The sequence below is a fragment of the Hemiscyllium ocellatum genome, chromosome 9, assembly GCF_020745735.1.
Source record: "Hemiscyllium ocellatum isolate sHemOce1 chromosome 9, sHemOce1.pat.X.cur, whole genome shotgun sequence".
In the NCBI taxonomy this organism is placed as follows: domain Eukaryota; kingdom Metazoa; phylum Chordata; class Chondrichthyes; order Orectolobiformes; family Hemiscylliidae; genus Hemiscyllium; species Hemiscyllium ocellatum.
In genome coordinates, this window is record NC_083409.1 from 114,115,368 (window position 1) to 114,242,059 (window position 126,692).

At 43.2% G+C, this 126,692-nt stretch overlaps 2 protein-coding genes across 4 annotated transcripts; one reads left to right on the forward strand and one right to left on the reverse strand.

Annotated features, from left to right (window-relative positions):
- Positions 1-29,195: 29,195 nt before the first annotated feature.
- tyw3 (tRNA-yW synthesizing protein 3 homolog (S. cerevisiae)) lies at positions 29,196-53,717 on the reverse strand. The gene is made up of 6 exons (XM_060830671.1): positions 53,553-53,717; positions 49,172-49,252; positions 43,928-44,026; positions 42,574-42,645; positions 38,684-38,817; positions 29,196-32,285 (listed from the first exon to the last, which is right to left on the reverse strand). The coding sequence occupies exons 1-6, from the start codon at positions 53,715-53,717 to the stop codon at positions 32,090-32,092; spliced, it is 747 nt and encodes a 248-aa protein (XP_060686654.1). The 3' UTR covers positions 29,196-32,089.
- Positions 53,718-53,852: 135 nt separating this feature from the next.
- On the forward strand, positions 53,853-121,073 carry cryz (crystallin, zeta (quinone reductase)). 3 transcript variants are annotated; one of them, XM_060830667.1, is made up of 9 exons: positions 53,853-53,961; positions 76,527-76,652; positions 85,787-85,939; positions 95,256-95,419; positions 99,447-99,498; positions 101,675-101,824; positions 107,576-107,677; positions 118,327-118,422; positions 119,806-121,073. In XM_060830667.1, the coding sequence occupies exons 2-9, from the start codon at positions 76,533-76,535 to the stop codon at positions 119,965-119,967; spliced, it is 999 nt and encodes a 332-aa protein (XP_060686650.1). In that variant the 5' UTR covers positions 53,853-53,961; positions 76,527-76,532; the 3' UTR covers positions 119,968-121,073. The 3 variants fall into 3 exon arrangements, with proteins under 3 accessions (XP_060686650.1, XP_060686652.1, XP_060686651.1); XM_060830668.1 differs by lacking the exon at positions 53,853-53,961 and adding an exon at positions 74,179-74,251; XM_060830669.1 differs by lacking the exon at positions 76,527-76,652.
- The last annotated feature ends 5,619 nt before the right edge of the window (positions 121,074-126,692 follow it).

Below are 126,692 nucleotides of genomic sequence, written 5' to 3' on the forward strand. Positions count from 1 at the left end.
TGGTTAAACACAATCTGTTGTTGTTGTTGTGGCTGTGCCTCATGGATTCTCAGTTTTAAACTGCTGACCCATCAAAGTCTGCCCTCTCTCACATGCTGGCATTGCAACTAGCCCAATCTGGCAGCAATGTCTTTTGGAATCTGACCAGCTCGATCAGTAATGCTGCTGGGCCACTCTTGCTGATGTACATTGAAGTTCCCCACCCAGGCAACATTATGTGTCATTTCCCATGCTCAGTGCTTCCTCCAATCAGCCTGTGTTGAGGCTGGGAGGAGGGGTGGGGGGGGGGGGGGGGAGATGGTAAGAGGTGGTACGTATGTGGTACTCAACAGGAGGTTTTCTTGCCATGACACTTCATGAGACCTGGTGTTAATGTTGAGGACTCCCAGGGCAACTCCCTGCTGACTGTATCCCACTGTTCCACCACCTTCTCTGCTGGGTCTGTCCTGCTGGTGGGACAGAACATATCCAGGGTTTGTGATGGTGGGGTCTGGGACATTTCCTGTAAGGTAGGATTCCATTGCTATGATGATGTCAGGCAGCTGCTTTAGTCATCTTTGAGACAGTTCTCCCATTTTGGCACATGCCCCTGAAGTTAGTGAGGGCACAGTTGGTGGGATTGACCGGGCAGGATATACCTTTGTCATCACTGAGAGGTTTTTAATTCTAGGCACCTTGGACTATATTTTTCAGCTTTTCTGCAGTGATTGATATAAGCGAATGTCTCGCTTCGCCATTTCAAAGGGCAGTTGAAGAGTTAGCCTCAGTAGCTGGGAATCTGGAGACACGTGTAAACCAGACCAGGTAAGGATGGCAGATTTTCTTCTTTAAAAGACATGAGTGAAATGGATTGTGTCATTTTGATTGTGTCAGTTTGGTAGATTCAGTATTATTGAAGCTAGTTAATATTACAGGGGAAGTGCTTTAAGGCTATCCGATTAGCCCCACTCTTGCCTGCCTACTCCACATAGTAGGTCAAGCTGTTTTCTCTTCATGAATTCATACAATTTCCCTTCAAATGTTGTAATTCTGTCTACTGCTTTTGTCTTTAGACTGTAATCTGAGTAAAGACCAAGAGAGGAATACTTGCATTAATATAGAACTTTAATAAGTCTCATATAGCCTAGAAGTGTTACTGAAGTGTGGTCACTGTTAAGGTGGAGAAAATGAGGAACACATTTCCGTACAAAGTCTTCCCAAATAGGTAACAATGACAAGGGACCTCTTTCTCAGTGATACCAGTTTGAAGGATATGTTTTGAGGAATATTGAGTGATCTCCCCTGCATTGTTGAGGACCCAAGAAACATCCCATACTACCAGTAAACGAGAAAGTGAAAGAACTCAAAGTCACTTGGGAAGTGGTACTGAACAAACTAATGGATTTCATCCCAGGATCTCAGAACAAGGCAGCTAATAAGGTAAGGGATGGATTGGTGTGAATTTTCCAAAACGCCTTGGAGTCTGGAAAGTTTCCAATAGCCTGGAAAATGTTAGGCTGTTGGAGAAAATGCAGAGGCATGGAATTGAGGATGATTTAGCAGTCTGGATTAGAAACTGGCTTTCTGAAAGAAGGCAGCGAGTGGTGGTTGATGGAAAATATTCAGCCTGGAGTCCAGTTACTAGTGGTGTGCCACAAGGATCTGTTTTGGGACCACTGCTATTTGTCATTTTTATAAATGACTTGGACGCAGGCATAGGTGGACAGGTTAGTAAGTTTGCAGATGACACTAAAGTTGGTGGAGTTGTGGACAGTTTGGAAGAATGTTACAGGTTGCAGGGGAACTTGGATAAACTGCAGAACTGAGCGGAGAGGTGGCAAATGGAGTTCAACGCAGCTAAATGTGAGGTGATGCGCTTTGGGAAGAATAACAGGAAGGCAGAGTACTGGGTCAATGGAAAGATTTGTGGTAGTGTGGATGTGCAGAGAGATCTTGGAATCCATGTACATAGATCCCTGAAAGTTGCCACCCAGGTGGATAGTGCTGTTAAGAAGGCATACAGTGTGTTAGGTTTCATTCGTACAGGGATTGAGTTCCAAAGCCATAATATCATGCGCAACTATACAAAACGCAGGTGCAGCCACACTTGGAATATTGTGTACAGTTCTGGTGCCCATATTTCGGGAAGGATGTGGAAGCATTGGAAAAGGTGCGGAGGAGATTTACCAGGATGTTGCCTGGTCTGGAGGGAAGGTCTTATGAGGAATGTTCTTTGAGGATGTTTAGTTCTTTGAGAATGTTACTAGACAAATTGATGAGGGTTGAGTGGTGGATGTAGTGTATGTGGACCTCAGCAAGGCATTTGATAAGGTTCCTCATGGTAGGCTTGTTCAGAATGTCAGGAGGAATGGGAATACAGGGAAATTTAGCTGTCTGGACACAGAATTGGCTGGTCGACAGAAGACAGCAAGTATAGTGGAAGGAAAGTATTCTGCCTGGAAGTCAGTGTTGAGTGGTGTTCCACAGGGCTCTGTTCTTGGGCCTCTACTCTTTGTAATTTTTATTAATGACTTGGATGAGGAGATTGAAGGATGGGTTAGCAAGTTTGCAGACGACACAAAGGTTGGAGGTGTCGTTGACAGTATAGAGGGCTGTTGTAGGCTGCAGCGGGACATTGACAGGATGCAGAGATGGGCTGAGAGGTGGCAGATGGAGTTCAACCTGGATAAATACAAAGTGATGAATTTTGGAAGGTCGAACTTGAAAGTTGAGTACAGGATTAAAGACGGGATTCTTGGCAGTGTGGAGGAACAGCAGGATCTTGGGGTGCAGGTACATAGATCCCTTAAAATTGCCACCCAAGTGGACAGGGTTGTTAAGAAAGCATGTGGTGTTTTGGCTTTCATTAACAGGGGGATTCAGTTTAAGAGCTGTGAGATCTTGTTGCAGCTCAATAAAACTTTGGTTAGACCGCACTTGGAATCCTGATGAAGGGCTTATGCCCGAAACGTCGAATTTCCTTTTCCTTGGATGCTGCCTGACCTGCTGCGCTTTTCCAGCAACACAGTTTCAACTTGGAATATTGTGTCCAGTTCTGGTCGCCCTATTACAGGAAAGATGTGGATGCTTTGGAGAGGATTCAGAGAAGGTTTACCAGGATGCTGACTGGAATGGAGGGCTTGTCTTATGAAGAGAGGTTGACTGAGCTCAAACATTTTTCATTGGAAAAAAGAAAGAAGAGAGGGGACCTAATTGAGGTGTACAAGATAATGAGAGGCATAGATGGAGTCAATATCCAGAGACTATTTCCCAGGGTAGAAATGACTAACATGAGGGGTCATAGTTATAAGCTGGTTGGAGGAAAGTATAGAGGGGATGTCAGAGGCGGGTTCTTTACACAGAGAGTTGTGAGAGCATGGAATGCGTTGCCAGCAGCAGTTGTGGAAGCAAGGTCATTGGGGACATTTAAGAGACTCCTGGACATGCATTTGGTCACAGAAATTTGAGGGTTCATACATTAGGTTTGCCTTACATGAGGATCAATGGTCGGCACAGCATCGTGGGCTGAAGGGCCTGTTCTGTGCTGTACTGTTCTATGTTCTATGTTCTATGAAAGGCTGAGGGACTTGGGTCTGTTCTCACTGGCAAGAAGAAGGCTAAGAGGGGATTTGATAGAGACATACAAGATGATCAGAGGATTAGATAGGGTAGACAGTGAGAGTCTTTTTCCTAGGATGATGATGTCAGTGTGTACGAGGGGCATAACTACAAATTGAGGGGTGATAGATTTAAGACAGATGTCAGAGGCAGGTTCTTTATGCAGAGAGTGGTAAGGGCGTGGAATGCCCTACCTGCTAATGTAGTCACCTCAGCCACATTAGGGAGATTTAAACAATCCTTAGATAAGCACATGGATGATGATGGGATAGTGTAGGGGGACGAGCTGAGAATAGTTCACAGGTTGGCACAACATCGAGGGCCGAAGGGCCTGTTCTGCGCTGTATTGTTCTATGTTCTATGTTCTAAAACAGGCAATGAGAACTCTTTGATTAGAGGGAGGTGATAGCCTACTGAAGTTGCTGCTCAACAAGTAATCCAAAAAGTTGGGAAATGATCTGGCCAAATGGGTTCAAATCCCATGATGGCTGATTCAGTTTAAAAATAAATCTGAATTAAAGTTCTAATGCTGACCTTCAAATTATTGTCTGGTTCACTATTGCCCTTAAGAGAAGTAAATCTACTGGTTTTACCTTGTCTAGCCTACATGAGACTCCAGAACAACAGCAATGGGGCTGTCTCTTGGCTTTTCACCAAAATGCTTGGGCAACTCATTCAGTTGTGTCAATTGCCAACAAGTCAAAAATAAAGGAATAAAACTGAATGAATCACCTGACATCAACCCAGGAACTGGAAATGACAATGGCAGAAACAGCCCTGTCAACCCAGCAGTGTCCCCCTCACTAACAACTGGGGTTAGTGCCAACATTGGGAGAGCTGTCTCACAAACTAGTCAAGCATCAGCCTGACATAGGCATACTCACGGAATCGTACCTTACAGACAATGTCCCACACACCACCATCACCATCCCTGAATATGTCCCACTGGCAAGACAGACCCAGCAGAGGGAGCAGCAAAATGGGATACAGTTGGGACGGAATTCCTCTGGGAGTCCTCAACATTGACTCCAGCTCCAATGAAGTCTCCATGGCTTCAGGTTAAACATGGGCAAGGAAACTTCCTGCTAATTACCACATGCCACATAGTGACTTGGCTGATGAATCAGTGGTCCTCCATGTTGGACAACATTTAGAGGAAGCACTGAAGGTAGCAACGACACAAAATGTACTCAGGGTGAGGGATTTCAAAGTCCACAGCTAAGATTGGCTCAGCAGCAATACTACTGATTGAGCCGGTCGGATCCAAAAGGATATTGCTTCTAGACTGGGTCCGTGGCAGGTGGTGAATATAGCAACAAGAAGGAAACACATACCATACCTCATCCTTTCCAACCTGCTGACTGTCCGTGACAGTATCAGTAAGAGTGACCACTGCACAGTCCTTGTGGAGATGAAGCCTCATCTTCATATTGAGAATACCCTCCATTTTGTTGTGTGGTACTATGACCGTGCTAAACAGGACAGACTTCAACAGATCAAGCAACTCGAGACTGGGCATCCATGAGGCGTTGTGGGCCATCAACAGCAGCCGAACTGTACCTCAGCGCAATCTGTAACCTCATGGCCTGGCACATCCCTCACTCAACCATTACCATCAAGCCAGGGGGTCAACCTTGGTTGAATGGAGAGTTCAGGAGGGCATACCAGGAGCAGCATTGATGATGGAAGAGCCCAGCTCATTAATGCAACATGATCTGGACAATATCCAGGCTTGGGCTGTTAAGTAGGAAGTAACATTCAAGCCACATAAATGCCAGGCAATGACCATTGCCTTTAAGAAACAATCCAACTACCACCCCTTGAAATTCAATGGTTTCACTGTCACTGAATCCTCCACCATAACATCCTGAAGGTTGCCATTGACCGGGAACTTAACTGGACTAGCCATATAAATATAATGGCTGTGAGTGCAGGTCAAATGCTAGCAATCCTGCAACAAGTAACTCAATTCCTGGCTTGCTGGGGACCACTGGAGGACCCTGAGATGGATCATCCACTTCCAGCTGAAGGTTGCTGTGAAAGCTTCAGCCTTATCTTTTGCCCTGATGTGCTGGGCTCTTCCATCATTGAGAATGGAGATATTTGTGGAATCTCCTCTTCCAGTCAATTAATTGTCCACCACCATTCACGACTGGATGTGACAGGACTGCAGAGCTTAGATCTGATCCATTGGTTGTGGGATCATTTAGCTCTGTCTATCACTGGCTGTTTATGCTGTTTGGAAGTAATCCTGTGTGGTGGCTTCACAGGTTGGCACCTCTTCTTCAGGTCTGCCTGGTGCTGCTCCTGGCATGCCCTCCTGCACTCTCCATTGAACCAGGGTTGATCTCCTGGCTTGATGGTAATGGGTGAGTGGGGGATATGCCGGGCCATGAGGTTACAGATTGTGCTGGAGTACAGTTCTGCTGCTGTTGGTGGCCCACAGTGCCTCATGGATGCCTAGGCTTGAGCTCTAGATCTGTATGAAGTCTGTCCCCTTTAGCATGGGCATAGTGCCACACAACACGATGGAGTGTATTCTCAATGTGAAGATGGAAATTTGTCTACATAAGGTCTGTGGAGTGGTCACTCTTACTGATACTGTCATGGACAAATGCACCTACAGCTGGCAGGTTGGTGAGGATGAAATCAGGTTCTGTTTTTCCCTCTTCTTGGTTCCCTCACCACCTGCCGCAGACCCAGTCTAGCAGCTATGCCTTTTAGAATCCGACCAGCCTGAGCCAGACTTGGTGGTGGACATTGAAATCCCCCACCCAGAGTACATTTTGTTAATTTGCCACCCTCAGTGCTTCCTCTAAGGGTTGATCAGCATGGAGGAGCACTGATTCATCAGCTGAGGAAGGACAGTATGTGTTAATCAGCAAGAGATTTCCTTGCCCATGTTTACCCTGAAACCATGAGACTTCATGGGGAATCAATGATGAGGCCTCCCAGAACAGGTCCCTGCCAACTGTATCCCACTGTGCTGCTTGCTGTACTGGGTCTGTCCTGTCGGTGGGACAGGACATATCCAGGGATGGTGATGGTGGTGCCTGGGACATTGTAAAGTCTGAGTCTGTGGGTATGACTGTGTCAGGCTGGTGTTTGACTGGTCTGTGAGACAGCTCTTCCCAGTTTGGTACTAGCCAAAATATCTAAGTGCTTAAAAAATATCAATAGATTTTGGAAGAGTCATAATGGCTTTGTGAGAAGGAAATCCTGTTTAATTGTTTGGTTGGAACCCTTTGAAGAAATAGCTTACACTGGATAGGGGGAATTCCTGTACTTAGATTTACAGATAGAATTTATAAGGCTCCACGTAAAAGATTATTCACAAACATTAGGAACTGCTGAAGTTGGTGGTAAAGTACCAGCAATGATAAAGGACTAGCTAGCTGGTCCAATACTGGGAGAGTGTATCAATGGGTTTGTTATGGTTTAACTGCATGTACTAATTGGGGTGTACACAGGAGTCTGTGCTGACTCATCAGCTTTTCACAATTGACATCGATGAACTAGGTGAGGCTGTGGTAGCTGATCAGCTTATACCCTGAGAGAGAAAAACTCCACTTCCCCAAAACAGCCATTGGAGATGAGGAACAGTATAAAATAGCATTTTAAAAAAGAGCTTACAAAAATACAAAAACAGCACAGATCCTGCTAATGGGAAAGATACAAAGACCAGCAAAGGGCCCCATGTAGCTTATAGGAGCAACTAAAAGGGACTATGAAAGGAAACTTACCAAGGACATCAAAATCAAGAAGAAGAAATGTTACAGTTACATAAAGGGAAAGCAGATGGTCAGGAGCAACGCTGACCCACTAAAGAGTGAAAGTGGGGATATTGTCAATGACTGTGGGAAGTGGCTGATGTGGTAGATCATTACTCCGCCTCAGTATTTCCAACAGAAAATGGGGATGGCTTACAGGAAGTCCTGAAAAAAATTAATAGTGGATCAGAAACTGGGACTGAATAACATTAACATAAGTAAAACATCAGGAATGAGTAAATGATTGGAACTAAAGAGTGACAAATCCTCAGGACCTGATGGTTTCCACCTAAATGTGTTAAAGGAAGGAAGGTAACCAGATTAGGGTGTAGACCCCTAACTATAATCTTTCACAGTTCCCAGACACAGGAGTCTTGCTGCTGCATGGGAAAATCGCTTCTGTCACTCTGCTTTTTAAGAAGGATGAAAGGAGAAAGACAGGAAATTGAAGACTCATTAGCTTAACACCAGGGATGGGGTAATGGTTGGAGGCATTAATCAAGGATGGGGTAACTGACCACCTCGAAAATTTATACTTAATCAGGATGAGTCAGCATGGATTCACGGTGAGCAGGTCATTCCTGAAAAACCTTAATGAATTTTTTGAAGTGGGGTAACTGAGATAGAGGAGGGGGAATGTTTACGGATGCTGTTTATATGGACTTACATTAAATTCCATCTGCTACAGTTTGACACATTCACTTCATCTAATTCCCTCCGTAAGGGTATCGTGGGTCTACCTACAGCACATGGACTGCAGTGATTCAGGAAGGCAGCTCATCCCCAACTTCTCAAGGGGCAATTAGGGATGGGCAATAAATGCTGGGTCAACAAGCAACACTTGTATCCCAAAAATGATTTTTAAAAACCTTCCCAAAGACATCGGGTAAGGTCCCAAGTGAGAGAATGTTAACTAAGGTAGAAGCTGATGCAATTGAGGGCAAATTGCTGATGTGGCTAGAAAATTGTTTGAGTGACAGGCGGGATGTAACTGGTGGTGTCCCACAGGGATCTGTGTTAGAGCCTCAGTGATTCACATGATGTATTCGTGTCTTGGAGAATAGCAGAGAAAGTCATATATCCAGATTTACTGAGGACACAAAGATAGGCAGCAGTGTAGGCAGAGTAGACTATAGCATAAAATGACAAAGGGATATTGAAAGCTGAAGTCAATGGGCAAAACTGTGGCAGATGGAGTTCAACGAAAGTGTGTGGTTACCCATTTTGGACTGAAAAAGGAGAGGTCAGGGAACTTTCGAGAAGACATGAAGTTAAATACAGTGGATGTTCAAAGAGACTTGGGGGTTTAGGTGCATAGATCTTTAAAATGTCACAAACAGATGCAGAAAATAATCAAGGAAACTAATGGAATGGTGGCGTTTGTATCGAGAGGAATGGCTAGAGTATTGGAGTACAAGTTTGCAGAAGTTATGCTGTAGTTATACAAAACCTCTCGTTATTCTCAACTTGGGAGTACTGCGAGCAGATCTGGAGCTAGGGGAATACTCTGAATATTAGGGCCAGACTATTCAGGAGAGATGTTAGGAAGCACTTTGATGCATAAAGGGTGGGGGAGATTTGGAACTCTTCCACAAATGACAGTGGACACTAGTTCAGTTGTTAGTTTTAAATCTGAGATAGATAAATATTTTGATAAGCAGAGATATTAACAGATATGGGTCAAAGACATGTATATAGAGTTAAGCTACAGATTAGCCATAGTCTTGTTGACTGACAGAACAGGCTCAAAGGGCTGAATGGCCTCCTCCTGTTCCTAACTTCCTAAATTTGCAAATAAGACAAAGATAGGTAGGAATGCATGTTGTGAAGATGGCATTACAAGGATTCAGAGCAATATAAATAGATATAGTGAGTGAACAAAAACCTGCCAAAGGGAATATGAAGTTGGAAGATGTGAACTTGTTAACTTTGGCAGAAAGAATGAGAAAGCAGAGTTCCTTTAATGGAGAATGATTGCAGAATTCTGGGGTATACAGGGATCCAGCTGTTCTGCTGCATGAGTTACAAATATTTAACTTATCAGCATTGTCAAGAAGGCCAATGGGATGCTAGTGTTAATCCAAGAGGCATTGACCAATAAAAGTAGCAAGTTATTTTCAAGTTCTACATGGCATTTGGATGACCATATCTTGAATATTACGCACAGTTTTGGTGTCCTTATTTAAGGAGGGATGGTTGGATAGACTGGGCTTGTTTCCACTGGAGTTTAGAGGATGAGGGGGGATTTGTTTGAAGTGTTTAAGATTCTGAATGGTCTTGACAAGATGGATATGGAAAAAAGGTTTCATCTTGCGGTTAATCCAGAACTAGGGATAGAGTTTAAAATTCGAGATCACTTTGTTCAGTCAGAGAGGAGGGGATCTTTTTTGTTCTGACAGAAAATTACATGAATTTGGAACTCTGTGCCTCAGAAAGATTTTTAAGGTGGAAGTAGATTCGTGTTGCACTGATAAATCAACAACTGAGGGAAATGTCAAATTCAAGTTATAAATAGATCATTCACGATCTGTTGAATGATGGAGAAGGTTTAGAGACTACATAGTCATCTGCTGCTACCAACTTGTACATTCATTTAATCTCATTTTTAAAATGTACGTTTTACATTCATTTTACAGTGTAGCACTTCCCCAGTACTGACCCTCCGACAGTGTAGCACTTCCCCAGTATGGACTCTCTGACAGTGCGGCATTCCCTCAGCACTGACCCTCTGACAGTGCAGCACTCCCTCAGCATTGGCCCTCCAACAGTGTAGCACTCTCCAGTACTGACCGTATGACAGTGCGGCACTCCCTCAATATTGACTCTCTGACAGTGCGGTACTCCCTCATTACTGATCCTCTGACAGCGCGGCACTCCCTCAGCACTGACCCTGTGACAGCGTGGCACTCCCACAGCACTGATCCTCTGACAGTGCGACACTACCTCAGCACTGACCCTCTAACAGTGTCACACTCCCTCAGTACTGACCCTCTGACAGTGCGGCACTCCCTCAGCACTGACCCTCTGACAGTGCGGCACTCCCTCAGCACTGACCCTCTGACAGTGCGGAACTCCCCCAGCACTGATCCTCTGACAGTGCGACACTACCTCAGCACTGATCCTCTGACAGTGCGGCACTCCCTCAGCACTGACCCTCTGACAGTGCGGCACTCCCTCAGTACTGACCCTCTGACAGTGCGGCACTCCATCAGCACTGACCGTCTGACAGCGTGGCACTCCCCCAGCACTGATCCTCTGACAGTGCGGCACTCCCTCAGCACTGACCCTCTAACAGTGCGACACTCCCTCAGTACTGACCCTCTGACAGTGCGGCACTCCCTCAGCACTGACCCTCTCACAGTGCGGCACTCCCTCTGTACTGGACAAGAATTGCTTGACCAGATTCAATTCTCTCTATGTGACGAATGATCACTTGACACTGCTGTTTTCACCTGAGTGTGTAAAATAATAATAACAGAATTTTTGAGTCTCATTTTGTTTTTCTGTGAAAATTCAGTGAATATTTTAGTCAATGACTGGAAGCCAATAAGAGCAGGAGATATTAGATACTACTTTCTACACTCAGGAGGTCAGAGCTAAAAGTTCCCAGCTGGGTTTAACATTCTGAATCAATCGGGGAAACCTCTGATTGCTCAGGAGAACGCAGTGAATATGTTGAACAATCCCCCCCACCCCCTCTACATGAAAATCAGAAGGAGCTGAGAAAGACTCAAATCAACAGAATAATGGGCTGCACTTCACAATCAGACAAGTGCTCCTTACTTTGTAATTCTAGCGTTTAAAGCTGATTACAAAAGGACCTGCCTTATTCTGATCTTTTAAACAAGTATTCATTTTAAAAAAATTATAATAATTTTGCTAACAATTTTAAGACTAATTATACTTATTTCAGGAGGGATTTAGAGAGATATTTATTTATGGTGCTCTTTGCCTGATTATTGCAGTGTTTTAAATGTCGAAGTGTAATTATAACTCGTAAAAAGCAAAAACGCAGGGCTGATTCTGGTTTTCCAGAGAGCAAGGTTTTGAAGGTGAGTCTCAACATTGGATTCATCTGTTGGAGGAGTAAAGTCTTCAGCCAAAAGGACAAAAACATTCAATCACTGCGAAAAAGATCATATCTGTTACAGAAAGTCACGCTAATGAACAACAAACAGCCTGATACAGTTAGGGTCACCCTCCACTTTCCCTGTGATTTTGGATAGAACAAGCTTAAAGCTACTCCAGGAATGGCTGGCATATTGAGCTAGGAGAAAACAAAAGCAGCAGGTGCTAGAGATAGGGGGCCGCACAGTGGCTCGGTGGTTAGCACTGCTGCCTCACAGCACCAGGGTCCTAGGTTTGATTCCAGCCTCGGATGACTGTCTGTGTGGAGTTCGTACATTCTCCCTGTGTCTGCGTGGGTTTCCTCCCATAGACCAAAGATGTGCAGGTTTGGTGAATTGACCATGGGAAATTGCTCATAGTGCTCGATGCATTAGTCAGGGTCTGGGTGGGTTACTCCTCAGAGAGTCAGACGGGGACTTGTTGGGCTGGAGGGCTTGTTTCCACACAGTAGGGAATCTAATCTAGCAGCAGCTGGCCATACTCAGCAGGGGCTGTTCTTATGGGCTAAAGGCTTGTGGAGTTGAGGCTGAGATGAGGTCAGCCATTATTGTATCAAATGGTGGACCAAGCTCGAGGGGCTGAATGGCCTGCTCCTGCTCGTAGCTCTTATGTTCGTCTATACAAAGAGACTTGAGCTCGATTTCAAAGTTTACAGAAGCCAGTAAACTGGGAGGACAGCTGTGTGAAACTACAGAGGAATGTGACAACTTGGTGGAGCAGGCAAATAGGAGGCAGAGAAGGTTCAAGGAAGAGAATGTGAGGTGATATACTTTGGTCAGGAGAACACTGAAAATCAAAACAAAATAAATTCTAAAGGGGGTGCGGGAACATAGTGACCAGGGGATATGTGTGGACAGACCAATGACAGCAGGACAAGCTCAGAGAGCAGTTAATAAAGCACACAGTATCCTTTGCTTTATTAACAGGGGCATAGAGTCCAAGAGCAAGGAGGTGATGTTGAACTTTTATAAGAGACCTGTTAGACCTCAGCTGGAGTATTGCATCCACTTGTGGGAAGCTTATTACAGGAAAGATGTGAACACTTTGGAGAGAGAGTGCAGAAGCAATGTGCAGGGGTGGTTCCAGGAATGAGAAACTTCAATGATGAGGAGAGTTTGAAGAAGTTGGGATGATCTCCTTCAAGAGAGAAAGGCTGAGAGAGGAGATCTGATAGAGGGTTCAAACTCATGAGTAGCCTGTACAGAGAAGGTAGGGAGAAGCTGTTCCCACTCGCAAAAGAGGATGTTGATTTAAAGTGATGTGCAAATGAAGCAAAGGTGATGTGGGAAAACAATGTTCACCCAGTGAGTGGTTCGGGTCAGGAACACACTGGCTGGAATATATGGTGGTGGCAGGTTCAATGAGGCACTGAAGAAGAAATTGGATGGGAATTTGGATGGAAATGATGTGCAGGGAATATGGTGAAAAGACAGGATGGCAGAGGGAATTCCATTGCAGGCAGAATGGAGCAAATGGCTCACTTCTGTGTCATAAGAATTTTGTGATTCTGTGTTTCTGGGAAATATTAACTCTATTTGTGTCTTTACAGATGCTGCCAGTCCTGCTGAGTATTTTCAGTACTCTTTGTTCTTTATTTTGAAGTTCCAGTACCTGCAGTATCTCATTTTTATTGTGTAGGATAAACCTCATATTTTGGATGACAGATTAAGCTAGGGCTGTTGTCCATTGACAGTCTTTGGCATTACTATCACTGAATTAACCCACTATCACCATCCCGGGGTTATCATTGACCAGAAACTCAACTGGACTCACCAAATAAACACAGTGGCTGTAAGGGCAGGTCAGAGGCTAGGAATACTGCAGTGAGTAACTCCCCAAAACCTACCCACCATCTCCAGTGGCACAAGTCAGGAGGGTGATGGAATACTCCCCACTTGCCTGGAAGCTGCAGTTCTAACAACACTCAAGATGTTTGACACTATGCAGCCATCCAGGATAAAGCAGCCCCCACTTGACTGGCACCACATCCACAAGAATCCACTCCCTTCACCACCGACGCTCAGTAGCAGCAGTGTGTACTGTCTACAAGATGCACTGCAGAGATTCACCAAAGATTCTTAGATAGCACCTTCTAAACCCATGACCACTTCCATCCAGAAGGACGAGTGCAACAGATACATGGGAACACCATTCCCGGCAAGTTTCCCTCCAAGCCACTCACCATCTTGACTTGGAAATATATCACCGTTCCTTTAGTATCGCTGGCTGAACATCCTGAAATTCCCTTCCAAAGGGCATTGTAGGCCAATCCCCAGCACATGAGCTGGAGCAGTTCAAGAAGGCAGCTCAACCCTTCCTTCTCAAGGGGCAACTAGGGATGGGCAATAAATGTTGGGCCCAGCCAGTGATGCCCATGTCCCACAGTGAATAAATAAAACAAATAATTCTTGTCACCCACTGTATTTGAGTCACAGAAACTTTCAGGCAGAAGGGAAGCATTCTGTTTGCAAAATTATTGCAATATTTTGAGAATATGGGTGGAATGATACTGCCACCAATCCTCTGTCCTGCCCGGATCTGTCACTTCCGCCCCCATCATGGCCACTCCCACAACTACTTCCGCCCCTCACAATTCCTCATGCACCACACGTGACATCACTTCCGCCCCTCACATCATTGCTGATGTCACACACTCAGTGACTTCTGCCCCCCCCCCACTGCCATGGTCACCACTACTTCCGCCCCCACCAGTGCCACTCACCGCCATTCTGCTGACACGCCCCCCACAGACCCCACTGTCACTATCCCCACCCCCCAGAACCCCGAGGGGAACACTACCCCTGCTCATGACTCCACCCCCACTCCCCCCACCATCACACCCACTCCAGGTACTGGCTCCGATCCCACTCCCAGCTCCACACCCACACCAGATCCCAGCTCCCAGCCCTGCCGGGTTTTCACCATCCCTCCAGACCTCCCCCTCACTGAGGACGAACGATCAGTCCTCAGCAAAGGACTCACCTTCATCCCCCTCCGCCCACACATCAATGAATTTAATACACGCCGTGACGTCGAACAATTCTTCCGTTGCCTCCATCTCCGAGCTTACTTTCACAATCAGGATTCCCGCCCACCTTCCGAGGACCCCTTCGCCCGCCTCCAACACACTGCATCCACCTGGACACCCCGTGCTGGCCTATTACCCGCCCTCGACCTCTTCGTTTCCAACTGCCGCTGGGACATTAACCGCCTCAACCTGTCTACCCCCCTCCCCCACTCCAACCTCTCACCCTCACAATGCACAGCCCTCCAATCCCTCTGCTCCAATCCCAACCTCACCATGAAGCCGGCAGATAAAGGGGGCACAGTGGTAGTCTGGCGCACTGACCTCTACACCGCTGAAGCCAAACGCCAACTCGAGGACACCTCTTCCTACTGCCCCCTTGACCATGACCCCACCCATCACCAAACCACCATCTCCCAGACCATACAGAACCTCATCACCTCAGGAGATCTCCCACCCATAGCTTCCAACCTCATAGTCCGGGAACCCTGCACTGCCCGGTTCTACCTCCTTCCCAAGATCCACAAGCCTGACCACCCTGGGCTACCCATTGTCTCAGCATGCTCCTGCCCCACTGAACTCATCTCTACCTACCTCAACACTGTCCTATCCCCCCTAGTCCAGGAACTCCCCACATACGTTTGAGGCACCACCCATGCCTTCCACCTCCTCCAAGACTTCCGTTTCCCTGGCCCCCAATGCCACATCTTCACCATGGATATCCAATCTCTCTACACCTCAATCTGCCATGACCAGGGCCTCCAAGCCCTCTGTTTTTTCCTCTCCAGACATCCCCAACAGTACCCTTCCACCGACACTCTCATTCGTTTGGCCAAACTGGTCCTCACCCATAATAATTTCTCCTTCGAATCCTCCCACTTCCTCCAGACCAAAGGGGTAGCCATGGGCACACGTATGGGCCCCAGCTATGTCTGTCTCTTTGTTGGCTATGTAGAACAGTTGATCTTCCGTAATTACACCAGCACCACTCCCCACCTCTTCCTCCGCTACATTGATGACTGCATTGGCGCCACCTCGTGCTCCCGCGAGGAGGTTGAGCAATTCATCAACTTCACCAACACATTCCACTCTGACCTTAAATTTACCTGGACCATCTCTGACACCTCCCTCCCCTTCCTGGAGCTTTCCATTTACATTAATGACAACCAACTTGACACTGACGTTTTTTACAAACCCACCGACTCCCACAGCTACCTGGATTACACCTCTTCCCACCCTACCTCTTGCAAAAATACCATCCTGTATTCCCAATTCCTCTGCCGTATCTGCTCCCAGGAGGACCAGTTCCACCACAGAACACACCAGATGGCCTCCTTCTTTAGAGACCGCAATTTCCCTTCCCATGTGGTTAAAGATGCCCTCCAACACATCTCGTTCACATCCCACACCTCCGCCCTCAGACTCCACCCCTCCAACCGTAACAAGGACAGACCGCCCCTGGTGCTCACCTTCCACCCTACAAACCTTCGCATAAACCAAATCATCCGCTGACATTTCCGCTACCTCCAAACAGACCCCACCACCCAGGGATATATTTCCCTCCCCACCCCTTTCCGCCTTCCGCAAAGACCGTTCCCTCTGTGACTACCTGGTCAGGTCCACGGCCCCCTATGACCCACCCTCCCATCCTGGCACTTTCCCTGCCACCGCAGGAACTGTAAAACCTGTGCCCACACCTCCTCCCTCACCTCTATCCCAGGCCCTAAAGGAGCCTTCCACATTCATCAAAGTTTTACCTGCACATCCACTAATATCATTTATTGTATCCATTGCTCCCGATGCGGTCTCCTCTACATTGAAGAGACTGGGCACCTCCTAGCAGAGCGCTTAAGGGAACATCTCCGGGACACCTGCACCAATCAACCTCACCGCCCCATGGCCCAACATTTCAACTTCCCCTCCCACTCTGCCGAGGACATGGAGGTCCTGGGCCTCCTTCACCACCGCTCCCTCACCACCAGACGCCTGGAGGAAGAACGCCTCATCTTCTGCCTCAGAATGCTTCAACCCCAGGGCATCAATGTGGACTTCAACAGTTTCCTCATTTCCTCTTCCCCCACCTCACCCTAGTTTCAAACTTCCAGCTCGGCACTGTCCCCATGACTTGTCCGGACTTGTCCTACCTGCCTCGCTCCTTTTCCACCTATCCACTCCACCCTCTCCTCCCTGACCTATCGCTTTCATCCCCTCCCCCACTCACCTATTGTACTCTATGCTACTTTCTCCCCACCCCCACCCTCCTCTAGCTTATCTCTCCACGCTTCAGGCTCTCTGCCTTTATTCCTGATGAAGGGCTTTTGCCCGAAACGTCGATTTTACTGCTTCTCGGATGCTGCCTGAACTGCTGTGCTCTTCCAGCACCACTAATCCAGAATCTGGTTTCCAGCATCTGCAGTCATTGTTTTTACCTTGGAGAACTCAGTGTTGAGCACTCCAGGCTGTAGGCTGCCGAGATGGAATATGAGATGTTGTTCTTCCAATTTACCTCCAAATAACCTCCCTTTCCTATTCCTGACTGCCAATCAGGCTGAATGTTTGTCTGCATTTACCTATCACTACCTCACCACCCTGCCCCTCTCTCCACCCAAACAACAACCCCCAGCCCCGTGGCACCCACCCCCAGGATTGAAGAAGGGTTCCACCCGAAATGGCGACTTCTCCACCTCCTGATGCTGCCTGCCTTGCTGTGTTCGTCCAGCCTCCTGCCTGTCCCTCCTGATGCTGCCTGCCTTGCTGTGTTCCCCCAGCCTCCTGCCTGTCTTGACAAGGTGAGAATGGTGGACCTCCTATCTACAGAACGTTTATGAACATCTGACCTCTGAAACATTAACATACACATTGAGCTTTGAACTACAATAAAAAGGAACATAGAACCAAAAGGTGGCTATATGTCCAGGGTCTATGGGGACAAAGAGACACTGGAGTATTGCATACAGTTTTGTTCCACTTACTTGAGGAGGGATGTAATTGATTTGGAGACAATTCAGAGGAGGTTCACTATATTGAGTTTAGGCAGGAGGAGCTTGCTTTATGAAGAGATTTTGAGCAGTTTAGGCCTATAGTCTCTGAAGTTTGGAATGCAGGTGACACTGGCTGGGCCAGTACTTATTGCCCAACCCTAGTTGCCCTTGTGAAGGTGGTGATGAGCTGCCCTCTCAAACCACTGCAAGTCGGACTGTCAGCTGCATCTCTTACATTTCAACAATCCTAGAGTCATAGATATGTACAGCATGGAAACAGACCCTTCGGTCCAACCCGTCCATGCTGACCAGATATCCCAAACCAATCTAGTCCTACCTGCCAGCACGAGGCCCATATCCCTCCAAACCCTTCCTATTCATATACACAACCAAATGCCTTTCAAATGTTGTAATTGTACCAGCCTCCAACACTTCCTTTGGCAGCTCATTCCATACATGTACCACCCTCTGCATGAAAAAGTTGCCCCTTAGGTCTCTTTTATATCTTTCTCCTCTCACCCTAACCTATGCCCTCTAGTTCTGGATTCCCCGACTCCAGGGAAAAGACTTTGTCTATTTATTCTATCCATGCCCCTCATGATCTGATAGACCTCTGTAAGGTCACCCCTCAGCCTCCGACGCTCCAGGGAGAACAGCCCCAGCCTGTTCAGCCTCTCCCTGTAGCTCAAATCCTCCAAACCTGGCAGCATCCTTGTAAATCTTTTCTGAACCCTTTTAAGTTTCACAACATCTTTCCGATAGGAAGGAGGCCAGAACTGCATCACTTTGTGAAAATTAATTAATTGGCTGCAAAACGTCACTGAGATGTTTTGAGGTTTTGGAAGGTGTTTTTTTTATTATTTTGCAAGGTGCTGTGACTTACAGACAACAGGTGAATGAAGGGTTTCCCCTGGACAGAGTGAGGTGCTGGTTTCATCCATTCAGTGCCACAATGGTCCAGCTTGAACCTTCTGTACAGTTCCTGAGCTGTCGTCAGATTCAATCATTTTACAGGAGCTTAATGGAAAGAAATTGCCAGAAGAAAGCCCTGACAATTGGGGTGCAACCAATGATATCATTTCTCCTCGTCATTGAGCTGGACTTGGGCTTGGTCCCATTTGCATTTGTCTTGCTAATGGCTTCCAGCTGTGCGTTGGCTAATGAGAAATGATTACTCAGTTTGATCAGAAACCCTCAACTGGAGCATCATTGGTGTGCGCCTGGACTCTAATACAATTTATTTAATCCTGACTAAGCTGAACTGAACAACAATTCAGGCTTCAGAATCAGAGGCCAAATCTTTAACTCCTGAAATGATGGGATAGGCTGAAGGAACTGTACGTGAAAGACAAGAGGTCAATAGCAGAATAAAATGTCACAGCCCACAAAGAGATGGGGAGTCAGAGGGAAGGAATCTGCTGTGTTTGGAGATCAATTAGTGGTGTTTAATTTAGATAAATGTAAGATGCTGCATATTGTTAAGGCATGGTGAGCAGTATGGTGGAACAGAGGTTAGCACTGCTGCCTCACAGTGCCAGAGACCTGGGTTCAATTCCTGCCTCAGGTGACTCTGTGTGTGGAGTTCCTCCCACAATCCAAAAACATGCAGATTAGGTGAATTGGCCGTGCTAAATTGCCCGAGGTATTTTAGCACGGGCAATAACCGTGCTGAGGTATTAGGCGAAGGAGTAAAATTGTAGGATGGGTCTGGGCGGGATGCGCTTCGGTGGGATGGTGTAGACTTGTTGGGCCAAAGGGCCTGTTTCCACACTGTGAGTAATCTAATCAAAACTTGACCAGGATTTATACAGTTAATGGTAGGTCCCTGGGGAGTGTTGCTGAACAAAGAAGTGCAGGTTTATAGTTCCTTATTGTTCATTGGTCACTGCATTGAGTATAAGAGCTAGGACATCCTTTTGCAGCTGTACAGGACATTAGTTAGGTCACTTTTAGAACACCGTGTTCAATTCTGGTCTCGCTGCTATTGGAAAGATGTTGTGAAACTTGAAAATGTTCAGAAAAGATTTACAAGGATGTTGCCAGATTTGGAGGATTTGAGCTATAGGGAGAGGCTGAACAGGCTGGGGCTGTTTTCCCTGGAGTGTTGGAGGCTGAGGGGGTGACCTTATGGAGGGGCATAGATGGGGTAAATAGACAAGGTCTTTCATCTGTGGTAGGAGAATCCAAACTAGAGGTCATAGGTTTACAGTGAGAGGGGAGAGATTTAAAAGGGACCTGAGGGGAAAGTGTGTGTATGGAATGAGCTGCCTGAGGAAGTGTGGAAACTGGTACAATTACAGCATTTAAAAGGCATCTGGATGGGTACATGAATAGGAAGGATTTAGAGGGATATGGGTCAAATGCTGGAAAATGGGACTAGATTGGTTTAGGATATCTGGTCGGCATGAGCAAGTTGGTACTGAAGGGTCTGTTTCCATGCTGTATAACTCTATGACTCTACCTGTTGCCCATGTCCTTCTAGATGGAAGTGGTCGTGGGTGTGGAAGGTGCTGTCTGAGGATCTTTGGTGAATTTCTACAGTGCATCGTGTAGATAGTACACACAGCTGCTACTGAACGTCGGTGATGGAGGGAACAGGATGTGTATGAACATACGAATAAAGAACAAGAGGAAGCCATTCGGACCTTCACACCTGCTCCACCTTCAATAAGATCATGGCTGATCTGATTTTAACTGCAACTCTTCATTCCTACATATTCCCAATAATCTTCCATCCTGTTGCTCATCAAGAAACTATCTCTGCCTTAAAAATATTTAAAGATTCTGCATCCACTGGCTTTTGAAGTAATATGTCAACATCCTCCTGAGAGAAAAGAAAAGTTTCCTCATCTCCAATTGAAATGTGTGTTGCTTTATTTTTAAATAAGGATCCCTTGTTCTAGACTCTCCCACAAAAGGAAACATCTCTCCACATCTACACAGCCAAGTTCCCTCAGGATCTTATGTTTCATTTAAATCACCCCAGACTCTTCTAAACACACAGCATTCCAGATATTAGTCTGGTAAAATGAGACTGAACTGCTTCCAAGCATCAGTTTGTAAGTATGACAAGCATACCGTACACAGCACTCCAGGTACAGTCTCACCAACGCCCTGTGTAAATGAAACACAACCTCCCAACTCTTGCATTTAATTCCCCTCAGAATAAAACAATTATATATTTGCTTCCTAATTACTTGCTGTTTCTGCACACCAACCTTCTTTGTTTAATGCACAAGGGCACCCAAATCCCTCTGTATTTCAATGTTGTGGCCATTTCGGAGATATGGACAGAGCAGGGACAGGAATGGTTGTTGCAGTTTCGGGGTTTAGGTGTTTCAGTAAGAACAGGTAAGATGATAAAAGAGGGGGGAGGTATGGCATTGTTAATCAAGGAAGGTAGTATGGTGGCTGAAAGGACGTTTGAGGACTTGTCTACTGAGGTAGTATGGGCTGAGATTAGAAACAGGAAAGGAGAGGTTACTCTGCAGAGAGTTTTTTTATCGATCTCTGAATAGTTCCAGAGATGAAGAGGGAAGGATAGCAAAGATGATTCTGGATAGGAGCGAGAGTAACAGAGTAGTTGTTATAGGGGCCTTTAACTTTCCAAATAGTGTCTGGAAATACTATAGTTCGAGTACTTAAGATGGGTCAGTTGTTGTCCAGTGTGTGCAGGAGGGTTTCCTGACACAGTATGTAGACAGGCCAACAAGGGGTGAGGCCACATTGGATTTGGTACTGGGTAATGAACCCGGCCAGGTGTTAGATTTGGAGGTAGGTGAGCACTTTGGTGATAGTGACCACAAGTCAGTAATGTTTACTTTAGCGATAAAAGGGATAGGTATATACCGCAGAGCAAGAGTTATAGCTGGGGGAAAGGCAATCATGATGCGATTAGGCAAGATTTAGGATGCACAGGACAGGGAAGGAAACTGCAGGGGATAGGCACAATTGAAATGTGGAGCAGTACTGAGGGAGTGCCGCACTGTCAGAGGGTCAGTGCTGAGGGAGTTGTTGCACTGTCGGAGGGTCAGTGCTGAGGGAGTGCCGCACTGTCGGATGGTCATTACTGAGGGAGTGCTGCACTGTTGGAAGGTCAGTGCTGAGGGAGTGTTGCACTGTCGGAGGGTCAGTGCTGAGGGAGTGCTGCACTGTCGGAGGGTCAGTGCTGAGGGAGTGCCGCACTGTCGGATGGTCAGTACTGAGGGAGTGCCGCACTGTTGGAGGGTCAGTGCTGAGGGAGTTTTAAAAAATTTATTCACCCATTGGATGTGGGCTGTTTGGGTCAGCATTTGACACCCATCCCTAATTGCCCAGAGGACAATTATGAGTCGTCCAGATTGCTATGGTTCTGGAGTCACATGTAGGCCAGACCAGGTATGGATGGCAATTTCCTTCCCTCAAGGACATTAGTGAATCAGTTGTTTTTTTTTCCAAAAATTAACAATGGATTCTTGGTCATCATGAGACTATTTTCTAGATTTTTACTGAATTCAAATTCCACCATCTGCCATGGTAGGATTCGAACTCGAGAAAAAAAAATTCAGGATATCTGGATAAACAGTCTAGCAATAATACCACTAGGCCATCACCACCCTAATGCCACATGATCGAAGGGTTAGTGCTGAGGGAGTGCCACATGATCAAAGGGTCAGTGCTGAGGGAGTGCCACATGATCAAAGGGTCAGTGCTGAGGGAGTGCCACATGATCAAAGGGTCAGTACTGAGGGAGTGCCGCACTGTCAGAGGGTCAGTACTGAGGGAGTGCTGCACTGTCAGAGGGTCAAGACTGAGGGTGTGCCATACTGTCAGAGGGTCAGTACTGAGAGAGTGCCGCACTGTCAGAGGGTCAGGACTGAGGGAGTGCCACACTATCAGAGGGTCAGTACTGATGATTCTGTGCTTTCAGATGGATATATTAAATTGACACTCCAGGTCATCTATCAGGTGCTCAGAATTGCTTGATCCACTGCAGGAGAAAGAGCAGGAGTTTTTCCCTGTGACCTCATTATTATTCATCTCTCGACCACTGATACAATACCAATGATGTTTTGAATGAGGATGCTGTGTGATGGGTCTCGCTGTGCACAGATTAGCATCTGCCTTTCCGACATTACACCAGTGGCTACAGTTCATAAATACTTTCTGACTTATTGAGGAAATTCTGGTTGGTTAAATATTTGGCATCAAAAACACGTATTTTAATGAATGGCTTGATGAGGTCCAAAACACCAGGTCTTTTGCACAGTTGCTATCTAGCAACTGCAACTTCAAATTAAATAATCCCAGGCTAGTGACTCCACTATCTTCACAAGGCAGAATGCAGAAGTGTGATGGAATACTCCCTACATGCTGGATGGGTGCAGCCCCAACAACACGTGGGCGTCAGGGTTGGGTGGGGTGGTGGTGGCACGGTGGCACAGTGATTAGCACTGCTGCCTCACAGTGCCAGAGACCTGGGTTTAATTCCCGCCTCAGGCGACTGACTGTGTGGAGATTGCACATTCTCCCCGTGTCTGCGTGGGTTTCCTCCGGGTGCTCCGGTTTCCTCCCACAGTCCAAAGATGTGCAGGTTAGGTGAATTTGCCATGCTCAATTGCCCATACTGTCAGGTGAAGGGGTAATGTGGGCAATGGGTCTGGATGGGTTGCTCTTCGGAGGGTCGGTGTAGCCTTGTTGGGCCGAAGGGCCTATTTACACAGTGTAGGGAATCTAAGTAATCTAATCTAAGTAAACATTCAAGAAGCTTGACACCATCCAGGATAAACCATACTGCTCGATTGGCACATCCACAGTATGTCAATAGTTTGACGAGGGAAGGGGCCATATTGGACTTGGTGTTGGCGAATGACCCAGGCCTGGTGGTAGAAGTTGCGGTGGGGGATTTCTTTGGGAACAGTGACCACAATTCTGTAAGTTTTAGAATACTCATAGACAAAGATGAGAGTGGTCCTAAGGGAACAGTACTAAACTGGACCAAGGCCAATGATATCAAAATTAGGCAGGACCTGGGAAATGTGAATTGGACACAGCTATTTGAATGGGAAGTCCACATTTGATATGTGGGAGGCTTTCAAAGATAGATTAAAGGCAGTGCAGGGTAGGCATATCCCTTTGAAAGCAAAGGATAGGAAGGGCAAGATTCATGAACTGTGGATGACAGGGGAAATCGTACGACTAGCCAAGAGGAAAAGGGAAGCGTACATAAGGTCTAGGCAGCTAAGAACAGAACTGGCCCTGGAGGAATATTGGAAGAGTAGGACCAATCCAATGAGGAATCAAGCAGGCTAAAAGGGGTCATGAGATAACTTTAGCGAGCAGAATTAAGGAGAATCCCAAAGCATTTTATTCTTAATTAAGAAGCAAGTGGGTAACTAGAGAAAGAATTGGTCCACTAAAGGATAATGAAGGAAGGCTGTGTGTCGAACCTGAGAAAAAGGGCGAGATTCTGAATGGTTACTTTGCATCAATGTTCAGTGAGGAGAGGGACATGATGAATAATGAGATTAGAGATAGAAGTTTGATTACTCTGGATCACGTTGACATAAGTAGGGAAGATATGTTGGGTAGGCTAGAGGTTATTAAGGTGGACAAATCCCCAGGGTCGGATGGGATCTATCCCAGGTTGCTGAGGGAGGTGAGAGGGGAAATAGCTGGGGCCCTGACAGATATCTTCGTGGCATCTTCAAACATAGGTGAGATGCCAGAGAACTGGAGGGTTGCTCATGTTGTCCCCCTGTACAAGGGTAGTAGAGATATTCTGAGTAACTACAGACCAGTGAGCCTGATGCCAGTGGTGGGAAAGTTGCTGGAGAAGGTACTGAGGGATAAAATCTATTTATATTTGGAAAAGAATGGGCTTATCAGTGATAGGCAACATAATTTTGTGCAGGGAAGATCGTGCCTTACCAACTTAATAGAGTTGAGGAAGTGACCAAGTTGATAAGATGAAGGAAGGTGTCATATATGTGGACTTTAGTAAGGTGTTTGGTAAGGTTCCCCATGGTAAACGAATAGTGAAAATGAAGTCACATGGTGTGCAGAGTTGTAGCTAGGTGGATAAAGAACTGGTTGAACAACAGGAGACAGAGTGTAGTAGTTGAAGGGAGTTTCTCAAAATAGAGAATGGTGACCAGGTGTTCCACAGGGATCACTGCTGTTTGTGATATACATAAATGATCTGGAAGAGGGCACTGCTGGTATATCAGCAAATTTGCAGATGACACGAAGATTGGTGGAGAAGCAGAAAGCATAGGGGACGGTCAAAGAATACAGGCGGACATAGATAGACTGGAGAGTTGGGCGGAGAAATGGCAGATGGAGTTCAATCCAGGCAAATGTGAGGTGACGCATTTTGCAAAGTCCATTTATATCTAGAGCGAATTATAAACGGAAGAGCCTTGGGAAAAGTTGGAGATGAAGATCTGGGAGTGCAGGTCCATTGTTCCCTGAAAATTGCTGCACAGGTGGATAGATTGGTCAAGAAGGCATATGTTTTGCTTGTCTTCATTGGACGGGGTATTGAGTATAAGAGCTGGCAGATCATGTTAAAATTGTACACAAAGTTGGTTCAACCGCATTTAGAATACTGTGTACAGTTCTGGTCACCACATTACCAAAAGGATGTGGACACTTTGGAGAGGGTGCAGAGAAGATTTATGAGGATGTTGCCTGGTATGGAAGGTGCTAGCTATGAAGAGAGGTTGAGTGGTTAGGATTGTTTTCATTAGAAAAAAGGAGACTGAGGGTTTCCTTTTTGTAGACCTGATTGAGATTTACAAAATTATGATGGGTATAGACGGGGTAGATAGAGATAAGCTTTTTCCCACGCTGAAGGATTCAATAACGAGAGGTCACGTTTTCAAGGCGCGAGGCGAAAAAGTTTAAGGGGATACACGCGGCAAGTACTTTACACAGAGAATGGTAGGGGCTTGGAACGTGTTGCCGGCAGAGGTAGTAGAGGCAGGCACGGTAGGTTCATTTAAAATGTGTCTGGACAGATGCATGAGTCGGTGGGGAGTAGAGGGATACACTTGCTTTGGAACTGGGCCCTGGGTTTAGACAGTGGATTTGGATCTGCTCAGGTTTGGAGGGCATATTCCTGGGCTGTAAATTTTCTTTGCTCTTTTGTTCATCCACTCCCTCCATCACCTGTCACTCACTAGCAGTGTGTACCATGTACAAGATCCACTCAAAAACTCACTCCGCTCCTCCAACTTTGTAATTTGCACATTGCAAATTCACAACTACCATCCAATCTGCTGTGACTGCCCGAGTCCAAGTAATTTTCCAAAATTCTCATCAGTGCACTTGCCACTTTTAGAGATGGCGAGAGAAATAGCTAAAGAAGATTGGGAAAACTTTAAAGGTCAACAGAAAGCCACAAAGATCTATAAAGAAAAGTACGATAGAATGTAAGGAAAAAACTCACACAGAATATAAAGACAGATAGCAAATATTTCTATAAATATATAAAATGAAAAAGAGTGTCTAAAGTAAACATTGGACCTTTAGAGGATGAGAATGGGTATTTAGTTACAAGATATGACGAAATGGCCGAGGCATTGCATAGGTATTTTGTATCCGTCTTCAAGTGCACTGGTAGAGATTCAACTTTTCATAGCTCCCTCACTCGACAATTTCCTCCCTGACTGACAGGTACATATTTATCAAGTTCCTCGTTTAAACTCCACATTTCAATTGTGCCCATCCCCTGCAATTTCCTTCCCAATCCCACAAATCTGAAATCTTGCCTAATTGCATTATTAGCCTAGATTAGATTTACATTAGATTCTCTACAGTGTGGAAATAGGTCCTTTGGCCCAAACAGCCCACACCGACCCTCCAAAGAGTAACCCACCCAGACCCATTCCCTCTGACTAATGCACCTAACACTACGGGCAATTTAGCATGGCCAAATCATCTTTGGACTGTGGGAGGAAACCAGAGCACCCGCAAGAAACCCATGCAGACACGGGGAGAATGCGCAAACTCCACACACAGTCGCCCAAGGCTGGAATCGAACCTGGCACCCTGGTGCTGTGAGCCACCATGCTGCACATAATTGCCTTTCCCTCAGCTATAACTCTTGACCTGTGGTATATACCTAAACTTTCCCACCATTAAACATAACCGAATTGTGGCCACCATTACCCAAGTGCTCAACTACCTCCAAATCTAACACCTAGCTGGGTTCATTACCCAGTATCAAATCCAATGTGGCCTCGCCCCTTGTTGGTCTGTCTACATACTGTGTCAGTAAACCATCCTGCAGTGGATAAAAACTAAAATACTCAAACTAGAGTACTACTAGTCAATATTTGGAAAGTTAAAGTCCCCCATAACAACTACTCAGTCACTCTCGCTCCCATCAAGAATAATCTTTGCTATCCTTTCCCCAACATCTCTGGAACTATTCGGAGGTCTGTAGAAAACTCCTTTCCTGTTTCTCATCTCAGCCCATACTACCTCAGTAGACAAGTCCTCAAGCTAAGATAGATTTTTTTTTGAACAATAAAGGAATACAGGGATACGGTGAACACGCAGTTAAGTGGATCTGAGTCCACGAAGAGATCTGCCACCATTTTATTGAATGGCAGAGCAAGCTCAAAGGACCAGGCAGCCTACTCCTGCTCCTAGTTTGTATGTTCTTTATGTTCAAAAGAACAAGAATACACATTTTGACTTGGAAATATATTGTCAATCCTTCATTGTTACTAGCTCCTAATTTGGAGCTCCCTCTCTAACTGGACTTTGGGTGCCCCTCTACCAAAGGGATTACAACAGTTAAAAAAGACTGCTCATTTTTCCAGGGCAGTTAGGGATGGGAGATAAATACTGGACCAGGCAGCAGTGTCCAGAGCCCCATAAGGAATATAAAAGTATGTGCTTATTGTATTCATATCTTGATTTTTAAAAACTGATATTGCTAATGATGTTTTTTAAAGAAAATCTCTGTGTTTCTACCATGTCCACCTTTTCATTTAAACAAAATAGTTTAATGGTTTGGATTTTCATTCTTTGCAATTGTCCTCTGGCCATTTATTGCAAGTTTGTGTTCAAGGTCAAACAGCGAGCATTTTCACCACCCAGTGAAGATTTTGTTACATGTAAAAGCCATAATTTTCTCTCCCCAACCCCCAATATTAATATATATTGTATAGTCTTTTACATAATTTTCAAGGGGTGACATGTTTCAGCACATTGCTTGAAGGGAATCTTGGCTGACATGTGTTTTTTATGAAGTATCAGACATTGATGTGGAAAGAAAATAATTTATTAGTGTTACATTACCTCTCTGGTCTTGTTAAAGAATTCTACAATATTAACCACACTCCAATGACTTAAATGTTATAACTTAGCCATGACGGAAAACTATAATAACAACTGCATCTGAAATGGATTTGTAAAGTCAATTTCTAACCCTCCTCCACACCTTATGTCTTCTACTGCTCGTCATCCCCAAATCATGGGTTTCCCAGTTACCCTCGGTAGGACTTTTTGGTAAAATAAAACTAGAATCCACTGCTGAATATCGCAATCTATTGTTCTTCCCTTTCACTCTTTGAAGTAGATTTGGATTTGTATTGCTCCTTTCAAAATCAGAGTGCACCAAATCTCCTTGTAGACAGTCAATCAAACAACGCAACATTTTCACTTGGAAATACATTGCCATTCCTTCAGTGTCACTGGGTCAAAAACTTGGAATGCCCTCCCTAATGGCATTGTGGGTCAACCCACAGCACGTGGACTGCAGTAGTCGAAGAGGGCAGCTTACCACGACCTTCTCTAGGCTCATTCACCCGCAGCCTATAAGCAAGAAAGAAAAAAACACCCTGCCCACCTGTCCCTTATAGTTCTCAAGCCACATCACGCGACCCCCTCATCCTTATGGCTCCTTGTCAACAGTTCTCAACACGTGCGTTTATGAGCTCCCACTGACAAGTGTACTTTAGGTCATGGTTCTCAGTGACTTTGCTTGATAGACATCTTCATGTAGTTGTTATTCTGTGTCAATATTCATTTTCACACGTTTAAATCCTTAAAGCTTTTTATTTTCTTTTTCCTTCATATGATGCAGGTATTGCTAGCTAGGCCAGCATTTATTACCCATTCTGAATTACCCAGACAGCTGTTAAAAAGTCAACCACATTGAGGGTCTGGAGTCATGTGCAGATCAGACCAGATAAGGATAACAGATTTCCTTCCCTAAAGGGTATTAGTGAATCAAATGGGTTTTTATAACCAATAAATATTTATATTTAAGGTGTTTAATCGCCAATGTGTGGAGATTGCCTCCTGACATACTGTATGGTCTTAACAATGGCATGAAAATGAGGTTGGAAACTCACCTGACACTAAATTTGTGAACAGACGCAGACAGTTGATAGGGAGGAATTGGATCACAGGTAGTAGAAACTGGGTTTGGAGCAGGGACTGAAAACAACAGCTTCCATCTGCCATCTTCCATATTTAATTGGAGGTTGGAGATTTCTGCTAAACCATCACCCACTGCTTCAGAATCAAGTATGAGCCAGTCTTGTGAGACTGTTACAGAGTCACACCATCTACTGGCTTGATAGAGAAGTCTACAAAAATCTAACACTATTTCCTATTGGGAAATTCAGTAAATCTTACTCAGCTGCTGCAGTACTTTTTCAGGAAATGTAAGAAGCAGATCAGACTGCAGAAAAGAATTGTTTAAACCTTTATTAAAAAATGTACACAACACCATTCTGGGTTTGAAGTTATTTAGTGGCTAACTGGGCACCAGGATTAATAACTGAAAATGTGTTGCTGGTTAAAGCGCAGCAGGTTAGGCAGCATCCAAGGAACAGGAAATTCGACGTTTCGGGCAAAAGCCCTTCATCAGGAATGAGGAAAGTGTGTCCAGCAGGCTAAGATAAAACCAGCAACACATTTTCAGCTCTGATCTCCAGCATCTGCAGACCTCACTTTTTACACCAGGATTAATAATCCAGGAATACCTATTTAAATTACACGGATAATTTAAATTCAGTTTAAATATTGAAAATATAAAGCTGCTTCCAGTAAAAATGACCGCAAGGCTGCTGTATTGTCGTAAAAGGTCAACCCAGTTAAAAAAAAAGTCCTGTCGAGAAAGGAACCTGTTGTCCTTACCTGATCTTCCTTTGTTGCTGCAGACCCATATCAACACAATCTAATGCTCCTTCTCTGTGAAAGGGCCAAACAAAGCACAGTGTAGCAATCCAGTTTGTACGAAGCCAATCCACTCCTGCCTTCAGGAAAACTGTGTGACAGTAAAATGTCAGCCTTATCAAGTAACACATCTCCTGATCAATTATGGAATCATACGTTATAAAGAGGACCTTATGGCCCATTGGGTCTGTGCTTGCTCGTTAAGCAAGCATTCCAAATAATTTTATTTCCCCGCTCTTTTGCCGTGGTGCTGCAAATATTTGAAGTACAGATCTAATTCCCTTCTGAAACTATTGAATTTGCTTCCATTGCCAGTTCAGGCAGTGCATTACAGATCACAGCAACTCACTGTATTTTAAAAAAAATTCCTCATTGTCTCCCAGACGGTTTTTCTCTCGCTATCTCCCTCCAATTCGCACCTGTCTTATCGCTGACCCTCCTGACACTGGAAACAGTTTCACCTTCCTTACTCTATCAAATTCACTTCACAATTTTGAACAGTTTGATTAAGCCCTCTTTAGCCTTCTTTGCCCAAGTTCTCCAGCCTCTATATTCATTGAAGGTCCTCACCCCTTTGTACATCAAAAATTAAAAAAAGGATAAGAGAGGAGAAACTAAATTCAGGTACAGCCCAAAAATGATAATTATGTTAACAGTAGTATTTTGATTAAAAAAAAATTTTGCAACAAAAGCAGTTTTAGTGCACAGAAGCCAAGGTTAAGTTTATACATCATAACAGAACTAAGTAGCCACCAGTCATGATTTGTATACAAACAGTAAGCTCAGTATTTCTTTTTGGAATTCTGCAGCTGAATTGTATCCATGGACTGCTATTTCCGACACTAAATGCCCAATTACCCTCATAATTGGAATAGGAAGAAGGCGACTGTCTTGTTGAATTTTAGTGAACCATCAAATATCCAGCATGCTTCACAAAAAAAGAAAAGTACAAAAACGTCATCAGCGTCATAAACAAAAAAGCAACTGTGGCTTATAATTCAAACCAGAGATATGGTTTAACAATCCTCAGGCCTTTTGCTCCACTCTTACACTGTGGCAGACCAGAGAAGTCACACCTGCCTCTCCAGCCAAGCCAAGTTTAAGATAAATCACCAACAGAATCTATTTCATTGGCTAAGCAGCTTTCGGGGCAGCCGACAGTTGCAAAGGGTGCAATGCAAAAGCTATCCTTCCTAGCTTTCTATTAATCTCAATATCGGGAGTTTTAAGGGAACAAATGCTTCCCTTTTAAGTTTCATACTCTGTCAATTTATCCATAGTACCAGATTTGTTTTATTACCTCTCACTCATTTTGATCTGAGTCTGTGTACTGTTTACCCATTTCCCAGGAGAGGATTAATCAGCTGTTACGGAGTTGTCCTGCTTGATTACCTCTCCACCCCATTTTCCTACAATGAACCCAACTGTGTTACAGTCACCATTCCCCAATTTTCTTTTACTTTCTATTAGCTATTCGCTCCATTTACATTGCAGAACTTAATCAAGCAATGCTTCCTTCCTTGTTGGACTGGAGATGCAGTGATTTAGGAAGTAGTGTTGTGTGTATTCCACAAAATAGCATGTCGTTCTTTAACCTTTATTCATTGTACATTTGGATACCTGGCTCCAAATTATGGGATTCCTTCCCTGAATTTCTTTATCTCTAAGACATTTCTTTAATCGTAACTCTTTAAACACGCTTTGGTCACCTTTTAAAGACTCCAAGAAATATGGCACCAGATTTTAATTTGATGACACTCAGCATCTAGTGAGGTTTTACCATATTAAAAACTACAATGGGAACTGTCAGTGTCTTACTGTACAGTCAGCATTAATTGCACTTGTATTGCTGGGAATGCATGTGCACAGTCAATCAAAGACACATTTCTGCACTCGCTCATATTATTCACAAATGTGGTAGAAGTCATTCACCCCATCATGCACGTGTTAACTCATTAAAAGAGCTGATCAATCCTACACTCCATCCCTTTTCTCACAGCCCTGCAAATGTTTTCCTCTTGCAAGTATTTAAATTAAATATAACACGGATCATCTGAGACACATATTATTTAAACACCTTTGTCTTACGTTGCCTTCACTAAGTGAACATTTGAAGAAATTTTCAACTAACGTGACCTGAAGTGTCACAGTCTCACCTGGTTAATGTTACTTAAAATCTTCATTTTGTTTTTAAATGAAGAAGGATAAAATTTAGTTCACCAAAAAAAAGTCTGAAAAAAAAAGACCCATACAACTGGGGGAAAAAAAAACAGACCTCTGATTAAATTATCCCAATTGTTGATGGAAAGATGATTTTCAGAGATATCAGTTGAGCCCTTCAGGCTCTCCAACTCTGCGCAAGGGCTGCAGTTTTCTTCAATTTCATTCTGAGGATTAAAATGTCATGATCAGGTGTTGCCCATCAGAAATGCGAGGTCACTCTCGCCATCACTATGGGCTGTTGTTCCACCATTTCCTCGTTCCTTCTTGGTAGCTCTCTGCCTTCTTCTGCGAGTGTACACACTGGCAGCTATGTTCACCTTTTCATCCAGTTGTTCAGTAGTCACTGGAGCACTTAGAGCAGCTTCGAGACCAGCACAAAACCTAAAATTCATACAAGAATCAAAATGAAGAGACAGTTTAATAAGACTAAACAAAATAGAAACTGTTTCTACTGGTAAGAGTACTGATAATTAAACACCACAGATTTAATTTCTTTTGACAGTTATCAAGCCGGGAGATTTTGTTTTGAAAGTGAGATCTGGACAGCAGTGCCTGAAAGGGCACTGGGAGCAGATTTAATAACTTTCAAAAGGGAATTGGAAAAATCCTCAAAAGAAAATTTTATAGGGCTATGGAGAAAGATGTGGGAAGTACAACAAATTGGACAATTCTTTCAAAGTGCTAGTGATAGTACGACAGCCAAATGGCCTCTTTCAATTCTATAAAGAGCACTGAAATATTCTGTATAAAGGCATAGAGATGCTGGAAAACTCCAAAACTACACAAAATTATGACAGCAGATCCAAGGTTTAAACTGTACCACCCCAATTTTTTGATTTGATGACTAAAACTTTTGGAAGTCAGGTGGCTTGGTACCTTAATGTCCTGGAGTGAAATAAAAATCAATATGTCCTTTAATTTCTGTTTGCCGTGATCTGCCACCTTGTTGCAGTGTGCAATCTCTTTAAAAGTTGATGTATATATTCCTTTTAAGATAAATATACATTGTGTCTCGATCTGTCCTGCTTCTTTTTCCTATGGCACATTTCTGATTGCAGTTTACAGGAAACACTGGTTAAGACATGACTGAATTTGGAATTTTCATGCTCTAATATCGCAGGACGGAAAGGTAAGTAAACAAGAAGTTGTTGGAAAAATCCATCTAGTTCATCCAACGTTTGGGAGGAACATCTGCCATCCTTACCTGGTCTGGCCACATGTGTGTTTTAATTAAATTGGTTCATGGGAATGCACATCAATGGTTGGGCCATAATTTATTGCTCATCTCTAACTGCCCTCAGGTGATGAGTACTCTGCCTTCTTGAACATCTGCAGGGGGTGCATACAATCACATTGAGTGCTGTTGCAAAGGCACCTAATTGCCCTATGAACAGGCTAAGGAAGAACCATGATTGTAAAAGGGAAACAAAAGATAAATACTTGCCCTGCCAGTGATACCTACACCCCAAAAAAGAATGAAGAAAATGAAACCCAGATTGGTGGGATCACAGAGCTTTTAGAAGGCATTATTCATAAGGAACAATTTACATGGTTTTGGGACTATACTGGACAGTTCTTTCAAAGAACTGGCACTGGTAGAACAGGCTGAATAGTCCCCTCTGCTGTATAACTCTGTGGTTGTAAAATAATTTTAGTGAATGTCTGCACAAAATTATAAGCCATTTTGATAAAATTCACAAGCCAGAATCCAGTGCTTTAAAGAAAGTAATTAATGAAAACTCAAATGGGTTAAGCTGTGGCTCAGTGGGTAGCAAGGTCTCAGAGACAGAACGTTGAAAGTCAAGTCCCACTGCAGACATTTCAGTTCAAAACTCAGTGTCGCACTGATGGAGAGTTCATCCTTCCGATGGGACATTGAACCAACATACGGTCTTCAGCCAATGCAGCATGAAAGATACTTATGGCAATATCTTGAAGAACAAAGGAGTTCGCTCTGGTGTCCAAGGCAATATCTAAAGTCACAAAATCACATCATTTGGACACTACCTTATTAATGTTTGTGGGATATTGCTGGGTGGGATATTGCTGGGTGTGCATTAGCTGTCACATTTCCTACAAGAATGCAACGCAAATGATTTTAAAGACCCCACAGAGTCATAAAGATGGAAACAGATCCTTTAATCCAACTCATACATGTTTTCCCAAACTAAATTAATCCCATTTTTCAAAATTCATTCACAAGATGAGGGCATCATTGTGTAGGCCAGCATTTATTGCCCATCCTTAACTGCCCAAGGGGAAGTTGAGAGCCAACCACATTGCTGTGGATCTGGAGTCACATGTAGGCCAGACTAGGTAAGGATGGCAGTTTCCTTTCCTGAAGGACATTAGTGAACCAGATGGGTTTTTACAATAATCGACAATGGATTCATAGTCATCATTAGACTCTTAACTCCACATTTGTTATTGAATTCAAATTCCATCATCTGCCGTGGGGGCATTCGAACCTGGGTCATTACCTGGGGATCTGGATTAACAGTCCAGCGATAATACCACTAGGCCATTGCCTCCCAATTTGCCTGGTCTTGGTCCATATCCTTTTAAACCTTTCCTAGCCATATACCTATCCAAATGTCTCTTAAATGTTGTAACTGTAGCGAAATGACATATCTTTCTTTTTTGCGAGCTATTATTACAAGATTTTAATAACGTTTAAACATGATTGGATTGTGAATCTTTTTTGCTACAGGAATAAGGTATTCTTCAACCCCTGGAGTCTGTTTCTCCATTCAATCAGAACAGGGCTGATCTGTAGCTTTTATTGATTTAGATGAATGCTATGCCTGGCAGAAGAAACTCACTGGCAGCAACTGCTTCCTCAAAACAGTTTACACAAATGCAGCACTGTCCACCTCTACATTCTTCTGACTTTAAACTTCCTTATCTGCAACACAGACAATAAATGCTAAACAATCGCAGTATCTGCATTTCACAGCCTGTCGTCATTGTGAGTGCTTTGGCAAACAGTCTGAATGACGTTTTCTACTATTAATTCATTTTCATTTTCTCCAAATAATTCAAGTAGAGCCAGGGTAGGTTTAAGAAAACCCTGCAGCTCTACAGATGTTTTCTGTTTGAATGCTGCTTGTCTTGATCTCAACTGGATCTCTGCTATTTGGCCACATTCTCTCAAGCACCAACTCACATTATTTGGTTGGCTCCAAACAGAAATGTTGAAATCAGGATCCATGATGAAAAAAAGTGCTGAACCACAGAATTCAAGAGATATCAACATTTACTTTGTATTTGTTTATCAGATGTGAGCATTGCTGGAAAGGCCAACCATTTAATGTCTATCCTCAATTGTCCTTGAGAAAGTTGCAGTGATCTGCTTTCTTGAATTGTTGCATCAGTTCAGTGTCGGGACATCCACAGTGATCCTAGAGAGTGAGTTTCAGGATTTTAATCCAGCAACACTGAAGTAACAGCAAGTCATTTTCAAGTAATTATGGTGTGTGGCTTGGAGGGGAACTTACAAATTATGGTGCTCCCACATACCTGCTGGTCTTGGCTGAAAAATGTGTTGCTGGAAAAGAACAGCAGGTCAGGTAGGATCCATGGAGCAGGAGAATCGACGTTTCGGGCATAAGCCCTTCTTCAGGAATTCCTCGAAGTCGAACGTCGATCCTCCTGCTCCTTGGATGCTTCCTGACCTGCTGCACTTTTACAGCAACACACTTTTCAGCTCTGATCTCCAGCATCTGCAGTCCTCACTTTCTCCTACCTGCTGGTCTTGACCAACTATGCTGCTACTATGTGTAAAAAATGAGGTCTGCAGATGCTGGAGATCACAGCTGCAAATGTGTTGCTGGTCAAAGCACAGCAGGCCAGGCAGCATCTCAGGAAGGAATAGAGGTCTATTCCTGAGATGCTGCCTGGCCTGCTGTGCTTTGACCAGCAACACATTTGCAGCTATGCTGCTACTATGTTCAAAGGAGAGAGTGAATTCTGAATTTGGTGCATGGGGTGCCAGTCAAATGAGTTGCTTTGTCCCAGATCATGTTGAGCTTCTTCAGTGCTCCTGCAGTTGTATTCGTGCAGGCAAAAGAGCATATTTCAACAGTGTCATAACTTGCGTGCTGTGAATAATGGAAAGACTTTGGAGACAAGTGGTGACTTAAGTGCCCCAGAATTCCAAGCAGTTGATCTGCTCCTGTAGCACGGTTGGATTCTAACTTGTTGGACATGTCATTACTGGCACCAGTTGACACCAGTGACTTGCCACTTATCAACCCTAACCTGGATACTGTCCAGGTCTTTCCCAAAATGGACAAAAACTGCTTAAGTATCTAAAGAATCTTGAATGGTGCTAAACATTACATAAACCTGTAGGTTTCTTCTGGGTGCTCCAGATTCCTCCCACAGTCCAAAGATGTGCAAGTTAGGTGATTTGGCCACGCTAAATTGTCCAGTGTTCAGGGATGTGTAGCTTAGGTGCATTAAAGGAAAATGGCCTGTTTCCCACTGTAGGGATTCTTGGAAAAACATCAACAAATATCTCAATTTCTGACCTAACGGTGAAGTCATTAGTAATCATAAGGCATAGCAGCAGAAGTAGGCCATTTAGCCCATCAAGTGTGCTTTGTCATTCAATGAAATCATGACTGATCTGATAATATTAAACTCCACTTTCCTGCCATTTCCCCATAATCCTGGATTCCCTAATTGATTAAAAAATGTCTACTTCTGCCCTGAATATACTTAACAACCTAGACTCTACAACACTTTGCGGTAAATAATGCCATATATTCACTGCACTCAGAAGTTCCTCCTCATCGATTTTAAATGTGACATCTTAATCTCAGATTATATCCTCTGCACTTCGACTTTCCAAAATAATCTCCGCATTTACCCTGTCAAGTCCCCATATAATATTGTATTCTTCAGTAAGTTCTCTCATTCTTATAAATGTTACTGAGTAAAAGCCCAGCTTACGTAATCTCTCATAAGACAGCCCCTCTACGCCAGGCATCAGCCTGGTGAACCTTTTCTGGACTGCCTCCAATATCTTTCCTCAGATAAACAGCCCAAAACTGTTCATAGTATTCCAGCGGTGGTCGGACGGGTGCCTTGTATGTTTTAGCAAAACCTCCCTGCTTCAATACTCAATTTTCTTTGAAATAAAGGCCAACATTCTGTTTGACTTCTCCATTACTGGCTGAACTTGGATATTAGCTCTTTGGACTTGAAGTGTTTACTGACACCAATAATCTGCTAATAACTGCTGGCTGTCTACGTTTCACCACTTTAATTTCATTCTGCAGACCAGCATGAAAGATGCTTTTAAAAAAAAATTACAAAAAATTGCCTTGCTTGATATTTTTGTGTACAGTATGTACCAATTTTTGCTTAATTCAATTCTTCTCATTTTTGGACATTTACAAAGTTTTTAAAAAGTTTGACATTTATTGCTTCCAATATGTATACTCTTCACTGCCAGCAGAATCTTTTGTGATTCATATCGTTGGACCCCCAAAATCCCTCTGCTGCAGCTATCTGCAATCACTCCTCATTTATATATTCAGATCTTCTACATTTCCCTGCCAAAATACATTACCATACATTTTCCAACATATTTCACCTGCCAAGTTTTCACCCAATCTGTTTATATCCCTTTGTAGACTGTGCATCATCCTCACTACTTCTCTTTTCACCTATTCTGTCATCTGCAAACTTGATGGTAACATATTCATATGTCATCCAAATCATGAATACATATTGTAAATAACTGTGGCCCCAGCACCGATTCCTGTGGCAGTTCACTGGTTTCAGGTTGCCAGCCTTAAAATGCCCACCTTTATCATAACGTTGCCTTCTATTCATTAGCCAATTGGCAGATGGAGTTTAATTCAGATAAATGCGATGTGCTGCATTTTGGGAAAGCAAATCTTAGCAGAACTTATCCACTTAATGGTAAGGTCCTCGGGAGTGTTGCTGAACAAAGAGACCTTGGAGTGCAGGTTTGTAGTTCCTTGAAAGTGGAGTCGCAGGTAGATAGGATAGTGAGGGCGGCGTTTGGTATGCTTTCCTTTATTGGTCAGAGTATTGAGTACAGGAGTTGGGAGGTCATGTTGCAGCTGTAAAGGACATTGGTTAGCCCACTGTTGGAATGTTGCATGCAATTCTGGTCTCCTTCCTATTGGAAAGATGTTGTGAAACTTGAAAGGGTTCAGAAAAGATTAACAAGGATGTTGCCAGGGTTGGAGGACTTGAGTTATAGGGAAAGGCTTGGGCTGTTTTCCCTGGAGCGTTGAAGGTTGAGGGGTGACCTTATAGAGGTTTACAAAACAATGAGGGGCATGAATAGGGTAAATAGGCAAAGTCTTTGCTCTGGGGTCGGCGAGTTCAGAACTAGAGGGCATAGGTTTAGGGTGAGAGGAGAAAGATATAAAAGAGACTTACGGGGCAACTTTTTCACAGAGGGTGGTACATGTATGGAATGAGCTGCCACAGGAAGTGGTGGAGGCTGATCCAAATGCCTCTTAAATGTTGCAATTGTATGGGTATATGAATAGGAAGGGTTTGGAGGGATATGGGCTGGGTGTTGGCTGGTAGAACTAAATTGTGTTGGGATATCTGGTCGGCATGGACGGGTTGGACTGAAGGGTCTGTTTCCATGCTGTACATCTCTGTGACTCTATGACCGCTGACTCTAAAGTGAGATTGCTACTCAGAGCTAGGTTTACACAAGTAAAATTCGTTCTCTGTTTTCTCATATTGTTCGAACAGACTTCACTAGCCTGCAATTGCCATTTTACCGTTCTCTCCTCTTCTCGTTTTCCTCCATTTTCTGATTAGCCACTTGCACTAGGTAATCGATGTACTCCTCACTCACCAATACCGTTCCTCGATGACACAAAGGAACTTCCAGGCAATGAGTGCTGCGAACAGCCTAATGACAAGAGAAAAAAAACAGATATCAAAGCAGTTTGAGACTCAACAGGTGTTTAAATGTAGCGTGTTTCCATTAAAGTAGGAATATTGACACCCATATCTTTGTGGGAGACGCATGCTTAAATGTGTGTTTATACAGTTTTCACATTCTCCTGTCTTCTCCACATTTAAAAAAAATTCATTCACAGGATGAGGGAGTCTCAGGCTAGGCCAGCATTTATTACCCACCCTTAATTACCCAGCAGGCAGTTAAGAGTTAACCACACTGTCATAGATCTGGAGTCACACATAGGCCAGATCAGGTAAGGATGGCAGTTTCCTTCTCTAAAGGATATTAGTAAACCAAATAGATTTTTCCAACAATTGATAATGGATTAACGGTCATCATTAGATTCTTAATTCCAGATGTTTATTGAATTCAAATTCCAACAGCTGCCGTGGCAAAATTTTCTTGAGGGTGGTTCCTTTGATTTGTTTTGGAGCAGGGAGTAAAAAGAAGTCAATGAGGAATCAGGTGCTATCAGTGGCGAGGTTGTTGTTAGGCCAGGGGAAGTGGGGGTGGAGCTTATAGCATATGTGTCAGTGATGGCGTCTCAGTTTTATTGTTAGCCAGGAACACTCTAAATTTCCCAGGATAACTGCTCAGGTAAGTGAATCTGAACAGAGATGTGGGCCAACGTGTTGACTCTTAGTTTAGACATGAAAAGCTTCAACCACTCCATTGTATTCAAGATGGTTCTCTAATGTCTTCTGGGGGCATTTAAGAACAGCAGTGCCAGCAACACCCATATCCCAACTTGTTGCAAATCCAAATATTTGTAAAGCTGTTGCACTTACCTTTGCATTGCTTTCCCACCCTGGCTACATTTCTCTTGTTCTTTACTTCACTAACTTTCAATCACAAAGCAGACAGCAGTCCAGGTTGTGTAATTCAATGATCTACAAATGTTTACAGGATGAGCTGAAGAATTGGTTGACCATTCTGCCATCTAGTGGCATAGTAAGTGAACATTTGCTCTTCACTTTACACAAAGTTAAAAATCATACAACACCAGGTTATAGTCCAACAGGTTTAATTGGAAGCACACTAGCTTTCGGAGCGATGCTTCTTCATCAGGCGGTAGTGATTGAGCCCTCCACTACCCCCTGATGAAAGGAGCGTCACTCCGAAAGCTAGTGTGCTTCCAATTAAACCAGTTGGACTATAACCTGGTGTTGTATGATTTTTAACTTTGTACACCCCAACACCGGCATCTCCAAAGCACTTTAAACAAGACACCTATGGTGACAATGATCAGTCTGGAAGCTTCGCCATGACTTGGTTTCTGACAAAGACTTCAAAGAGAAATGTCAACCTAACCTATCACCTTATGGCAATATTAGCACTGAAGTTAAACAATGGTAGCTCCTTGCCTGTGATGTCAAGCTGATTCCCAGAGACATTTACAATGATGGATGTTTATTTTGACAACAAACATCAACATTCAGGAATTGATAACTTCAACAACAATGAAGAATGCAGAATAGAAAAATTGGAACTGCTATCTTTAGGCATGTTTACAGTTATGAATTAAAGAGGGAAGTTAAGCTGATGTAATTTATATGAATTGAGAAAGCACTTGGAATAGAGGGAAAGTTGGTGAGATGGATCAGAAACTGGCTTAGTAATAAGACACAAAGGGTAGTGGGAGAAGGCTGGAGGCCAGTGTTCAGTGGTGCACAACAAGGATCAGTACTGGGACTCTTATTGCTTTTGTATACTGAAATGATATTTATGAAAATGCTGGGGGAATTTTAACCAAGTTTGCAGATGATACCAAGATTGGTTGAGCAGTTGATAGCAAAGATGATGTTTGTAGGCTACAGGGAAATATAGATGGGTTGGTCAGAAGGGCATATCAGTGGCAGATAGTATTTAATCCTGATAAGTGTGAGGTGATGCATTTTGGAAGAAGAAACAAGATGAGAGAGTATTTAATGAATGGCAGGACACTGGGTAGCTCAGAGGAACACTGGGATCATGGGTAATTATTCACAGGTCCCTGAAGTAACCAGGGCACATGAATAGGATCGTTAGGAAGAAAGCATGTATGGAACACTTGCTTTCATCAGTTATGACAGAGTATAAGAGCAAGGTGGAAATGTTGAGACATACAAAGCGTTGGTCAGGCCGAAGCTGGTGTTGTGTGTGCAGTTCTGGTCACCTCACTACAGGATGGATGTGACAGCACCAGAGGGAGTACAGAGGAGGTTCATCAGGATGTTGGGATTGAGAGACTGAGCTATAAGGAGCAGTTGGATAGGTTTGGATTGTTTTCTCGATAGCACAGAAGATTGAGGGGAACATGATTGAGGGGGATGGACAGTGTGGACAGAGAATAACTGTTCCCCTCATTTGAGGGCTCAATCAGTGAGGGTAAATTTCTAGGGTAAGAAGCAGGAAATTCAGAGAGGATTTGGGGGGGATAAAAACTTTTTTCACTCAGCAGGTGGTGGGAATCTGAAACACACTTGGGAAGGTTGTGGAGGCTGAAAATCTTACAAACTTTTAAAAATATTTGGTTGAGCTCTTCAAATATTATAGCATTCAAAGATATGAGAAATTGAGATCAGCACGCCTTATTGCGGTAGTTATGTCAGTAGACCTGATAGGCCAAAGGGCCTTGTCTGTGCTGTTTGAATCTATGAATAGGTTTCCAGTCAATATATTTATAAGATGCAAAAGTATTTGTCGCATTTAAGAAAGCAATATTTGGCTTAGAGTAACGTCACCAAAGTTGTACCCTAGCGGCCTGTGCAAATGCAGTGGAAACACCATGGAAGCAGGCAGAATTTAAATTCAATTGATAAAAAACATCTGGAATTAAAGCCCTTGTCTAATGGTGACTACAAAATCATACAGTTATTGTAAACCCCCACTTGGTTTATTCATGTCTTTTGGGCAAGCAAGTTTGCTTGCCTGACCTGAGGGTCTAACTTAAGTAGGACTTCAAACCCACAGCAATGTGGTCAACTCTTAACACTATCTGAAATGATCCTAGCAGCAATTCATTGCAAGGGCCTTCAGAAGTGACAAACGTCAGCCTTGCCAGCAACATCCGCATCCCACAAAACAATAAAAAGTTAGGAGGATTGACAACCATATGGTTTTTAAGCTGACTCTATTTAAAAAATTAAAGGTAGCACTGAAATCTTTGTTTAAAGATGGAGCACATTGTGACCTGGAATATGAAGCCCAATTGGGAAATGGAAACAAATTCAATAACAACTTTCAAAAAGGAATTAGAAAGGTATACTTAAAAAAGAATAACTTGCGCAGCCTTGGGAAACAGCAGGAGAATGGAATGAACAGCTCTTTCAAAGAAAGGCACAGAAAAATGGCTCAAGTGGCCACCTCCTGTGCTGTATCATTCTATGGGTGTAATGATTAAATACAAGAGGTCTCAGTGAGGCAGGCTGATTAATGGGACACGACCTCCCAGGGCTTAACCTAACCTAGGGAAGGGAGCTACAGTGGCTCAATCGGAAGGCAATGGAAGTTGCACAGTCCATGCAGCTTCATGCAGAATTCGATCACAGGGGTACTGAGCTCACTGATTACTCACATATGGAAACCATCAAGGGGAGATTAGTTTAGATTGTGTTCAGAATGAAATTCTAATAGGCAGCGCGTGATTAACTTTCAGGCCTTCATCTAAAACTAAAATGCGCAAATAATTTTTAATGCAATACTACATGCAAGACCCCACATTACCATCATTATTTTGCCTTTCTTGCCAACCGTGATCCCAGAGTTCCTGAAGCCAGAGTTTATAGCGACAGAGTGCTGTAATCCAGAACAGTAGCCAATCAGTAAATCAGTAAAATAAAACTGTCCTGATTTAAGGTAGTTGCATTTTTAAAAACATTTTAATTGACTACATGCTCATTTTACACAGAAGTCCCCGATCAGAAACAAGCCATTTGGACCACGTAGTTCTTGCCAGTGTTGATTCTCCAAACAAGCCCTTTTTCATTGCACACAATTACCATTTCCTTTAATTCCCTCCTCCGTCAACTACCTATCTAGCTTACCCGTAAATGTATTTATACTAATTCTCAGATCATTTTAATATTCCCATTACATTGATTAGATCAACATCCTTCGGGTGACAATTGAGCAGAAACTGAACTCGCCTAACCGTATAAAATCTCTGCATACATGGGCAGACTAGGAATTCTGCAAACAGTAACCCACCTTCTGACTCCCCAAAGCCCGTTCACTATCTATAAGGTACAATTATGAAGTAGAATGGAACACTGTCTCCACTTGCCTGGATGAGTGCAGCTCCAGCAACACTCACAAAGCTTGACACCATTCAGGAAAAATCAGCACGGTTGATTGGCACCACATTCACAAATATTCAGTCCCCCTCCACTCCACAACTCATGCTCAGCAGCAGCAGTGTGTACCATCTACAAGATATACTGCAGAAATTCATCAAGTCTCTTTCAAACCATGACAAATATCATGCAGAAGGACTAAGTTAGCAGGTACACAGAGATACCACCACCTTCAAATTCTCCTTCAAGCCACTCACCATTCTGACTTGGAAATATATTGCTGTTCCTTCATTGCCGCTGAGTCAAACTTTTGTGACTCCCTCCTTAACGGCATTGTGGGTCTACCTACACCAGACAGTAGTATTTCGAGAAGGTAGCTCATCACTCCTTCCTCAATATCAAGTATGGATGGGTAATAAATGCTGGGCCAGCCAGCAATGTCTATAGCCCATGAATGAATGAAAACTAATTAGATCACTCCTCAATCCTCTAAACTCAAGGGAATACTAACCAAAGTTACACAATATTTCCTCATAATTTAACATTAAATGCTTCTTTCCATTTGGGTGGATCTGCTCTACACATCAAAAGCCATTACATCCTTCCTGAGTTGCAGTACCACAACTCAGGCAGGTTAGATCAAGGCTCCGTAAACTGAAGCTTCACTTCTTTATATTCCAGAATTTTTCAGACAAACGGCAACTTTTCATTAAGTGTGGATGATTACTTTTCTACAATGAAGAAAGAGTTTGAGTAACTCAATTAAGTCAGCAACTGATTCTTACCAAGAGTTGTGCATCCTCTAGCGTCCTGCACTGGACATGGAGAACAAATGGCTCAAATTTAAACACTGCATTATCCTCTGCTTTCAGCAAACCCGCAATCTATCGGAGAATGGAGGAAGAATAGAACGCATAAACAAAAGGTAACACACTAGTTCACACCAAAAATTAATCTAAACTTGCTCCTGGTTATTATTACAATCCCATCTGTCAGTAAACTCTGAAAAGACCAAGAGAATCTAGTGTATAGAAACTTCAGTGAATGTGGTGAGACTGGAGAAGATAAAATTGCTCTTCTGAGACAAAGTTAAAGGATTGATAAGAGTTGTTCAAAATCATGGGAGTTCTGATAGAGTAAACATGAGGAAACACCTTCCAGTAGCAGTGGGATCTTCATCCAGCGGGTATAGATTGAAGTTGACTGGCAAAAGACACAGAAGTGGAAGGAGAAAACATTTGTGTATTGCAAGTTATGTCTAGGAATCACAACCTGAAAGGATGATGGAGACAGGTCTGGGGACGAGCAAAGGATATAGGCAGCTAAGTCATTGAGGTTAAGAAATTGTTAATAAGACATACAGGATCTTGTACTTCATAAGGCGTGACATAAAGTACAAAAACAAGGCTCTACTAAACATGTTTAAACATAAAACTCTGGCTGAAGCCGAATGTGGGTCTGGTTCTGAGCACCACACTTTAGAAACAATGTAAGACATTAGAGAGGGTACAGAAACGATTCTTATGTATGGATAGACTGGAAATTTCAGGATTCCGCTTCAGGAGGTTTGAGAGAAAATTTGATAGAGGTGTTCTAACTCACGAGTGCCTAATCAGAGTAGGCAATGAATAACTGTTCCCATGAAAGCATCCAATGGTGATTAACTAAATAACAACCTGATGAAGGAGCAGCGCTCCAAAAGCTAGTGCTTCCAATTAAATCTGTTGGACTATAACCTGGTGTTGTATGATTTTTAACTTTGTACACCCCACCCAGTCCAACACCTGCATCTCCATATCAAGCTCAATTGAGGCTTTCAATTAAACTGGGTCAGTTTTAAGATGTATTTATTTATTGGATGTGAGTACTACTGGCTAGTTCAGCATTTATAGCCCATCCCTAGTTACCCTGGAAAGAGCAATGATGAGCTGCCTTCTTGAGCTGCTCCAGTCTATAGGGTATAGGGACAACCACAATACTGTTAGGGAAGGAGTTCCAGGATATTAACCCAATGAGTGAAGGAATGATGACATATTTCCAAGGCAGGATAATGTGAGACTTGGAGGGGAACTCTCATGCATCTGTTGCCCTAACTAGGTAGTGTAAGTGGAGGGTACTGACAAAGTATTCTTCATGAATTGCTGCAATGCATCTTGTTCATGGCACACACTACCGCAACTGTGCGCTTGTGGTAAAGGGAGTGAATACTGAATGTGATGGACGTAGTGTAACGCCCAATCATTGCTTTAGGAGAAAGTGAGGACAGCAGATGCTGGAGATCAGAGCTGAAAATGTGTTGCTGGAAAAGCGCAGCAGGTCAGGCAGCATCCAAGGAGCAGGAGAATCGATGATTTGGGCATGAGCCCTTCTTCAGGATTCCTGAAGAAGGGCTCATGTCCAAAACGTCGATTCTCCTGCTCCTTGGATGCTGCCTGACCTGCTGCGCTTTTCCAGCAACACATTTTCAGCCAATCATTGCTTTGTCTTGGATGATGTCCTGCTTTGAATGTTGTTGCAGCTGTGCCCACCCTGACAAATGGGCAGTTGCCCATCACAATCCTGACTTGTGTCTTTTAGAAAGCAGAGGGAATAGCAGGCAAGTTCCTCACTACAGGATTCAGAGTCCCTGACCTGCTCTTGTTGCCAGAGTATTTTACATAGCTTCTTCAGTTTAGTTTCTGGTTAATGGTAACCCCAGGATGTTACTGATTTAAACAATGATTGTGAACAAGAATGCAATAGATCAAATACAGGGAAACAATTTCCTCTAGTAGAATTTTATCAAGAAGACTGAACAATATAACAGAGATATGAAATAGCATGTTGCACCAAAATATAGTGTAACGTTGGCTACATCATAAACAAAATTAAAGATTAATGTAATACAGTAATATTGAGTTCAATTTGCAAAGAGACAAGGTTCATAAAGTTGGCCCAAATACTGTGGAGGATTAATTCCTGGATTTTGTATGAGATGTGTTTCTGAAACAGTACATCAAGCAGCCAATTAAAGATCTGGCTGTTTTGGGTTTAATACTTTGTAATGAGAAAGAACTAATAAGTAGAATTTAGATATGCACCTGTGTCAAGGCATACAAAGATGTAGGCCAAATGCTGAAAAATGGGACTAGAATAGTTAGGTGATTGTTTTTAGCCATTGCAGACATGTTGGGCTGAAGGGACTCGATGAAACCACGGTCTTAACTCTGAACAACAGAAACTATGAGGATATGACGGGCAAGTTCAGTCAGGTAATTGAGAAAATACATAAGGATTTGACACTAGACAAACAATTGCCAATATTTAAAGAAACATTATAAGGCCTACAACAGATATACAATTCACCAAGGCACAAAAGGAAAGGTGAATCAACATGGTGAATGAAAGAATTTAAAGAATGCATTAGATCAAAGGCAGTTGCTTGTATGAATTCCAGAAATAATGGAAGCCTAAATATGGGGCAATTTAGGACTCAGCGAAGGAAGGCCAAGAAACTGACAAAGATAGGAAAAAGAGATGAATGTAAGCTTGTGAGGAACACTTAATGGAGAACTGCAATAAAGCTTCTTTCAATATGTGAAAGGAAGATTAGCGAGGATAAATATGGGTCCATTAAATGTGACAGCAGAATTTATGGTGGTAAACAGAGAAGTGGGCAAGAAACCAGGCAGCTACTAGGTGTCTGCCTTCATGGAACGAAATACAGAAAATCTCCCAGAAATACCAGGCAACCAACTTGTGTAACTGCAGAACTTAAATATGTTAGTATCAGTTAAGAAGTATTAGTTGAAAAATTGAGGGCTCATACATCTCCTCGACCAAGTGAGCTTCACTCCAGACATTCGTGGAAGTATCAGTAATTTCTGAGCGAAAGGCACAGCATGTCCCATTGAATGGACACCAAGGTGAACATTGTATTTGTCAAGACATCTAGTTACCAGCAGTAAGCTACACAGACATTTCCTACCATGCCATTTAGAAAGATGTCTGAACCAGAAATTGAGAGATTGGAGCAGGCCATTCAGTCCATCAGGCCTGCTTCATCGCTGATCTGATCATTTTCCTGACATTTTCCCAAAATTCTTACTTATTACCTCAGCTTTGAATATATTCAACAACAGAGCCTCAACTGCCTCCTGTGATAAAACCATTCCACAGATTCACTATCCTCAGAAATGAAATTCCTCCTCTGTTTTAAAAAGGTGACCTCTTAGTCTGAACCATAGTCCTAGACTCTACTAATAGTGGAAACGACCTTTTCGATCTACGCTGGACAAAGTGAGGACTGCAGATGCTGGAGATCAGAGTCGAAAAGTGTGGCGTTGGAAAAGCACGGCGTTGGAAAAGCACAGCCAGTCAGGTAACATACGAGAAGCAGGAGATTTGATGGTTTGATCTAGACCCTTTTATCAAGAACAAGCTATCCTGTGAAATTCCCTCAGAATCCTGCATGTTTCAATAAGGGTGCCTCTCATTCTTCTAAACTCAGATGATTACAGGTCCAACCTACTCAACCTCTCTTCATAAGTCAGTACCACCACATCCGATATAAGTCTAATTATCCTATTTTTATATTCCAATCCCTTTGAAATAAAGGCCAACATTCCATTTGGTTTCCTATTATCTGAACTCGGAAACTAGTTTTTTGAGTTTTATGTACAAGGATTCCCCTGTGTTCTGTAGTTTTCATAAAATCTCTTCAGTGTGGAAACAGGTCATTCAGCCCAACAAATTCACGACCCTCCGAAGAGTAACCCACCCAGACCGATTCCCCTATAACTCTACATTAATCCCTGACTAATGCACCTAACATACACATCCCTGAATACTACGGGCAATTTAGCATGGCCAATTCACCTAACTTGCACATTTTTGGACTGTGGGAGGAAGCCGTAGCACGCGGAGGAAATCCACGCAGACATGGGCAGAATGTGCAAACTCCACACAGATAGTTGCCTGAGGTTGGAATCGAACCCGGGTCCCTGGTTCTGTGGGACAGTAGTGCTAACCACTGAGCCACCATTTCTCAATTTAAATAATATTAGCTCCTCTATTCTTCCTGTCAAAGTGCATAACCTCATTTCCCCACATTACATACAAGTTTATGCCCACTTAATCTGTTTATACCCTTCTGCAGACCTTTTGCGCCACCGTCACTACTGGCCTCTTTTGGTGTCATCGACAAATCTGGCTACAGTATATTTCCTCTTCCAAGTCATTAACAAATATTGTTGAGTAATTGTGGTTCCAGTACTGATCCTTGTATCACTCCACAGTTACGTGATGCCATCCTGAATATGCTCCCCTTACCCCAATTCTGTTTTCCATGACTCATTCAATCCTCAATCCAATACCATGGGCTCTTATTAAGTAGCCTATCGTACAGTATCTTATTTAAGGCCTTCTGAAAATCCAAATATATTATATCCACTATATCCTGTTTCGCCATTATACTGGTTACTTTCTCAAAGAAATCTAGTAAATTTGTCAGTCAACATTTCCCCTTTATGAAGCTATGTTGACTGTCCTTGATTATATTATGTATTTCTAAATGCTCTGCTATTAGATCTTTGAAAATGGACTCTAACATTTTTCCGAGAACAAACGTTAAGCTAACTGGTCCATAGTTAGCTGTTATTTTTCTCCTTTACTTTCTAAACAAAGGTATCACTTTGGCTTTTTCCAATCCTTTGGGATTGTTTCAGAGTCTAAGTAATCTTGGAAGATTACTTCCAGTGCATTCACTATCTCTGTAGCTACTTCTTTCAATATCCTATGTTGCATCCCATCGGATCCAAGCGACTCATCAGGCTTTAGTCCCATTAGGTTACCTAGAACTTTTGCTCTTGTAAAATTACTGTATTTATTGCCTCCCCTCCTTTTGCCCAAAATTTATTAATTTTGGAATGCTAATAATGCCTTCTACTACGAAAATTAAGGGATGGTGAATTAGTGATACAAACATTGAAGAAAATCCTCTGTCAGACAAAACTAGAGAAATTAAGGAGTACAAAATATTGGTAACTCACCACATCTTCTTTCCGACATTTCTGATGAGTCACAAATAACCACAAGCAATTCTGTTTTTGTACTTTAGTTTGATCAGAGCCCTAAACAAATCACAAGTATGTTACAGATTACATGGCTGCATTGATCCATCGTAAAAGATCAATACTACATCAAACAACTAATGTGCCAGATCACACTCTTAAGCCAGTAGTTGCCAACAATAAGTTTTTTTTAAATTCACTGGAAGAGGATATTGCTGGTTAGGCCAGCATTTAATACCCATCTCTATTTGCCCAGAGGGCAGTTGAGAGTCAAATATATTGCTGTGGAGTCAAATGCAGGCCTGAGCACATAAAGGACATTAATGAACCAGATGGGATTTTGCAAAGAATTGACAATAGATTCATGATCATCATTAGACTCTGAATTTCAGCTTTTTGTTGAAGTTGAACTCCGATTCCACCATCTGCCATGGTGGGATCTGAACCGAGGTTCCCAGAACATTACCCGAGTTTCTGGATTACAGGTCCAGCAATAATACTATTAGGCCGTTACGTCCCTTAAAGTTTTTAGCAACTCAGCTGTGGCTTAGTGGGTCACACAGTCCTCTCCACTCACAACTGTCAGTTTACTTTTATCCCCACATTATGCAGCTACTACTCCTACATCTCAAAAGAGAGAAAAACAGTAAGACTAGTGAATTACAGATACTCCTCCAACTTGTATATTTCATAAGAAATAGGAGGAATAAGCCATTTGGCCCCTTGAGCCCAAATAAGATTGTGGCTGATCTTTTTGTGGACTCAGCACACTTACCTGCCTGCTCACCATAACCCTTAATTCCTTTACTGTCCAAAAACATATCTTGGCCATGTAAACATTCAATGAGGCAACCTCAACTGCTTCTCTGCTGAGCAGAGAATTCCACAGATTCACAATCCTTTGGGTGAAGAAGTTCCCCTTCAACTCAGTCCTAAATCTGCTCCCTAGTTCAAGCTTCACTCACCAGGAAACAGGTTAAAAACAATGACTGCTAATGCTGGAAACCAGATTCTGGATTAGTGGTGCTGGAAGAGCACAGCAGTTCAGGCAGCTGCTCCTTGGATGCCACCAGTGGAAATAACCTGTTTCTATTTTATTGATTCCCTTCATAATATTATGTTTCTATAAAATCCCTCTTCTTTCTCTAAATTCGAATGAATATAGTCCCAGTCTACACAAACTCGCCTCATAAGCCAACCGTCTCAACTCTGGAATCAACCTAGTGAACTCCTCTGCACGCCCTCCAGTACCAGTACCTCCTTCCTCAAGTAAGGAGACCAAAACATAGAACATAGAAAAATACAGCGCAGTACAGGCCCTTCGGCCCTCAATGTTGCGCCGACCGAATCCTACCTAACCTACACTAGCCCAATAACTTCCAAATGCCTATCCAATGCCCGCTTAAGTGGAGAGTTCACCACTGCTACTGGCAGGGCATTCCATGAACTCACAACCCGTTGTGTAAAGAATCTACCCCTAACATCTGTCCTATACCTTCCACCCCTTAATTTAAAGCTGTGTCCCCTTGTAACAGCTGACTCCATTAGCGGTAAAAGGTTCTCAGTGTCTACCCTATCTAAACCCCTAATCATCTTGTACACCTCTATCAAATCTCCCCAAAACCTTCTTTTCTCCAATGAGAACAGCCCCAAGTGCCTCAGTCTTTCCTCATACGATTTTCCTACCATACCAGGCAACATCCTGGTAAACCTCCTCTGCACTCGTTCCAATGCCTCCACATCCTTCCTATAGTATGGCGACCAAAACTGCACACAATACTCCAGATGAGGCCGCACCAGAGTCTTATACAACTGCAACATGACCTCAGGACTCCGGAACTCAATTCCTCTGCCAATAAAGCCCAGTACACCATATGCCTTCCTCACAGCACTATTTACCTGGGTGGCAACTTTCAGAGATCTGTGTACATGGACACCAAGATCCCTCTGCTCATCCACACTACCAAGTATCCGACCATTAGCCCAGTAATCCATCTTCTTGTTACTCCTACCAAAGTGAATGACTTCACACTTAGCTACATTGAATTCCATTTGCCACCTTTCTGCCCAGCTTTGCAACTTGTCTATATCCCGCTGTAACCTGCCACATCCTTCCTCACTATCCACAACTCCACCGACCTTTGTGTCATCCGCAAACTTACTCACCCAGCTTTCAAGCCCCTCCTCTAGATCATTTATAAAGATAACAAAAAGCAATGGTCCCAAAACAGATCCTTGAGGTACACCGCTAGTAACTGCACTCCAAGATGAACCTATACCATCAACTACTACCCTCTGTCTCCTTCCAGCCAGCCAATTTCTAATCCAAACCTCTAATGCACCCTCAATGCCATACCTCCGTAGTTTTTGCATTAGCCTACCATGGGGTACCTTATCGAACGCCTTACTAAAATCCATATACACAACATCTACTGCTTTACCCTCGTCCACCTCCTTAGTCACTTGCTCAAAGAACTCAATAAGGTTTGTGAGGCACGACCTGCCCTTCACAAAACCATGCTGACTATCCTTGATCACGTTATTCCTATCCAGATGTTCATAAATCTTATCCCTTACAATTCTCTCTAAGACTTTGCCCACCACAGAAGTCAGACTCACTGGCCTATAGTTACTCGGGCTATCCCTACTCCCCTTCTTGAACAAGGGGACCACATTCGCCATCCTCCAGTCTTCTGGTACTATTCCCGTTGACAATGACAACATAAAAATCCAGGCCAATGGCTCTGCTATCTCCTCCCTAGCTTCCCAGAGGATCCTAGGATAAATGCCATCAGGCCCAGGAGACTTATCTATTTTCATCCTTTCCAGTATTCCCAAAACCTCTTCCCTACATACTTCAATGCCATCCATTCTAATCACTTGTGACTCAATATTCACACCAGCAACAGTGTCCTGTTCCTGAGTGAATACTGACGAAAAGTATTGTACACTGACGAAAACTGTACACATTACTCCAGGTGTGGCCTCACCAGCACCTTATACAGCTGCAGCAAAACCTCTATTTTTAATTGTTAGGGAAATGGAGTTTAAGAACAAAATTCAATTTCAAACAGAGCTCCACTGCTAACAGTACATTTATTGAATTGTTACTGTTTTTTTTCTCCTCTGCATAGCTTTCTTCAGGTGTACAAATTCAGGGGAATGCCCTGGTTATGCTCTCTCCTTCCACCTTACCCGTCGACTCTCCATCCCTAAAACACTTCTCACCTAAAGTTCCTGTAATTTTTCCACAAAGGCACAGAGCTGTGATAGGAGTTTCTAGAACATGAAGGTCAATGATTGGCTGTGCTCAGTGTGATCAATGCTGCTCACTACTGCTACCCTTCCTCACTTACTTCCTTAATGCCCCCTCACTCCCCATTCACCCCCAACTCCTTATCACATCTCTCTATTTCTCTCCTTCACAAATTCCCTTCCCCGACGACCCGCATTACCCCCCTCCCCGACGACCCACACTACCCCCTTCCCCGACGACCCACATTACTCCCCTCCCCGACCACCCACACTACCCCCCCTCCCCGACCACCCACGCTACCCCCTTCCCCGACCACCCACACTACCCCCCCCTCCCCGACGACCCACACTACCCCCCCCTCCCCGACGACCCACACTACCCCCCCTCCCCGACGACCCACACTACCCCCTCCCCGACGACCCACATTACCCCCCTCCCCGACGACCCACATTACCCCCCTCCCCGACGACCCACATTACCCCCCTCCCCGACGACCCACATTACCCCCCTCCCCGACGACCCACATTACCCCCCCTCCCCGACGACCCACACTACCCCCCCTCCCCGACGACCCACACTACCCCCCTCCCCGACGACCCACACTACCCCCCTTCCCCGACGACCCACACTACCCCCTTCCCCGACCACCCACACTACCCCCTTCCCCGACGACCCACACTACCCCCTTCCCCGACCACCCACACTACCCCCTTCCCCGACCACCCACACTACCCCCCCTCCCCGACCACCCACATTACCCCCCCTCCCCGACCACCCACACTACCCCCCCTCCCCGACCACCCACACTACCCCCCCTCCCCGACCACCCACACTACCCCCCCTCCCCGACCACCCACATTACCCCCCTCCCCGACCCCACATTACCCCATTCCCAAATTCCACTCATCTCCACCCAACTCCCCCCCCTCCATCCTCCCCCATGACCCATCCACCTCCACAGCACCCCACACCCTCACATCACCCATCCCCCTCAACACCCACATCCCCACACTCCCCCCCCCTTTCTTCTCCCCCATGTTCCTTTCCCAAAATTGCCCTTTCCCGACCCTACGCCCCCATTTCCCCCCGGCGCTGCCCCCTCACCGCCAGCAGCAGCACCCGGCCTGCACACGAGCTGGTGGTGCTGAAGCGCTCCGAGCGGTTGAGTGTGTCCACGAGGGCCCTGATCTCCGGGTCCACTCCCCCCGCGCGGCTCCGATCGGCGCCGGCCTGCAGCCGCTGCTGCTTGCGCTCGCGGAAACTCTCCATCGCCGGGGGGGGGGGGGGGGGCGGTTGCCGGGGAAACAGTCCGCGCGCCGCTCAGTGAACGTTAACGGCCGCAGGGACGGCGGCCTCCGTGGGACAATAGGAGGAGCGCGACCGGCACTTCCGGTGTTCGATGTGGTTGTAATGGCTTCATTTTCATGTGGCCCTCGGGGCAGGCTGTAATTTGGCGGGATCGGTTAGCGGTGCTGCTCTCACCGTCACCAAGCAAAGCAGCTTCTCGAAAACCGTAAGAAACCTCTCAGATTTGAAGCAAGCTGCTCGTTTAGCGACACGATGTCTTAGACTCCCTTTTATAGATGAAATAAATACAGAATGATTTCCCCCCCCGCTCTGGGGTTGACCTGCTCCCATTCGAAACAGTGAAATAAGGATAAAGCCCAACAGGTTTATCTGGAAGCACTAACTTTCAGAGCGCTGCTCCTTCACCAGGGGGTTGTGGAGTACACAACTCAGTCTAAACATTATGGCAGAGACAATAGAACAGAGGGGACCAACACCTTCAACATATTATATGGGCTGACACCAATTATTAAAGTTAACCTGAAGCTAACTTTTAAAGAAAGTTTTGTGATTTACATTTGAAAGAAGTGACACTTACATGGCCATTCTAACAGATGAGAGACTTAACCAAACAATCATGGTATTTTTCATTGTATAATTTCAGGTACATCACACTTTTGCGAAAAATTCTGTCTTGCAATTGTGTACGCCACAGCCACCTAATGAAGGAGCGTCGCTCCGAAAGCTAGTGCTTCCAATTAAACCTGTCGGACTATAACCTGGTGTTGTGTGATTTTTAACTTTGTGCACCCCAGTCCAACACCGGCGTCTCCAAATCATGAAACAAGGAGGCAGTGTTTCCAGGGGCAGGAGGATGAGGGAGCGGAGGGAGACAGATTGCAGGGAAAAGCCCCAAAGGGGATGGTGAGGGGGATAGTGAGCTGTTGTGTTCCTAGTTTCATTGTGTAAAATCACACAACACGATGTTATAGTCCAACAGGTTTATTTGGAAGTACAAACTTTTGGAGCGCTGCTCGTAGTTCCATCATGTGGAGATGTACAGACTCACCTTTAATGCATTGACTGAGCTGAGATGTAGCCCTTTTCTGAGAAACCTTGAGTTATATTAGATTAGACTTACAGTGTGGAAACAGGCCCTTCGGCCCAACAAGTCCACACTGACCCGCCGAAGCGCAACCCACCCATACCCCTACATTTACCCCTTACCTAACACTACGGGCAATTTAGTATGGCCAATTCACCTGACCCGCACATCTTTGGACTGTGGGAGGAAACCGGAGCACCCGGAGAAAGCCCATGCAGACACGGGGAGAACGTGCAAACTCCACACAGTCTGTTGGGAATTGAACCCGGGTCTCAGGCGCTGTGAGGCAGCAGTGCTAACCACTGTGCCACCGTGCCGCCCTATCTCGGGAAAGTGACTTGAAAGAAGTTCTGGGATTTACATATGAATGAACCAAAACTTGCAGTCCATTCTAGAAGATGAAAGACTTAACAGCAATCTAGTTGAGATTGTGGTGCTGGAAAAGCACAGCAAGTAAGGCAGCATCCCAGGAGCCGGAGAATTGACGTTTCAGGCATAAGAAAGGCTTAATTGTCCTGCTGCTGGGATGCTGCTTGAACCTGCTGTGCTTTTCCAGCACCACACTCTGGACTTTGATCTCCAGCATCTGCTGTCCTCACTTTCTCTAAAAGCAATCTAGGTTTGTTAAATATATTTCATCAATGTATGACACTAAGATCTTTTGCTATAAATTCTGTGTCCTATGATCCTACTCCACTAGCTACCTGATGGCGTTTCATAGTAATAGAAGCAGTTCAGGCTATTTGACCTGTCATGCCTGCTCTGCTATTCATTAATATATGTCTGATCTATCGTCTCAGCTGCCTCTAATGCTTCCTTGGATAGAGAATTCCATAGATTGACTCCTGTCTGGGAAAGGCAGTTCCTCCTCATCTCTGTCCTAAATTTATTCCCCTGAATCTTTGGGCCATGTCCCCGAGTTCTAGTTTCACCCACCAGCAGAAACAACTTGCCTGTCTTTATCTTATCTATCCCTTTCATAATTTGATATATCTTTATAAGGTATAGTTAATTTACTAAAATTCACTGGACTCTGGGCAGTTCCTGGCAGACCAGCAAAGGTCATGCTGCTGTTTAAAATAAGCTAGTTAGCTTAACATCTGTGGTCGGGAAAATGCAAGTATACTCCCCACAACTCCATGCATTCTTGTCTTATGGATGAGTCTTTTATGTGGCGCCTTATCATATGCCTTCTGGAAAATCAAGTAGACAACATCCACCTGTTCCCCTCCATCCACTGTGCTTGTGACATCCTCAAAGAACTCCAGTAAGATTGTCAAACATGACCCTTCCTGAATCCATGCTGTGTCTGCCTGATGGAACACTTTCCATCCAGATATTTCACTAATTCTTCTTTAATGATAGCCTTCAGCATTTTCCCGACCACAGATGTTAAGCTAACTAGCTTATTTTAAACAGCAGCATGACCTTTGCTGGTCTGCCAGGAACTGCCCAGAGTCCAGTGAATTTTAGTAAATTAACTAACGCATTTACTATAACCTCCACCATTTCTTTCAGCACCCTGGGATGCATTCCATCAGGACCAGGGGACTTATTTACCTTTGGATCCTCAAGTTTGCTCAACACATCCCCTTCAGTGATAACAATTGAATTGAAGCCCTCACCTCCCATTGTATCCTTAGGCATGTTAGGTACATCTTCCACTGTGAAGATTGACACAAAATAGTTACTCAAGGCCTTGGTCGTTTCCTCATTACCCAATTTTAATTCTCCTTTCTCATTCTGCAACCCTTTTCCGTTTTGAATATTCATAAAAACCTTTCCTACTTGGTTTTATATTCTGTGCTAGTTTGCATTCATAATCTATGTTTCCTTTTTTTATTGCTTGCTTCATGGTTTCTTGTTGCTTTTTAAAGTTTTCCCAATTTTCCTGTTTCGCAATACTCTTGGATACCAGCAACACATTTGCAGCTGTGATCTCCAGCATCTGCAGACCTCATTTTTTACTCGATACTTTGTAAGCCTAAGCTTTTAATTTTATGTCTTCCTTGGTTATCCAAGGCTGGCTGTCCTTGTTTTTGACCAGAATATACTTTCTTTGAGCACTGTGAAAAATCTCTTTGAAAGTCCTCAACTGTTCCACCATATAACTTGTGTTCCCAGTATAATTTAGCCAACTCCTTTCTCATCCCATTATCGTCTCCCTTGTTTAAGCCTTTACACCCTGGTTTTAGGTTATATTATTTCAAATGGATTCAACATTTTGCTCTGTAGATGCTATATCATCTCTCCCTATCACCCTAATCTCATCCTTAATTAAGAGTTTGACGCCACCTCCCTTACCTTCCGTGCCTATCCTTCCTAATTACCTGATACCCTTGGATATTTAATTCCCAATCATCACCAGCCTGCAACTACATTTCTGTAATGGCTACTAGATCATATCCCTTTATACTGATTTGAACAAGAAGGTTCATCGACTTTGTCTTGAATACTATGGGCATTCAGCCCATCCTGTCTGTGCTAGCTGTCTGAACTCACTGACAATCCACTGCCTTTCCCCCGATTCCATGCACACTATTTCTATCCAAGTAATCATCCAATTCCCTCTTGAATGCCTCAATTGAACCTGTCACCCCAACATTTCCAGGCAGTGCATTCCACATTCTACCCACTTGTGTGAAACCATATATTCTCACATTGCCTTTGCTTCTTTTGCAAAATACTTTAGAATAAAGTACAATATAGCACAGGAACATGCCCTTCAGCCCATCATGTCTGCACCAACCGTGATACCATTCCAAACTAATCCAATCTGCCTGGACTTGCTTCTTTTCCCTGTATTCTCTGCTTGTTCGTGTGTATGTCCAGATGCCTCTTAAACGTTGCTAATGTATCTGCTTCTACCACCTCACCAGGCAGCTGCAACCCTGTTGTCAATCAATTTTAACATAAGCTCAGTGTTTCACAGAGTGGTTAGTGGTAGGAGTAGTGGAGGGCGATTGGTTTGTGTGAAATCAACTGAACCAGTCCTATTTCCATCTGCACAGAACCTGACCCAAATGTGTAAAGAATCAATGGCTCTAGCTAGAGAAGGAATCCAGTTGAGAATGCAGCCTAGGTGCAAGAATGAAAGACAGGGCAGGTCTAGAAGCAGGGTGAACAATTGCCTTGGAATGAGAGAAACTGTTCAGCTTTTGTGATGATTGACTGCATCCATGGTATGCGCTATGTTTTCCTCCTGATCTCTGAGTTCAACTTAGTTGGCTCTAATGCCTGCTAAATTGGTCATGACCATTTACAGTCCCCTTGCCAAAACATTGCTTAATATTATTTCCCCAAGGAGCTGATCCACCCTGCTTAGAAAATCCAAATCAGTTGGTCACCTGCCCCAGAACAGCAGTGTGGGAATCCTCTTGTTGTTGGGCCACATGTGGGTGTTGTCACTACGAAGAGAAGGAGCTGGAAGATACAGGGTTAGACTGCATGAAGCGGACACATCATGATTCACTTGGAAAAGTATGCTGATACTCAAATCTCATTCAAAGTTCCCAATTTTGCTGTCTCAGATGGACTCAGACCAAAAGGAAACACTGCCCTTAACAAGAAACTACTATTTATTACAAAGAAATCAGTCTTAACCAGAGTTAAACAGTACTACAAGTTGTCAACCTATAACTGCACTGGCTGAAAGTCTCTTCTTATACTCTGACATATAAGTACAGACAAACAAATAAAGTTGGATATTATGGATGGAGCAAAACATTACTGGAGAAACAGTTCTAAAGCACCAGTCCACAGGTAACAAGACTTTAACTTCAAATTCTGATGTCAGTTCTGTCTACTCTTTACTGCAGAAACTGAACTGTTGGCACACAAATTATTCAATCTTTCAGTCACTCATTAGAGGCAATACCTTGTAGCAGACAGTGAAAGAGAATAATGAATTATTCCAGGTTTTAGGCAAAAGTGAGCACTGCAGATGCTGGAAACCAGAGTTTAGATTAGAGTGGTGCTGAAAAGCACAGCAGATCAGGCAGCATTCGAGGAGCAGGAAAATTGATGTTTCTGGCAAAAGCCCTTCATCAGGAATGGCAATCTATTCCAGGTTTTAGTTAATTCACTGCAGAGAACAGTGGAGAAAATCTTTCTCTGTTGCATTCTAGAGGATCCTGTATTATGCACACATTCTCTATTGAGCTGCCCAGGAGCCAGTGAGTTGTTACCATGTTCCATACCCTACACATTCCAAGTCAGGCTTGTTGCCCTCAGGGAGCAGTGTGGTGTCAGTCTGTGTCACGGTAATGGGCCAGCATGGCTATCAGTAGTTTAGTTTGGGATTATGTTCAGCATGGACCAGTTCTACCGAAGGGTCTGTCTCGTGCTGTATGACTCTATGATGACGACTACTGGCCTCCACAACTCCAGATTGCACAGACCAATCAATAGTCTGTCTCTGGGCAAAGCTTGCTGTGCACTCATTCACCATGGACATCTTCTAACATTGCTTGAACAAACTAACAGTGGTAGCAAACCTCATAATGAGATCCGCAACTTGTCTTTAAAAATGCAACAACTCATTTTGTAGTCCTGGGCTTACAGCAGTATTCTTTTCCAGTTTTGGTCTACAACCCATAGAACATAGAACAATACAGCGCAGTATGGGCCCTTTGGCCCTTGATGTTGCGCCAACCAGTGAAACTGATCTGAAGCCTATCTAACCTACACTATTCCATTATCATCCATATATTTATTCAATGACCATTTAAATGTCCTTAAAGTTGGCGAGTCTACAACTGTTGCAAGCAGGGCATTCCACGCCCTTACTACTCTCTGAGTAAAGAATCTACCTCTGACATCTGTCCTTTATTTATCACCCCTCAATTTAAAGCTATGTCCCCTTGTGCTAGCCAACACCATCCAAGGAAAAAAGGCTCTCGCTGTCCACTGTATCTAATCCACTGATCATCTAGTATATCATCTCATAAGACCTTCCCTCCATACCAGGCAACATCCTGGTCAATCACCTCTGTACACTTTCCAATGCTTCCACATCCTTCCTATAATTAGATTAGATTAGATTAGACTTACAGTGTGGAAACAGGCCCTTCGGCCCAACAAGTCCACACCAACCTGCCGAAGCGCAACCCACCCATACCCCTACATTTACCCCTTACCTAACACTACGGGCAATTTAGCATGGCCAATTCACCTGACCCGCACATCTTTGGACTGTGGGAGGAAACCGGAGCACCCGGAGGAAACCCACGCAGACACGGGGAGAACGTGCAAACTCCACACAGTCTGTCGCCTGAGTTGGGAATTGAACCCGGGTCTCAGGCGCTGTGAGGCAGCAGTGCTAACCACTGTGCCACCGTGCCGCCCAAATGCGGTGACCAGAACTGTATGCAATACCCCAAATGTGGCTGCACCAGAGTTTTGTACAGCTGCAACATGACCTCATGGCTCCAAAACGCAATCCCTCTCCCAATAAAAGCTGACACACTGTATACCTTCTTAACAACCCTATCAACTTGAGTAGCCATGATTTGGAGATGCTGGTGTTGGACTGGGGTGTACAAAGTTAAAAATCACACAACACCAGGTTATAGTCCAACAGGTTTATTTGGAAGCACACTAGCTTTTGGAGCGACGCTCCTTCATCCTCCACTATCACCTGATGAAGGAGTGTCTCTCCGAAAGCTAGTGTGCTTCCAATTAAACCTGTTGGCCAATAACCTGGTGTTGTGTGATTTTTAATTTGAGTAGCAACTTTCAGTGATCTTTGCACATGGACACTGAGATCTCTCTACTCATTCACATTACCAAGAATCTTACCATTAGCCCAGTACTCCATATTCCTGTTACTCCTTCCAAAATGAATCACCTCACACTTTTCCATATTAAACTCCATTTGCCACCTCTCAGCCCAACTCTGCAGCTTATCTATGTCCCTCTGTAACCTGCAACATCCTGCCGCACTGTCCACACTCCATCGACTTTAGTGTCATCGTCAAATTTAGTAACCCATCCTTCTATGCTCTCATCCAGGTCATTGAGAATAATGACAATAGCGGTGGCCACAAAACAGATCCTTGTGGTACACCACTAGTAACTGGACTCCAGGATGAACATTTCCCTCTGTCTTCTTTCAGCTAGCCAATTTCTGATCCAAACTGCTAAATCACCCTCAATCCCATGCTGCCATATTTTGTGCCTTAGCCTATCGTGGGGAACTTTATCAAAAGCTTTACTAAAATCCATATACACCACATCAACTGCTTTACCCTCATCCACCTGTTTGGTCACCTTCTCAAAGAACTCAATAAGGTTTGTGAGGCACTACCTACTCTTCACGTAACTGTGTTGACTATCCCTAATCCCTTTTCGCATCAGAGTGGCGGGAGCTGGGTGGAAGTGAAGGCAGAGCGCAAAGCCGGTCGGGAAGGTAAGTGATTGTTATTTGAGTGGGTGTGTTCTAGACCCCAGGTCCTACAAAGTAGGGCCTCCCTCCCTCCCTCCTCCTCTAACCTAAATTAAAAGTCCACAGACTTGCCCCAAAAAAGAGGGTCCAAGGAAGTTCCTGTGGATTGAAGAGTGAGGCTTTAGCTCAGGAGTCTTTGATAAGGAGGTTGAGTGAAGTGATTACACCACAGGTGAAGAGGGTAAAGGCATGACTGCCCAGCTGGTTCAGTGTGCTACGTGTTTGATGTGGGAGGTCAACGACTCTAGTGTGACTGGCTCGTGTAAGTGAGGAAAGTGTGTGCACGTTCAGCTACTGACAGAGCATATTGCAGCACTGATGAAAGAACTCAAGGACCTTAGGCTCATCCGAGAGAATGAGATCTTTATGGACAAGACCTTCAGTGAGGTTATTAGACCGATCGTACCAGAAGAGAGCAGACAATGAGAAAGGCAGAGAGGAGACAGGTGCAAGAGACCCTGGGGGAAGTACCTGTCAGGAACAAGTTGAATCTTTTGGAAACAGTAGAGACTGATGACACTGCCAGTCCGGGAGGCGGCCAGGTCTGTCAGTCAAAAGTTGGCGTGGAGACAGAGCGGAAGAGTCGGACATCGCACAGAGTCGTGGTAATAGTGGACTCCATCGTGAGAGGAACTGACCGGGGTTTTTGTGGCAGCAGACGGGATTTAAGGATGGTGTGTTGCCTTCCTGGTGCCAGGGTTAAAGACATCACAGACAGAGTGCAGGAAATCCTCAAGGATGAAGGTGAAGAGCCAGAGGTGGTGGTACATGATGGCACAAATGATGTCGGGAAGAAGAGGAGGAACATACTACAGCGGGACTGCAGAGAACTAGGAAGAAGGCTGAAAAGCAGGACGTCCAAGGTGGTTATCTCTGGTTTGCTTCCAGTTCCTTGGGCTGGTGAGGCCAGAAACAGGGAGATAATGGACTTGAACGTGTGGCTGGGGAACTGGTGCAGGAAGCAAGGATTTAAATTCTTGGATCACTGGGGTATGTTTTGTGGTAAGCTTAAATTCTACAAGAGAGATGGTTTGCACCTTAGTAGGTTAGGGACCAGCATTCTGGCAGGCAGGTTTGCTACTGCAACACCGCTACATTTAAACTAAGTAGTAGCCGGGGGGGGGCACAAACTGGATGTTTAAGAAGGAAATTGGAGGGAAAGTTAGAACAAGAGAAGTCAAGAAAGACAACTGTATCAATGAGGCAGAAAACTCAGAAAGGGATCATGCTGTAAGGTTGAGTGAAATAGGAGTTGATGGGAAGGGTGAGGGCAGTAACAAATTAAAAATACTATACATGAATGCACGAAGCATTAAAAATAAGATGGATGAGCTTGAAGCTCTTTTGGAACTTGGCAGATACGATATTGTGGGGAAAACTGAGATGTAGCTTCAAGTGGACAGGGCCTGGGAAATGAATATTCAAGGCTACACGTGTTATCATAAGGACAGACTGATGGGCAGAGGGGATGGGGTGGCCATGTTGGTAAGGGATGATATTCAGTCCCTTGCGCGGGGGGACCTAGAATCAGGGGATGTAGAGTCAGTGTGGATAGAGCGGCGAAATACTAAGGGTAAAAAGACCCTGTTGGGAGTTATCTACAGGCCCCCAAACAGTATTCTGGATGTCGGATGTAAGTTAAATCAGGAGCTGAAATTGGCCTGTCGCAAAGATGTTACTACAGTTGTTATGGGGGATTTCAACATGCAGGTAGACTGGGAGAATCAGGATGGGATTGGACCTCAAGAAAGAGACTTTGTGGAGTGCCTCAGAGATGGATTCTTAGAACAGCTGGTGCTGGAGCCGACCAAGGAGAAGGCAATTCTGGATCTGGTATTGTGCAACGAACTAGAATTGGTCAGGAACCTCGAGGTGAAGGAGCCATTGGGAAGTAGTGACCATAATACAATAAGCTTCAATCTGCAATTTGGGAGGGAGAGGGTACAATCGGAAGTGACAATATTTCAGTTGAATAAAGGGAACTATGGAGCTATGAGGGAGGAGCTGGCCAAAGTTCAATGGTGAATATCTTAGCAGGGATGACAGGGAGGAACAATGATGGATATTTCTGTGTATAATGCAGAAGTTGCAGGATCAGTTCATTCCAAAAAGGAAGAAAGATCCTAGGAGGAGACATAGGTGGCCCTGGCTGATGAGGGAAGTTCAGAAACATATGTTAAAAGAGAAAAAGTATAACATAGCAAAGATAAGTGGGAAAACGGAGGACCAGGAAGCTTTTAAAGAACAACAGAGGATTACTAAGAAGGAAATACGCAGAGAAAAAAATGAGGTATGAAGGTAAACTGGCCAATAATATAAAGGAGGATAGTAAAAGTTTTTTTAGGTTTGTGAAAGGCAAAAAAATGGTTAGGACTAAAATTGGGCCCTCGAAGACAGAAACAGGGGAATATTTGTTCGGATGGTGACGGCTAGCATGAGGGGACATAGTTTTAAATTGAAGGGTGATCGATATAGTACAGATGTAAGAGTTAGTTTCTTTACTCAGAGAGTAGTAATGGCGTGGAACAGTAATAAACTCACCAGTTTTAAGGGCATTTAAATAGTCATTGGATAGATATATGGATGAAAATCGAATAGTGTAGGATAGATGGACTTCAGATTGGTTCCATAGTTCGGCGCAACATCGAGGGCCAAAGGGCCTGTTCTGCGCTGTAATGTTCTATGTTCTATATTACGGGGAACAAAGAAATGGCAGAAGAATTGAATTGGTACTTCAGATCTGTGTTCACTGGGGAAGACACAAGCAATCTCCCTGAGGTATCAGTGGCTGAAGGACCTGAACTGAAGGGAATTTATATTTGCCAGGAATTGGTGTTGGAGAGACTGTTAGGTCTGAAGGTTGATAAGTCCTCGGGGCCTGATGGTCTACATTCCAGGGTACTGAAGGAGGTGGCTCAGGAAATCGTGGATGCATTGGTGATTATTTTCCAGAGTTCGATAGATTCGGAATCAGTTCCTGCAGATTGGAGGGTGGCTAATGTTATACCACTTTTTAAGAAAGGTGGAAGAGAGAAAGCAGGAAATTATAGACCAGTTAGTCTGACCTCAGTGGTGGGAAAGATGCTGGAGTCTATTGTAAAGGATGAAATTACGACACATCTGGATAGTAGTAACAGGATAGGTCAGAGTCAGCATGGATTTATGAAGGGGAAATCATGCTTGACAAATTTTCTGGAATTTTTTGAGGATATAACTCTGAAGATGGACGAGGAAGATCCAGTAGATGTAGTGTACCTGGACTTTCAGAAAGTTTTTGATAAAGTCCCAAATAGGAGGTTAGTGAGCAAAATTAGGCCGCATGGTATTGGGGGCAAAATACTAACTTGGATTGAAAATTTATTGGCTGATAGGAAACAAAGAGTAGTGATAAATGGCTCCATTTCGGAATGGCAGGCAGTGACCAGTGGGGTACCGCAGGGATCAGTACTGGGACCGTAGCTTTTTACAATATATGTTAATGATATAGAAGATGGTATTAGTAATAACATTAGCAAATTTGCTGATGATACTAAGCTGGGTGGCAGGGTGAAACATGATGAGGATGTTAGGAGATTACAGGGAGACTTGGACAAGTTAGCTGAGTGGTCAGATGTATGGCAGATGCAGTTTAATGTGGATAAATGTGTGGTTTTCCACTTTGGTGGCAAGAACAGGAAGGCAGATTACTACCTAAATGGAATCAATTTAGGTAAAGGGGCAGTACAGAGAGATCTGGTTGTTCTTGTACACCAGTCAATGAAGGTAAGCATGCAGGTACAGCAGGTAGTGAAGAAGGCTAATAGCATGCTGGCCTTCATAACAAGAGGGATTGAGTATAGAAGCAAAGTGGTCCTTCTGCAGCTATACAGGGCCCTGGTGAGACCACACCTGGAGTACTGTGTGCAGTTCTGGTCTCCAAATTTGAGGAAAGACATTCTGGCTATTGAGGGAGTGCAGCGTAGGTTCACGAGGTCAATTCCTGGAATGGTGGGATTACCTTACACTAAAAGACTGAAGCGACTGGGCTTGTATACCCTTGAGTTTAGAAGACTGAGAGGGATATGATTGAGACATATAAGATTATTAAAGGATTGGACACTCTGGAGGCAGGTAACATGTTTCTGCTGATGGGTGAGTGCTGAACCAGAGGACACAGCTTAAAAATATGGGGTTGACCATTTAGGACAGAGATGAGGAGAAACTTCTTCACCCAGAGAGTGGTGGCTGTGTGGAATGCTCTGCCCCAGAAGGCAGTGGAGGCCCAGTCTCTGGATTCATTTAAGAAAGAGTTGGATAGAGCTCTCAAGGATTGTGGAATCAAGGGTTATGGAGATAAGGCAGGAACAGGATACTGATTAAGGATGATCAGCCATGATCATATTGAATGGTGGTGCAGGCTCGAAGGGCAGAATGGCCTACTCCTGCACCTATTGTCTATTGTCTATATTGTCTAATCAACTTATTCCTCTCTAGATGACTATAAATCCTGTCTCTTATAATCCTTTCCAATACTTTACCCACAACTGAAGTATGGTCTATTATTAACAAGGTTATCTCTACTCCCCTTCTTGAACAAGGGGACATTTGCTATCCTCCAATCTTCTAGCACTATTCCTGTAGACAATGATGACATAAAGATCAAAATCAAAGGCTCTGCAATCTCCTCGCTGGCTTCCCAGAGAATCCTAGGATAAATCCGATCCAGCCCAGGGGCCTAATCTATTTTCACACTTTCCAGAATTGCTAACACCTCCTCCTTATGAACCTCAATCTTGTCTCATCTTATAGCCAGTATCTCAGTATTTTCCTCGACAACGTGGTCTTTTTCCTGTGTGAATACTAACGAAAAATATTCATTTAGCGCCTCTCGTATCTCTTTGGACTCCATGCACAACTTCCCACTGCAATCCTTGACAGGGCCTAATCTTACTCTAGTCATTCTTTTATTCCTGACATAGCTGTAGAAAGCCTTAGGGTTTTCCTTGATATTGCCTGCCAAAGACTTCTCATGTCCCCTCCTGGCTCTTCTTAGCTCTCTCTTCTGGACTTTGCTGGCTAACTTGTTACTCTCAAGCACCCTAATTGAGCCTTCATGTGTCACCTTTACATAAGCTGCCTTCTTCCTCCTGACAAGAGCTTCAACTTCTTCATGCAGTAGCTGTTCCTTGAACAAGCTCCACATTTCAATTGTGCCCATCCCCTGCAGTTTACTTTCCCATCTTATGCATCCTAAATCTTGCCTAACTGCATCATAATTGCCTTTCCCCCAGCTATAACTCTTGCCCTGCAAGTAAAGAGAAATATAAAAATTTGTACTTATTAATCAGGAGCAATGGTTTTATGAGTATGTTCTGAGTAATGGTAGCAGGTTTGTGACTGGACTGGATAAAGGAGAGATTGAGGGGATTGACACTGGTGATACCTCCCAAACAACTTTAAAACTCTGTTTGCAGAGATTTTGTTGTCAGCCATTTTGAACTTGTTGTTCACAGGGACTATCTGGAAAGCATCTTTGAAGAAGTGCTTGACTGCTGTGCAGTCTCTGCTTTCATCCTGCCAGTAGTTGTGTGTCTCATGAGTTCTGGAACACAGTCTTGGCCATTTGATAAGGTTCTCCATGGTAGGCTCATTCATAAAGTCAGGATGTATGGGATACAGGGAGATTTGGCTATCTGGATTCAGAATTGGTTGATTGACAGAAGGCAGAGAGTAGTTGTAGATGGAAAGTATTCTGCCTGGAGGTCAGTGTTGAGTGAGGTTCTTGGGCCTCTGCTCTTTATAGTTTTTATAAATGAGGGGTGGGCTAGTAAATTTGTAGATGACACAAAGGTTGGAGGTGCCGTCGATAGTATCGGGGGCTATTGCAGGCTGCAGCACCACATGGACAGGATGCAGAGCTGGGCTGAGAAATGGCAGATGGAGTTCAACCTGGATAAATGCGAAGTGATACATTTTGAATGGTCAAACTTGAATGCTGAATATAGGATTAAAGACGGGATTCTTGGCAGTGTGGAGGAACAGCGGGATCTTGGTGTTCAAGTGCAAAGATCCCTCAAAGTTGTCACCCAAGTGGATAGGATTGTTAAGAAAGCATATGGTGTTTTGGCTTTCATTAACAGGGGGATTGAGTTTAAGAGCTGCGAGGTTTTGCTGCAGCTCTACAAGTCCCTGGTGAGACCACACTTGGAATATTGTGTCCAGTTCTGGTCGCGCTACTATAGGAAAGATACAGAGGTTTTGGAGAGGGTGCAAAGAAAGTTTACCAGGATGCTGCCTGGACTGGAGGGTTTGTCTTACAAACAGGTTGACTAAGCTCGAACTTTTCTCTCTGGAGAGAAGGAGGAAGGGAGGAGACCTGATCGAGGTGTACAAGGTAATGAGAGGCATGAATAGAGTCAATAGCCAGAGATTTTTCCCCAGGGCAAGATTGACTGGCACGACGAGTCATAGTTTTAAGGTGTTAGAAGGAAGGAATAGAGGAGATGTCAGAGTTAGGTTCATTACGCAGAGAGTTGTCAGTGCATGGAATGGGTTGCCAGCGATGGTGGTGTAGGCAGAGTCATTAGGGACATGTAAGCCACTGCTGGACATGTACATGGATAGCAATGAGTTGAGGGGTGCGTAGGTTAAGGTATTATATTTTACATTAGGATTAATCCTTGGTGCAACATCGTGGGTCAAAGGGCCTGTTCTATTCTTTTTTTTAGATATTTTTATTAGAAATTTAACATTTTTGCAAGTTTATAAAAATAAACAAAACTCTCAAATACCAACATTGATGTACAATTAAACCAAATATACTATAGTCAAAATTTAACAAAGGAAAGAAAAAAAAACAAAAACCAAAATAAAATTAAAAAAAACCAAAACTCAACATTCTACTAATCTAACCTATAACTAACCAGAGTGTATACTTAAGTCTCTTACATGCTCGAAATGTATTAACATCAAATGTAATAAAACCCGTATTCGTGCGGGATTCCTCTCCCAAGGGGCCCCGGAGCAGCCAGGTTTGTAGTCCTCACTAAATAAAGGCCCTTGTTAGGATGGCCGAAATATCTGCATTTATGTAATTCAAAAAGGGCTGCCATATTTTATAAAATAATTCAGTCTTTCGGTGCACCATATTTGTAAGGAAGTCATGGGGAATATATTCCATAATTAATCTGTGCCAATTTGAAAGTCCAGGGGGGCCCTCAGCCACCCAGTTCATCAAAATATTTTTCCTTGCACAGAAAGAGAGAATAGAAAATAGTCTCTTCCCGTGCGTATCCAGGGAGGAAAAGTTCGAAAAGCCCAAAAGGAGAGATACAGGGTCCACTCTAATTTCCGTTCCTAAAATATCTGTCAGGGTACTTGCTACTTTAGTCCAATATCTACGGATCTTATGACAAGTCCATAGGCAATGTACCAGAGTGCCCACCTCTATTTTGCATTTGGGACACATTGGAGATGCTCCTGCCTTAAATTTTGCCAATCGAGCCGGTGCTATATGGGCCCTATGAAGTATCTTCAGCTGGATAGCCTGGGTTCTGTTACAGATAGTAATTCTTCTAGCATTTTCCCAAATATCATTCCACGTTTCTATAGAGATTTCTAGTCCCAAATCCTGATCCCATGTTTTAAGCAGATTGTCCATATGTCCCGACACTTCATCATGTAGTAAATGATAAATAGTACTAACGGAGGATCGGCCTGTTCTATTCTATGTTTTATGTTCTATTGCAGACAGGTCTGGTATTAATTTCCTGCAACTGCAAGCACCCCTTGGGGACCAGGACCTAGCCCAGAAATTGATCAAATTCAAAATGATCTTGCCTCTGTTCGTTCCAAGATGTTCTGAATCTCAGTCATCTTTAGGATCATCATATTAGCTTAAAAAGCTTAAAATATGGTGCCTGTTGAGAGGGATTTACGTCATGATTGGAACTACCTTCCTGGCTGAAATCTCACTCTGGAAATGAGCATGAAGCATATAGCACTACACTTTCCAAATGCTTCTGAATGGTGGACCAAACAATGTGTAAGAGCACAATATGGAACAGCTCCACAAGGTGAAAGTAAGTGCGACAGTAAGGAATCCAGGCATTTTTTCATCACTAGCATGAAATGTATCGTAACAAATTATTTTCTTATGAGACAAGACATTTTAAGTTCATTCAGGAGATGTGGGTTTTGCTGGTTAGACGAGCATTTATTATCCCACCCTACGATCCTTGGAGAAGATGATGGTCAGCTGCCTTCATTATAATCAAAGGCATAGTAAGTTTAACCAAATCTAAAAGATCACAATAAAACAATATTTTGTAATATTTCACATTTATGTAAATTGTTAGTTGGGACTATCTTATGGTGGGAATTGTATGTATCATACAGAATGGTGTATCAATTGATGTACACATGGAAAAACAACCAAATTTGTTTCCAACTAACATTCAATGTAAATTAAATTAATTAAGTTCAAATCACAACTGAAATTATAGAGTCAGACTGGGCTGCATAAATACCTCATTTTGATACCCTTGAACCACGAAGGCAACAGTTTGTGCAGGAAAGGATAACTTTCGTAAAATTTAATGCGTTGACTGCATATCTGTTTTTAATGAAAATAGAATAGGAATGATTGAGAAAATACCATTCAAGGTATGAAAATGCTAAAGAAGGGGTGGCTCAGTGGTTAGCATTGCTGTCTCACAACCCCAGGGTCCCAGGTTTGATTCCAGTCTTGGGTGACTGTCTGCGTGGAGTTTGTACATCCTCCTTTTGCCTGCGTGGGTTTCCTCCCACAGTCCAAAGATGTGCAGGTCAGGTGAGGGATCTGGGTGGGTTACTCTTCGGAAGGTCGGTGTGGACTTGTTGGGCTGAAGGGCCTGTTTCCACACTGTAGGGAATCTAATCTAATCTAATCTCACCATATAGCAAAAACCTATTCTACTGCCTTCCCCCTTCCCCACCTCAACCATCATGTCCACTGTCTGTGAAAACTTGCACCACCACATCTACCCTTCTCTAGTAAATTTCCTTGCTTGGTCTTGATCACTGAGCTGAAAATGTGTTGCTGGTTAAAGCACAGCAGGTTAGGCAGCATCTAAGGAACAGGAAATTCGACGTTTCGGGCCAGAGCCCTTCATCAGGAATGAGGAGAGTGTGTCCAGCAGGCTAAGATAAAAAGCCTGCCTGGCACACTCTCCTCATTCCTGATGAAGGGCTCTGGCCCGAAACGTCGAATTTCCTGTTCCTTAGATGCTGCCTAACCTGCTGTGCTTTAACCAGCAACACATTTTCAGCTGTGATCTCCAGCATCTGCAGACCTCATTTTTTACCCCTTGATCACTGAGCTGTTTGGCAAGTGCTGTTTATTTCTGCTAAAGAGTTAAGCATGCTGAATGTATGAAGCAACCAGAAGTGAGAGAGAAATATCATTAAAATCCATTCTCAATATGATTGAAGTCTCAAAGTAGATGTACAGTATTTTAAAATTATTTATAACAAAAACTCAAATATGTAAACTATGGCACAGTTGTAGTGTTTCAATCAAATCAAAATAATGTGAATCCAATGCCCAAACTAGAATGGCAAAAGAACAAGTTGCATTCAGGAAGTACCTTAGTACTTTCCTTCAGGCAGTCCAGCATTCTGTTAGTTGTGACCCACTGATAGTGCGACATTCCCTCAGGACTGACCCTCTGACAGTGCGGCACTTCCTCAGTACTGACCCTCAGACGGTGCAGTGCTCCTTTGGTACTATCTCTCTGACAGTGCAGCACCTCTTTGCTACTCGCTGTCTGGCAGTGCCGCGCTTCTTTGGTGTTGTCTCTCTAACAGTGCAGTTCTCCTTCAGTACTGTCTCTTTAACAGTGCAGTGCTCCTTTGGTATAATCTCTCTGATGGTGGAGTACTCCTTTGGTACTGTCTCTCTGACAGTGCAGTGCTCCTTTGGTACTGTCTCTCTGACAGTGCAGTACTCCTTTGGTACTGTCTCTCTGACAGTGCAGTGCTCCTTTGGTACTATCTTTCTAATAGTGCAGCACACCCTTTAATTGCATTGAACGTAATTAATTGATGTGTACCAAGGCATAGTAAAAAGCTTTGTCTTGCGATCAATACAGGCAGAACACATAGTTAAATAGCATAGATAAGCAAATAATAGGTAAACAGCAAAAACAAAAACAGGCGAATGCTCAGAGTTTGTGGGTCCATTCAGTATTCTAACAACAGTAGGGTAGAAACTGTTTCGAAACTGGCTGGTGTGTGTGTGTGTGTGTGTGTGTGTGTGTGTGTGTGTGTGTGTGTGTGTGTGTGTGTGTGTGTGTGTGTGTGTGTGTGTTCAGACTTCTGTACCTTCTCCCAGATGGTAGAAGTTGTAGAAAAGCATTGCCAGGGTGGGATGGATCTTTGGGAATGCTGGCAGTCTTTCCTTGACAGCGGGACTGGCAGATGGATTCTTTGGTGGGATGTTGGCCTTTGTGATTGTCCGGGCTGAATTAATCACTATCGCTCCATCCCCCGCCCTCATTTCGGGAACTCCGACCACAATGCCGTGTTTCTTCTCCCCACTTACATACAAAAGCTCAAGCAGGAGACCCCCTTGCGGATACAGGTCCAGTACTGGTCGGAGGAGGCAGAGAATCAACTCCGGTGCTATCTGGAATCGGCTGATTGGGCCGTGAACAGGCCGCAGGTACTTTGGACGAGTACGCCACCACTGTCACAGACTCTATCAGCAAGTGTGTGGAGGACTGCATGCTGAGGGGGTCAAACCGGGTGTTCTCCAACAGGAAACCCTGGATGAACCAGGACATACAGAAACTGCAAAAAACCAGGCATGAAGCTTTAAATCAGGAAACCCACTCAAATATAAGGAGTCTAAGCATGACCTTCACAGAGCCATTAAGACAGCCAAGGGCCAATACCGATCCAAACTAGAGACCCAGCGATTATGGCAAGGACTGAATGACATCACAGGTTCGAAAAAGAGATAGTGCAAAATAGCAGAGATGACACATCCCTCCCAGATTGTCTCAACGCCTTCTATGCTCAGTTCGAGCAGAATTTCGCTGGAGAGGTAACACCTATTCCGACATGTTCTGATGAACCTATCCGACAGTCACAGCATCAGAGGTCAGATCAGTTTTCCTTTTGTGAATCCAAGGAAAGCATGGGACCAGACGGAGTACCAGGCCGTGCACTCAGAGCATGTGCAGATCAACTGGCAGAGGTCTTCTCGGATATCTTCAACCTCTCCCTGCAGCAGGCCACTGTCCCTGCCTGTTTCAAGAGGGCCAACATCATCCCTGTGCCTAAGAAGGCTCATGCAGCATGTCTGAATGACTGTCGCCCAGTGGCCCTAACTTCAGTGGTCATGAAGTGCTTTGAAAAGTTGCTCATGGCATTAATCACCTCCAGACTCCTCACCATTCTTGATCCATTCCAATTTGCCTATTTGACCAATGGATCCACATGAGATGCCATATCACTTGCCCTTCAGTCCTCCCTAGAACATCTTGACACCAAGAATAGCTATGTAAGAATCGTACTCATTAACTACAGCTCAGCCTTCAACACAATTATCCCCTCGAGACTGATTACTAAACTTAGTGATCTCGGACTAAGCCCCACTCTCTGCAACTGGATCCTCAGTTTCCTGATCCACGAGCCACAATCAGTGAAGATTGGGGACAATATTTCATCCTCACTAACACACAACACTGGAGCCTCCCCCAGGGGTGCGTACTCAGCCCCCTACTGTACTCACTGTATACCCATGACTGTGTCATCAAATACCAGACTAATGCCATTTATTGACACCACCATCGTCGGTTGAATCTCAGATGGCAATGAAACAGATTACCGACGGGAGGTGAAAGACTTGGAAAAATGGTGCACTGAGAACAACCTAGCTCTCAATGCCATCAAAACCAAGGAACTCGTTATTGAGTTTCGGTGGGATGTTACTCACGCCCCCCCCCCCCCCCCCCCCCCCACATACATTTACAGCACAGAGGTGGAACGAGTGTAGAGTGTCAAGCTCCTAGGAGTGGTCATCACCAACAAGCTTTCTTGAACTCTTCATGTGGATGCACTGGTTACAAAGGCCCAACAATGTCTCTTCTTCCTCAGGTAGCTGAGAAAGTTTGGCATAATGCCGAATATCTCTGTCAACATTTATAGGTGCGTCATCGAGAGCATTTTGTCTGGATGTATCTCCACCTGGTATGGTAACTGTACCATTCAAGATCGGAGACGATTACAGAGAGTGGTGAACTCGTTCCAGACAGTCACAAAATCCAAACTCCCATCTATAGAATCCATCTACTAGGCCCGCTGTCAAGGAAAGGCCGCCAACATTCTCTTGACAGTGCAGCACCTCTTTGGTACTATCTGTGCACAGTGCAATGCTCCTTTGGTGCTGTCTCTCCACAGTGCAGCACTTCTTTGGTAGTGTCTCTCTGACAGTGTAGCACCCCTTGGTTTTGCCTCTCTACAGTGCAGTGCACCTTGATTTTGCATCTCTGTAGTGTTGTGCCCCTTGGTTTTGCCTCTCCATCATGCAGTACCCCTTGGTTTCACCTCTCCATGATGCAGTGCCCCTTGGTTTTGCCTGTATGACAGTGCACTGCTCCTTCTGACAGTGCAGTGCTCACTTCATATTAATCATTAATGTAGTGCTCCCTCCATACTGCACTCAGTGTGTTAGCCTGGCTTATGTGTTGTGGACCTTAGGACCTGAAGCCATGATTTTTTTTGGCTTGAATTGGGAATGCTCCCAGCCAACTCTGGTTCCGTCTGCCCTTATATAGGTCGTTTATTGTAGATCCCTACAGTGATCAGATCCTGTTTGCTGCCCTTTAGACTCTAGTAAATTTGACGAAGAAAAGAAATAGATAAAACATCTCCTGTCTGCTACTTGAGGGAAAATATACAAAAATTGGAACGTTAATCTTAATCTGAACAAACTCTTAACAAGTAAGTGTTGGAGAATGATGTTTTTACTGTTCAGAGCAGTCCTGAGATGTTATGTACTGGATATAGGTTTGCTCGCTGAGCTGCAAGGTTCATTTTCAGCTCCTAGCGAGCAAGCCTACACGTTATGTGCGTATATCATTTGTTTTGATTTTTGATTTCACCTCATGGCATGTGGGTTTTGTTCTGCGTTTCTGAGGGGTTTAATGATTAGCTTGTCGGTTTTTCTGAAACCATGATGATTTCTTTTTTTAAGAAAAGAAAAAGTTTGAGAGAGAGAGTTCTTGAAAGTTATTGAAAATTTGTTTTTGTTGAAAGAGATTGTCAGTGATTGATTTTGTTTCTTTTGCTGAGGAGAAAAATGCATGGGTTGGAAGAAAAGCTTTTTGCATTTCAGTACAGTAGCTTTGCAGATGTCTTGGTTGAAGTTGGACTTATAGAGGTGTTTGCACCAAAAGAAGGGAAGTAGCTTGGAACTATTAAGGTATAGATTGCCTGAGTGCAAGGAGTTTAGTTTCCAGACCAGAAATGTTTGATTAAAACCATAATGGGGTTATTTGAATCTGGGAATTTCTACATTCCATTATTCAAAGACTCAAGAGAGAAGTCATCAGTTTCTCAGGACAGCAATTGAAGCATTAGCTGAGTTAACCCTGATGTGTAGCAGAGAAGAGGATGCTCTCTCTGGAGTGTTTGAGTACTGTAAAGGAATGCTGTGGAATCCATGGGATTGTAATTTACTACATGTTTCACAACCTTTATATGTGTTACATGTAAATAATTTGGTTTACTCATTCTTTTGTTTTTTTTGCTGCTGTTTTATTGTTAAAGCCAAATCTGTACCTTTGCTTGCCTGTGTTTCAGTGAAAGCCAACCTCTTCAAAATCAATGTTAAGGCATATTTTGATTATCAAGCCAGATTTCAGTCTGGGAAGTGATTTGTCTAATAAAAACCACCTGGGATCATAACAGTCAGTAGAGCAGTGTTGGTAGCTTTCTGTCCCATAAATATGATGGTTTGTGCCGAGGTGGCCAACTCTGTGTTCAGCATCACTTGGTGTGTCTTAGCTGCTCCACTGTGGTGTGCAAGTCCTTACTTCAGAGGGACATTCAGACAGTAGTTTTCCTTGAACCCTCCAACTGACTGACCAATTGAAACGAATCAGGCTTTATGTTTCAACCTGCATTGTTGGAATGCTGATCTTTCACTATGATTTTATGTTAACTGGCTATCTCATTTATGATAATGTTCAAAGTCAAGAAACTGATATCAAGCTATCAATCTCTTACACGTTGATGGTTGATAACTTGCATCATTGTATCAGTTGGGATTGAGTTTGAGTAATGACTATCTCTTTCTCAAGATTCATCACAAATGTTCTTCTCTGCTGCACAGAATGTTGGATTATTCAAACAGTTTTGAATATGTGGTTTAAAGAGGCACTTTTTAAATTCATTCATGGGATGTGAGCATCACTGGCTGGGTGAGCACTTTTTGTCCGATCCTAGTTGCCTTTGAGAAGGTGGTGGTGAGCTGTATTCTTGAATTTCTGCAGTCAATGTGCATAGGTAGACCCACAATGCTGTTAGGGATGGAATTCCAGAATTTTGGACTAACAACACTGAAGGAACAGTGATATATTTCCAGGTCAGGATGGTGTGCGGCTTGGAGGGGAACTTGGAAGTAGTTATGTTTCACTGTATCTGCTGTAGTCCTCCTAGATGTTAGTCATTGTAGGTTTGGAAGGTGCTGGTGAAGCAGACCAGCTTTTTCATCGCACTTTTCATGACCTCGAGATGTTTTATAGTCAAGAAGTGTTTTTAGAAACAGGGATGTCAATTTCTGTCAGAGAAAGAATCATAGCAGACTCACAAAAGGTGTGATGAGACGTAGATCAAACAATATGTTGTCATGATGGCCATTGAAGGGTGAGTATTGACCTGGTTACCCTCACTCTTCTCAATAAGGTTGTGGAATCTTTTCTGTCTATTTAAGTGGATAGACAGGGCTTTTGTTTAACATCTCAGTCAAAAGACAGGAATTCTGACAGTTCAGCAAAACACTTAGTATCACACTGCATTGGTCATGTCAGCCTAGATGAAAAGCTTTTGGCTGGGACTTGAACCTACAACTTTTTAAACCCAAGGTGAGATTCCTAGCTAATGAATTAAAATAAGTAAGTTAAATTATATGTGAATTGTTGCAGGTGTTTACGGAAGTTTGAAGAGGTTTACAGAATTTTACAGAAGTTTAATGCAATAACTAATTAAATCTTAGATTATCATGACTTCTAGAACATCAGCTGCCTCATTCATGCGTGCTGTGCGGGTCTATAAATTTGGTGGACCATCAGAGCTCAAGTTGGAGATGGATATTCCCATACCTAACCCAGGTGAAAATCAGGTAAGGTGCATCTTTCTACTGAGTACCATAATGACCGAGAGAGACTTTACAGTTCTGTACAACAAGGCTAGTTTCACCTCCTATGCTGAGGCTTAAATTCAGATGAAATTCATTGGTTCTGTTAGATTTAGGTTTGCAAAGAGAAAAACAAAAATACATCTTGTCCGTGTTTCTTTTAGTTGAAAGGTTTCTGAACAAATTAAAATTGGTCAATGGCAACTCGAATCTTTAAGTGATTCAAACTGTAGAAAGAAGCTTAGTTAGATTGCCTTCTGGGTACTGGGTTAATTTCTGCTCTTTGTGTTTTGGAAATGACACAGAGGCTCTGGAGAAGGTACAAAAGTGTTTCCTAAAGAGGATACCAGAATGGATAGATTTTAATCAAAGGACAATACAGACTGGGGCCCTTTGGTTTACAAAAGGGGAAACTTCTTGTACCATGTTAGAAGGTTTAGAAATTACTGATGGAGTTAGGTTAGAAGGAGGCCACCAATATTTGGTAGTCACCAAGAAATCCAAAAGGAACACAAAATAAACTTCTTCATTTAAAATATAGTGAGAATGTGCAACTCTGTATATCAGGAAGCCATTGAATTGATAGCATTGATGTATTTAATGGGAAGATAGGCAAACTTTTGAGGTGTCATGCTTCACTGGGGTAGTATTCTAGAATTCAGGCCCCATTATTCATGAAGTCTTCACATACATTAAAGATCTTTAAAAGTATGCAAGATTCCCCAGTTTACTTCTTAAGTTGACAAAAACTTTGGACCAGTTTTCTGTACTTAACAAGAATTACTATTTATTACTAAGTTAAAAATCACACAACACTAGGTTATAGTCCAACAGATTTATTTGGAAGCATTAGCTTTATGAGCACTGCTCTTTCATCAGGTAACTAGTGGTGCAGGATCGTAAGACAGAGAATTTATAGTAAGAGAACACAGTGTCATGCAATTAAAATGATATATTGAACAAACCTAGTTGTTGAGTGATTTTTAACTTTGTCTACCCCAGTCCAACACTGGTACCTCCACATCATATTTATTACTAGTAATTAAACTCCAGCTACAGGTAAGCAATTATGAGCTGAAGGCAGAAAACTAACATTAATCCCCTTATAAACTTGCCTTACACACAGACATAGACACAAATACAGGAAACAAAACAGATGTTATGAACAGAGCATAAACAAGGCCTCTGTTCGCAGAATTTGCTGAGATGATATGCTTCTGGACTTTCCTTCTCTGGACACTTCTACTGATTTGCAAGAGGCTAGGTGGATAGTTCACTTATAGATCTCTGGATTACTCATTAAAAGTTGCTGTTTACAGCAAGAACTCAAGAAAAAATAAAGTGGCTTTCTTCAGGCTAAAAGTAGCTTTTACTGCACACGAGGGAGTTGCTGAGGTGGCGGAGGTCCAAAAGCGTCTCAGTGTCTTGTTTACAGTGTCAACATGTTCAGCTCCCTGAGAACCAGTCACACAGTTATACTGAAGAAGGCATTTGGGATGCTTTCCTTTATTGGTCAGAGTATTGAGTACAGGAGTTGGGAGGTCATGTTGCGGCTGTACAGGACATTGGTTAGGCCACTGTTGGAATATTGCATGCAATTCTGGTCTCCTTCCTATTGGAAAGATGTTGTGAAACTTGAAAGGGTTCAGGAAAGATTTACAAGGATGTTGCCAGGGTTGGAGGATTTGAGCTATAGGGAGAGGTTGAATAGGCTGGGACTGTTTTCCCTGGAGCGTCGGAGGCTGAGAGGTGACCTTATAGAGGTTTACAAAATTATGAGAGACATGGATAGGATAAGTAGGCAAAGTCTTTTCTGTGGGATGGGGGAGTCCAGAACTAGAGGGTATAGGTTTAGGGTGAGAGGGGAAAGATATAAAAGAGACCTAAGGGGCAACTTTTTTCACACAGATGGTGGTAAGGTTATGGAATGAGCTGCCAGAGGAAGTGGTGGAGGCTGGTACAATTGCAACATTTAAGAGGCATTTGCATGGGTATATGAATAGGAAGGGTTTGGAGGGATATGGGCAGGGTGCTGGCAGGTGGGACTAGATTGGGTTCGGATTTCTGGTCGGCATGGATGGTTTGGACCGAAGGGTCTGTTTCCATGCTGCACATCTTTATAACTTGAGTTATTATAGTCACATGTACCTAAGTACAGTGAAAAGCTTTGGTTTGCAAGCAATATAGGCAAATCATAGCTAATAAGGACTAGCCGACCATAGGATACGTGGACAGAGAGAGACATACAAAATTATGGCTGCACAGGAGGCACGTGAATAAAGATCAACATTATTTGAAGTTGGAGAGGTCCATTCGGCAGTCTAGTAACAGCAGGGAAGAAGCTGTTCTTGAACGTGTGTGTGTGTGTGTGTGTGTGTGTGTGTGTGTGTGTGTGTTCAAATTTCTTTATCCTATGCCTGATGGAAGAGGTTGTAGAGGAGAGCATTGGTTGGGGGGGGGGGTGGGGGTGGTGGATGGTCTTGAATGATGGTGGCAGTCTTTCTGCAGCAATGCGAAGCGTAAATGGAGTCCATGAATGTGAGGTTGGTTTCCATGATCATCTGTGACAAGCAAACAATTTGCTTTACAAGGCTATGACTTTTGAGTTGAGATTATAATTTTTGTTGAATTATCAAACATTTAATAAGGTTGCATGATGGTTCAGTGGTTAGCCTCACAATGCCAGGGAATTGGGTTCGATTCTAGCTTTGGGTGGCTGTATAGAGTTTAAAATCACATAACACCAGGTTATAGTCCAACAGGTTTATTTGGAAGCACTAACTTTCGGAGTGCTGTTCCTTCATCAGGTAGCTGTGGAGCAGGATCATAAGACAGAATTTATAGCAAAACATTACAGTGTCAAACAGCTGAAATGATATATTGAACAAACCTAGATGACTGTTAAGGCTTTCATCTTTTAGAATGGGTTGCAGGTTGCAGGTATGTAAATCTCAGGACTTCTTTTAAATCACATTCTTGAGATAACTTAAGGTTTTATTAAAAAAATGACATCTCAGCTCAGACAGTGTATTAAAAGTGTGAGGTTAGAATCTGTCTGTATCCCAATCTTGAATCTGATTGGTTCTATTGTTATGAAGTTGAAAGCGTGTACCTTTAAGAGAGAGTGAAAATTATTTTGCACTGAGAGCTTGCACGTACCTGTCATGTGACTGACTAGCAGTCTCACAGTGTACTGGAAAATTGGAAATATGTAACATTTGGCTGTGAAACAAATACCTGAGTTTTGGTTGCTATGTTGATAACCATTTGAATTTAACCAATCAGTTTAAATTATGACCCAGGATACTAAAACCCATTTGAATTTAAATTTTACTATTTTGCCAACATCAAACCAACGAGACAGTCCAAAGTTTGGGGTATAAAGAAGCAGACATTTTGAGAGTTAGCCAGAGAGAGTGACCAACTGCCATCGTCAGACTAACTGCCAGCAAAACGTTCTCTGTCAAAGGTACCTTTTTCATATGAAACATCTTTGCAGCAAAAGACCAAAGACGACCCAGGGAGATCTACAGATGAAAGAAGAAGAACGCTGATGATGACACTGCTGGGTGTTTTTGAAAATTAAGTTGATGTAATTTTACTAGGGGCTTTTATTGGATCAGTTGGAGGTAGATAACAAACCTTTAAGAGAAAGGAAGCTTAGTGTTGTCAATAGTTGTTTAATGTTCACTTTTAGAGTTAAAGAATAAAGTTAATATTTTTTTCTTAGTGGAATTTGGGGAGTTCTCTGTCATTCATACTTTAACAGATTACGAGGTGATGTGAGCTTTTCTGTGTTTGGCTTAATTAACAGAAGGGTTTACCACTATGTCGTAACACTATTTCTAAAGTAGGAATTTATGAAATGTTATATGGATTGACTGCCTGCAGATTGTGTGTTTTTAAGCAAAATACAATGTATCTGCAAATGTAATTTTGCAAATGCAAATTCACCCCACAGACCTAGATATGTGTGTGTGTGTGGGGGGGGGGGGGGGGCGTGTGCATGAGTGTGCGTGTGAGTGCACATGAGAGACTGTGTGTTTGCATGTGTGCATGCTTGGTAAAGTGTGTATGATTGTGATGGAGTATAAGCCTGCAAGATGATGTGTGCACGGATGTGTGTGTGGGGGGGATGTATGTGTATGAGAGAGAGTGTGTGTGAGAAAGTGTTCAATATATCATTTGAGGTGTGTGACACTGTAATCTTTTGCTAAACATTCTGTGTCTTATGATCCTGTTCCACAGCTGTCTGATAAAGGAGCGCACTCTGAAAGCTAGTGCATCCAAATAAATCTGTTAGACTATACCCTGGTGTTGTGTAATTGTTAACATTGTACACCCCAGTCCAAAACTGGCACCTCCACCTCATGGCTACCATTGACACCACTAACTGCCGGCTCAAAGTGGAGAGGATCTCCAAGAAGATCATGTATGTCGACACAGACATTAAGTTTCTGCAGAAATCAAGAAAGCAGGAAATATCCCAAAAGAATTATGGATCACGATCCCACTCAAGTTGACCTACAACTCAGATTGCGCTGAGAGACTTTACTGCCTCACCTCTCGCAAACTCCTCAAACATCTTCTGCACTAACTTTACAGCAGGGGCCATAACCTTGAAATCAAGATAGAGTCCATACTCTCAGCTTGCGCTCAAAATACAACAGTACAGTAATGAGACACTGCCAACCAGACAAGGTGACAGAGCTACACCATGTACATGCACACCAAAAACAAGAAACTGGAGAAAACTGGCATCACCACCAGCAGTAGCCAAGTCTCCCTTGGCACCACAGTTGAAAATGTTATCTCCACAGGGAAATCGATCATCAACCTATCGGACCATACCCTCCAACCGGAAAAGATTGAAGTTCTCAGCTGAGAGCTCAATTTCTGCCCCACCACCATAGTGGACCCCATTGGTCTTGTGGCAGCCACAGAGGAATTCATCAGATGAATGAGGCTCCGAGAACTCTTCCAAGATGTCAGCAGAAAAACTGGAACAATCATCAGAGAGATCTGTAGTGGAGCAACCAAAGAAGGAGTTGATTTGGATCCCTGCAGAGGACCACTGCCCTGAGCTTAACCCATATACCCAAACTGTCAGGATATGTGTAAATGCCAGATTCATCAGCCGTGCCCACAAGTTACAGCAAAACATCAACCAATCACAATGCAATGCCATCTATGCTCTCAAAACCATTCACAACATTGTCATCAAACCAGCAGATGAAGGAGAAGCCATCATCATCAGCACGGAAGTGTACTGACAACTGAACAACCTGAAACACTACAGCCAACTATTGGTTGATCCGACTGAAGAATAACCTGTGTACTAAACACATTGATCAAGACTTTTGACCAAGTCCTTCAGAGTTCCCTATGCTGTCTTATACCATGTACTTCTCACGTAGGGGACATCTACTGCCTTCTGAAGATTCACAAAGCCCACACACGGACATCTTATCATATCAGCAATGGGGCCCTGTGTGAGAACCTCTCTGGGTATGTTGAGGGAATTTTGAAATCCATTGTACAAGGGTCCCCAGCTTCTGCCGCGACACAACAGATTTCTTACTCAGCACCCACGGACTAGTTGAACCAGGAACATTCCTCATCACCATGGGCGTTTTAGCATCTCCCACAATGATGGCATCGCTGCAACAGCCTCAGTACTTAATACCAACAACTGCAAATCTCCGAGCACCATCCTGCAACTCATCCGCTTCATCCTCAATCACAATGTTTTCGCCTTTGACAACCTGATCTTCATCCAGACACATGGAGCAGCCATGGGGACCAAATTTGCACTCCAATATGCCAACATTTTCATGCACAAGTTCGAACAAGACTTCTTTGCTGCACAGGTCCTCCAACCAGCACATCCCACAGCAAGAAACTGGAATGACCTCCTCAGGAGACAGAGGCAGCATGCAACCGATAGGTACCCTTTGCTGTCTTGTACTTCCCAGGAGCGGAGAAACTACGCTATGTTCTTTGCTGCCTGCAACACATTATCAATGAGGACGAGTACCTTGCCAAGATCTTCCCTACATTTCCACTTCTCACCTGGAAATAATCGCCAAACCTTAAACAGACCATTGTTCTCAGCAAACTGCCCAGTCTTCAGGACAACATGGACCATAACACCATACAACCCTGTCATGACAACCACTGCAAGACGTGTCAGAGTTTCAACATGGATACCACCATTACACATGGGGACACCACCCACCATGTACACGGCAGGTACTCCTGTGACTTGGCCATCGTTGTCTATCTCATACGCTGCAGGCAAGGATGCCCCGAGGCATTGTACATTGACAAGACCAAGCAGACGCTACAACAACAGATGAATGGACACATGCAACAATCGCCAGGCAGGGATGTTCCCTCCCAGTCAGGGAACACTTCAGCGATCGGGGACATTCGGCTTCGAATCGTTGGGAGTCTATTCTCCAAAGTAGACTTTGAGATACGCAATAATGCAGAGTAGCTGAGCAGAGGTTGATAGCCAAATTCGGAACCCATGAAGGTGACTTGAAAAGAGACCTTGTGTGCATGTCACATGACATGTGACCCCACTAGACTATACACTCTCTCTCACTCACTCTCTTTCACTCATTCTCATACACTTACACACTCACACACACACACACACACACACACACACACACACACACACACACACAAGTCAATGGAGTAAGTTTGCATTTGCAGAATTATAATTGTAAATGCATTCTATTTTTCTCAAAAAGTGCACAATCTACAGGCAGTCAATGCAGGCAGTCAATCCATATAACATTTTATAAATTCCTACTTTGGAAATAGAACCACTCTGACTCTAACCTCATACCTTTAATACATTGTCTGAGCTGAGATGTCATCTTTTTATATAAAATCTTAAGCTATTTCGAGAATGTGACTTGAAAGAAGTCCTTGGATTTACATATTAATGAACAGAAACCTGCAACCCATTCTAAACGATGAAGGATGAATAACAGCAGTCTAGTTTAAAGGTTGGGAGAGGATTTGTAGCTCGGGTGCTCGTTGTTGTGGTTCTGTTCGCCGAGCTGAGAAGTTGTATTGCAGACGTTTCGTCCCCTGTCTAGGTGACATCCTCAGTGTTTGAGAGCCTCCTGTGAAGCGCTTCTGTGATGTTTCCTCCGGCATTTATAGTGATTTGTATCTGCCGCTTCCGGTTGTCAGTTCCAGCTGTCCACTGCAGTGGCCGATATATTGGGTCCAGGTCGATGTGCTTATTGATTGAATCTGTGGATGAGTGCCATGCCTCTAGGAATTCCCTGGCTGTTCTCTGTTTGGCTTGTCATATAATAGTAGTGTTGTCCCAGTCAAACTCATGTTGCTTGTCATCTGAGTGTGTGGCTACTAAGGATGCTTGTCATGTCATTTCGTGGCTAGTTGGTGTATCCTTAGTAGCCACACACTCAGATGACAAGCAACATGAGTTTGACTGGGACAACACTACTATTATAGGACAAGCCAAACAGAGAACAGCTAGGGAATTCCTAGAGGCATGGCACTCATCCACAGATTCTATCAACAAACACATCGACCTGGACCCAATATACTGACCACTGCAGCGGACAGCTGGAACTGACAACTGGAAGCGGCAGATACAAACCACTACAAATGCTGGAGGAAAGATCACAGAAGCGCTTCACAGGAGGCTCCCAAGCACAGAGGATGTCACCTAGACATGGGACAAAACGCCTGCAATACAAATTCCCAGCTCGGCGAACAGAACCACAACAGCAATCTACATTGTTTAATAAAGCATTTCAGTTGTATGACACTAATCTTTTGCTATACAATTCTGGTCTTATGATCCTGCTCCACAGCTATCTGATAAAGGAGCAGCGCTCTAAAAGCTAGTGCTTCAAAATAAACCTGTTGGACTATAACTTTTTAACTTTGTCCACCCCAGTCCAACACCGGCACCTTCACATCATGTATAGAGTTTGCATGTTCTCTCTGTGTTTCTCCCCACAGTTCAGAGGTGCGCAGCTTAGGTGAATAGGCCATGCTAAAGTGTCCATAGTGTCCAGGGTGTGTGCAGGCTAGGTTGATAGCCATGGCAAATGCAAGGTTGTAAGGATAGGGTAGAGATCTGGGTTTCCAGCACCACACTCTTAGGATGTTTGGTGCAGCCTTAATGGGCTGAATAGCCTCTTTCTGCACTGTAGGGATTCTATGATTAATTTCTAAACCTGCGGGGTGCAGTTTTGTTTCTTGGCTTAGAGCCAGTATCCAAGAATTTGCTGGTTTTGCTGTCATACTTATGGATTTTGTTAGTCATGGGTAAAGAACTGATTTACATTACTATTCTAAATATTTAGGGTGAAAGTCTGATTATCCAACATAACAGAGCACAAGTCCCAGAAACATAATTGAACTGGGTGTAGAATTGAAAATGCTCACAGAGCTGACTTCCAGTGGTGTCATGAACCCCATCTGTTTAGCTCAATCAACAAGTCGAAGGGTAGGGCAGGCAAGTGGAAATGAAGAGGAAGGCCAGCCCTATTATTATTGAATGTTGGAGGAGTTGTATGGTCAACTCCTACATATTCCTATTTCCTTTATTTGAATACCTGAGATAAAGATGCAGTGCAAAAGATGAGGTCAAACAGTTACAAAATACCTGAACCAAGATTGCAGGACAATACTTGAACCAACTAATACTCACAGCTTGTAGCCAATAACTAATAAGTCACTTCACTTCTAATTTTTTTTGTGTCATTTCTATTTTGTCCTTTATTCTCAAGTGAAATTATATGACAAACTACTCAAAAGGTACTTTTGAAAGAAAGTTTGGTGTAAAATTGTGAAGAAATTTGCAAGGTCATGGAGAATGAGCAAGTGAGAGTGGAATAAAATAATTAATTCTGTCGAGGAGCCAACAGAGTGGTGAAGTGCTGAATGTCTACTACCATGCTGTCATTGTATAATATAATTATATGCTTAGCATAGAAAGTTCCCCACCATCTGGATCTTCATATGTTGGTTTATTAAAGGATTAACTATCGCTTCAGCCTGACCCACACTGTGGCCAGCAACATTGTTTTGAAGAGTAATGATGCTCTTTACACTCCTAGGTTCTAATCAAAGTTCATGCTTGTGGAGTAAATCCAGTTGAAACTTACATGCGTGCTGGAACCTATCCTAGGAAGCCATCTCTGCCCTGGATTCCTGGAAATGATGTGGCAGGAGTTGTGGAACAAGTGGGACAATTTGTCAGCAAATTTAAGGTAATTTGCTGAATTTTTGATGGTCTTAAAATGATCCTGTTCTCTCAAAATTGACTTGAAATTATTTTTTAAAATGCTATTTTTTAAAAATACTCTTGTGGCAAGCATAGTTTTTCTCTTAATAACTCTGAACATGCTATGGACATAATCTGTGTTTGTGTAGTGCCTAGAAAGTGGGAGTGACGGTGGCATGGTGGTAATCCAGAGGTCCAGGCGAATGCTTTGAGGACATAGGCTTTAGATTTAAATTTGGTTAATTAAAGCTGGTTTTAGTGATAATCTATTATTGACTGTTGCAAAAATCCCAATGGTGCATGAGGTTTTGGGAAGGAAATGTAACCACAATGCTATTTTTTTTTGTTTCTAAATCAAAATAGAACTAGTGTAATAAAAAATGAGTTATCTGATATACTCCATTTAAGTTCAGCTTGCTGGATATTCTTAACATGCTACTTCTGAATCATGTACACTCTAAAATGTGACCTCCATTCTTGAGCCAAGGTTGGTCTAATGCAGCATTGAGAAGACCAAGTTAATGACAACTGGATGGCAACAAAATTCCCCACGGCCATCGATCAACAAACATTGAGGATGTCAGTCACTTCTCCCTAGGCCTCCTCCACCGCCAAATCCAAGCCACCTAATGCTTGGAGGAGGAACGTCTCATCTTCCGCCTTGGGAGCCTTCAATCACATGGCATCAATGTGGATTTCACCAGTCTCCTCATCTTCCCTCCCCTCACCTTATCCCAGATCCAACCCTCCAAGTCAACACCTCCCTCTTGAACTGTCCTGCCTGTCCATCGTCCTTCCCACTTAACTGCTCCACTTTTAGGATGCATAGGATGGGGAAGGAAACTGCAGGGGATGGACACTCCTGAAATATGGAGCTTATTCAAGGAACAGCTACTGCAGGTTCTTGTTAAGTCTCTGCCTGTCAGGCAGGGAGGTAGTTGTCGAGAGAGGGAGCCATGGTTTACTAAAGAAGTTGAATGTCTTGTCAAGAGGAAGAGGAAAGCTTATGTGAGGATGAGGCATGAAGGCTCAGTTAGGGGGCTTGAGAGTTACAAGTTAGCCAGAAAAGATATAAAGAGAGGAAGAAGAGCCAGGAGGGCACTTGAGAAGTTGTTGGCGGATAGGATCAAGGAAAACCTTAAGGCCATTTATAGGTATATCAAGAATAAAAGAATGACTAGAGTAAGATTAGGGCCAATTGAAGATAGTGGTGGAAAGTTGTGTGTGGAATCTGAAGACATGGGGGAAGTGCTGAATGAATATTTTCGTCAGTATTCACAATGGAAAAAGGCAATATTAGTGAGAATATGGAGATACAGGCTATGAGATTAGATGGGATTGAGGTTGACAAAGAGGAGGTTTTAGCAATTTTGGAAGATCTGAAAATAGATAAGAGCCCAGGACCAGATGGGATTTATCCTGGGATTCTCTGGGAAGCCAGAGAGGAGACTGCAGAGCCTTTGGCTTTGATCTTTATGTCATCATTGTCGACAGGAGTAGTGCCAGAAGACTGAAGGACACTGAAGTCGGTGGAGTAGTGGACAGTTTGGAAGAATGTTACAGGTTGCAGGGGAACGTGGATAAACTGCAGAATTGGGCTGAGAAAGGGCAAATGGACTTCAATGTAGCTAAATGTGAGGTGATGCACTTTGGGAAGAATAACAGGAAGGCAGAGTACTGGGTCAATGGAAAGATTCTTGGTAGTGTGGATGTGCAGAAGGATCTTGGAATCCATGTACATAGATCCCTGAAAGTTGCCACCCAGGTGGATAGTGCTGTTAAGAAGGCATACGGTGTGTTAGGTTTCATTGGTAGAGGGATTGAGTTCCGGAGCCGCAATATCATGCTGTAACTATACAAAATGCTAGTGCAGCCACACTTGGAATATTGTGTACAGTTCTCGTCCCCATATTTCGGGAAGGATGTGGAAGCACTGGAAAAGGTGCGGAGGAGATTTACCAGGATGTTGCCTGGTCTGGAGGGAAGGTCTTATGAGGAAAGGCTGAGGGACTTGGTTCTGTAATCATTGGAAAGAAGAAGGCTAAGAGGGGATTTGATAGAGATATGGAAGATGATCAGAGGATTAGATAGGGTGACAGTGAGAGTCTTTTCCCCAGGATGATGGTGTCAGTGTGTACGAGGGGGTATAACTACAAATTGAGGGGTGATAGATTTAAGACAGATGTCAGAGGCAGGTTCTTTACACAGAGAGTGGTAAGGGCGTAGAATGCCCTACCTGCTAATGTAGTCAACTCAGCCACATTAGGGAGATTTAAACAATCCTTGGATAAGCACATGGATGATTTTGTGATAGTGTAGGGGGACGAGCTGAGAATAGTTCACAGGTCGGTGCAACATTGAGGGCCGAAGGGCCTGTTCTGCGCTGTATTGTTCCATATTCTATGTTCTAAAGCAAATGTACTTCCCTTGTTTAAGAAGGGGAGCCGGGTCAATCCTGGTAATTACAGGCCAGTGAGCCATACTTCTGTTGTGGGTGAGGTGTTGGAAAAGGTTATAAGAGATAGGATAATAATCTGGAAAGGAATAAGTTGATTAGAGATAATCAACGTAGTTTTGTGAAGGATAGGTCATGTCTCACTAACCTTATTGAGTTCTTCAAGAAGGTGACAAAACAGGTGGATGAAGCTAAGGTGGTTGATGTGGTATATATGGACCTTAATGAGGTGTTTGATAAGGTTCCACATGGTAGGCTATTGCACAAAATAAGGAGTTTTGGGATTGAAGGTGATTTAAGTGGTTTGGGTCAAAAATTGGCTAACTGAAAAAAGACAGAGGGTCGTGGTTAATGGGAAATGTTCATCCAGGAGCTCAGTTACCAGTGGTGTGTCACAAGGATATGTTTTGGGGCCACTGCTGTTTGTCATTTTTATAAATGATCTGGAGGTGGGCGTAAAGGATGGGTTAGTAAATTTGCAGATGACACTAAGGTGGGCAGAATTGTGGATAGTGCCAAAGGGTGTTGTGGATTACAGAGGGACATAGATAAGATGCAGAGCTGGCCTGAGAAGTGGCAAATGTAACGTAATGCAGAAAAATGTGAGGTAGTTCATTTTAGAAGAAGTAACAGGAATGAAGAGTACTGGGCTCATGGTAAAATTCTTGGCAGTGTAGATGAACAGAGAGATCTCGGTGTCCAGGTGCATAAATCCCTGAAAATTGTCACCCAGGTTCATAGGGTTGTTAAGAAGGCATATGGTATGTTGGCGTTTACTGGTATGGGGATTGAGTTTCAGAGCCACAAGGCCATGCTTCAGCTGTACAAGACACTGGTAAGGCCACACCTGGAGTATTGTGTACAGTTCTGGTCACTGCATTATAGGAAGGATGTGGAAGCTTTGGAAAGGCTTCAGAAGACTTATACTGAGGGAACTGAGGTTGTTTTAGTTGGAGAGAAGAAGGTTGAGAGGTGATTAATCAAGATGTGTAAGAAAATCAGAGGGTTAGATAGGGTGGATAATGAGAGCCATTTCCCTCAGATGGTGAAGGCTAACATGAGGGGACCATAGCTTTAAATTGAGGGGTGTTAGATTTAGGACAGATATTAGAGGTAGTTTCTTAACTCAGAGTAGTAAGGGTGTGGAATGGCCTGCCAGCAAAAATAGTAGACTCACCGACGTTAAGGGCATTTAGAGTCCATTGGTTCAACCTGTCCATGCTGACCAGATATCCCAACCCAATCTAGCCCCACCTGTCAGTACCTGGCCCATATCCTGCCAAACCCTTTCTATTCATATACCCATCCAAATGCCTCCCTCCCATGCACCTTCTCTAACATTACTAGGAGTCTATAAATCAGGTAAGTTTCAGATTTTTTTTTCTTCTCTTCCTTTGTTTAGTTCTGTGTGGGCTTTCAGAGGAGTGGGATATGGACGTTAGGGCAGTTGCATGTTCCTCCTGTAGAATGTGGCAGGAGACAGACACATCACATGTTTCTGCTGACTACATTTGAGGGAAGTGCACCCAACTCCAGCTCCTTGAAAACCGAGATAGGGAACTGGAGCTGGAGCTAAATGAACTACGGATCATCCGGGAGGCTGAGGGGGAAATTGAGAGGATGTACAGGGAGGTGGTCACTCCCCAGACACAGGATAAGGACAGCTGGGTTACAATCGGGGTGGAAAGGGAACCGACGGTCAGAGCAGGGATCCCCTGTGACCATTCCTCTCCGCAATAAGTATACCGTTTTGGATACTGCTGGTGGGAACTGCCTACCGGGGAAAGCCATAGTTGTCAGGTCTCTGGCACTGAGCCTGGCACTGGGGCTCAGAAGGGAAGGGGGGGAAATAGAAAAGCGCTAGTGGTAGGGGACTCAATAGTTAGACGGATTGACAGGAGGTTTTGTGATCAGGAACAGGGCTCCCGGAAGGTATATTGCCTCCCTGGTGCCAGGGTCCGGGATGTCGCCAATCGAGATTACAAGATTTTGAAGGGGGAGGGTGAGCAGCCAGAAATCGTGGTACATATTGGCACCAATGATATAGCCAGGATAAGGAATGAGGATCTGAAAAGTGACTACAGAGAGTTAGGTTGGAAGCTGAAGAGCAGGACGGGTAGAGTAGTTGTTATTATGGGTGATTTCAACTTTCCCAATATCGGCTGGAACCTCCCAAGTGCAGATGGTTTGGATGGAGCCGTTTTTGTCAGGTATGTTCAGGAGGGTTTCCTTACTCAGTATGTAGACAGGCCGACGAGGGGAGAGGCCATTTTGGATTTGGTGCTCGGCAACGAGCCAGAACAGGTGTCAGATCTCGCGGTGGGAGAGCACTTTGGTGACAGTGACTATCACTGCCTCACATTTAGCATAGCCTTGGAGAGGGAAAGGAGCAGTTACCAAGGGAAGATATTTAATTGGGGAAAAGGAAATTATGGCGCTATCAGACAGGAGTTGGGTAGTACAGACTAGGAGCAATTGTTCCACAGAAAGGGCACAACAGACATGTGGAGACTGTTTAAGGAGCAGTTGTTGCAAGTGATGTACGAATTTATTCCTCTGAGACAGGTAAGAAGGGGTAAGATTAAGGAAGCTTGGATGACGAGAACAGAGGAACTTCTCGTCAAAAGGAAGAAGGCAGCTTACACAAGGTGGAGGAAGCAAGGATCTAGTACAGCTTTAGATGATTACAGGCTTGCTAGAAAGGAGCTCAGAAATGGACTGAGGAGAGGCACGAGGGGACATGAAAAAGACTTGACAAGACTGACTAGGGAGAACCCAAAGACGTTTTACTTATACATGAAGAATAAGAGAATGCTCAGGGAGAAGGTAGGGCCAATCAGGGATAATGGAGGGAACTTGTGCTTGGAGACTGAGCAGATAGGGGAAGCCCTAAATGAATTTTTTGCTTCAGTTTTCACCAAGGAAAGGGAACTTGTTGTAAATGAAAACTTAGAGGAGCTGGGAAACAGTCTTGACCAGATCAAGGTTGATGAAGTTGATGTGCTAGAAATTTTGGAAAACATTAAGATTGATAAGTCCCCAGGGCCTGACCAGATTTATCCTAGGCTGCTCCGGGAAACGAGAAAGGAGATTGCTAAGCTACTGGCGAGGATATTTGGCTCCTCATTCTCCGCGGGAGTCATACCGGAGGATTGGAAGGAGGTGAATGTTGTTCCACTTTTCAAGATGGGTAATAGGGAAATCCCTGGCAATTACAGACCAGTCAGTCTTACGGCTATGGTCAGCAAAGTTGTGGAAAGCATTCTGAGGGATAGGATTTATGACTATTTGTGTGATTAAAGGCAGTCAGCATGGCTTTGTGGGGGGCAGGTTATGCCTCACAAATCTTATTGACAGAGAGATTTGGCTGTCTGGATTCAGAATTGGCTGGCTGACAGAAGGCAGAGAGTGGTTGTAGATGGAAAGTATTCTGCCTGGAGGACAATGTTGAGTGGGCTGCCACAGGGCCTCTGCTCTTTGTAGTTTTTATAAATGACTTGGATGAGGAGGTTGAGGGGTGGGTTAGTAAATTTGCAGATGACACAAAGGTTGGAGGTGTTGTCGATAGTATAGAGTGCTGCAGCACGACTTAGACAGGATGCAGAGCTGGGCAGGGAAATGGCAGATGGAGATCAACCTGGATAAATGTGAAGTGATGCATTTTGGAAGGTTGAACTCAAATGCTGAATATAGGATTAAAGACGGGATTCTTGGCAGTGTGGAGGAACAGAGGGATCTGGGTGTGCAAGTACATAGATCCGTCCAAGTTGCCACCCAAGTGGATAGGGTTGTTAAGAAAGCGTACGGTGTTTTGGCTTTCATTAACAGGGGGATCGAGTTTAAGAGCTGCGAGGTTTTGCTACAACTCTGCAAGTCCCTGGTGAGACCACACTTGGAATATTGTGTCCAGTTCTGGTCTCCCTACTATAGGAAGGGTGCAGAGGCTTTGGAGAGGATGTAAAGAAGGTTTACCAGAATGCTGCCTGGACTGGAGGGCTTGCCTTAGGAAGAAAGGTTGAATAAGCTTGGACTTTTCTCACTGGAGAGAAGGAGGAAGAGAGGAGACCTGATTGAGGTGTACAAACTAATGAGAGGAATAGTTAGAGTCAATCGCCAGAGACTTTTCCCCAGGGCAGGATTGACTGGTATGAGGGGTCATAGTTTTAAGGTGGAAGCGAAGTCATTACGGACGTTTAAGTGACTCCTGGACATGCACATGAATAGCAGTGAGTTGAGGGGTGCGAAGGATAAGTTACTATATTTTATATTAGGATTAAGTCTCGGCATAACATCATGGGCCTAAGGGCCTGTTCTGTGCTGTACTTTTCTATGTTCCAGGTTCTATGCCCTTCATAATTTTGTAAACCTTTATAAGGTCACCCCTCAGCCTCCGACGCTCCAGGGAAAACAGCCCCAGCCTGTTCAGCCACTCCTTATAGCTCAAATCCTGTACTCAGTGCTCTGACCAATAAAGGAAAGCATACCAAACACCTTCTTCACTATTCTATCTACCTGCAACTCCACTTTCAAGGAGCTACAAATCTGCACTCCAAGGTCTCTTTGTTCAGCAACATTCCCTTGGACCTTACCATTAGGTGTATAATGGTAAAATTTGCTTTCCCAAAAAATGCAGCACCTCTCATTTATCTGAATTAAACTCCACCTGCCACTTCTCAGCCCATTGCCCCATCTGATCAAGATCCTGTTATAATCTGAAGTAACCTTCTTCCCTGTCCACTACACCTCCAATTTTGGTGTCATCTGCACACTTACTAACCATACCTCTTATGCTTGCATCCAAATCATTTATATAAATGACAAAAAGTAGAGCGCCCAGCACCTTTAAATGGTCATTGGACATACATGTGGATAATAATGGAATGGTGTAGGTTAGATGGGCATCAGATTAATTTTGCAGGTCAGTGCAACATCAAGGGTCGAACGGCCTGTACTGCACTGTAGAGTTCTATATACAATGTTCCATCCTCGCTCCAACCTATCACCATCACCCCCCACCTTCATCTACCTATCACCTTCCAAGCTCTTTCCCCCAGCCCCACCCCCCCTCCCATTTATCTGTAAGCCCCTTTGCTCCCCAAGCCCCCACATTCCTGATGAAGGGCTTATGACTGAAATGTCGACTCTCCTGCTTCTCCGATACTGCCTGGCCTGCTGTGCTTTTCCAGTGCCACACATTTTAACTCTGATCTCCAGTATCTGCAGCCCTCACTCTCTCTTCTACCTCGGAACCAACAACTCCAGGGAGGTTGATGCATTGATCGATGTCCACAGAAGAACTGATGTGGAGGTGCCAGTGTTGGACTAGAGTGGACAATGTAAAAAAAATCACATGACACGGGGTTATAGTCCAACAGAATCAAATCTCTCTCTTTAGCTGTTTCAAATAAACCTATTGGACTATAACCCATTGTCATGTGATTTATGATAATGTCCACAGAAGAATTAGCTGAGCACCATCGATCTTTCAGCAACTCCACATGGTTTGGATATCCAACAGCATCAATGTGGCCATGAAGCTGTGTTTATATCTGTAGGTGAACCAACTGCAATCTATACCAGCAAGAAATAGCATCAAAAGTGTCAGATAAGTTGGATGTCTTCCACCAATGTTGCATACGTAAGAACTGAGACATCACTTGTAGAGCCACCACCAGCAATGAAGAAGCACCACACAGGAGTGGTCAGAAGCCCCCTCAGGTCACCATCACAAAGAGGTAACAGACAGTGGGATACGAAGTTCACCACCTGAACATACTCTTCACCAGAATGGCAATTGAATGGACACCAAATAGTGATCTGGCCGACAAACAAGACCTGACAGAAGTGCACTTAAGCAGGACCTTCAAGAATAGGACACTACCTGGATTGGAATGAAAAATATTGTGATGGATTGAGTCTTGCTGCCCATTGTCCCATGCAATTCCAAAGGAAGTAAGTTTAAGTGTAGGTAAGTCCTCCAGTGGCATGTATTTTGTGGGTTCTGTTTGAATGAAATTTATTACAGTAAATGATTTAGTGTGAAACAGTCATAGGCTGCACGTTAGGTATTCGGGCTAAGCAGAGCTTTGGGTGAATGAGGTTAAAAGAATAAAAGCAAACTACTGCCGATGCTGGAATCTGAAACCAAAAGAGAAAATGCTGGAAAATCTCAGCAGGTCTGGCAGCATCTGTAAGGAGAGAAAAGAGCTGACGTTTCGAGTCTAACTGACCCTTTGTCAAAGCTAGGTTAAAAGAATGTTGGATAACTGAACTGGGATATGCAAATTTGATGAGGATCCCCCATTTTCTGTCTTTATTTTCAACTTACCAACTTCTAAGTTAATATTATTTATAGTTTATATTAAACTAACAGTTTATATTAAACTATCGAAGCAGACTAACAGTCAAGTTGGTTGTAGCATTAGGTTTCCTATGAAGTATCAGAAGCTGGGAAACACAAAACTTCAACACCTCTTCAGACAGGAGGATGTACTTGGTAAAAACAATGACTGCAGATGCTGGAAACCAGATTCTGGATCAGTGGTGCTGGAAGAGCACAGCAGTTCAGGCAGCATCCAATGAGCAGCGAAATCGACGTTTCAGGCAAAAGCCCTTCACCAGGAAGTACTTGCAGATTGGCATGTTTACACAGGCAGTTTCCATCAATACAGTAGAAGTTATATTGAAAACATGTTAGATGGCATGCACAAGCTTGACAATTTTAGTATATTACGGAGCATTGGTTTTACTATGATATATTTTTAGCAAATTGGGAAGTTTTTAATAATTTGAACAGATTTAAAATGAAGCTGTTTTCAATAAATTTGTCCTTCTTGCTCCAACATAGAAAGGGGACCGTGTTTTCACATGTGGAACCATCACTGGTGGATATGCTGAGTATTCAGTTGCTTCGGAGAACCGTGTTTACCACTTGCCAGAAAATCTTAACTACAAGCAAGGATCAGCTATTGGAATTCCTTACTTCACTGCATATCGAGCACTCTTCCACAAGTAAGGCAACCATAAATATACAGCACTATCAAAAAGAGGATCAGGGATAGCCGTTTGGTCCTTTGAGTCAGATCCAATGACAAAAAGATCATGATTAATCTGCTATCCAATTACACCTTTCAGCAATATCCTCAGACCCTTTAATTCACTTAACACCCAAGAACTTATCAACCTTTTATTTGAATATACTCGGAGTTCTGAGTAACTACAGCTCTATGGAATAAGAATTCTAAAGGTTTACATATCTCTGACTGAAAAAAATTCCTCCTTAACTCAGTCCCAAATGACTGATCCCTTACAGTCTATTTGCAACTGTTCAGATACTAGGCAGTTCATGTCCAAATGCAGCATGATCTGGATGATTTTCAGGTTTGACCTGAAATGTGGCAACTAACATTTAGCATGAGACCATCAAAATAGAAACAGAAGAAGTAGTTTGGCCCTTGAGCCTGCTTCCCATTCATTTGGATCATGGCTGATCTGACATTCCTTGCATCCACTTTCCTGCCCTTTTCCATAACTCTTGATCCCCCAGCTGATTAAGAATCTATCTATCTCAGTCTTCAATACACACGAGGCCTCTGCCCCCAGAGCTCTCTGTAGCAAGGAATTCCAAAGACTCACAACCCTCTAAGAAAAGAAATTCTTCCTCAACTCAGTCTTAATTTGTGCCTCTTGATTCTGAAACAATGTCCTCCAGTCCTAGACTGTTCCTTGAGGAGAAACATCCTCTCAGTATTTACCCTGTCAAGCCCCTTAAGAATCCTATACTTTTCAAATGAAATCAACTCTCATTCTTTTAAATTCTAATCGGTAAAGTCTGGAGATCAACCTAGTGAACCTTCTCTGAATTGCATCCAATGAAATGATATATTTTCTTAAATAAAGGGACCAAAATTGATCATTGTAATCCCAATGTGGTCTCACTAGCACCTTGTACAGTTGCAGTAAGAATTCCCTATTCTTGTCCTCTAAGCCCCTGAAATAAGGGCCACTATTCTATTGGCCTTCCTGATTACCTGCTGAACCTTTGTGCTGCCTTTCTGTACTTTACGCACATGTACCCCCAAGTCACTTTGTATTGCGAATAACATTTGTGCCGCACAAATGCCAGACAATCTATCCATTGCCCATTAACATTGAATGGCATTGCCATCACTGAATACCCCACTATCATCATCCTGGTAATTACCATTAACCAGAAACCCAACTGGACTAACCATATTAATACAGTGACTGCAACAGCACTTCAGATGCTAGGAATACTGCAGTAACTAATACATCTACTAACTCCCCATTGCCTGTCCATCATCTTGAAGGCACAAGCCAGGAGTGTGATGGAATACTCCCCAATTACCTGGATGGTAATAGCTCCAACAACACTCAAGAAACTTTACACCATCCAGGACAAAGCAGCCCGCTTGATTGACACCACATCCACAATCATTCGCTCCCTCCACATCAAGCTCAGTGGAGATGCACCGCAGAAATTCACTAAAGCTCTTCAGATAACACTTTGCAAATCCACAACTACTGCCATATAGAAGGACAAGGGCAGCAGATACATGGGAACACCATCCCCTGCAAATTCCACTGCAAGCCACCCACCATCCTGACTTAGAAATATATCACTATTCCTTCTGTGTTAGTGGATCAAATCCTGGATTTCCCTCCCAAGCAGCATTGTTGGCCTACCCAGAGCAGGTGGACTGCAGCAGTTCAAGAAAGCAGTTCACCACCACCTTCTCAAGGGTAACTGGGATAGCCAATAAATGCTTGCCCAGCCAACAATGCCCACATCCCATGAGTGATTATTTTTTGAATTGGAGAAATATTTTCTCATTATCTGCCCTGCCCCTAAGATTTTTAAGAGTTTCAGTGAGATAATCTCTCTTTCTTCTAAATTACCATAAGTATTAGAGATAAATCTGATGAAGGGCATATGCCCTCTCGACTCTGCTCTCCAGCATCTGCTGTCCTCACTTTCTCCTTGAAGTTTAGGAGAGTCAAAGTGTGTGGCACTGGAAAAGCACAGCAGGTCAGGCAGCATCCGAGGAGCAGGAGAGTCGACGTTTCTGGCATAAGCCCTTCATCAGAAATGTTGGGGGTCCCCAAGGGGGCTGAGATATAAATGGGTGGGGCTAGTGGGAAGGTAGCTTGGAAGGCGATAGGTCTAGTCTACACAATGTATCCTCAAGAGATAATCACTAATCCCAGGAACTTGGTTTGTGAGCCATCTTTCTTGAACTCCCTCGAGTACAAGTGTGTCCTTCCTAAGTAAAGAGACCAAAGCCGCACACAGTTTTCCATATGGAATCATCAGTGCCTTAAAATTATGTCGACTGTAATTCATGGTGAGTGATATCACAGCATTGCAGGAGTTGCATTTTCATTACCTTCGTGCTCTAGATCTTGTGGTTTCAATTTCAGTACCACTTACATTAAATCAACTAATGCAGAGTGCAGCAGTATATTAGAAACAACCAGATCTCTGTTTTAATAGTCAACAAAAGCAAAAGCATGCAACCAATTTATGAAACTCTATTTTAGATGGACGCTCAGCCACAGAACCCTGCAGTATTTAATATCTATAAATACATCGTTGATAAACAATACAATTTGAACCTTTCTGCCCCTCACAGCCATGCAATATTCTGAAGTAAGAGGACACAGAAAACGCAGGTCTAATGAAGGAGAAAAGATACCATGAAATATTTCTCTCATAGAGTCATATAGCATGGAAACAGACCCTTTGATCCATGCCGACCACATTCCTAAACTAAACTAATCCCACTTGCCCAGATCCCTCCAAAACTTTCCAATTCATGAACTTATCCAAATGTCTTTTAAATGTTGTAATTGTATCTGCATCCACTACTTTCTCTGGGAGTTCAGTCCACACACTAACCACTTCTGTGTTAAAAAAAATGCCTCTCATTTCCTTTTTAAATCTTTCTCCTCTCTCCTTAAAACTGTGCCCCCTAGTTTTGAACTCACCAACCCTAGGGAAAAGATCTTTGTCATTCACCTTATCTTATGTCCCTCATGATTTTATAAACCTCAATAAGGTCACCCCTCAACTTCCTACACTCCAGTGAATGAAGTCCCAGTCTTTCCAATTTATTTTTATATCAAAGTCTCCATTCCCAGCAACATCGTTTCTTTCAAGTGATTAAAAACAGTTCAGGAGATGATGACAGACACTAATGAAAACTGATAATTATTCAGATTAAACCCTTTCAGCATTAGCTAGCATTCATCATAACTCTGTCATTGTGTGGCTTACTATACCTTGCAAACTGCAACTTCAATTCTGTCGTCAAGAAGGTGCAATTCATTTACACTTTTGATTATCTCATGATTTTATTATTTATTTTATGTTTGATAAAAAATAAAGTGAACAGAGAGAAATTGACAAGAAGTTGTCCAGACAAGAACTCTTCTTATGATTCAGAACACAGGAACCGAAAGAGACTGTTCAGCGTTTTGAGCCTCTTCCCCCATTAGGTTCAAAGGTGGTTGGTTTGTATCTTAACTCCATTGGACCGATTTGATTCTGCAACATTTAGTAACTTTGCTTAACAAAAATTATTAATCTCAGTTTTGAAATTTTCAATTGATGTCACAACTCAAAGGTTTTTGGAGGGAGAAATGTGTGAAGTGGTTTCCTGATTTAGCCCCTGAACAATGGTGTGGCTCTAATGTTATGATTCCGTTTCCTTGTTCTGGATTCTTCCACAGAGGAAATGGAGAGAAACTGTCTACATTATTGAATCCTTCAATTGGCCTGGCCACCGTGATTCGATCAGCTCTTCATTTTCTGTGCTGGAAGGAATGTGAGCCTAAATTGTGTGGATTTGCACACTTACTGAGTTGGATTTACTGCTCAATCTCTACCGTTTTGACAGAAATCACCTCAGAGGAAGTGGCACTCCCAGCATCTGAATTGACTGGTCACCAGCTTTGATTCTAGTTTTGGATGCAGGCCAAACGGATATTCTCTCAGTGGAACTCCTTTCTCTTTCAGAGCCCATGTGAAGGCTGGAGAAACTGTTCTAATTCATGGAGCAAGTGGAGGGGTAAGCTGCATTATTTTCCTACCTGAATTGGATTTTTATAAATGTCCGAGAACTTTAGAGCAAATAATATTTTTTGGGATTGCCAACATCTTATCTAACGCTGTCATTACTGCACGCCGATCTTTTCCCTAAGCACAGGCTGTCCTGAACCTTCAACGCAAATTGCAATTCCCTGCTTTGACGCCCTCAATTTCAAGCTCCTTCGTCTAGATCTTCTGGATTCCAGTTAATTGTAGACCGGGCATACTCCAGAAAATGTACATCTGAATCCTCAAGGCCATCAACTCAGCAGCTTAACTTTCAATCCCCCAAAATCCCAACAACTTAGTCTACACCCTCACCACTATCCTGCTATTCTATCCCCCACACGTCTACCTACCGCCTCATCCCTTCTCTCATATGAGACCCTCCCCTACTCCACCCAACTTCCAACTTATTCCCCCCCCCTCCCACTTGGCTTTCAGGCTTACCTTCTCTCAGCTCTGTTAAACTTGGAATGTGGCAGCTGGTGTGATAACAAGAGGGTAGTTCTAACACCAATCCACTCTGCCTCTGGCTGCATGGACTCTTGCCTATACTGTTTTAACTGGGGAAAGCTCCTTGTCTGGAGGTTCTCAGGGAGAACCCCTCCAAAGATGAATGTGTATAGTTTTGTCTAGCAAAGTAAGAAATAACATTTCTACATTGATACATATATATTATGCGTCTCTTTGACCTCTTCTTCCTCCTTTCCCCAGTCCCTCGTGTAACCTAATATTATTTCTGAGAGACAGTAAGGCTTCAGGCAACACCAGAGACCCATGCAATTATTCTACATGTCTATGCATGTAATTGGAAGAGGAGAATGAGCCAAACTTTGTATTTTCACACTCGGGTGAAAACCTTTTTGGGTCACCTAATGTTATTACACAGAGGCCATTTAACTCATTGTATCTGTACTGCTTCTCTGCTATTTATCTTTCTGCCTTACTTTTCAGTTAAAGCCCTCCATCTTCCCGAACTTAAGTACTTTCCCTGAATTGTTGTCTGTATCTAAAACTCTTCCTGTTCTAAAGCTCATATTCCAACCACATTTTGTGAAAAACAAATGTCCTCCCGTATTCTCCTAAATTTTTATGGCAGTTTTTCAACTGATGTTTCATTTCCAACTCCTGAACCAGAAGACTTGTCCTTTCTCTCTTCAACCCAAATTGCTCCCATTTTTAAATAAAATCTATGGGGTGAAGAATGGGCTGGGAATCCAGAGGCCAGGGCCAACGGATGCAGAGACACAAGTTCACATTTCATCACGACCTTTAAGGAAGAAGACCTGCTGCCCTTACTTGTTCTGACCTGTCCATGATTCCAGACCTACAGCAAATGGTTCATTTTTAACTACCCTCTGAAGTGCTGAGCAAATCACTTCAACTATGCTTGAAGAAACTCAAGAAGATTGCTCATCATCACCTTTTCAAATTCCTGATGAACCATTTCTGATGAAGGGCTTTTGCCCGAAACGTTGATTCTCCTGCTTCTGGGATGCTACCTGACCTGCTGTGCTTTTCCAGCACCACACTCTCGACCACTTTTTCAAAGGCTGTTTAGGATAGGAAATAAATGGTACTCATGCCAGCAACACTTACAAGCTGTGAATGATTTTTTAAAAAATTGAGTTGATCTATTGCAGTATTTTATTATAATCGTATTATAAATATGTTAGAATCACAAACTGCAGGAATAAACCATTCAGCCCATCCTGCGGTGACAATTCTTTGAAAGAGTTACCAATTAGATCAATGTAGATCCGATATATTTTGTTGCATGTGTCCATGTTTGAAATCATTTTACTGATGTTGGTGTCACCTTTTTATAAAATTACTCCATTTTATTTCTGGTAGTGCTGATGAATCACTTTCTCTAAATCATTTTAGACAATCCCATTGACTTATTAATATTGTACAGTGTGATCTTGGTGCTCCTTTTCCTGACTCAAATGTGCATGCACAAAAAAAATACTCAATGTGAAATCAGAAATGCAGTCAGGAGGAAAATAGTAATTGGAATTTGGATTTCTGTGTTTGCTTGCTTACGGCAATTGGAGAATGGAGGTATTGTGTTTGGTTGGAATGAGTTGGCTCATGAAGTTAAGAAGCTGCTTCCATGAAAGGTAGTGCATAATTGTTGTGCTGAGTTTCAGGTTGGGATAGCAGCGTGCCAGATTGCCAGAGCTTACGGCCTGAAGGTTCTTGGGACAGCTGGGACTCAGGAAGGACTCAGTCTGGTTCAAAAGAATGGAGCTCACAAGACTTTCAACCACAGGGAGACTGGCTACATTGATAAGATCAAGGTACAGATTCAGCACTTCAAAATCTCCATTGGTCATGCATTTCACAGTGTTTACATTTCCTCAGGCTTCATGGTTTCCAAACGACAAGAGTTAGCAGAATGAATAAAGACTCAGTGTTGCTGGCTATACTGTCAGCCTTATTTCTGTCTCCTGGCATTCAGAAGGATGGTATTGCTTATGTCTTTGATCCTATCCATTGCAAGCAATCAAACTGTATAAAAAGAAAGAGCTTGCATTTATACAGCTCATTTCATGACCTCATAACATCCAAAAGAGCATTATAGTTAGTGAAGTACTTTTTGAAATGTAGTTACCGTTAGAATAAGAGAAATGCAATAGCCAATTTACACACAGCTACTTTCCATAAGCAATGGACTATTTTAGTGATGTTGGTTCAGGGATAAAATTTGGCCCTAGGATGTCGGGAAGAACTGCATATTTAAACAAGATTCCATGGAATCTTTTACAGTACATTACCTATGAGGGAACACATGGTCTCTGTTTAATCTCATCCAAAAGACAACACCACTAACAGAGGACTACACCCCGTGTACTGACCACCCAACCATGTGACAGTCCCTCACACTGCAGTGGGAATGCCGGCCAGGAATGTGCGTTGCCTGATCTGGGTGAACCAATAACCTCCTGATCTAGAAGGAAGAGATCAGCCACTGTGCTACACCGAACACCTTGCTCCAGAGTAGCTCTTCTTTGGGTACAATAGACAGCACAAAAGAGTGATCTGATGGACAGCTGTTAAGGAACATTGAGGGTAACAGACATTATTATCTTGGCATCTTCCAAAGGTGCCCACCATCACACATGCCAATTCAGCCAATTCAATTCACTTCATGTGAAATCAAGAAACAGTTGGAGGGATTTGTTACTGTAAAGGCTGTGGATTCTGACAACATTCCGACAATACTATTGAAAACCTATGCTCCAGAAGTTGCTGCATCCCTAGCCAGGCTGTTACAGTACAGCTTCAATACTGGCATCTACCCAATAATATAGAAACTTTTCCAGGTATGTCTTGTACACAAAAAAGCAGGGCAAATCCAACCAAGCCAATTACCACCCAACCAGATTAGTCTTAACCATCAGTAAAGTGATGCAAGGTGTCATCAACTGTGCTATCAAGCAGCACCTTCTCAGCAATAATCTGCTCAACAACACCCAGTTTGGGTTCTGCCAGGGCCACTCATCTCCTGACCTCATTACGGATTTGATTGAAATATCAATCGAAGGGACCTGGAGCCCAGTTACAAGTGGAGTTCCGCAGGGATCAGTTCTGGGTCCTCTGCTGTTTGTAATTTTTATTAATGACTTGGAAGAGGGAGTCGAAAGGTGGGTCAGTAAATTTGCAGACGATTCGAAGATTGGTGGAGTTGTGGACAGTGAGGAGGGCTGTTGTCAGCTACAAAGGGACTTAGATATGATGCAGAGCTGGGCTGAGAAGTGGCAGATGGAATTCAGCCCTGTCAAGTGTGGGGTTGTCCATTTTGGAAGGACATATAAGAATGCAGAATACAGGGTTAACGGTAGGGATCTTAGTAAGGTGGAAGAGCATAGGGATCTTGGGGTCTATGTTCATAGCTCTTTGAAAGTTGCCACTCAGGTGGATAGAACTTTATGTAGATAAGTTGCAGAGCTGGGCGGAAATGTGGCAAATGGAATTCAATGTAGCTAAGTGCGAAGTCGTTCACTTTGGTAGGAATAACAAGATGATGGATTACTGGGCTAATGGTAGGCTACTTGGTAGTGTGGATGAGCAGAGGGATCTTGGTGTCTATGTACACAGATCTCTGAAAGTTGCCACCCAGGTAAATAGTGCTGTGAGGAAGGCATATGGTGTACTGGGCTTTATTGGCAGAGGAATTGAGTTCCGGAGTCCTGAGGTCATGTTGCAGTTGTATAAGACTCTGGTGAGGCCTCATCTGGAGTATTGTGTGCAGTTTTGGTCGCCATACTATAGGAAGGATGTGGAAGCTTTAGAACGAGTGCAGAGGAGGTTTACCAGGATGTTGCCTGGAATGGTAGGAAAATCTTATGAGGAAAGGCTGAGGCACTTGGGGCTGTTCTCATTGGAGAAGAGAAGGTTTAGGGGAGATCTGATAGAAGTGTATAAGATGATTAGGGGTTTAGATAGGGTAGATACTAAGAACCTTTTACCGCTAATGGAGTCAGGTGTTACTAGGGGACATAGCTTTAAATTAAGGGGTGGTAGGTATAGGACAGATGTTAGGGGTAGATTCTTCACACAGCGGGTTGTGAGTTCATGGAATGCCCTGCCCGTATCAGTGGTGAACTCTCCTTCTTTATGTTCATTTAAGCGGGCATTGGATAGGCATTTGGAAGTTATTGGGCTAGTATAGGTTAGGTAGGACTCGGTCGGCGCAACATCGAGGGCCGAAGGGCCTGTACTGCGCTGTATCCTTCTATGTTCTACGTTCTATGTAACTTGTAAGAAGGCCTATGGTGTATTAGTGTTCATTTGCAGAGGGATTGAATTCAAGAGTCGTGAGTTAAATGTTGCAGCTGTACAGGACCTTGGTAAGGCCACATTTGGATACTGTGTGCAGTCCTGGTCGTCTCACTTTAGGAAAGATGTGGAAGCTTTGGAGAGGGAGCAGAGGAGATTTACCAGGATGTTGCCTGGAATGGAGAATAGGTTGTACAAGGAAAGGTTGAGAGTGCTAGGCCTTTTCTCATTGGAACGGTGAAGGATGAGGGGTGACTTGATAGAGGTTTATAAGATGATCAGAGGAATAGATAGAGTAGACAGAGACTTTTTCCCTGGGTACAACAGAGTGTTACAAGGGGACATAAATTTAAGGTGAAGGGTGGAAGGTATGGGGGGGATGTCAGGAGTAGGTTCTTTACCCAGAGAGTGGTGGGGGCATGGAATGCGCTGTCTGTGGGAGTGGCAGAGTCAGAATCATTGGTGACCTTTAAGCGGCAATTGGATAGGTACATGGATAGGTGCTTAAGCTAGGACGAATGTTCGGCACAACATCGTGGGCCGAAGGGCCTGTTCTGTGCAGTATTGTTCTATGTTCTATGGACCCTAGCAAAACTGGCATCAATATGAATTGGGGGAAAGACTGTGCATTAATTGGGAGTCATCCCTGGCACATAGGAAGATAGTTGTATTTGTTGGAGGTCAGTCATCTCAGCTCCAAGACATCTCTGTAGGAGTTCTTCAGGGTCGTGCTCTAGGTCCAATCATATTCAGCTGTTTCATCATGAACCTTGCCTCTACCAGAAAAGTCAGAAATGGTTATATTTGCTGATGATTGCATAATATTCAGCACCAATTGTGACTCCTCAGATATAGAAACAGTTCATGTCAAAATGCAGCAAGATCTTCACAATCCCATGGCTTGCAATGATAAAATGGAAATGAAATTCATGCCACATGAATGCCAGGCAGGGACTTACTCCAAGAGAGATAATCAAACTATCGCCATTTGGCATTCAGTGGCATTACCATCACTGAATCCCTCCACTGTCAACATCCTGGGTGTTGGGCATTGACCAGAAATTAAACTGGACTATTCATATAAATGCAGTGGCTACAGGAGCAGATCAGACTCTAGGAATCCTGCTGTCAGTAACTCAGCTTTTGCCTCCTCAAAACCTGTCCCCAATCTACAAGGTCAAGGGTGGGGTGCTGGAAAAGCACAACAGATCAGGCAGCATCCAAGGAGCAGGAGAATCGATGTTTTGAGCAAGAGTCCTTCATCAGCAATTCCTGATAAAGGGTTCTTGCCCGAAACGTCAATTCTCCTGCTCCTCGGATACTGCCTGGCCTTCTATGCTTTTCTAGCACCCCATTCTTGACTTTGATCTCCAGCATCTGCATTCCTCACTTTCCCCATCAACAAGACAGGAGTGTGATGGAATACTCCCCACTTGCCTGAATGAGTGCGGCTCCAACAACACTCAAGAAGCTTGACACTATCCAGGATAAAGCAGCCTGCTTGATTAGCACCACATCTACAAGCATCCATTCTCTTCACCTCTGAGGCTCAATAGCAACAAGATGCTGTGCAGAAATTCACTAAAGATCCTTCAACAGCACCGTCCAAATACATGACCACTTCAATATAGGTCAATGGCAACAGATACATGGAAACACCACCACCTGCACATTCCTCTTTAAGTTACTCACCATCCTGACTTGGAAATATATCACCGTTCTTCCACTGTCACTGGGTCAAAATGCTGGAATTCCCTCCCCAAGGGCATTGTGGATCAACGTAGAACACATAGACTTCAGTATTCCGAGAAGGCAGCTCGCCATTGCCTTTTCAAGGGCAAACTAGGGAAGAACAATAAATGCTGGCCCAGCCAGCGACACTTAGGCCAAGCATAAATTTAAAAAATAGTTCAATCTTTTGGAGTTTTCTCCAGATAAGTTTGGGAGGAACTAGAAGTCAATAATATTAGAAGAAAAAAAAGTTGTAACAGAATAATAGTTTCAGTTGGAACAATGATGGGTTAAAGACCTTTATTGCTCTTGAATTTCTAATGCTTGTTAATTTTGTCTCTATCTTTCACCCATCATATCTGTCTCTTGAGCTCATCACTACTGTCACACTCCCATCTCACCAAAAAACGAACTCCATCCTCTTTGAAACTATCTCTTAGGATCCTAACTCCCTTTCCTCTCCTCGCATACTGAGCAAGGCACTGAGACCAACTCAGCAGCAGCGGTGGACTATGTTTGTGCAGCACAGACATGAGTGACTGAAAAGGTGGACTCTGACCATAGAGCTAGTCACTGTGAATGATCGCCCATACAAGGTTTAGGTCAAACAGGCTGACCTTCTTTGTTGTTTTGTTTACCCTTTCTATTCAAATATTTGTTGCTGTTTCAAATCAGTTAAGTTCACTATTAAGCCAAGTCACAATATTCAGGACATCACAGTGGCACAGTGGTTAGCACTGTAGCCTCACAGCGTCAGGGACCCAGGTACGATTCCAGCCTCGGGCAACTGTCAGTGTGGAGTTTTCAAATTCTCCCCATGTCTGCATGGGTTTTCCCTGAGTGCTCTGTTTCCTCCCACAGTCCAAAGATGTGCAGGTTAGCTGAATTGACCATAATAAATTACCCATAGTGTTTAGGGATGTGTAGGTTAGATGCATTTTCAGGGGTTAATGTAGAGTAATAGGGTAGGGGGATGGGTGTGGGAGGGTTACTCTTCGGAGGGTTGGTGTGGACATGTTGGGCCAAAAGGCCTGTTTCCACACTGTAGGGAATCTATGATTCTATTCTATGAATTTGTGGATTAAAGTTCCACTCCACTGACTATGTAGTCATAAAATATCCCATGGCCCCCACTATTTTGAAGAAGAATAGAGGAGCTCTCACCAGTATTTATCCAGCAGCCAGCATCACTAAAACAGTTTTGTTGTTAGGTCATTACTGTCTGTGCACCCATTGATTACTATGTTTCCTACATTAAAACAGTCACTGCACTTCAGAAGGAATATATTGGCTGAAAAGTGTTTTGGGACTCAGCGAGGTTGTGAAAGGCGCTGCAGATTTCCAAATTTGTTTTCTCTTATCACCTATTTATTCAGTTGTAATTTTTATTCTGCTAAATTGACCAGGTAATTTATTGAAGTGATTGAATTATATATAAGAATAGAAAAAAGGAGAGTCACACTAAACATAAACAATTGGTTAGTTCATTGCATTTGGCTTTTATGTATCTAATTCTTAACCTCACTTTCTCTGTGAAGGATTATACTGATGGTCAAGGAGTAGATGTGATCATTGAAATGTTGTCCAATGTGAATCTGAGCAATGATCTTCAACTGCTTGCAGCTGGTGGCCGAGTGACTGTAAGTACAACATCCTCCAACAATGTAATTGTTCAGGAGATAATTACATTTTTAATGTATAAAAACCGAAAGATGCTGTAAATCAGAAACAAAAACAGAAATTGCTGAAAGAGTTCAGTGGATCTGGCAGCATCCTTGTAGAGAAATCAGAGTTAACGTTTTGGGTTGAATGAGTCTTCATCAGAACCCAAAATGCTAACTCTGATTTCTGTTTATAGATGCTGCCAGACCTGCTGAGTTTTTCCAGCAATTTCTGTTTTTGTATATTTTTGCTGCAGTTGGTGTTCATTTTATTAAACATTGCAATAGGAGTAAGCCCATCATCTAATGAGACTGCTACAAATATCCACCTGTCTTCATCTAATGTGCTGATTGGTTGGATCATAGCTGATCTCAACTGCCTTACCAGTTTGGTTTGTAACCCTCTATAACATTACAGAACAAAAATCTGCCAATCTCCATTTTAAAATCTCTATTGATATCCAATTTTGATAAGTTTTTGAGGGAGTGTTCCAGATTTCCAATATACCTTTGTCTGTAAAATGCTTCCTGACAGTATCTCTCAACTGCCTAGGTCTGATTTTAATGTCACATCTCCTTGTTGTACATTCCTTTCACCAAGCTCCTTTCAAAAAATACTGAAAACATTCACAAAGTTAACAGTGTTTGTGGAGAGAGAAAGGCAATTGATATTTCAGATCTTAAACCAGTAAAGATAAGAAATGTAGTAAGTTTAAAGCAAGTGCAGACACGGGAATGGGAGAGAAAGTAAGGAACAAGACAAAATGTGATTAACTAACTTAATTTCTGTTTGTGCTGAAATAACAAAGAGGGTTGATGAGGAGAATGTGGTCTGTATGGATTTTCAAAAAGCATTTGATAAAGTGGCCCATAACAGCCTTGCCAGTAATGCTGAACAAACAGACAGGGGCAGCCCAGATATGAAGTTACCTTAAGTGACAGGAAACATGGAATCCCTACAGTGTGGAAGCAGGCCATTTGGCCTATTAAGTCCACACTGACTCTCTGAATAGCAGCCCACCCAGATCCACCCCTACTTTATAAGTAGTCCACCTAGCCTGAACATCCCTGACACTATGGACAATTTAGCATGGTCACTCCACCTAACCTGCACATCTTTGAACTATGGGAGGAAACTGAAGCACCCAGAGGAAACCTACTCAGAGATGGGAAGAATGCGGAAACTCCACACAGACAGTCGCCTGAGGTGGGAATTGAACCCAGGTCCCTGATGTTGTGAGGTAAGAGTGCTAAGCACTGAGCCATCGTGCTGCCCTTGGTTGTTTTTCAGACTGGAGGAAAGTGTACATTATATTTCTTGCTCTGATTGGGCTTGTACAGCAATGGTTGTGCATCTAGCTCCATGTTGCAAGGAGCTATTGTGGCACAGTAGTAGTGTTCCTATCTCTGGGTCAGAAGCTCCAGGTTCAAGTCCTACCTGCTTCAGGGGGATCTGACATAACTTATCTGAGAAAATGATTAGAAATATCTACAATACAGTTCTGTAGGGAACAGTACTGGAGCTACTGCTTTTCTTGATCTATGTTAAACAATCCACACTTGGGTGTCCAAGGTGGAATTTTAAAATTTGTAGTTGATGCAAAACTTGTAAATATTGTGAACTGTAATAAAGATTGTCACAGAATCACAGAAGTTTTACAGTTCATTCAGCCCATCATGCTGCAGCAGCTCTTCAAATGCATATCATTATCTCATGCCAACTTCCTGCATTTTTCCCATAGCATGTCACACTTGTTTTACAATAATTGTCCAATGCCCTCTTGAATTGAACCTGTCTTGTAGTGTTAAGCCTGTAATGTTATAAAATTCTTTGCTGAAAGGTGCGATGCTGTTCCTCAAGTTTAGATTGAGCTTTGTTGATCTTGCAGGAGGCCAAGGACAGATAGGTTAGAGCAGAAATGGAGCAAAGAACTGAAATGACAAACAACTGGAAGTTTGTTAACCTTCTGTCTTTCTCTCCATAGATGCTGCCTGTTCTTCTGAGTATTTCCATCACTTTCTGCTTTCATTTCAGACTTGTAGCATACAAGGTATTTTGTTTTTGAAATAGGGTAGTGTTATGCACTAGTTGAGAATGAGATGCTGAAAAAGCACAGCAGGTCAGGCAGCATCGAGGAGCAGGAAAATTGACATTTCAGGAAGGGCTTTTGCCCGAAACACTGATTCTCCTGTTCCTCAGACGCTGCCTGACCTGCTGTGCTTTTCCAGCACCATGCTCTCGACTCTAATCTCCAGCATCTGTAGTCCTCACTTTCTACCAGTGTTATGGATGAGGCCAGACCACTCAAAACATTCTTAAGCAGGCAGCCTAGACAATAACTTTGCAATTTGTTTCGGTAAATGTATAGTGAAAATGGAGTAAGTTAGCTAAGTTTCGTATCAGGTTTTAAAATACACAAAAGTTTATTCACAAAACCATATAATGAAACACAAAGAACAGAATAAAGAACTCCTACAGAACTCAGTCTATCCAAACTAGACTTAATTATGCTGGTCTGAACACACACAACAGTCCCAATGAGCAAATCCCCTTAAAAATACAGTAAAAATGGAACAAATGCTTACAGGTTGAAGTTAGAAGGGCAGAAGGAGAGAGAGTTTAGAAGTTTCCACATAGATCACTGTTGAATTTCTAACTTAATTTTTGCTTCCAGAGCTGACCATTCCCCTTTCATTATACAGATCACTTCTAAAACATGACCACTTTGGCTTGAAGTCTCATCTGTTTACATGTAAACAAGAAGGCCTCTCAATACATTTTAATCTCTGTACTAAACCAGTCTAATCAGAACCAGGAGCTGTTTGTACCCCTCTGAGAAAAACTAAGGACACAGTATCCTTGAGAAATGGAACAGCTTTTAGAAAAAAAGGACCAGCTTTATGAACCATTCAATATCAAAAGATGGCTTCATTTTTAAAACCCTTCAAAAACAAACTGGTTAGTAGCCTAAAACACACAGAAACACTGTACTAACTATAAACATACAAACATGCACAACTAGTTTGGTAAAATTCTAGAATCCATCATTAAGGATGAGGTTTCTAAATTCTTAGAAGAGCAGAGTCTGATTAGAACAAGTCAACATGGATTTAGTAAGGGGAGGTCATGTCTGACAAACCTGTTGGAATTCTTTGAAGAGGTGACAAGTAGGTTAGACCAGGGAAACCCAGTGGATGTGGTCTATCTAGACTTCCAAAAGGCCTTTGATAAGGTACCACACGGGAGGCTGCTGAGCAAGGTGAGGGCCCATGGCGTTCAAGGTGAGCTACTGGTATGGATTGAGGATTGGCTGTCTGACAGAAGGCAGAGAGTTGGGATAAAAGGTTCTTTTTCGGAATGGCAGCCGGTGACAAGTGGTGTCCCGCAGGGTTCAGTGTTGGGGCCGCAGCTGTTCACATTATATATTAATGATCTGGATGAAGGGACTGGGGGCATTCTAGCAAAGTTTGCCGATGATATGAAGTTAGGTGGACAGGCAGGTAGTACTGAGGAAGTGGGGAGGCTGCAGAAGGATCTAGACAGTTTGGGAGAGTGGTCCAGGAAATGGCTGATGGAATTCAATGTGAGCAAATGCGAGGTCTTGCACTTTGGAAAAAAGAATAAAAGCATAGACTACTTTCTAAACGGTGAGAAAATTCATAAAGCCAAAGTATAAAGGGATCTGGGAGTGCTAGTCGAGGATTCTCTAAAGGTAAACATGCAGGTTGAATCCATGATTAAGAAAGCGAATGCAATGTTGTCATTTATCTCAAGAGGGTTGGAATATAAAAGCACTGTTGTGCTACTGAGACTTTATAAAGCTCTGGTTAGACCCCATTTGGAGTACTGTGTCCAGTTGGTCCCTACACTTCAGGAAGGACATACTGGCACTGGAGCGTGTCCAGCGGAGATTCACACGGATGATCCCTGGAATGGTAGGTCTAACATACGAGGAACGGCTGAGGATCCTGGGATTGTATTCATTGGAGTTTAGAAGATTAAGGGGAGATTTAATAGAAACGTACAAGACAATACATGGCTTGGAAAGGGTGGACGCGAGGAAAGTTTTTCCGTTAGGCGAGGAGACTAGGACCTGTGGACACAGCCTTAGAATTAGAGGGGGTCAATTCAGAACAGAAATGCGGAGACATTTCTTCAGCCAGAGAGTGGTGGGCCTGTGGAATTCATTGCCGCAGAGTGCAGTGGAGGCTGGGACGCTAAATGTCTTCAAGGCAGAGATTGATAAATCCTTGATGTCACAAGGAATTAAGGGCTACGGGGAGAATGCTGGTAAGTGGAGTTGAAATGCCCATCAGCCATGATTGAATGGCGGAGTGGACTCGATGGGCTGAATGGCCTTACTTCCACTCCTATGTCTTATGGTCTTGTAACCACATGCAAATTCAGGTCATGGCTCACCTGCCACAGTATCTCATTCAAGTCTCATTTCACATTTTCACAACCTGCCACCTGCACAGTTGTCAAATTGAATGGCTGCAACAACAAGCTCCATTTAAACAGTCTGGCATTTTTGTCCTTAGATTTTTCCACAAATGTCAGTGGGTTACGATCAGTGTATATGATTGTCTCAGATATATTGTGGGTAATATAAACACTGAAATGTTGTAATGCCAGCACCAAGCTCAAAGTCTCTTTCTCCACCATTGAATAGTTTTGTTGATGAATATTCAACTTCCTGGAAAAATACCCAATGGGTCTTTCCATTCCCTCGTCCTCTTCCTGCAGGAGCACTGCACCGACACCTACATCACTGGCATCGATAGCCACTTTGAAAGGCTTCATGTAATCCAGCGTGGCTAATACTGGGGCAGTGGTTAACACAGTGTTTAGGCTGTCAAATGCCTTTTGACAGTCTGCTGTCCACTGAAACTTCTTGCCCTTTTTCAACAATTCAGTGAGTGGAGCAGCCAAACTGCTAACGTTCAGCACAAACATTCAGTAAAATCCACTCCATCCCAGGAATGGTAGTACTGCTTTTTCCGTTGACAGTGTGGGAAATTCCCCAATTACTTTTGTTTTTGCAATCTTTGGGGCCATTTATCCATCTCCAAAAACATAGCCCAGGAAGGTGACTTGGGCTTTGGCAAATTCACTTTGGTTTACCAGCAAGCTTGCCTTCCAAAGTCGATCAAACAAGCTCAATAAATGCTGTAAATGTTCCATCCAGGAGTGACTAAAAATCACCAGGTCATCAATGTCAACAACACAATTGGGTAACCCGGCAATGACTGTCTTAGTCAGTCTCCGAAATGTGACTGCAGTGTTTTTCATACCAGTTGGCATGTCTTTGAACTGATATATTCCATTTGGCATTACGAAAGCTGAAATTGCCTTTGCTCTCTGACAGAGGTCCTTGCCAGTAGCCTCTGAGCAAGTCCAAATTAGAAATGTAAGTTGCTTGTCCCACCTTTTCGACACAGTCCTCCAACTGTGGAATTGGATATGCATCATTCTTTGTAACGATGTTGACTTTGCGATAGTCCACACATAACCTTGGCAACTATCTGGCTTTGGCACCATGACTATGGGTGAGCTCCAGTCACTGTAACCTGTCACAAAGCTAGTCCCTTTATTTCTGAAAGCTGTTCCGTGGCTCAAGGAGACTCTGTTCTTGATTTTTTTCAGAGGGGTAATAAACCGGGTTGGGCTCCAATCAGTCTGGTTTGGTACAGAAATGAAAAAGATTTTGAGAGGCTTTTTGTTTATATGTAAACAGCTTAGACTTCAAGCCAAAGTGGTCATGTTTTAGAAGTAACCTATATAAAGGAAAGGGAGTGGTCAGCTCTCTAGCTAGCTGAGCTGAGCAGTTTATCATTCAGTCTGACCTGGTGAGGAGTCCAAAAGTGAGCAATGTGGAAACTCTCTCTCCCTTTTCTGCCCTTCAACTTCATCCTGTAAGCATGTATTCCATTTATACTGGGTTTAAAGGGGGGTTGCTTATTGGGACTGTTGTGTATATTTGGAACAGCATAATTGTCGAGTTGGATAGGCTGAGTTCTGTCGGATTCTTTATTCTGTTCTTTGTGTTTCATTGTGTAATTTTGTGAATACATTTTTGTCTGTTTTAAAATCTAGTCATCAACCTTGCTAAGTTAATCTGGGTAATATTCGCTGTACACTTACTGAACAAATTGCAAAGTTATGGCCTGAATTGCCTGCTTAAGAATGTTTTGAGTGTTCTGGCCTAGTCCATAACAGATTGGGGTCTCTTTGTGGGATTTTAAACAGTGAATGGTAGGTGCTAGTGTCTTTATTTCATGTGTTGGTCTGGGGTTAGGTGGACAAAGATTGGGATAGTAATGGCTCTTTGAGTGGCCAGAAGTTTTCTGGATGTGGATGCGGTGACTTTGGAAGTTTTGCAAAAGGTGAATAAGACCAAGTTGTAAGAATTAGCAGAGAGGCTGGAATTGGACCTGTCTGCGTCTATGAGGGAAGGAGAGATCATTACAATAGCTCAGCATTTAAATTTGCTGGAGAAACCCTCAGAATCTATAGAGGTGGTAAGAATTCAAATGAAAATGAAGCAGCTTGAGTTTGAATCAAGAGATAAGGAAAGGGCAGCAGAAATTAAACAGAGTTACAATTAGAAGCAGAAGAGAGGAAAAAGAGAGAGTAGCAGAACTGAGAGAAAACAGAGAGCAGCAGAAGAGAAAAGAAAAAGAGAGCTTTTGAACTTCAAAACTGACACTTCAAAAAAGAATGTCAGCTTAAAAGGTTGAAGATAAAGGTTGAGGTTAGGCTCAGTGATGAAGTAGTGCCTACTCATGTGAAAGAGCAGAGAGTTAAAACAGCAAGGCTAGCAGCTGAAGGGGCTGGTGATTATGAGCTGGTCCATAAAACCTGCTTTGGCTTCCAGAATCAATTTCAGTCCATGAGGGATAGAAATTTTGGTAAAGAGAAATCCTCACGGGAAAGGTAGATGTCAGTGAATATCATAAAGATAACTTACCACATGGTACAAAAGAAACCCTTGAGGGAGACAAAGAAGTTAAAAGGCCGAGGAGTTTTCATAGTAATAAAGTGGGCCACACAAAATCACAGTGTTGGTGGGCTAGGACAAAGTCAGATGTAGGAAAACCGGACAAGCCTGGGAGTTTTGTTGGACGAGTAACAAAAAACACAAGGGAAGTTAGACAACTGCCTCAGAGTGTACAAGATGATGAGAGGTTGATTAAGAAGTAAGTGCCAGAACAGCTTAAAAAATATACATGCAAGGGTATATTCACATAGACGAAGAGTAGTAGGTAAGAAGGCAACAATATTAAGGGACATAGGTCTCAGTCTGTAATGCTGAAGGATGAGGAGATATGCTGTCCTGAGGGACTATTGCAGAAAAAGTACTGGTAACAGGAATTCATGGTGAGATAAAAAGTGCCCAGTTATGTAAAGTGAGGTAAGAGAATCCAGAAGAAAGTGAAGAATTTGTGGTAGGAGTACTGGACAAACTCTCAGCTCCAGGAATACAATTTGTCCTTGCAAATGGTATAGCTGATTCACTGGTAGGCATGCTGCCTTTCCTAGTTGAAAAGCCAATGGAAACACAGGCAACTGAAGACATGAAGAATGTTTTTCCAGGAATGTTCCCCGATTGTGTGATCACAAGATCACAGAGGCACAAGCTGAAGCAGGAGGGATCAAAAGGCACAGAAAAGGAAGCTGATATAGTGTTATCGGAGACCTTTTTGGATAAGATAAGTGGAACAAGAAGGAGCAAATAGGTAAACATGCTAGTATCTTTAGCTCTGCTAAGCTGATTGAATTACAGCAGAAAGATGAGGAGTTAAAACAGTTATGTGAAAAGGCATTTACAAAGAAAGAAAGGAAATGGAGACCATCACACATTCAAGCAGATGAAAAATGGGCAGAGATTCATCAAATTGTTTTGCCACTAAAGTATAGAAAGGAGGTTCTGTGAGTGGCGCATGAGCTACTACTTGGAGGTCATTCAGAGATGAGGAAAACACAGGCTAAAATACAAAGACATTTTTTACTGGCCTGGACTACACAAGGATGTAGTTGAATTTTGCCAGACGTATCATGTATGTCAACTAATCAAAACACCACAGGCAGCAATAAAACCTGCACCTTTAATATCTGTTACAGCATTTGAGGAGCCTTTCACAAGAGTCTTGATTGATTGCGTAGGTCCCCTACCTATGCAAGTAGGGTAAAAGTATTTATTAACAATAATGGAGTTATCAACTAGATTTCCTGCGGCAATCCCATTATGCAGCATCACAGCTAAAAGAATTGTAGAAGAATTACTTAAATTATTTTTACTAGCTACGGACTACCAAGTGAGATCTGGTCAGATCAAGGATCAAACTTCACATCCAAACTATTCGAGGAGGTTACGGAAAACTTGGAAATACAGCAATTCAAATCTACTGCATACCACCGAGAATGCAGGGAGTGTTCGAGAGATGGCATCAAACACTAAAGACCATGCTGAGGGTTTATGGTCAGGATTATCCAGATGATTAGGATAAGGGAGTTCTGTTTATACTTTTTACGATCAAAGATGCACTGAATGAATCAACCAAATTCAGTCCATTTGAATTAATGTTTGGGCATGAAGTAGGAGGACCATTAAAATCGATTAAGGAGAAATTAATAAGTCAGAATTCAGAGACCACCCATTTGTACTATTTGTCAAATTTTAGGGAACGATTAAATAGAGCTGGAGAGTTGGCTAGACAGCATTTTAAAATATCACAGCATACAATGAAACAGGAAGCAGAGAAGAAATTACAAATTCACAATTTTGCAATTGGGGATAAGGTATTGGTGTTACTTCCAGTGACAGGTGAGCCTTTAAAGCCAGGTTTAGTGGACTGTATCAAATTGAGAGGAAACTGAGTGAGGTGACCTGCTTGATAAGGACTCCGACAGCAAGAAATCTCAGTGTGTCATGTGAATATGCTCAAAAGGTATTTTAGCAGGAAAGGAAAGCAAGAGGAGAAGGTGTTCATGACGACAGCACAGAAGGGAGAACCAGGTTCAGAGGGTTCTGAATTGGACATTCCTCAAATCAAATTGGACAATGAGTAAGTTGTCAAAAATTGGGAGAAATGATTGAGTTACCTTCCACAAGAACAAACTTTGCAATTTGATTTGATAAATATACAGTAAAAATGACCCAGAGTAAGTTAGCTAAGTTGACTATCAGGTTTTAAAACAGACAAAAATGTATTCACAAAACCACACAATGAGTATCGAGGAGCAGGAAAATCAACATTTCAGGCATAAGCCCTTCATCAGGAAGGGCTTATGCCCGAAACACTGATTCTCCTGCTCCTCAGATGCTGTCTGACCTGCTGTGCTTTTCCAGCACCATGCTCTTGACTCTAATCTCCAGCATCTGCAGTCCTCACTTTCTACCAGTGTTATGGACTAGGCCAGACCACTCAAAACATTCTTAAGCAGGCAGCCCAGACAATAACTTTGCAATTTGTTTCGGTAAATGTATAGTGAAAATGACCCAGAGTAAGTTAGCTCTGTTACCTATCAGGTTTTAAAACACACAAAAGTTTATTCACAAAACCACATAATGAAATATGAAGAATAGAATAGAGAACCCCTACAGAACTCAGTCTATCCAAACTAGACTTAATTTTGCTGTTCTGAACACACACACACACACACACAACAGTCCCAATAAGCAAATCCCCTTAAACAAAAACAGTAAAAATGGAACAAATGCTTACAGATTGAAATGGAAAGAATGCTTACAGGTTGAAGTTGGAAGGGCAGAAGGAAAGAAAGGTTAGCAATCTGTTTCCACATAGATCACTGTTGAATTCCTAACTTTTGCTTCCAGAGCTGACCACTCCCCTTTCATTACACGGGTCACTTCTAAACCATGACCACTTTGGCTTGGAGTCTCATCTGTTTATATGTGAACAAGAAGGCCTCTCAGTGCCCTTTAATCTCTGTACCAAACCAGTCTAATCAGAGCTGGGAGCTGTTTATGACCCCTTTGAAAAAACCAAGGACACAGTATCCTTGAGAAAAGGGGTAGGAAGGGTATGGAATGCTTTGCCTGCAACGGTAGTAGATTCGCCAAGTTTAAGTGCATTTAAGTCGTCATTGGACAGGCATATGGACGTACATGGAATAGCGTAGGTGGGATGGACTTCAGATTAGTATGACAGGACAGCGCAACATCGAGGGCCAAAGGGCCTGTACTGCGCTGTAATGTTCTATGTTCTGATAGCTTTTAGAATAAAGGGACCAGCTTTGTGACATTAGATGAAAAGAAATTATCCAATCTTTTTAATCATCTTGAGCACCTTAGTTACTTAAGGGAATACTTGCCTTTTCTTCACAACCTGTCCTCATAGATTTAACCTTTTTAATTATGTGCTTGTGCTTCACCTTCTCCAAGGCCAATATATCTTTCCTGAGGTGTGGTGCTCAGACCTGAACACTGTTACCATTAAAATGGGCTGAAAAATTTGTTGCTGGAAAAGCGCAGCAGATCAGGCAGCATCCAAAGAGCAGGAGAATCGATGTTTCGGGCATGAGCCCTTCTTCAGGAATTAAAATGAAAGGAATGAATCTTGTCATTAAAATGGTATGACTGACACTTGGTTTAATTTTACAGATTGTAGGCTGCAGAGGTAGCATTGAGATAAACCCCAGGGATACAATGGCTAAGGAGTCCAGCATCATTGGAGTTGCATTCGGTACAATAACTGAGGTAAGAAGATCACTTTTCAAATGCTTGCTTTATAAATCAGAGGGTACAGTTAATGCATGTGCATGTAAAACACCTGTACCTCATTTCTGTCTGCATTGTTTTCATGTGAACTAAACAGTTGATATCTTTATCAAACTGCCATTCAGGGATTTACAACAAGAATGTTAATGTAGAAGAGCAGTAATAAACAGAAATTTTACTTTCTGCTTTAAGTTTAAACACTTTCACAAACATTTGTTCTTGTTAAATTTGTTCCTTTAGACATTCCCCTCTCCCTACAACCAGAAGCACATCCCAGGCTGATACTAAATGTATTACTTACGTCTGTGCTTGCTGTCGTCCATTGGTTCCCAGCCTAAAATAACTCAATTCTTATCCTTGTTTTCAAATTCTGTGGCAGCCACAGCTCATTAGTCAATAATTGGGTACAAATTTCACTCCAGGCATTCAGAATAAAAATCGAGGGCAGCAGTGCAATGCAGCACTGAAGGAGTGCTACACTGTTGGAGGTACTGTCTTCAAGGTGAGATAATAATCTGAGGTCTCATCTGATTTCAGGCAGGCACAAAAGATCCCGTATAGACTATGTTAATAAAGAGCAAAGGTGTTATGCCCTGTCCAATATTCAATTAATATCACAAAAGCAGATTAATTGATTGTTTTTACATTGTTTTTGTGGGAGCATTGTGTGTCTGCAAATGAGCTGCCATTGTTTCTGTACAGTTATCCTCCATTTAGCACTCCTAATATGTGTCTACAACAAGACAGTCTGAATGAAAAGCACTTTTCCACAAGAAAGTATGTCATAAATATGGGTTAAATTCCTGACCTAGAAAATCTTATATGAAAAGGCTGTGTTTCCCTTGAAAATAATGGGCTCCAAAACCTTCTTATGAACTTTTAATAACTTGCTAACTTGTCTTGTTTACCTCCTGCTCATTGCTTTCCATTCACCAACTCTCTTCTCAACGCTTCCCTCTCTTGTTCTTTGCTCACTGCCTCCCCTGACTTGTCCACCCCTTCCTACCCACTTATGGAGCAGGAAGCAGTGAAGTTCAGAGAGGAGTGGGAGGCAGGGAGGGACCAGGAAAAGGAAGTAGGAAGCAGTGAAAGATCAGGTAAGGGAAGTGGGAGGCAGTAGGTGATTGGGAAAGGGAACTGGGAAAGACTGAGGGTTCGGGAATGGGAAATAGGAAGTACTGCGGAATCTGCATAAGTGGTAAACAGTGAGTGTTGGGGGAAGGGAAGTGAGGAGCATTAAGGGGATGGGGGCGCGTCTGGTTGGGATGCTGTTTGTACGGTTGGTCTAGGCTCAATGGGCCGAATGGCCTTTTCTGCCCTGTAGGGATTTTATGATTCTTTGAGCCTTTCTGTTTGTCACAGGAAGATCGGCTGGAGTCGGCGGCTGTATTCTTTGCAGGAATGGAGATGGGCTGGCTGAAGCCAGTGGTGGGACCTGAATACACCCTGGAGAAAGTGGCTCAGGCTCATGAGGATATCATTAAGGGGCCTGGAACAATGGGCAAGATGATTCTGACAATGTAAGATGCAGGAACAGAAGTCTGCCATTCAGCCTGATGAGACTGCTCCAGTGAGATCATGACTGGTCTGATCATCCTCATTTTCACTTTCCAGCCTTTTCCTTGGTTACCTTCCTAATTAAAACTCTGCATATCTCAACCTTGAATATACTTAATGACCCAGCCTCAACAGTCCTCTGTGGTAAAGAATTCCATAGATTCACTAATTTATGAAAAAGATTCCTCCTCATCTCTGTCTTAAATGGGCACCCTGAGATCATGTCCTGTGGTCCTATCCTCTCCCACAAAGGGAAGCAACATCCTGCATCCACCCTAAAATCCAGAACAGCTCTGTTCTGCCCCATTACCAGTGCCAGTGCCCAATGAACTGAAACCCATTCCATCCATCTTCAAGCTCCATATTTAACTTCTTGATCTTAATTCCACTATGCTAGTTTGCCAGTGCATCAGGTACTAATCCTGAGGTTATTATCTTGGAGTTTCTGCTTTTTGGTTTAGCTGCTAACTGTTCAAAGTCTTTCAGCAAAACCTCCTTTGAAGTCGTGTCAATATTGTTAGTACCAATGTGGATGTCCAACAGCTGGGTCCCTCCCCTCCCAGGCCAAGTTCCCTTCCAGCTCTGAGGATATGTCCTTAACCCTGACACTTCAAGATTCATGTTCACAGCTGAAGAAAACAGTATCTGTCCCTTACCACTCCTACCTTCCTACTTCCTCTTCCCCACGAGTGGCTCCCTGACCAAGTGCTGTGGTCAGATGGCTTATCTTCTCTGCAGTGCCCACTCCCATTCACACAGCTTACAAGGACCACAGCTGTTGGACAGTTGCAGGGACAGAGGCTCTTCGACAGCTGCCTTCTAGATTCCCTTACCTAACTCACCTACCATTCACACCCTCCTGTCTTTGATCACAGACCAAGTTTGAATTTCCCAATCCGACAGGTGTTACCACCTCCTGGAGCAAAACATCTGAGTAACTTTGCTCCTGCCCTGATGCCATGTAATGTTTTGAAGATGGGAGTTCGATGTGTTCAAGCACTCCCAATCTCCACTCACATGTCATGTTTGTATGTCCATTTGCATTTAAGTCAAGTATATGAATGAAAAAGTAATGGCTGATGTATTTAGTTTAATAATTGACCAACACAGTGTGGGGCAGGTTTGATGGATGTGTTAATCTTTCACTGTTCCATCAGCTGTATGTGGTTATAACACATTGTGCCTAAAATGCAGAAAAGGGGATTGCTGTGGCTATTGATGGTAGTTTAGACATTGCTACAAACGTTCTCCTCACCTATTATTAATTAATTGTCTACCTGTAAGTGTCTGGGTAAATCAGTTGGGGGAGCAGTGGCAGTAGAGTGGCAATTATTAATGACCCAGGCGGGATGTTAGCACAGCAATTGCTCTGACAGCAATTCATACAATAACATATTCTTGGTCAAACACAATGTGGACAGCCAAATCTTGGTTAAATAAAAAAATGTTTTCAATGTCCTTAAATACATCTCACTTCACAGATTCAGAGAGTTACAGCACAGGAGGAGGTCACTTGGCCCATAATATTTGCACTAGATCTTCAAATGAACATTATTACCTAGTGCCAATCTTCCGCTTTCTCCCCATATCCAATATTTATATCCAAGTAACTATCCAATTCCCTCTTGGATGCCTCAGTCGAACCTGACGGCAGCACTTTTTCCAGAAACAAAAGAACTGCAGGTGCTGGAATCCAAGGTAGATAGACAGGAGGCTGGGGGAACACAATAAGCCAGGAGGTAAAAAAAGTCAACATTTTGGATGTAACCCTTCTTCAGGATTGGGGTTAAATGTGAGGTGAGCTGCAGATAAAAGGTGCAGGGTGGGGAAGGGTTTTGGCTGGGGACAGGGGTGGAGTGGTGAGGTAGGGTTAGGTGAACACAGGTAGACGGTACGGCATGGTTGGTCGATGGGAGGAATGAATCCAGTTGGTGGCTGGAAGGAAGGGTCAGTCAGAGGAATGGAAGGGAGGGGGAGGGGCTGGGAAAGGAATCAGGAGAGCCACTGCTCTAAATCCCTCCCCCATCCAAATGCAATAAAGACAGGATCCCTCTTGTCCTCACCCATCACCCCACCAGTCTCTACATCCAACATATAATCCTTAAACACTTCCACTAACTCCAACAAGACCCCACTACCAAGAACATTTCCCCCCCCCCCCCCCCCCGCCTTCCACAATGACTGTTTCCTTTGCCAATCCTTGGTTCGGTGTCAGTGTCCCCACCAACACCCCCCCCCCCCCGATACCATTCGCTGCAACCAGTAAAGATGCAAGCCTTGCTGATCTAGCACCCCCCTCAGCTCCCTCCTGGGCCCCAAACAATCCTTCCAGGTGAGACAGAGGTTCGCCTGCCTCTCCTCCAACCCAGTTTACATCCTGTGCTGCTGATGTGGTCTTCTGTACATCAGTGAGATCAAACGTAAACTCAGGGCCTCCTGCTTGTCTACCTTGCACCACTTTTCCAGGCAGTGCATTCCACATCCCCAACTGCTGTGTGAAAATGGTTTGATGACTGTTCTGCCTGTGTATGGACAGGAGGCCTAATTTACATTGTAACAGGATTGATCCCAACAGTTTTGTATTGTACACAGATGGCCTATGTCTGATGGTCTACCTTTTCATAAAATCCCTACCATGTGGCCCAACAAGTCCACACCGACCTACCAAAGAGTAACCCACCCAGACCCATTCCCCTATGCTATTACCGTATGTCTATCTGACTAATGCACCTAATCTACATATCCCTGAACACTATGGGCAAAATAACATGGCCAACTCACTTGACCTGCACGTCCTTGGATTGTGTAAGGAAACCAGAGCACCTGCAGGAAACCCAAGCAGACACTGGGAGAATGTGTAAACTCCTTTTGATAGCAGCAAGGATGGAATGTACTGAGAGATTCAGTAGCAGGGTTCAAATGATGACACGGGGCCAGTGTTTCCAATGGCAAGAGAGTCAGTGACAGATTGACTATTGACAAGAGAACCAGAGGAAGAGTTAAGTGAGTTGTTGGAATCCAGAAAATGCTGTCTTCAAAAGGCAGTGGAAGCATGTCATTTTTATGGATGTAATTTTTAAGAGGGAATTAAATTGATACTTATAGAGAAAATATTTCGGCAGCTTTAACGAATTAGAGAAGTGAGGCTAAGTCAGTCACTCTACCAAAAAGCCAGCACAGCATTGTTGGCTGAATAATCTCTTTCTGTTCTGTAATATTCCATAAGATAATGAATTCACTGCACCTTCTTTGAAGAAATGTACTACTTCTGAGGTTACTGGGACAAAGGGGACCATTTCAGAGCCACTGGTTGAGTGTTGGTGCTAATGTGTTTTTTACATTGTATCAATCCATACTTTAACCTTTATTGATGTCCCTCAGATGGTGTGTCTCTTACTGACTGCGCAGCCATTTATCAACCGCATACTTGCTATTTCTATCACTTTGAGCAAACCCTCACTTAACATCATAGTTGTATTCTTGCTAACTTTATATCAATCAGTGTAATGTGAGTCAGATGTCTGATCATGACCAAGAGTAGGTTACCTGGCCCTTCCAGTCTGTTCCATCATTCAGTAAGATTGTGGCTGATCTAATTTTAACCTCAACTCTACATTCCTACATTCCACCCCCCACCCCCCCTCCCCCCGCCAAAATCATCCCCTTGGCCATCAAGAATCTATCAACCACAGCCTAAAAATATTTAAAGATTCTGCATCCACTACCTTTTGAAGAAGGGAACTCCATAGATTCACAACCCTTTAAGGGAATGTCTTTTCGCTCAGCTTTGGCTCAAATGGGCAACCCATTATTTTTAAACTATGACCTGTAGTTCTAGATTCTCCCACAACAAGAAACACCTGGTCAAATCCCCTCAGATTTTGTATGTTTCAATGCAGTCACCTCTGACTTTTCTAAACTCCAGACAGTACATGATTAACCTCATAAGGAAATCTGCTCATTCCAGGCATGAGTCTAGCCTTCTTGGAAGTGCTTCCACTGCATTAACAACCTTCCATAAGTATGGCAACCAGTACACAGTACTCCAGATACAATGCCCTATATGGCTGATGCAAAACTTCCCTACTCATGCATTCAATTTTTACCTCACAATAAACCATAACATTACATTAGCTTTCCTGATTTCTTGCTGCTTCTGCATGCTAACACCTTGTGATTCATTCATAGAGTAGCCCAATCTCTTTCCATATCCAAGCTCTGCAATCTCTCACCATTTAGGTATTGTACCTTTTTTTATTCTTTCTGACAAAATAGACAAGTTCATGTTTTCCCACATTGTGCTGCGTTTTCCAGATCTTTACTCAATCACTCAGCCCATCTATATCCTTTTGTAGGCTCCTTATGTCTGTTCTCCAATTAACCTTCATACTCTGTCTCTGTATCATCACAAATTTAGCCACCATACCTTTGATCCTTTCATCCAAATTATATATATATATTTATATATAATTTGTAAAGAGTTGAGGCCCCTGTACTAATTCCTGTGATTTTTTCCATTGAGAATTCAATTATAGTCTGGTGTTCAGTTCTTTGGATCTTTCTCAACAGAAAATAGCATAAGGTGAAACATTGTGGATGTATAATAGTAAATGAAATAACATTTGAAATAAAATAGAATTCTAAATAGAGAAGAAATATAAATTTAAATAACACTCAGCACTAATGGTTGTGAAGCTGGTCTGTTGGGGTGACGTTAACAGAGCAAAGGGCCAGCATTGTCAATGACCTTAAAAACGTTTTTCAAAAACTGCTAGACAACTTCTTTTAATTTGTTACTAAGAAATCTTGTAACAGTTAATGTTATCATGTTGGAACCACACCAGCATCAAAACTACCAGATTCTCTACCATCTGTTTACAGGCAGAATTCAAAATTTCACAATAAGTGATGGTAGAGAGTCTGGTAGTTGTAATGCTGGACTGGTTCCAACATGATCAAGACAATGATAACATAGTCTGTGAAACACTAAATGACAATGAAATGTTATTGCATGTTTCAACCAACATCAACATGATATATAGTGGGACTAGTACTGTAGAGAGAGGTGAGGACATTGTTTTGTGAGATAATGTCAATATCTACTCACAACTTGATCTTCATGTGACACAAAATAGTTTTGTGTGCTGTTGGCAAAATATGTGAGAGCGAACATTGCAGTGTTCCTGATTGTGACATAGTGAAATAAAATTTACCAAATCAATATGAAGTGAAGAATTACTATTAGACTCAGTTTTAGGTTACCAATCTGTTGATTTTCTCACTGTTTGCAATCACAGCTGTACCAACCCCTTATACATAAGCCCCTGGTCTTCTGTTCCTCTCTGCTCTGAATCTGATCTTAGCCCATTCGCATTGATAGTAGCCAGGCCACATTCAGTGGGTAGGAGGAGAAAGTGAGGTCTGAAGAAGGGCTTATGCCCGAAACGTCGAATCTCCTGCTCCTTGGATGTTGTCTGACCTGCTGCGCTTTTCCAGCAACACATTTTCAGCACATTCAGTGGGTATTGAAATCAAATGAATTATTTTCAGCTGCTCATCTACTTGTGAAGATAAGGGATGAATGGCTCTTTTTGAACAATTCACAATTTCTTGATCATTACTAAATAAAAGTGTGTCAAAAATCTGTGTGGTAAGTTTACATATGAGCATGAATCAAAGGAGGAAAATGGCAGAAACATAAAGTCAGGTCAATCTGCATTAGGAAAAAACTAAATAACTGGCAAAGTGCCTTCACTGGAATGATCTGTAGCAGTAATCCCGCCATTCCCTGTGCACATATGAACAGTTTACACAAAATCATTTAATTTCAAAAAAAGGTGAGTGGATTACAGCAATATACACAGAGACAGAAATAGTGCAAGAGAGATACAGGGAGTGAAGTGGAGTTTGAGAAAGGAACAGGTATGGAATGAGAGAAAGACACAAGGAGAGAGGTGTGAAAGATACACAGGGACTAACATCCAGCAAGGGTGAGAGGGACAGATGGACACACAAACATATAGAAAGCAAAACATACCCACAAGAGGGCCCACAATTCCTGATGAAGGGCTTTTGCCCGAAACATCGATTTCGCTGCTCCTCGGATGCTGCCTGAACTGCTGTGCTCTTCCAGCACCACTGATCCAGAATCTAGTTTCCAGCATCTGCAGTCATTGTTTTTACCACAAGAGGACAGTCAGCCAAAAAGGTAATGATGGAGAGTTAGGTATCTGCTGGGGCACAGAAATGGGACCTTAATCTAGTATTCAGGGATGATTAGGTCAGTGAGAAATAATTTAGTGAGGATTACTTAATTACTGTAGGATGACTTAATTACAATGTAGGGAATAGTTAATGATGGATCACTGGAATATGTGGAAAAGGGCTTAAGTTCTCTTGAGAGTGACTGGGCCAGTGTGGGGAAAAATGTTTTTGCCAGGGAAAGACATTATTAGAATTCCAAAATAATCAAGGGGTGGGTAGGAAATAAGTGCAATAACTATCACTGTAGGAAGAAGGGCTGGGGAAATTAATGGAGCTAAAGCCTGACAAATCCCCTGGACCTCACATAAGAAAGGAAGCAGCTACAAAGATAGTGGATGCACTGGCAGTAATCTTCCAGGAATCCTTAGATTCTGGAAAACTCCCAGAGGATTGGGAAACTGCCCGATGTAACACACATTCAAAAGGGG

Bases quoted from the DNA above. Each gene is read 5' to 3' on its own strand.
- cryz (XM_060830667.1), top strand. From the start codon at position 76,533: ATGACTTCTAGAACATCAGCTGCCTCATTCATGCGTGCTGTGCGGGTC. The intron at 95,420-99,446 runs GTAAGGCAACCA...TTTCTCTTTCAG, and splicing joins TATCGAGCACTCTTCCACAA to AGCCCATGTGAAGGCTGGAG. The intron at 101,825-107,575 runs GTACAGATTCAG...TTCTCTGTGAAG, and splicing joins GCTACATTGATAAGATCAAG to GATTATACTGATGGTCAAGG.
- tyw3 (XM_060830671.1), bottom strand. From the start codon at position 53,717: ATGGAGAGTTTCCGCGAGCGCAAGCAGCAGCGGCTGCAGGCCGGCGCC. The intron at 49,253-53,552 runs GTGAGGGGGCAG...TGATTTGTTTAG, and splicing joins GCCGGGTGCTGCTGCTGGCG to GGCTCTGATCAAACTAAAGT. The intron at 32,286-38,683 runs GTAAAATGGCAA...TATGAATTTTAG, and splicing joins AACGAGAAGAGGAGAGAACG to GTTTTGTGCTGGTCTCGAAG.